We start from the raw sequence: 144,179 nt of genomic DNA, 5'->3' as shown, positions 1-144,179 counted from the left end.
GGCTGAAAAGAGGCTGACATGGAAGACAGTGTCAAGGCCACCAAGAGCAAGATGATCCTCTCCTGCCAGGGCACCACGCAACTCTTTGCTGTCTTCTTACCAGCATTACAGAGGAAGAAATCCTTGAGTTAAAAAGATGGTTCAATTTATTCTAGAACAAAATGTCCATGAGAAATACTAGTCAGAACTTTAATACTTCTGCTTTCTTCCATGGAAAGTAAGAGTGGGTAAAGCCTGAATTTCTCTGGATTTTAAAGGCAAGAATTAAATTTGACTCAACACACTTCTAACACCAACGCTGTACCATGTAGGTTCAAGCCAGTTCTAGTCAAGTACTTTGTGCTTGAGAGTGTGGAATTCCTTTCTACTTTCCACAGAATTTAATACTCTAATTGAGTTGTAGTCACCAAACCCAAATAATTACAACTAACATTCAGTCTGTTTCTGCTGGACAAGTTATGTTTGAATTTATTTTGAATGTACATTTATTCCAAATGGAGGTAAATAAATGAGTGACACTATGGTGTAGGTGGGATCTGTGAAAAGAGACATCAACTGTGGAATATCTTCTGGAAAAAGAAACACATATTCATCTTTGAGGTCTTTATTTATAGCATATACACACACACATATATATATATATACACACATGCATCACCCAGGGTTATTCAATCACATGTAAGTTAACCTCCCTTTCAGTAAAGGACTTTCTCAGGGAACACAATAAGCAATTGAACATTTTAAAAATTTCCTGCTGTGCTGTGCAATGTCTCCTCATTTTCCAGTTTTACTACTTTGGCAATTCTGAATTAGCATTTATTCATAGCGATCCCTAAAGTGTCACCAAATGAATTCTGCACTAAAAGTATATGCTCTGTCTGTGTTGCCTCCCACCTCTATGTGCAAACACAATGGGGCAAAGAGCTTTCTCTCAGTGAAACTTCTGTCAGTCTGGAGCTGGGTCAGAGAGTTTGTGCAACGGCGCAGCTGTCCCACCCTTCTCACTCTCACTCTTCACTAACAGGACCCTGAGCACCCAGAACAGTCTGAGCACTAAAGTTCAGGACAAGCAGCTTGTAGATAGATGTGGCAGTGACTCTACTGTGTTTGGAAAGCAGCTGCCTCGGGTTAAAGATTAAAGACCAGCCATTTTCCATTCTGAGCAGAGAAAGTAGAAATTTAATTTTTTTTCCTCTGGGTGAACAGGAATGGGAGTTTGATAGGAAGGCACAACAGATGAAGTTGAGAGCTATTCCAATTTTGTTTCCTTCAGTGGGGGAAACAATTTGTCCTTGTATCAGAATTACTCTTGGAGATGAGAACAAGGAAAGCGAAGCTGGGACTTGTAATTGTTAGACATGTCACTGCACTCTCCTTGGCAGCACCTGCTTCTCAACAGCCCCAGTAAGCATGGAAGCTTTTAACACAGGAGGTTGTACACCTATTCTTTACTCTTTACAGGCCAGAGTCTGCATGTTCACAGACAAGGGCTGCAAATCACCAGAAGGTCTTGCCAGCTTTCTTTAGGAAGGCTCAATACATTAATGCAATGGGTGTGATTCAAAACATTTTGCAGGGAGCAGGAACAGTTATGAGGTCGGGAAAAAACCTCCAACTTTTAGCATATTTTCCATCTATATTTTTATTTCTTTCACAGGCAGTGAGGTATCATAAAGGGTAAATTTCTTGGGCAAGCGGAGACAAATTTTCTTGGGGGTCTTAGGGAAATTTAAACTTTCCTCATCAAGCAAGAAGACACTTTCTCAAGCTGTGGAGATGACTGCAGCTGTGCATGTTCCTGGGGAGAAAGACAAAAATTTGGATATTCAGTTTAATAGCACAAGAGGAGTAGAGGAATGGGGGAATGGAAAACTGTCACTTTCATCCTTTAGCAGTATCATCTAATAATGCAAAAGTCTCCTCAAGGATTCCTGGGGTTAGGATTTATAACATCATGGAAACATCTTTCCTAACCGAAGGTAGTTTGGAAACCTGTTACAGTATTTGGAAGGTTTTTTCCAAACAGCAAAGCTGCACAGAAAATCTGCAGACATCCCTAAGACATAAATATATGTCCTGATAGACCTGATATCCCTCCTGGGTACAGGTGTTTCAGGCAGAACTGCCAGTAGTTTAACACAGTAAGCTTAAGACACTAATTTCTTTCGGAACATATAGAAAGGATATGAATTTACAAAGTATATTTACCCAACCTACAATTTAGCCAGGGGTAAGGAGAGAGTATTTTTGGCAGCCAGGTGTGGTCAGTATTCCAGCCTTATCCCTCTTCCAGGTCGGTGGTGTCTCTGAATGGGTTCTCCTCTCCCTCATCTTGTTCTTCCAAGATGAAGTGCTCTCCGCATGGCTTAGCCACGTACGGAGCGCACACATCTCCCATCCCAGCAGCTCCTAGCACACCTGTGCAGCCTGAGGTGACTACATAAAAGAAACTCATAAAGCAGCGATTACATTTCATTCATTTCATTCACCAGCTCGAGATTTTAGGAATGGAATGGAGCACAGCTGGCCTTTGGATGTCGGATATACTTCATAAGCCAACACTGGTTCAGCACACAGGCAGAAGCCTTCTCGTCTTGTGGCTCTCCACAAGCAATAGAAAGGAAGCATGTTGGCAGTCTCACAGCTGGCAGTGGGGCTGGCACAGGAGAGCTGTAAATACTGTGTAGGCATGAAGGTGCAGGCTGCCAGGGTGAGAGAAGGTCACCAAGCCTCCAGGGGCTCCCAGCCACCCACTCAAAGGCACCGTGGAGGGTGCTTTGCTCTTCTTTAACTGAAGGGCAGAGGGTATGGTGGGTAACAGACACGTTGGATCAGGTCTGGTCTGATGGGGACAGATGCTGCTGGGAGTGGAGATTCATGTCAGGAGGCTTTGGGGCTTTGATATGTCACTGGAGTGAGGAGCTGCTTCTGCTCGTGACGATGGAAAGCTCCACACTCAGAGGAACTCTCTGGCCTAGGGTTTCTCCCTACCCTGACAGAAGTAGCCTTGAGTACCTGCTGTCCTGTACCTCTGGATCCTGGTCTGCCTATCTATTCACATGGCAAAGGGAATCTTCCCTGTCTACCCATCTCACCTGAGAATATGCACCAGGATGGGTATGAGAGTACCACTGAAAGCCATGCTTTCACACATCTCTGTGTGATTTGGGCAGCTGCTGGAGCAGAAAGGAGCACAGGGGAGAGAGATGTGTTATATCCTTTGACTCTTTCTTATTGATTTGCAGATCAGAACATACTTTGTCAACTTGTTCTTTTCCCTCAGAGCCAGGGCAATTAAAGAGGACAGCGGTATGTCCAACAGAGGGAATTAAAGGAAAGATCCCTGACTAGGCAATGTTTGTATCTATGGTTCTTGATGTGTAATATGCTCCTTAGAACTATGGGCAGAGCCCCAGTGAATTTCTGGGTTTATTAAATTATCCACAGCATTTCCCTTCTGGATGTGTGTTGAGCTCCAGGGGAACATCCTTCAGACGGCTCTTTCCTAGAGCAGAATGACTGCTCGCGGAATGTGCTCACCCTGGCTGGGTGCCTCCACTGTCAGGGTGTGATGATGTGATGGTGGAGGCTGTCTGATGGAGCTTCACTTTGTCAGGTACCACAATCAGTGTACAGATACCCAGACCTATGGGCTGAGTGCAGAAACCTCTCAAAAATAGACTGTAAACATTCAGAATGGCTGGTACTGAGCACAAGTGAGAGGTAGGAGACAAAAGTGACCTGTCTTGGACTTAAAGTTTCTTTCTCAAACCTGTTTTCTCCCCAGACATATCCACATATTTCTTCCTGAAACATGTGAATAGCCAGTCTTCAGACTCAGCACAAAGCCCCTCTTCAGGCAATGCTACCTGAGTAGCGTCCATAAGGAAGGAGAAGGCAATCCAGAAGAAATTTATATGCCAGGCAGTAGTCACAGTTCACTTAAAGTAGCCCATAATGTCTTTATTTCTCACAATAAACTTAAAAGAATTTCCCTGAATTTCCCTGAGGCTGATAAATGAATAGGACTATATATCCAGCCTCTATGAGCAAACACCGCATCAAGAAAACCTCAAAACAATAACAGCAGAAAGAGCACTGATATTCAAAAGGACTTGAAGTGCAGAATATGACTCCTCATTTCAAATGTCCCCAAGGCTGTGGATGCTCACAACTGAGATTCCGTGTCATGTGAAAAAATCGAAACTGAATTGCTTAAATTCAAGGCTTTTCTCAGCCATACACCTTCTTTTTTTTAGAAAGGGTAAACTATGAGCCTTCCCTTAGAGCTTGCATTGTCAAATAGCATGCTGATCTCAGTATCACCTTCAGCTCGTTAAGCCAAGTCGTGTTTTCACGACATTTACACATGGACAATGCCCAGCGGTTTAGTAGAGTTGTCCATATTGCTGTAAAGAAGCAAATTAGGTTCTAACTTTGTGAGAAAGAGCATTTTTCAGGCCAAGTGTTTTCATTTGCTTCTCTTCATGGTAACCCACCAATGTATCCAAACTCAAATTTTAGTCTTTCTTTATATGCTTGTTACCTGAAGCAGTTAATCATATTTAAAATTTATTAAAGAAGCTCTGGGAGCCTCCAAGTTGTAACACTGCAAGTATTTTCCCCAGGACACTTGATTAGAGTAGAAATTTTTTTTTTTAGTTTGCAGAACTCAGAAAAGTCAGAAGATGGCAGCAGCTCATTCATGCATTAAACAATCCCTAAATCTCATGAACAGAACAGCTCTTCCTTAAAGTTATCTGAATTATGCAACCACATAAGAATAGAGATTGATAATTTACTAAGCACAGTAATTCTGCTTATCCAGGCTCTGCAGTCATCAAAGCTATTATTTCTCATATTCTTTTTTTTTTCATTGTCATGAGTGCAGTGGAGAAATTTACAAGGGTGAGGGAAAGCACATTGTTGAGAAAGAGTTGTTAGATGGATACTCCTAATTCCAGACATACGTTTCCAGGATCCCTAAACTTTCTTCCTTATTTTTTTTGTTCTATTTTGCAAATATCATATTACAAAAAAAAGAAATAAGATTATTTTGCTATTTCCAAATAACATGAGATGTGAAGAGGAATTGTTGTTTTTCCCCTGCTTTTACAGTTGAATGTTTTTATCTTACTCTGTGCTAATCTACATACCTCATCATTTTCACACTGCCAGCAGTGGGATCTCTTCCCTCCAAAGATTTAATAGCGTTAATGTTGCAGTAATGACCTATATTACTAAATTTTCTCTACCTTGAGAAAATATATCATAGCACATTTAAAGTATGGCACAAAGGGTTAGCATAAATAATTAAACTAAATTACAGCAATCAAAAACACAAGGCAGGCCAGATCCAAGCCGCCTCAGAAGAAATCTAGTGTAACTCCATTGCTGTCAGTGGGATTATTCCCAAATGACATTGGCTAAAGGGATGCGGCATCGTAGCTTTTGTAACACAACCTCCTTGTCATTGTGTGTTCACTTATTCACTTAATTCATAAAATTCAATCAATCGCAATGGGCCACCCAGCCACTGGAGTGAAGAAAAGAAAATCCATTGTAAATGATATTTCTTTGATCAACTACGTCTGAAAGTGCATTTCCCCCTCCCACCCCCCAGCAAAAGAATGCATCAGAGACCGGGGCTGACACTGTGGTGCAGGGAGCTGGTATTTCCCTCCAGCCTCATTTGTATTGCTTTATTGACATGTTAATGACAAAATACATCCCCAGGTCCTATGAAGTACAGAACAAGTCAGAGAAATTAGAATAATACCTAGACCTAATTAGAAGCCAGGTACCTGCCTGACATGCTCTCTTGTTGTATTTAGCTTCAGATACTGGTATGTAGATTGATTGCCTGGTTGTTTGATTGATTGATAGAGAGGCTTCACCAAGCTCAAAGACACACACATGAAGGAAGCTTTTGATGTCAGTATGAGCAAAGGTAATGATAGACTTACAAACAATGCCAAATGCTAAGTCTGTGTATTAGGCTTAATGCAAACAGAAAATGTGCCCGCCACTGTTCTAAGAGCAGTGAGACTAGAAGGAAGACGTGTTGTGTATGATTGAACCTCATAGCTACAGGCAAAATTGTACTGTCAGGAAGATTTGCAGGTGATGTTTCTGATTGCCTGAAGATCTCTGCACATAAGCAGGGCAACAGAAATTAATCCAAATCCTTCCTTTGTAACATCACAAACACTGTTTTAGAAGTGGGCTTCTAGAGCTGGTCTGCTCCAGCAGGCAAGGGCTTCTGGAAAGGAATAAGACTGATTTTCTGTATATGAAGATCACAAATGTAGTTCTATGTGGGTGCTAAGGCATTAATGACAAGGCTCAGTGTGCTACAGGCAGAAATGCTCAGCAGCACACAGAACTAGAGGGCTGCAGAGCTCTCTGTGCATCTCCCCCCTCATATGTCCCCAAATAAAAATATTTAACAACAAATAGGAAACCAGAAAAACTTTAAGGGGCACCTTGATCCTCGAATGCTGCTGAGCCCATCTTTCTCTGATGCCTTTGATCTGTACTCCTCTCCTCTGTTCTGCACAGTGACAAATGCACTGCACACAGGGCACAGAGTGCAGCACAGCAGGACAGATCCTTTTAGCTAGAGCTGTGCAAAATGTTCATAGCAGAGCCCCAAATCACAAGAAACTTGCCTGGCTTCAGGTTTCATTGCAAGCTTGGAACTCAGACCACGTTTGTCAAAAGGTTGCTGAGATTTGCTAGCCCTTTGAGAAATTTCTCTTTTTTCCCCTTGTGCTCTCCTTTTCTCTCTTTCCCTCTCTAATCTGCCTGAATTTCTAAAACTATTTCCACACTGTTTAGGAGCTAGGAGGACTCACATGTTTGGACTAAAAAACCTGCCAAAAGTACTGTCTCATGATGTCAATTTAAAACCAGGTGAAAGTAGACATTTCTTTCCAAGAAATACCCAGATCCCAACAACTCAAACCAAAAACGCCCCCCCAAAAAACCCCCCAAAATCCCCTGAAACAACCAAACAATAACAACAAAAAAAATTCCAGCAGCCAACACACATTCTCTCCCTTCCCGCAAATTTGGGAGCCACAGACTTGGCTCATCAAAGGTTTTGAATATCTTCAGAAGTGTCTCAGCAATCCTACTGATTGTCTGTGTTAGGGCTAACACTGGATTTTTTTGAGCCCCAAAAGTCAAACCAAAACAAGGTTGTGTAATTCCTTTGCAGACCAAATTGAAATGAGTCTTTGTGAAATGAAATCGTGTTTTCGCATACCTCCATTTTTTCATTATTCAGTTAATCAGAGATTAACAAAAGTGTGCATCACCTGGCTCTTACACGATCACTCACTCAAAGGTCTCACATCACTTTGCAAAGATTATCTGAGCAATTAATTGACATGTGGTCAAACAGGAAGTCAGTGCTGAGGTTTGAGCCCAGGTCTCCTTAGAGCCTTTAACTGAAGCTCATCTGCCTTGCTGGCAGAGTGCTGTCTAATTCAGTTTGTGCCAATGACATTTCATGATTCCGCTTGCATATTTAAAGAATAGGTGAGTGATCTCTCTCTGGACATACCTTATGTGCTCTGGTGCACATAATATCAAGTGGCATATGAATTCAGTACAGTGATATGCACTTTTTCAGAGCTTTTTGCACAGTATCTGGAGTATCTACCCTTTCAATACCTAACAATGAGGCTGGAATTTAGCACAGACTTAATGAACATCTTCAGTTCAAATCAGACTTTTAAGCAATGTGTGAAGTTATCACACGGTGGTAGGGGATGCTTTGGGTTTTGATTGGCCAAGACCCATGAATTTCAGAGAACCTAACACTTCCACAGATGCTTCATGGATGAGATCACCATGAAGCTAACAAATCTTTTGTCCTGATACAGATGTCAAGCTGGCTTTATAATCTTGGAAGGACATTTAAAACAAAAGAAGAGAAAATAGAGTCTTAGGCTAGTGCAGGTTCAGTTGAGTCATTATGTTTTAATGCCCAACCTTTGTTTGCTTTCTATTTCTCTTTGGAGATCTTTTGCCATGTAAGGTTAAAGATTACTGAGATAACTAACAATAAATGTGTCTGGTGTTGTGACTTTTGACCAATAATTATAACTTGGATTGACTGAAACAAATCTGTATCCAATTTTATTTTACATTCTATTGCAACAAAATTGACAAGGGTGTGAATTAAAACCTTAGCCCTGGTGATTAACATAAAAATGAGGCTGGACATTTCTCTGAGCTTTGACAACCTGAGCCCTTGTCTTTTATCAGCAGTGTGGACTGCACTGTGCAGTAATTGCTTAACTGCTCCTTTGCCCGTTAGGACTCAAATTGGCTTTGGAGTGGACTTGAGAAATGACTCAGAGTTTCAACAGACACACCCAGTTACTGGCTTTGTACTACACTAAATGCTTTCCAATAGAACATATTTTTTAAAAGAAAGGCTGTATATTGCTCTCTGTAGACCTGAGGGCATATATTCAGTCACAACCTAGGTGCAGGTTGAACTATGTCTGTGCAAACTGGTGTCTCGCACCCTGCCAGACTGCTTCAATCCTGCTCTGAAAGGGTGTCTGGTGTGGGGAGAAGCCCTGTGTAAGCCCCACATGACTGCTGCAGCTACCAGAGTTAGCAGCAGGGATGGCTTACGAAGGAGGCAGTGCCCTCATGCCCCGTGTAGGGTAGAGGCTGGAGCTGCAGGTGGCCATCAGCACATGTCCTGGTGCAGAGACCAAGGTTAGGTGAGATTTGCATAGGTGGTCAGTCATTAATAGTTGTGGCTTTGATGGTGTACTCTGAAAAGAAGCACCTTACAGCCATTCCAGTTTGTGGAGCTTTAGCTTAAGCCAAGCCCAGTGGTGGTCATATCCGAGGTGGCAACTGGCTTATGGAGAGCAACTGTCACAGGTGGGTGGTTACAAACCAGGGCTATGTTGGAACCAGGCACTGAAGCAAAAAACATCAGAAATTCTCATCACCAAAGCATCCTGTTGCCCAAACCACACAATCTTCACTATCCAGCCCAGGAGCCAACACTCTGGTCCTGGTCAGAGGCACACAGCAAAAATAAACATAAATTCTTCAATATGTGCTTTCTCCTATTCACAAATATTGAGTCAAAAGAGCTTGAAAAAATAAATGAACTTATTTTCCAAAGTTCTTCTTGTCTTTTTTTTTTTTAAATACAGATTAAGTGATTCGTCAACCAGAAAAGGTCTAGAAGCTCTGTCTTCCACAATCAAACATGTTTATTAAACAGATTATTATCTTTCCTGCTTTAAGTAGTTTCTAGCATTTTGGTGCCACAGAGGAAGAACAGCAGCAGGTTTAGTTATTAATAATGTGTTGTCATGACAATTTTTCTTGCAATGTTGGAAAAATACTCTCAATAACATTGTAGGTACAGCCAACTTTCAAAGTAGTTGCAAAGGCTGATTTCTTTGGGGAAGGGTGGTAAGGGGTAGGACTTGCCGTCTGTCAAAGTTTGAAAGATTTTTTAGGAGACAAACTCTGATCTTCTTGCTTAAATTTGTAATCGTCCACTCATGCAAGTGGTCACGTGAGAATTTCAAAGATTATTGGATAGGAAGGAGAACACAGAATTTATGATACAGTGAATTTTCTGTTTATTTTCAAGATCACAAATGCCAAGCAATTTCAGAATGATCTTTGAGTACTTCTAAAATTTTCTTCAGTCTTTTACTCAAGAATTCAATGAAAGAAATTCTCAAACAAAACTCTTGAATTCCCCACAAAGAGGTTTGTGTCAGGAAAGAGGCACCATCTAAGCCAAGAGAGATAAGGAGGTGGTTTTGGCTTTGGGTTTTCATCATCCCTAGGCTCCATGCCATTTTTAAGGAAAAAAATTTGATAGACACTGTGACTCCGTCAAGGGAGTAAACTTTACATCAAAGGAAGTCCTTTCAGAGTTACATTTTAAACTATTAGATGCCCTCTGTATTTGGGTTAAGAAGGCTGCTGAGCTATAGAGGCATCTTATTTTACCCCATGGCAACCACACAATTTAAAATGGAAAGCAGAGACCACCCTTCAAACTCTTTGCCTGCTTGCTGCATGTCATTTCAGCACAGTGCACTGGCCCCAGGTAATCAGATACTCTGGTTTTCCAGTTAGTCTACTTTATATGAAAAATAAATATCCATTGAAGTGAAGGAGGAGAGCACCCGCGCGTGATGAGGGGGAGAGAGACTTACTCTGCTGCCAGCGATTAGCACACTAATGTGAAATAAGGAAGAGAGGTCCAAATCTCTGGGCAAATAAATATTTTATTATCTACAACAAGTGGAAGGGCTTCCGCAAGAGAAGTCTTGCTGGTGGAAACGGAGTACGGTGGATTGTGCCTCTTCTCAGGGGAAACCTGGCCTTGAGCTCAGGCAGGATGGTAAAGAGGAATGCAAGCCTCCCCTTCTGTGTTGCATCTCTATCCAGGGGATATGGGAGGAGACTTTTTCTTCTTTCCACATAGTTTTTATGAGGGAATGATGACCTGCTTTAGGCTTCTAAAGCAGCCCCTAGTTTCAAATGGAGATAGATCCTTATCTGCTTTTGTGAGGCAGGACTTAGATCTATTTTCTCTTCCCAGCAGAAATACCTCTGATTTCAGCAAAAATAACTCACCACATCATAAATCACTTCTGGCAACAAAGAGCCGGGTGTGGATGTGGCAAAAAACAGTGGGGGAACCCTCCCGCAGCAAAACTGACCCCAACAGTCAGCTTGTGTCCCCACTGCCCAGACAGGGATTCGCAGAAATAGGGGCAGGATCAAGAGGCACTTTTGTGCTTGCTCGGCCACACTCTCATGACAAAACATCTCAAGGCTTACTTGTCCCAACCATCAGCCCATCCAGCCTTTATAGGTATCTGACTACAGCAAGGTACCACAACAGGACACCCTGGGCACACTGAGTTGTTTTTGTTGTTGTCCAGATTGGTATTGAATTTATTTCTAAGTGGAACTGGCAGGTTTAATGTGATCTAAGTGAAGAGCTGATATTAAATGTACATTCAGTATAAACTGTGTGCCACCTCCTTACATCTGAGGACCTTGGAAGGTCCCTTAGGTATCTTAATTTCTCTGTTTGTGTGGGTGGGTACCCCCAGGAGGGACAGCACTGGGCTGCAGCTTCCCTTGAGCCTGAGGGAGACACAGGATCTCTAGGTAGGGGAGAAATACAGTGCCAAACTGCAGCAAAAGGGTTCTGATAACCCACTCAGGGAGGTTTGGTAATGGGTTTAACAGTGGCCTCCATTACACGGCACTGACATGTGACATTGGCAGAAAAGGGCCCTTAACCCTCTGATAATCTCAAAGATGAAGCAGGGAAAGTTCTTAGCATGGGACTTGAAAAAATGTTTCTTTTGGAGAGATAAAAATCTTTTTCTTTATCTTCAGGATGTTTGTGGGGAGAAGAGAATAGGCTCTGTTTGAGGGATGGTTTTTGTATTTTACAGCAGGCCCCTGTGTGTTTGTCCTTTCTGGCTACATGGGAAGGGGAGACAGAAGTCTTGCTTCTATCCTTCATACCAGGAGAACAATGCTCTACTGTCCTGGCAGAAGGGAGGACTACTGTTAAATCTGTGAGCGTAGGGTTTATGAGTACTGATAAGGTAGCCCAATTTACCCTGAGTAGCCTCAAGGTGCTGTATGTTAAGACTCTTTCAGTTTTAGCCGTGAGCTGTATATTTGCAGATGGCCATGAACATTTCCTGGCACCCCAGGATACCAGGCTCATTGTGGCAGCACTGCCCAGATATGCCGAGATGGATAGACTGTCTTACAAAGTCCTTGGACTAGCCCTGAATAATCTGTTTTACAGGAGTTTGAGGACCTCAGCACCCAGCTGTAGTCACACAACCCATGGCAGCAACAGTATTCACACTGGGATTCCTGGGGCTGCTTTGGAAGGAGAAGGTGATGGCCTTTTCCTGCCAAAAAAATTCTAAGCTGCGAAAAAATTTGTAGACCATAGTTGTAATCCTGGCACGTGTCAGAAGGGCTAGATCTCTCCATCTAGGAAAACCTTGACAAAGACATGCATCCTGTGTCTTTGCCTCTCAAGCCCTGGGAGGAGGAGCATCAACAACGAGGATGCTTTCACATGCAGGTAGCAGATGCCTGAGTAAGGGATGGCTGAGAGAACACGTGGTGGATGGGTGCTATAACACAATGAAATCAGATGTCATATGAGGCACATAAAGCTGTGCTGAGGAGTCCCAGTCTGTGTAGGACACTGTGGGACAGACATTACAACAAGGGGTACTGCAGCTGGGATGTGGTTGCAGGTTCCAGTAGTATCTGGAAACCTAGAACGCCCATGGGGAATGCAGCCCAGGGAGTCTCTCACCTGATTTTTCTGCGGCGATGGTTTCAGGATGGTGGAGGTCCCGTCTGCAGTACTGACAGGCATTTCTGGGGGGAGGATCAGGTTGCAGCACTGCCACAGCTGATGAACACAGAAGGTGGTTGAGGTCAGCCGGTGTTCCCATAACATATGGTTGGGCCATGACGGATTGCAAATGCCATCTCTACTGCACAGAGCAACTGGAGGCATTTAAGCCACTGCTCAGCTTCTATGGCACTGTGTTTTACTGTTTTCCTGAGCCATGCTAGCACCAGGTATGTTTGGCAATTAAAGCATACCTTGGGTACCTGAAAACTACCCATTGTCTTGTGGCTACAGAGTGGAGACATGTCCAGGACATAAGGTTAATATTACTCACAAATAACACTTCAGGCTCTAACACCTATCTGTGCAGTGGCTAAGCATGCATCAGGTGTCATGAGGTTTGCAAGGATGAATTATGTTTTAACTAGGAATGTGGCAGACTTGTATAGAAATGGACAACGTCCCAAGCCCAGGCTCCTCCTTCCTCCAGGCTGAAATGAGAGCAACAAACAATAAACATATCCCCCAAATCCCACCATTTCCTCTAATGAAAGGTTTTAGCTCTCCCTGCACAGCTTTCCCTTCTTATATATTAATCAGGGATACAAAACTAAAAAATCCAGTCTGGTGGTGCCATGGTGTAATGGGACTGCCTTGCAAACACACCAGTAACCCCAAGCAGGAGGTGTTGGTATGTCCCCAAACACACCACTCCTGGTGTCCTCACGGGCAGAGCTTCCTCAGAGAGGCTGTCCATCGCTGAAAGAGTTAAGAACATCTTGTCAAGGATATGCAGTTATCTGGAACTTTTGTTTATACAGAGAGGCAATAAAACATTCAGCGCCTTAGACCAGTGTAAGAAGGGTCAATACAAGCTCCAGCAGTTGTATATAAATTAACCTTTTAAGTATGGCCTAATCCATAATGATTCATTGACAGGAATTATTCCGGGAGGCTGAGCTGCAACAAATTGTAGCAGTTGTAGCCAACTACAGTATCTCACAGCTGCTGAAAGCTCAGCTGCCTCTTAAGATGAGGTATCTAAGGGAACATTTTAAAAGTCTTTGACAATGTATTTCCACAATACTTGTTAGAACTAGGACGTCTCCAATGATCTTATGTTCCTAAAGTGGAACAAAAGTATGAGGAATCTGAATATACACATGAAGGATGTTTTGAAAGATTTTTGCTTTTGCTCTAGCGCTGACAGAATATGAAAAAGATGCTTCACTCCTACACACTGGAGTGGTCACCCAAGAGAGCTCATTTCTTCTCAGTAGGGTTTAGCCAGGATAGTGCACTGAGCGTATGAGCTGAGAAGCCTGCAGCGTATTTGCAATTGTCAGAATTAAAAGTGAAGGAAGACAAAACAACCTCTCCCCTCCCACCCTCTGTCAAACATGCCTAATGAATAGCTCTACATGCACTGTATCAGAAACCCCAAACGTTGACGGCGATGCGAGGCACTAATTTGTTAGTTATCATATCTGACAAATTGTCATCATGGTTCCACTCCTTCAGAGGGTGTTGTGCGTGTGACCCGGGGAAGGGCTCTCAGGCTTGAGCTAATGGGTGCGCGACTTGGAACAGGAGATGATGTGCCAAGATGGGAACCACAGAGTGGGCTGCCAAAAAAGAACAGTATAATTATCTGTGCATAATTCACGGCCGGAGAATAAGCTTTCCTCCAAAGTTGTCTGCAGTAGAGCTGTACCAGATTCATGGCTTTTTCAGTGAGTATTCACAAAGTAGTGACAATCTGTGCAGAAATGTGCACTTCTCCAAACTTTTTTTTTTTTTAATTGGACTAAAATAGACATTTCCATAGCACTCTTTGCTCTCAGGACTGGTCTGTTAAGATAAGTGATGACTCACAGATGTATATTCTTACTTTCTTGGGTAGTTATCTCTCCCCTCACCCCACCTAATCCCTTCACCAATGGGCTTTGAAGGAAAAAAACCTCTTCAAGGAAAAGCACTATAAATACGAACTATTACAAGAGTATTGGCTCATTGAATCTTCAGAGTTGCTGCTGTACTGTGAAAATAGTGGCCCTAGTTCTCAGATTCTCAGGACAAATAGTTGGACAACATGAGCCAAAGGAAAATTTCCTTTAATTTTTAGCACTTTTAGGCAAGATGGCTTGCCAGTTCAGGTTCTGTTCAACGGATGGCAAGATATGAATGCATTGGTGAGAGTGTACGTATATAGCCCACTGCTCTTTCAGTTATTATTGGACTGGATGAGGGTTATTTGGTTTCTTTTGCCCTAATCACAGCAACCACCTCTTCATCCCTATCGTAGAAGATGGCTATTTCTTCTCAGGAATAAGTAAAAACTCATTTTACAAAACGTGTTCATTTTCTAAAAGGAGATTCAGTTTCCCAAAGAGAAAGCTTGGGAAATTCCTTAGCTAGTAAGTCTGCCTGGAGGAGATCAGGGTGAAGGACTGAAAGTCCTATAAAGTGAATTCTGAATGGGAGGGAGAAGGTTCTTAGAGAAATGCAAAGGAGATGGAAAATGTTCCTGCAATTGCTGGCAAGGAAGATGCAGAGTTTGCTTGGGCACATTTCTTTTTGAAAGCTGATCCTGTTTTGTAAGGGCAGACAAGGAAGAGTTGCCAGATTCGTAGGACAACGAAGTTTGGAAAGCGCTGGCAAAATATGTGGAATTGGATTAAATTTGACAAAATGTCATATGGCTTTAAGGCTCCTCAGGGTGTCCTGAAACAGTTTTGCTCCACGTAGCGCAGATTTCCTGTAAAGCTTTGGCACCACCACCTCCATCCTGAGCTGCTCAAAAATGTTGCCGTGGCCGTGCTGAAGCTGCAGGGATTCCATATCACCGGAATTTTCCCAAAGAATAGGTGCTGATCTCCCCATGGTCTATGTGTAGGTAACCCCTCAAGGGAAGTTCTGAGATTTCAGGGAGCTTGTGGTCATGTGCATGGGAGCTGTGCCATCCAGGAGTGCTTGGGCAAGGCTGACTGGGCCCAGCTGGAGGCCAAGGGGGACAGTTCTAAGTGGACATGAAGGTTTGGATCTGGAAGTAACATAAAGCACAAATGTGCTTTCCAGGCCCCAGCTACCTGTCTCAGGGGCTGGTTGTGTGGGATGATGCTTGTGCACTTGTGTTGCAGCCTACCCTGTGTCACTGCCTTGTCTTCATTTACTTTGATAATTTATAATCACAAAATGAAAAGCCAGGACAGGAGAAAGATGTCCTGCTTCTCGCAGAGTGCTTCAGTCACAGGGATAGTTTGTAATTTTAAGCACATGCATAATGGCTTTGCTGGATCAGGGTCCAACTTTCTTGGTAGATACTGCAAGAATTTCTGGGAACACTCTTGGAAGGAAGAAACAAAAATATTTCCTCTATAAATGTTTGTGGAAAATGAATAAAAATGAGTATGCAATGAAAATGAATTCCCACTTCTTTATAGAGAAACCCAACGTAGCAATGAGGATCTAAGCTTTTACGAACAGTGAGGAATGAGCTCTGCAGCCTATTAAGCTGAGTAGGAAAACCTTGGGGTACAGACATGTCCTGCAGTTTGCACTCATGTAAGTAACTCTGTCAGACTGACCAGCTGACCAGAGGGCAGCAGACTGCTGCTACCTGGGGGGTGTCTCCTAGAAACTCTTCAGGAACTGGATGATGCCACACCAGAGTGTGCTCTGATGATAACCAGATGACTTCAGTTTCCAGAGACCTCAACCTGAGAGCTTTCATCAGCATTGCATTCACTGAATTGAAATTAAAAGGAAAAAAAAAAAGTACTGGAAAATCAGGTGCATACACGTAACCAGCCCCAGCATTGATCTAACATAAATGATGGCACTTATGAGGCAAATAATCCAGCTTCTCATTGATCTTGGCAGTACTAGTAGGGGGCAATATTTACATTTGATTGAATTGCTCTTGGACAAATTTTCTCCACAGTACTAAATACAAAGAAGACTTCCATTAACACCAGGAGAGCAGAGCTTTTCATTCATCTATTTTTTTCATCTATTTCTAAAAAAAATACACGTTCTAGTTCTCTGTTCTCTTGCTTATACTTATACTGGGTCTTATACTGGGATAGCTGCACTGAGTAAAGTAGCCACTACATCAAAGCAGAGAAGATTTGGATCCTGAACATTTGCTGCAAACAGCAAGTTCTCTCCTTTTCTAAGTACAAAAGAACAAGGAATTATTATCCTTCTCCCAGCAAAACAGCAAAATCAATATTCTTCCCTGGGTCATTTCTCTGAGCTTCCTTCTTTCTTAAAACTTTCTCCTCATATTTTCTCCATTTTGGAGATAGCCTGCTCTTTTGATGAAAAAAGGAGGGAAATAAACATTTTATGATTTTTTTTCCTTGTGGAGTAATTCTTTGCATGCATTTTAGGCTAGGTTGAATTGTCCCAGGTCTGTTTCTTTCCATGTGTGATAGAGCTCAAGGCCTACATAGGTGTGTGTGGGACTGCACAAGTCCTGCCCATTGCACATAGTCTCACCACGTCTGTCCAGTTGTATCCTTCTGGCTGCTAGAGGCCTGGACACCTTACTGTGCTCAAGAAGGGACTAAAAGAGCAAATGAGTTGCTGTCCCTGCATATCCCATCTCACCAGGGATGTACACCAGCAGCAGCTCAGGGTACTGTGATGGATGATGGCTGGACACTTCTAGCCTACCCCTGGGAACAGGACAGGGAGATGAGAATTGCAGGACAGAAGCATTTATCAGCACCAGGAAGCAGTGTCTGTGGAATATCAGCATAAACAAAGAAATTGTCTTAACAGAGAGCCACACCTAGAAGTACTACAATCCTCTCATGGGATCACACAGCATGTGGCACATGAACCCAGGTAGTCGACTCAGAGCAAGCAAGGAAAAGCAAGTTTATAGGGCACAGACAGAAAGAACAAACAAGTAATGTGAAGGTAGACAAAAACCCCCAACCCTGTATAGTAGAAGGGAAGCCAGAACCAAGTCTGTATGCAGAGCTGACCATGAAAGATAAAGATGAGAAAATGAAGGTAAAGATTTTTACTGTCTCACTGGGAATTAAAGGACAAGAAGCAAGTGAGATGCTGTTGCCAGGAATAATGCCTGAAACACTGGAATAGCTGATAAAGGTGTTTGATTAGAATCATGACCCTGCAGACAGAATGAGACTCTGGAGAAATACTGTATTTTTTACCCCACCTCAAGAAGCAGGATCTGAGATAGACACCTGCCTTAGAGAGCTGCAAAATCTATAACTCTGGAGATGTTAAACACTCCCTAAATGGAACCAAGATCATCTGTAGGACATGAGTCCCTCTTACAGAAATGTATAAAAAGAGGAGATCTAGCCCTAGAGAAACACCTCCAGATATCAAGGGAACAGCTACCTATCCCAGGAAAAGGTCAAACCAATACAGCAAAGGAAGGCAGCAAGCAGGAGGGAACAGCCTACCAGTAACAGAGGCAGTGGGGGCCAGTGTGGGAGCTCTGTAGTGAAACAACAAGAGAGGCTGGAAAAAAACTACCTGGCAAGGGCAAAGATGCAAGAGAGGTAAAGAAACAAAACATTTGCTTCAATCCTGCAGCTCCCTAAGGAATTAAAAAGCGGAATAGCCTTTTAGACACCCACAGCATGGCTTCGACAGCAAGAGGGACTTTGGGGGTCCACACACCTGACAGAGCACAGCCACCAATCTTCAGGCCCCACATCTGTCCTTACATCAACAGGGAGGCCAGAGACAGCTGGGTCATGAAGCTGTGATGTCGTTGAAAGAAGCGATAAGCAGCAATTCATTCTAACCTGGAGATATGTGACCACAGCATGGTGATGTACAATAAAACCACCTCGAGGTCAATGGGCAACACAGGCTGTTGATAATAAATCTGTGAAACAAGAGATGTTATTGCTCAGAGTTTATAACAGTTGACATTCAAGATCACCACCCAGGGCAGAGCACGGGGCAGTGTGCAGCTTTGCTCCGGTCACAGTACAAACCCTCCGTACCCTCTGCTTGTTCAAGGAGACAGACAGGCTCTGTGGGCCACGTCCAGGGCTCAAACAGGACTAAAGGGCATAGCTCTGTTGCCTGTGCCATGTCAGAAGAGATAACATTGCCCAGAGAATCTGGCCCAGACACAGTCTGCGCTGTGATCAGAGACCTCCTGACTGCATGTTTCTGCACATCGTGTGTAAAGGGTAAAGGGTGGATAAAATATTTTGCCCTGAGCTGGTTGCTTTGGGCACTCATTTTTGGACATGCCTGAATGCCTACACAAAGTACCAGACAGAAATGGATCAGGTCCACAACTTCTAAGCTCCTGTTTCCGAAAGTGCATTATACACTTTACAATAGATCTTATGCCGCTAATTTATATAATCATCAAAAATTATTTCTTCAGCCTGTATTTTTAAGAGCTAGCTAAATTTGTGGTTTGCCTACTGTGCCAAGAACCTGGCATGTGGCCACATGCTTTCACACATCTCCTTGCAGACTATGGGCTTGAAATCTAAAACCACTGGTGCCATCCTACAGCTGAAGTACTTCCATCCACATGAGCTCAAGTGCATTCACAGTGGGACCAACTGCCTCTTTGTTTGGCATCAGGATGTATAAATATCTGACACTTCCTATGCAGGTACCTATATATTTCAAAGCAACTGACAGGCTAGAATTATCTATAAAAGAAAAATAACTTACACAATAATCATCACTTGCTGACAGCTGAAATTTCAGAGGAATCAGCCGTGCCCTTCTTTTAATGAAAATGAGTAACAAAACATTACCTATGTGAAGCTCGTCTCTCACTATCAAAATAAATCAGCTGACCTGTGTTAAAGACTGTGTGAGAATTTTGGGGAATAACAAGAGAGGAATAGGCAGAGATTTTAAGCTAGACATTGTATCCAGTAAATATAAGACAGCACCGATGACCGAGCTTTAAAACGTGGGCTCATTGAACATCTGCATTTTTATTCCAATACATAGTAGGTAAAGCATAAAACATGTATTTAAACATGCATTTCTTTTGTAATTTTTGAAGTACAACTTGAGATAAGACATCTGTGCAACAACTGTAGATAAAAATACAGTTGCCTTAATTCTCTTTGAAAACTTATGCTTCACAATATTGTGCGATGGGCAACCGCAGATTTTTTGTGCTGGTAAGGGAGAAGTAAGATCCAAGAAGACAATCCAGTGCAGAAAGTGCTTACACAGCACAAACCAGCTTCTTGTGTACTAGAGACATTACTGCATTCTGTTCTAAGCAATATTTAATCTAGAATCTAAGGGGGGAAAAAAAAGATAAGTTTGTTAAAATGAGTACTGACATCGATAGTGGTTGTTACGAAGTGCATCTGCCTCTCGTGAGTCCCAGCCTCATGCTCTGGCCAGCAGGATTTTGAAAGGTATATGCGTCTCTTAAAAATGTAATTAATACCTCCGAGGAGTTTTCAAAGCACAGAAGTTCCTGGTTGATATCTGTTTCGATGAAAACAGAAAAATACTGGGCATCTCTGGTTTGAAATGGAATGGAGATGACAACCAAAGGAGAGGGAGGACACGGGTAAATATAGTGAAACCAGCAGGATGGGAGACAGCAGTGCTAAGGATGTGAGCGCTCTGCAGAGATGTGGCAATTCCTTTAGCCTGTGGCAGGAATATCTCTCACTGATTAAAACTAATTAGGGAGGAAGAGGTTGAGCCTTTTTATCCCCCTCAGTAAACCTGCCTTTGATGCAGACTGGTTATAGCACAGCTCTGGTTCTGCAATGGATTTTGAAAGCCTTTCCTTCACTGGTCCCTTTAAACAAATACAACAAGCTCTCTAGGTTTCTTATGCACAATAAATCTATTTTGGTTCCTGATGACTGATCTCTTTGGCTCTGCAAGCGAGGTGAGAACACCAGCTTTGTTTCTTTTTAGCACTGTAAAGGAAGTCTTGTGTAATTTTCCGAGAGCTGGGAAAGGCTTAGAAAAGAGGTAAGGAGGTGATTTGGATTCTGAATTCTGCACCTTTTATTGAGGCACCACAACTGATTTGTTGATGACAAAGTTCAGGAATTTTGTGACCAGAAATTGGGAATGATGAGTATTGGGAAAAGGGTTCAGTTCTCTGTCCTAGCACAGATCAGTGGGTTGGAAGATGAAACTGGACAAATTCAGGTTGGCAATAGTTGCATTGGTTTTTAATAAGGGAAGCAATACCTCATTGAAACAATTCACTTAGGGTTGTTTTGGACTTTTCCTTAAGACAGGGTGGCTTTCTACAATTCAGATGGGAGCTGTGGGTTTGGTTGCTGGAAAGCCTGAGTGAGGTTCTGGTACCTGCATTATGCAAGTGGCCTCTAGCCTTCAAACCAACTAATCCAAGCACTCAAGAGCAACGGGCAGAGTTGAAAGGTTTGAATTGCACATGTCCTAGAGACATGCAATTTGAATACTAAATGTCCCAAATGGCCGTAAAATGAGCCTCTTGGGGAATCCAAACATTTCAACATATTCATCATAAAAATTAAGACCTCAAGCACACAGGAATATGCCTGTGGTGATGTGTGATTACATCCAAGCAGTAGCCAGCAGCACACAAGCACATGTACTCTGTATCAGGGAGCAGCAGACAATTTACACAGCACCAGGCAGCGCAAGTGGCCAGGGAAGCCAAAGCAAGGTCAATGCTGGCCTGAGCCAAGCCAGCATTGGGCCTCCCACCTGGTTGCCTGCACAGAACCTCACCCACTGACCTCTCAAAGGTGAGACAAGCATGGCTGAAGCTTTACCTCTCACACAACCCATAAGACTTTTGCTGTGATCAGAATTGCTGTGCCCCAGAAGGTGAGATTTTGGTCAGCCAGAGACCCCCAGCTCTGCAAATTTATGCCTTGGTGGGTTCTGGCCAACTGGGAATGATTTCAGGGTTCATGCTCTCAAAAGCAGATGAAGCCCAAACTGATAGAGAAGAGCAAGATGATAACCACAGGCACTCTGGATTCATGAGGTAAGACTGAGTGCTGTGCCTGTGACTGAAGAAACATTTGCTGGTTTAGCTCCTTTTATTGTGTTTAGCCAACTGTCCTTTTTTTTCTTCTGGAATGCTGAGCCTTTTGGTTGGCACAGTTTGGGGTTTTGGATCATTTAAATTTTCTTTTATTTTTTTCCCCACTGCCGTTAGAAAAAACTCTTTTTTTTACTGTAAACTTTTTTCACAAAAAAAAAAATCTAAATCTTAATAAAATCTGAAGGTGGCAGCAACGAAACAGTAGCGAGGCTGTGACTACAACTTCTAGGGCAAGTTTGCATCACACAGTGAAGAGATCCCCAACCCCCTGCTATGCCGAGTTTGTAAGGTCTCACGTTTCGGCAGTTTGTGTCAGGAAGGGTGTGTGGCTGAGCTGGCAAGCCCTGCATCTCTAGCAGGACTGTCCAACCTTGAGACAGGAAGGGCAGTGCTTGCCTACCACGGATGCCAACAGGCAGAAGCTGCATATGCAGAGCCCACAGACATGCCCAGCCTTCCTCAGTGGATTTGAAAGCCCTTCTGCAAACACCACAAAGGTGTGTATGCAGGCATGAGCGTATCTGCAGGTTTTGTCTGTAGAAAGCTGATGTGCACAGAGGCTTTTAGGTCCAATGGTTTTGCTGTGTTCATTTTTTATATCCTTATAATATCATCAGAATATATTATGCTGGAACCGTAAATTGATTTGCATGGGTTGGTCACCTCAGAACAATCTCCAGCCTGCAGCAACAGATATGCTGTACTTTGGTACAGAGATAAGGCTTGGTTTGTCAGTGGTAAAAGTATTGTCACGGGTGCTGCTGGCCTGTACCTGTAGTCCAGAGCACCCCATCTCCCCTCCTGCCAGTCCCATGGCTCCTCCTCTGACTTTCCCTGTGGTCAAAGGGAAGTGTGGAGAAGTTCAGCAAAGTACATCCACCCCCACTAGGAATTGCCTGAGCTATGTGGCTCTGATAGAGAATGATAAAGCAACACCCATGGCTATGAGTGACCAGCTCAGGGTTAACCACAGTGAAACAAGCCCTGAAAAGTCAGTCTGTGAGGTTTCATCCTGAAAAAGGCACAGAACAGTTCAATATTGCAGTGAACTGCTTCAAAGGACAGGGGATAGCAGGTCCAAGTGCCTCATGGAGCCTGTTTTGAGATTCCAGATTTCCTGAAGTATTGCAGGTGTGGCAGCAACAACCACCTTGTTGGGGGCTTCGAGTGGACAGAACATCTCTCAGCTGCCTGACACTTGTGTCCTTGAGTGCAGTGGGTCCAGAAGGTGCCTGCGTGACCTGGCTGGGTGCTAGTGCCTGTCTCCCCCAGGTAGTTGTGTGATGTCGGGTGGGGCAGGAGGCTGAGGGGGTGAGCAGGTCTTCCTAGAGGGCACAGTGGGGGATGATTAGGCAGGGACTGGCAGTGTGCTCCTGCTGCTGCTACTGCTACCGTGCAGTGCTTCATGGAGGGGATGCAGAGGCGTAGCAGGCAAGCAGCAGGAGAGTAGGATGCCACATGGCGAGGAGGAGGAAAAGAAAGAGGTGGAGGAGTAGGCAGAAGGGAGATTCAGTTTAACATGGCATGCCAGGCCTCCACTGCTGCTTCCCTCCCTCAGGCCTGCTCATCATGAATTTAATTTGCGCATGGGGTGAGGGGGATTTTGTTGGCATAGTTTTATTCTTATTCGATGTGCTCCTTTGCATGGCAAACACTGGTAGTGTGCTCATCGCAGTGCATTCAGGCAAACACGGCCTTGGGTGTACTTAAGTCTAAGGCCCTGGTTCTGCAAACACATGAATAATCTGAAAAGCAAGACGACTTACTTATATGCTTAAAATGACACCTGCTTTTATCTTCATCTCTTTCCTTTCCCCTATCAGTATACTTCTGTTTCTGGATAGCTACTTTGAGCTCAGTGTCTCAACTAAAATTTGAATATAGAAAAAAGAGTGATTCTTTTTTTTATCTCAATTGAGAGGCTGATCTCATCTACATATATTCAGTAAAATAAATAAAATCCACTTGTGCCCTGTCCTAGCTAAGATTCAATATATGACACCTTGTCTATCAGGAATGGCTCAGGAGGGGTCACGCTTCCAATGGCAATTGATATGCAAGGGTTTTGCCATTTGGAAAGATTTGCCTTAACCTGACTCAGAAGAATTCAGATATGTACTTTGGTAGATGATTGTTTGCTTTGCTTATAGGCATTAATATACTCTCTTAAAAAATATTCCTTGGGAAAGTATCTATTGAATTCTTGAGCAATTTAGTGGAAGGCAGTGCAATTATCTGTCATTCTGAAGGGGGATCAGAAAATTCACAAAAGATAGAATGAGCATATGTATGTATGTATATATATATATATATATGTTTGAAAAATAGATTTCAGAAAACATTCCTGGGCTTTGGTGTGGAGGCTCCGAGCAGCAGCAGAGCTCCCTCTTCTCAGTAGCTGCAACATCATTACACAAAGATACAGAGACACAGGAGCCCCTATTCAAATGCAGCCCCTCAACTTTGTGACCACAAGTGGGTTCTATTTTGGTCCTTGCTTTTGAGGCTGCTTTTGATGAAGGGATCAGAGTTTTTTAGCTCCCTGCCACTACATGTTGCTGTTGACCTCTACCTGCTTCTAGTTTTTAGAACTTTGTTTCCATTTCCATTTCTTTAGTGTGAAGGTTGGGGATGGGATCTGTATTTTTAAAACCTTGGTGCCAACTGCTGTGCGCTGTCGTACGGCGGCTCACTTTTACTTCCCTTACATTTGCTCTTGTGTTTCTAGATCTAAATTGTCCAAATTATCTGCTGGAGTATGGCCTCTGGACCTACATCTTCTGGTGACCTGGGACATAAAGTGTTGTATGACAAATCCTGACTTGATGAAATTGGCAATAGTCTCAAGAATTATTTGCTTACCTAATGACCACTGGTTTCAGTATCAGGCAAGCCCAAATTGAGAATCTGTGCGTTGTTTTTCTGTGGTTTGATGTGCCCCTTCAAAATCAGAGTCTTTTCTAGACTTTTCTAGCCTTTTTCCTTCCTCGCCTCTGAGCAGACAATAGTTTTGGTTACCCAGCACTGCTGTTGTAATATCTCCAGACAACATTTCCAGTGGGCTGTCATAAACCTTCAGTCCTCTTGCATTCCATGTTATCTTCAGGCAGCCTTCAGGCAGGGTTACAGCACAGGCCATGGGTAAGGAGCACTCACCCAGCAAATTCAAGGGTGTGCAGGTGCAAACCCTGAGTGCCACCCCTGTATGACATTGGGGGAACTTATTCAAACTGATCCTCTTCTTGTACAGCTCAGTTGTAATCACATGACATTTTAATGTTGCTGTTGTTTAAAAAGAGAGATAGAGATGCTATTGGGAGGTGGGTTTTTAGCAGTTAAGAGAACTGTTTTTCAGCCTGGCAATCTTGCATTTTTGCTTCAGTCCCACAGCTAGGCTGGGTGACCTTGCAAGATTATAGGAACACCTTTTATGTCTCCTTTTGCTTATTATAAGGACAAGCATTTCAATCATTACACACCTTTTTAAACTACCTGGAGATGCATGGGAGACATAAATGCAAAAGTAACATTACTGGTATAGTATTATTATTTTTCCTAAGCAATTCACTGTTTTCCTCAAATCCAAGCACATGATTTCTTGTTTATTGTGTAATAACAGCCTTGTGTTGCAATGGTAAGTAGGACACAGATACAGCTTTTCAGTGATGTACAGTACTCTTTCTTATCTTTAATTAAATGCTATTCCCTTGTATTGGAACACATTCTGTGATTACACATGTTTACAGTCTCTAAGTAACTTACCACCAAATACACTAATGAAAATCAGTGCCCCAAAGCAACTTGTGCCTTTTGTCCTGTACCATACCCCACCTCTCTCATATTCTTTTTTTAAAAATTTTATTATTACTTCCAGTTTCCATTTTAAAAATTAAGGGGTTGAATTAAGCACTTTTGTATGAATTTCCTCCAACCATCTCTGCTTTTGATCTAGGGACATGTATCTATCTAGCTCTCTGCCCCTCCCCAGAACAGTAACCCCTGGGGATACCATAGAGCATAGAGATTATAAAATTTAATAAAGTCACAATAAAACATCCAAGGCCTTTCATACTTTTTCACTTCCTTTAACTCAATTTATTTTTCATTTCATGGACAGAGATTTAGTCCTGGTATTAGTTTATGATTTTGCTGAAAGAATTACCGAACACATACAAAAAGGAAATATTATTTTTATTATTTATTTTGTGCCATGTATACCATAGGAAAAAAAAAAAGAGTTGAAATCACTTCAGTACCGCTGTGTTTTTCATTACAAAGTTATTACATATAGAAATTACTCCAAATTATCTGAAATGAATGGAAATTATGAGGTTTAAATTCCCCAGGTTACTGCAAGCACAGCACTGGAAATTTATTTTGTCATCTTGCTGAACATAATTGCTACAACAAAATTTCTTCCATTTTACAACCACAGCATAACTTATTTATACCAGTGTTGTTGTAATTTTACATCAATAAGTTGCATGGGAAGGAGTACACAGGTGGTAATTGAAAGCAATAATTTGTAGTGGGGTCCAGGTGGAACAATTGGCTCAGAGAAGACTTCATTTGCTGCTCTGTACATACTCTGCTTCTCGGTGGCCTTTGACTAGGATGCTATCAAACCTCTGGTCCACCCAGCACTGAAGTGGCCTGATCACCCTAAATTACCTTTCAAAGCAGCAGTGGAAGTGAGAGAAAGAACTGATCTGTCTTTGTAGCACTGACCCGCAGCTCACGTGCAGGAGCTGGAAGTGAGGTGCATGGGGAGAAGGTGAAATCACAACTGGGAGAGTGGGAAGCACAATCCTGGAGTCAGGAGCAGCGTCCTTGAAGGAACTGAGCTGGAAGGGAACACAATTTAGGGCTGGAGCATGCGCGTGTGCACACGTGTGTGTGCTCTCAGTGTGTTACAGCCGATGCCAGCTGTGGCCCTTGGCTTTGCAGCTCAGCCGTCCTCAGTGAGTGTGGACAGACACTGTCATTTGTCTGTCGAAGAGAATACTGTTATTTGATCATTTTCAATTAAGATGTGAGTAGTTGCCTGAGACATGAGCAATGACGCTAACATTCATATTTTGCTCCACTCTTTATGAACAGGAATGTGTAATTTGGGTGCAATATACAAGCACTCCCCGGCCAGGCATCCACACTTCTGCGATCTGTAATTGTCAACGGGAATAATGAAACTGCAGAGGCTGATACTGAACCTAGAAACTGATGAATTTCCCTGTTTGAGTTCCGTCATGCAAGTCAAAATAGTAAAAATAATAATAACAATGATGCTAATTTGTTACTATGGATATACCCTATTTAAATAAAATAAGGTAGGAAGAAGGTAGAGGGAAAAAGAACAAGAATGAATGGGTTGCCGCTCTCTTCTGATGTTCAGATTCGGATTTTCATGATTCACAAGAGACAGACTGGAATGTTTCTGTCATGAGTTCAAGCTGAAGATTTCATTGCAACATTCAGAGCTTAGAGGCCTTTGTTATTTTAAACAATCTAAAGATTTCAAATCCTCTTAAAATCATCTGAGAAGGGAAAGAGAAGAAATTGGTTGAAACTTGCACTTGAAAGCAGAGGAGAGCTGTATCAATCCCAAATTTCAGCTTGTGTAAGTTTTGAGGAACACCTATGGAGGGAGGAGGGGTTCTTTGTCCCTACCACATGCCAGCCAACTTGCACATGAATCTCCCATGCAAGACCGTGTTATGCATTTCCATAATGGACCAAGTTTTAAAAGTACTTCTTCTGACAAAAATATCCCTCAATTTCTATGAGGTTTTCAGGGATATATATTTTTTTGGGATGAATTTAGTTCTGGTTCACAAAACTTAGCTTACTGCACCAAGCAATGATGGCATTTGTTTTCCAAAGGCACAAACAATCCTTGGATTGAAGTCGTTAGAAAAGATGTGCCAGCTTTTTTTAAAAAAGCCTCCCCAGCAACAGCGGGTTTTGCCCATCTTCCTTCAAATTTTTTTTCTTGTCCTAAAGCGGGTGCTGTGTGGATGCACAAATGGCATTCATAGTGGGATGGAGTACATGTAGCAGATGGGATGCTTGACTCCTTTTTGTGTTGGATGCTTGCAAAGCATGTTCTCCTCTACCTTTGCCTATTGGCATGTGCACACAGGTGCAGGTGGTCCTTTGCAGGATGAGAGAAGGTGCTGGACAGAATTGTTACCTTTTAGTAGAACTCTCAAGTTACAATTGTAGGGGCAGGTTTGGCTCTCACTGCAATCCCTGAGGTCCTGCAAGTAATTTCAGTGGGGACACAACTGGATCTCTACTGTCAGAAAGTCTGAAGCTTAAAAGAAAGAAAACATGGACCGATCTTGCACTTTATGTGGTTTAAAAAAAGCCCCAAAATAAAAACAGCGTTTTTCTTCTGTTCTGGCTTGCTGGTTCCATGAGGGGGGTTTGCCTTTTTTTTTTTTTTTTTTTTTTTTGAGAGGTGGTATTGTTTTGCTTTTATCTAGTTTTATGGAAAATAGGTGTGGGGGAAAACTCAGCCCCAGCATTTTGACTGTTATCTAGTACATTTAACACTTGGAAAGAGTTAGAAAGATGAGGGACTCTGTGTGAATTGAAAAAAATACCACCAAAAAAAGCCAGCAAAAGAACTCACAGACCACTGACTGAGGAAGGGACTCCAAGGAAGGTTTAGAATGTAAATGTTGAGAAAAATCTCATTTTCTAAATTCACTCAGAGAAACATCAGCAAGTCACAGCCACCAAAAATAAGGGGACACCAAATGTCTTGAAAACACAGCAAAATCTTCATCTCTTTTGCCTCACTCCAAAAAGTCTTGGGAATGGAGCAGGGGATAATACATTATCCTCTTAAGCCTTCATTTCACTGCACTCTCAAATACACCAGTGTCATGGAAGAGAAAATCAAGTGAATAAATGTTGCAATTTATATATATTTGAATAGATAACAAGAACAATTTTACTGTTTGCCATAAATGAAAACCCCACCAAATCATTCCTCTAATTGAGGTTCTGAAGCTCTGTTTATGGTTGCAAAGTGATTTGATACAAAAAAATTACACATTTTGAGTTATTATATCACCCAGAAATTTGATGCCACTTAACTATGTAATTTTCAGAAATGATATAAAACCACTGCAGAAAAATATTCAGGGAAGCCCAAAAGACCTCTTTTTATCTGTTCTTATGGGTCTAAAATGAGAACTCGCAGAGATCCTTGCTCTGTATGTGAAGGCTGAACTGCCACCTCGGGAGCTTTATTAATATGTATGTAAATATGATCTGGTTAGATCCTGTGTTTCTGTGCCGTTTCACAAGGTGGAGTGGCTAACTAAGCCGAACAGATCAACGCCCTGTGTTTATTTTCTTTTTTTTCCCCTCCCAAGCAGCAACATTTAAAGATTCAAAGAGAATGAGGACAGCAGCCTCATTTATGTCAAGATTGTCTCAAACCTCCTTCCTTCCTTCCTTCCTTCCTTCCTTCCTTCCTTCCTTCCTTCCCTCTCTTCTCTCCCCCCACCCTGCCCCAACTCCCAGACCTGTATCAAAACCAATTTACTTCTAACTTAGCATAAGCTTTCACATTAAAGACTTAGGAGAAACCAAAATCACATCACACAGAATCTGCAACTACAATTTTTCTTCCACTGAAAAGTTACTTGACCAAATAGGGAGAAAGTGGAAATGCATTCAAAATATGTCCAAGTGGCACATCAAGATTATCCTCCATGAGAATATTGGGACTTCCTCTTTACGCTGAAGCCGCAGTTGTTTATGCATCTACATCCATGCCAAATTTTACCTAAACACATCAAAAAAAGAAGAAAAGTAAAAAAAGAGAGAAACCCAGAAGCTGAGCATGTGTGCTGAGAGTTCTTGACTCAGCATGCCTTGTTGTACATAGGATAAAATGGAATATTTGACATCAGATGAGCTTGTTTTCCCCTACGATAAGGACAGTGTTTCTGTATGAGAACTCCTCAAATCCCTTATACATTATGAAGACAGGAAAGATTATTATCTTAATACAAGATATGTAGCGCAAGAGAGTGCTTTCTCCTCCCTAATCTAAAACAAGGGGCCATAGTACTTCTAAAGCTAGTGAAAAACTTGTTTTCTTCTTGCAGATTATGCTCCCATTTTGCTTGGGCTTTTTTTCTTTCTTTGGTGATATTTTTGTGGCGTTTTTTGGGTGTTTTTTTTGTTGTCGTGGGGAGCTGCGGCCGCAAGTTTGCAGGCTGGTGGCAGAGGCCGGAGCTGAGCCGCAGCTCCAGGACAGCGGAGCGTAGACCTGGGGGGGCTCAGCCCCCTTTGCCGGCGGCGAACGCCCAGCACGGCCGCGCAGACCGGGACAAAGCGGGGCGATGCCGGGGCCGCCATCGCCCGGGCAGCCCCCAGGGACCCAGGGCCCTCTCAAGGGGCTGCTGCGGCGGGTGAGGGAGAGACAGAAACGCGGGGCCAGCTGCAGATGGAGGCAGGTCGAGGGATAGGTCAAGGTTAGAAAGAGCCTGCTATTGATCTGGCTTTGAACGCGAGACAGGGAGAGCAGAGAGACTAAAGGGGGAGCTGTGAGACAAGACATTAACAGCTTTCAGTGCTAATGATCACAAGTGCCAGACAGGAGAGGAAAGAGAAGACTGAGAAATCACTTTGGAATTTTTTTTCCTCTATTGGGATGTATTTTCGTCGTCGTCGTTGGAGGCAGGCTGGGGGCTCAACCCCCGAAGCCCTGCCAGCAGCTGGAGGGGCGGGAGGGGATTGCGGTGGCCCCGCTGCCCCGGGCAGCTGGGGAGTCCGCCTGGTCAATCATTGCCGGCCCTTATCTCCTGCTCTCAGTGCCCACTGGAAGACACTGGTTAATCAACAGATGATGCCCAGTAACTTCCCGATAAACCGCGCTCCCAAGGGGTGCAGCTTCCAGCAGCTCGCCCAAGAACGGCGGCGGCCGCCGGCGGCCGGACTTTGCACCCCTCGCCAGCCCCGTGCCCACGGCCGCAGCCCCGCGGCGTGGCCTGGGGACGGCCGCGCTGAGCGCAGCAGCACAGCCACACAAAGCCTGTCGGCCTCGCCAGCCGCGAGCAGAGCGGGATCAAAGCGGGGAGAGCAGTGCGGGCAACCCCATCCCCACTGATCGGCCCGGGCCCCTTCCCGCGGGGGCGGAGGTCAGCGAGGGGAGCCCCTTCTCCCCCCCCCGTTCCCCCGCCTTGGTGCCGCATCCTTCACCCCGACTCGGACGCGGCTGCCCCGCAGGGCAGGACTGGGGGCTCCCCCTTGGGCCCCGGGGCGGTGGGCCCGTCCCTCCCCGCCCGGCGGCGGGGCCCCTGCTATCACCACGGTCATTTTCCTTTGCAGGACCCCGCAGAACAAACCAAACACACAGGGCGAACAATCGCAGCAGTTTAAGCGCCGTTAATGGTCTTGTACGTGTTTGTCGAGCGTTAGTAGAGGCGGAGGGCCGAGCCCGGGCACGGAGGGCAGTGCCAGGCTGGCCCGGCGCCCACCGGCAGGGGCTGGGGTGCCCGCCGCCCTCGGCGCTCGCCGGGCCGGGCTGCAGGGTCTGGCAGCGCCGGAACGAGAGCTGTGAGCGGGCGGGCGGGCGTGGGGAGGGAGAGGCAGATTTCCTGGAGGAGGCGAGAGCGATGCTGTTTAGCCAAATTCTTCTCAAAGCTGATTAAGGGCACCGAGATGAATTCTGGTCCCCTCAAGGCTCTCATGCAATTTAATACGAAAAATACTCATTTAATGAGGAAAGTAAATGACACGAGTGCAGCGCGGGTCTCCAAGTGGGCTCCGGGTACGGACTGGTTACTTGGGTTTCTGCTCCATCTGCCTCCGAGCCCCCAGGCCTCCCCTCTCCCCGTTCCCCTCGCCCTGGCCAGACCTGGTGCTGAAAAGCTATTTGCACCGAACTGTTTACTTATCGGGGGAGGAGGGAGAGAGAGAAACAATCGCAGGAGATGGGCTGGGAGAGAGGAGGTAGAGGGGGAAAAGTTGGTTTCCAAGAATGTTCCAAGTTAGAAACGCACGCAGTTGAGGGCATTTACCTGCGTGTGAAATAGGAGGACAAGTGCACTGGGATGCGGTTCCTGGGAACTCGGCGTCTCTCCGTTCGTGGCTGAGACTTAATTCCTCCAAGGAAAAATAGTCTCTGCCAGGATTTTAAGGGAAGGGGGGTAGGGGGTTGGGAGAAGGTCGGAGCGTGTGTGCGTGTGCGGATCGAGTGTGCGCGCGTGTCCCGCTACCATCGCACTTCGGGTAGGGAGAGAGGAGGGGGAAAAAATCCCTCTCCCCAACCCACACAGATATTTGTGTTGTTGTAAAACTGTTTGAAGAAATGCAGGGGGAACGCGCTCGCCGCCGAGGAGCTGCGGCGGCGCCTGGAGGGAAGGAAGAGCAGCCCGCGACCCCTGGAGAGCCTCCGCTCCTGGGCACGGACGGCGGGAGCACGACCCAGCGCCGAGCCCGGGCGGCGGAGAGAGGCGGCCGCGATGAGCAGCGGCGAGGCGGCGGCACGGGCGGGCAGCGCGGGACCGGCGGGCAGCGCCGCCGCCTCCCCCAGCGCCCCCGCGGACCCCGGCAGCCGCCCCCGCCCGAGCCGCCCCCGCTGCGGCCGGCGCCGAGCTCGGGGAAGTTTGGCCGTGCGTGAGGATGCAGATTTATTCCTTCCCCCCGCTCTTTCCCTGGCCGCCGGCGCTCCGCGCACTGAAAGCGGCGCTGCACAAAGCCCGGAGCGGCGGCGAGCCCTGCGTGTGCCGTAGTTGGTGTGTGTGCGGTGTGTGTGCGTGTGCGGTGTGTGCGGTGTGTGCGAGTGGCGTTTCTTGTTCTCTTGCAGGGTACAATGTTAAAAAGCCACCGCTAGTCGCCCCCAGTGCTCCTACTCTCTGGGTCTTTTTGTCTCTAGTGCAGATTAAACGTCACGTCCGCACTTGAACTTGAATTTTATCCCATTGTACAGAGGCAGCCCCAGCCATAGAGAGACAGAGCGCTCCCAGAGAACCAGGACTCCGCCATCTTCACATTGCAATATATAATAGTAATAGCCAGCACCAGCCCAGCTGCACTGGGGGCTTCCTTCCTTCCAGTCCCAGTGCCAGGCGAGGGGGGAAGAGTGCAAAGTGGTGCAGGAGCACTGGCAATCCAAAAGCACCAGGGCAAAGCAGTGCCACTTGAACTGGGAAAGAGGAGACACAGTTTCGGCTACCCCTTTTCAAAAAAATTCTCTCTATATATCTACCCAGCAAGGGTCAATCTCTGAGAAACATTTTTTTTTGGCGATTTTTTTTTTGTGTGGGGGCTTTCCCAATTCTAGTACTTTTCTTCTTTTTTTTTTTTTAACTACTGTTTTTTTTCTTTTATTTTTTTTTATTTTTTTCTTTTTTCTTTTTTTTTTTTTTTTTTTACCCTCCTGGTGGAAAAGCTCACTTGCCAATTTGCCAAGCACTCTGGAAAGAGGGAAAGAGAAAAGTGTCACTGGCGGTGCATACCCTCCTAAGTTCAAGAAGAGATCTGGAAGTCCAAGTGGCAGAAGCAGTGGAGAAAAGACAGTGTGTGAAAGAGAAAGAGAAAAAAGAGCGAGAAAGAGCTTTTCCTGATGATGATGATGACGATGATGATTTTTAATTGAGAGGGAATCCCATCCAGTGCACCACAGCAGCAACAAAAAGGAGGCTTTTTTTTTCGTTTTTGATTTTTTTTGAAAGAAGAACTCGATAAAGAAGAAGAAGAATAAAGAGGAAAAAAAAAAGAGGAGGAGGATCGGCCCCCAACACATCCCCCCAAACCAGTGCAGCTCTCCAGGCGATGCCAGTGTAAATGCCAGGGCAATGTCCCGTCGCAAGCAGGGAAACCCGCAGCACTTGTCACAAAGAGAGATTATCACACGTAAGTTTGAACTTGGAACCAGACCGAGCCGAAATCGAGAAGCAAAATTAGGGAAGGGGAGGAAGCGGTTGGGGGGGGGGGGGAACTCCAGGAGCAACCAAAGCTGGTAAATGACTTCAGAGAGAGGGAGAGGAGAAGGGAATTAAAGAGGGGAGGGGGGTGTGTGGCTGGGGGGGATGGGCTGGGGGTGGAGGGGGGGAGAAGCCCGAAGTTTGCTGTGCGTTTTTGCAGCGGTGCGGAGGTGAGGCGGGCAGGCAGGCGGGAGGGCAGGCGGCGTGGAGCGGGGAAGGAGCTGCCGGCGGGCAGAGCGCGGCGTGGGGCGGCGCGGGGCTCTCCCGGGGAGCGGCTGCATGTGCGGGGGGCGGCGGAGCGGGGCGCGCTGCTCCGGGCCGGGCCGGGCCGGGCCGCCCCGCCGGGGCTCCGCTGCTCCTCGTTCCTTGCTTCGGGGGCAGCACGGAGCGGTGGGAAAAGTTGGCCGAGAGCCTTGCCTCGGCGTGACAGCCGGGCAGCGGAGGGGGGGGTGGATCAAGGTGGGCAGCAAGGGAGGGAGAAGCGGAACGGCCGGAGGGACTTAGCGGGAAGCACATGGAGACGGCGGGCCGGCGGCGGCGGGGCCGAGCCCCCTGGCACTGGAGCGCGGGGCAGGTAGAGGGCCAGCTGCGCCCTGCCCGCCCCAGGTGCATCGCCGGCGGGGAAAGAGAACTCTACTCCGAAGCGCGGGGCAAGGCAGAACCAGCTCAGCTGAGGCTAGAGGCAGGGCAGGGGCTGCCGAGGGGCCGGGTGCGGGCGGCAGTGTCTGTCGGTGGCGGACGGCACGAAGAAAGCCGAGGCGGGGGCCGGGGATGGAGTGCACGAAATACGGGCCGGGCAGCTGCACCGGCTCGCCTGCGGGGCAGGAGCAGAGGCTGCACTTTGCTGAAGCTCACATTGTAAGTGAAAATACACACATATCCAACCCAGCCCCCACCCCCCCAAAAAAAAAAAAAAAAAAAAGAAAGGAAAAAATAAAGCGAGGGGAGGGAAGGAGGCATTCCCCCTCCCCCAGCACCAGAATCCCCCTCCTCCCCGTTCCCACCCCTAAAGCTCTGGTAGAGGGGCAAGTGCCTGCAGGCAGAGTAGGGGGCAGGTCCCCGAGTGGGAGCCCCGCTCCGCCGCTCCGCCGCTCCCGTCCCCGGGGGCTTGTGCCGCGAGGCGGGGGGGAAATGTGGGGGCGCCTCCCGGGGCGCGCAGCCCCCAGCGCTCCGCGCTCCTCCGACGCCTCCGGGGCACGGGGAAGGGGGAGGTCAAGGGGGTCTCCATTTCCCTCCTATAGCATAGGGCCAGTTTGGGGGGGTGGTAAGAAAATATCGGGCACGACGTGGACCCGCACCCGGGAAGCCCGGTCGGACCCCTGTCCCCCCCTGCCCCGCAAGACGAGTCCGCAAGTTGTGCTGCGGGGGGCGGCGGCTCGCACGGAGCCAGCCCGGGGCTGAGCCTGAGCCTCGGCGGATCCGAATATTTATGTTGAGATTTTAAAAAATTTAAATAAATAAATAAAATATTTCCCCGGCTTCTCTCCCCTCCCCTGAAAGCCAAGAATAGGAGCCATCTGCCAGGAGCATTTGGTGCTTGCGAGCTCCTCTCTTTCTTTGTTACCGGTGATAAATTTCTGTTTGTAAGATTTCCTTGGGAATCGAGATATATATATGTATATAATTTTTCCACCTCCTTTGGGATTTTCTTTTCATAGCGGAGGGTTGTTGGGGGACGGTTTGAGTTCCGAAATATAAATTTCTCTCTGTTTCTCTATTCCTATTTAAAAGATATATATATATATATATACACTTTTTTTTTTTTTTTTTAATGTGCGTCTTTATTTCTTAAAAAGTACCCTCACCCACCCCACCCCCAGCCCATCAGCTGGTGGAACCTTGATGAAGATGCATCTGGTATTCAGCTTTTTCTGAGGGGGTTGTTTTTTAATTCATTGTTATTTTGGAGCCAGATTTGCATCACCATAAAAGGTGGATTCCCCCCTTCCTCAACTCCCTCCCCTTCGTTAATTGCATTTTTTATTTTAACCATCCGGTTTGGAAAATGTCTTACTGTTTTTGTTGGTGGCTTCTTATTCCCCCCCCCCCCCTCTGTTTTTTTTAAATTTTCTTTTTAAAAGAAAAAGCATCAACAGCCACCTAAATCGCCCTGTGTAATTTCTCCCACTTGTTTTCTGTCTCACTAGCGAGGAGATGTGGGATATTGATAGGGGGTGTGTGGAAAATCTGTTTTGTTGCGCACGTCTGAATTTGTTTCAATGAGTGAAACATTTCTTTTCTCGCTGCTCTTGCTGCTGAGGGGGGGGGAGGTGGGGTGCAGAAGAGAGCCAGGTAGGTTTGTTATTCCAATTCGATCTCCTTTTCCTACCGCTTTACTTGAAGGTAAATAATGAGGCAGAAGAGCATTCAAAGGTGCCGAGGAGCTGCGTGTACAATGGGTTTAGCGGGAAGGCTGGGGGAGGAATGGAGAGCAGAGCAGTACGAGCTTCCCTCCCTCCCCTCTTGTATTTATCTATCTCTCCATCCTGAGGAAGCTGGCGGAGAAATCAGGCTGCATACTGAACAGTGGCAGAAAAAAATGAAGGTATCCAGGGGAGGAGGTGGTGGGAGGCAGGGGGCGGGGGGGAGCTGCGTTGGGCTGGGGTTGGGGCTGGGGAGCAGAAGCACAGGCATTTCAGCCCACAGGTCTGAGCCTCAGCTGTAGGTTTGCAGGAGAGGGGGTCGAAGACTGTGCACTCCTTGGGAAGTGTCATTCATGGGGAAAAAGCAGCCAGGCAGAGTGTCCTCTCTAAAGGGGAGTTTGGAAAGCAGTGGGCAACAGAATAGGAATCCAAAGGACTTACAACAAAATAGAGTCAACCCCATGCCAAGCCCCCAAAGCCAGGATGAATTGATACTATTCTCAGAAATCTTGCGTTTATGTCGTGTCTAGCTTGGGCTTTTTTCTCCCTGTCTCCCTTTTTAGCATCTGTCAGGAGAGTTGCATTTCAGGATGGATTGGAGGTCTTTGCCAGGCAAGGAAAGAGAGATGGGGAGAGAGACAGAGAGGGAGAAGGGTCTTCTGACACTGTTCAGCTGGAGTTTATTTGGTTTCATGCACTTGGTGTTTGGAGAAAGGTTTAGATCCTGAGTGTAAGACAAACAAACTCAAAAAGGAGAGAAAGTGCAGCGTAGTTGTGCTCCAGAGTTGCAGCATCTCATTAGCACAGTGGTCTTTAGGACTGCAAAACGGAGTGGCCTGCTTGTTCTTACCAGGCTCACCCAGGCAGCCTTCTAACTGTGTACGTGCAGGACAAAAAAAAAGAGATGAAACACACAAAGAGAAGAGTGCAACTCTGGACCTTTCTTCACTGGTGGTGGACAGAGCAAACTTGGTAGCCAAGCTCATTTAAATCAGTGGACAATGCAAAAACCCCGATTATATAAAGAAATGGAGGCTGAAGTGTTGAGCTGCTCTGTGCAAAGAAACGTTATTTTGATTTGATTCAAATTGCTGATTTTCCAGCTTAAGATCTTCCATTTTTAACTTAAGAAATCTGTTTTCAAACTAGCCCTGCATTTTGCATTTGAAGGAAATATGAAAGGCAAGAGCATGTGAAAAGCTCGTTGGTAGCAGTTTTGCAGAAGGCGGCAAAGCAAGAACATTCATGTAGGGCAGCAGCAAAGATTGAGAAGGAAAGGCACAGGAAAATCATACAATTCCAGGTAGGGAACCAGGTTTCCCAAGGCAGCTCTTCCGTACCTGGTCAACAGGTTTCCTAGGAAGAGCAGTAATTTCCTGTATCACTTTGTTTTGTACGTAGTCATTAAAAATCATAACAAAAACCCCTATGATTTTTTGCATGTCAAAGTTTTGCAAATTGCTTCAAGGAGCTTCTCTTAAAATGCATTTAGATTTAGTGCAATTAACGCACTTTCCCTGCAGAACAAAACCCACACCAATGTAATCAACTCTAATACAAAGAGAATGTAAGCTGTGACTGAAGAATTAGAGAGGAAATTACTATTATTTTAAGGATGGATGACTTTTTCATAATACCTGCATGGTTGTGCACAGAAAAGCTTAACGTGCTTTTAAAAGACATTACTTGTGTTTACTTTAAACAGGACAGGGAAAAAAAACGGTTGTATGCTGTCGACTTCCAGGTTGTCTTTCATTTAAATGTATTTGTATTGGACTTAAAAGATAAATAAAAAAAAAAATACTGGCACAATTTCATAGTTTCTGGTCTTTTAAAATATTTTTAAATACTGGTGCAGAGTAACTAGGTTGTGGCTGTGGGTTGTTCTGTCCTTTTTGGTTGATGTGTCTGGTGGCTTAAATAGATATACAGCGGGTGAGAAACCATTGTGCAGTTTTTGCTGGTCGGCAGATGCAGAGCATATTTTGTCAGGCTTACTTAAATACTGAGAAATAAAACTCTTCAAGATTTTACAAACTGGCTGCCTTTAATAGGAATGGCAGGAGCCCTTGTTTTGCACAAAATGTGTGTTTCTCTGCAGAACAAAGGTTTTTCTTGTGGCATATTTGGCAATAATTATGACTTAGAGGAGTGTGCGGTCGAAGAAGTAGCACAAATTTTTGATATCATTTATGGACTCTGGTTGACTTCAGCTGCTCTTCCCACGGCTGAGTTCGCTGCGAGCAAACCTCTCTGCTTCAAAAATACCTCGCACACGATGTTAGTTTGTCTCCCACATTTCCTACCTGGATCTCTTTGCTCTTTGTGTTGTTTGTTGATGGAAAATACTTTCCAAAATAAACTTCGCTGGCTGCCGGCGCCTGCCGTGTGCCCCAGCCGCCAGTGGCGGGGGTTGGCGACTAGGGGGAGCTCCCAGCCCGTGCGATGGCCGCGCTGGCCCCGCCGCGGGACGCGCGGGATGCGCCGCCGGAGCCCGCACCGCCGCGCCCGGCGCGCACCGCGCTGCGAAATGTGCTCGGCACAAAGTTGTAGTATTGATTTTCATGCGAAGATCTATACAGAGCTAGCCGAGAGAGGCTGACAGAGAGACAAATCTATTTTTAACTAAATCGCCGCTGATTAATTGACTCGGGCGGACAGGAGTTTTTAATTAAAATTAGTTTTTAACGGTGCTTTTTATCGTCAACAGACAATGTTTAAATTCTCGATTTGTTGTTGTCAGATAATGATCGTGGTAATGATACCTGTACATGAGTGAGCTCCAGTGTGGTGGGGAGCAGGGGGAACCCACAGAGATCCATATGTTTGTTCCAGTGGATGTGCGAGGACAGAGTGAAGAAGCTGGAGTTGTAGGACAAGATGTGTGCAGCAACAAAGCAGACACACCTGTACAGAAATTGGCTTAGATTATGTATCAGAAAGCCACACATACCCCTGCTGAGAGGATTTGATATGAAATAGTTTACTGTATTTTGATCCTCAGGTCCTTAGAGCAAACTATCTGCAGTTCCTGCAAATGAAAATAAGCATTCTTTTGTTTTCTAGAGAAATAAACACAAAATCACATCCGAAGCAGCTCACAGGCTTCTCCAATGGGCTTGTGCTATTCTCTGCTGCAGTCGGCTTGTGTGTCGTGGATGGACTTTAGCAGGATGGTCTCCTGCCCAAATGTATAATTTAGTGGCATACACATGGGAAGCTTTGGATGTCTGTTTCACCCATCCTGAGAAGTCCATCAAGTTACAGCACTATTAACATAGCAGAAGCATCTTATTTTTAGGGTGCAATATGTGGATGGAGGTTATCCTGTGACAGGAAAGTGCGCTTTATTCTAACCTTCAAGAGAAGTAAATTAGGTCAGACAAAGGATCAGGGCTGTCATCAGCTGTACAAAAACCCTTCACTCTTGGGTAGAGAGGACCAGTAATTTATCTGATGATTTCTCTACTTCATTTAATGTTTGAATTGAGCTAGTTGGAAGCATATAGACAGCAGCCAGCTCATTTGACAGACTGGTAAGCTGAAGAGCACAGTGCCTGGGCCGTTGCTGATGCTACTGTTGCACAGCCATGGGGAAAACCTTCCTTTCTCCCCTCCCAAAACCTCAGACTTCACTTACTGTGGCTTTCCTTCCATCGCATGACTGTTAACTTTTTCAAGAGAAACAGCTATCCTTCTCTTCTCCTCCCCTTCGCCTCTGCCCACCGAGTGCACACACACCCACGTTCCCCTTCCTCTTGCTCCGTCCTCTGCCTCCCACCCTTCCCACTACCCCAGGCTGAAGCCTGGTGGAAAAGTGTCCCTGCAGAGACCTGCTACCCCAAAATGGCTCTCAGCCTCCTTGCCAGAGCATTTCCTACTCTTTGGTTGCAGCCGGTTTCTCTAGGGTTGCAGTGCAGTTGTTGGTTGAATTTAGTCTGCCTTCGGTACCGTCCAGAGAAAGCATGTGGAAAAATAAAGAGTGGTTTGGGTTTACCCACATGCTTTAAAGTTAGCAATGCCACTAAAGCACTTGGTGAAGCATCAGCATCGTCTGTAGACGGCTTTATATGTATGTATCTTTTTAATGAGGGAGGGAAAAGGCATCAATAACTGCATGCATTGATAAATGCATGATTCATTCAGCTGCTCGTACTATAGCACCTTCCTCCTCGGTGTTTATTTACTTTTTAAAATGTATCTGGGCAGGCTACACACCATTTCTCGGCACTCAGTTGCAGCCTCAGAGGCAGTTGTGTGTTCAGCTCCTGAACATCAGTTAAATTTTCTCACTGTCTGCCCTCCTTCTCAAAAAGCTGTTTCTTGCTCAGTACTGTAGACCTTTGCTGGAGCTTTAAGTAGCAGCTTGTTTCTTTTCTTTTCTTTTTTTTTTAAATTTTTTTTCAAAGGATATATAAAAAATGCCTAAAGCAGGCTATTCGAAAACAAATTAAAGTAGAGGGACACACTTCATGCATTGCAGGCACGCGCCAGTAGAAGGGGGTTAGAAGAATATAATCATTTTACTGGCAAAAGTGACACCAGATCGGGGATTTGATTAATGGTGCAGCATTCACAGGGACTTAGTTCTGTATTTTTGACATATGCAAGTCTTTTGTGTAGTTGCCTCAGCACAAGAAATTCCGTTTTGTTTTTTTCCTGGAGCAGCTGATAATTTGTGTGTGTGCTGGATATGCCCAAGGTACTTTCCAAAGACTAAGCACTAGACAGCAGAGTACAAAAAAGGAATCCAAAGTTAAGAGAGAAGAAAAAAACATACTGGTTTACTTAACTTTTTTATGACCCCTTTTACTAAGCCACTGGAAGAAGCCATAAATTCGCTGAATGTTATAATGAATATGCTTCAATGAAAGTAAAAAAAAACAAGGCTTAAGAAAATTGTATATGAGCAACAGCGTGCCATAAACAATTGAAAAATGCAGTCTCTTTTGAGCCTGATATTTAAGAAAAGAACAGAGCTGTTGTGTGTTTAATACATGCTCAGAACTAATTACTTAATTTTGATCATACCTTTTAAATCCTTGGGTAAGGATCTCTGCTTCCAATATTCTTTTCTATGCCAGTTGAAAGCCTGTACCCAAATACCGCTCCTTCTCCTTTTGTGGCACCGAGCACTCCTTTCTCTCCTTGGTTGTCGTTTAGTTTTAAATAAAACAAATGTATTCACTGGGGAACAAAGAATGCTTTTATATCACATCATCACATCCCATTTTATCTGCAGAGATTTACAGCTTCTGCAGTCTATAGAAGAGCCTATGCATTTTCCGCTTTCAAAAGCAGTAAATATTTTTTTATGAATGTACAGTTTACTTAAGAGGAGACACACTACTCCCTTCCGTAACACTGTACATAGTTTCTGAAGAAATAACCTCTGAGAAGTGTTGGAGATTTGTGCAGATTCTTGGATATTCTTGTCTTTTGTCCTGTTTGGGTCCGGCGTGGTTATTGTGTCATTTTCCTTCTTCTTTTCCCTAAATCCTGATGTGTTGACTGGCTCTTTGTGGCAGTGCTCGGGCTTGTTCTGTCTCAGGTGTGTACAGAGGGGTAAACTGCTTTCTGAGAGATCCGGTCTACTTCTGCAAAAGGTGTCTGAGGTACCAGTGCTGCAGGATAGTCCTACGACTCGCAGCCCTCTGCGGGTGCTGAAGCGTTGGAGTGACCGGGTCATTTCTCGCACCCTCCCTGCCCCGCCGTGTCCCGGTCCCGTTGCGGTCCCAGCGGGGGCGGCCGGCTCCCTCCTGCCCGCCGGGGCCCCCGGCACCTGCCGCGCTGCGCCGCCGGCCGCCCGGCACGTGGCCGCGGGTGACAGGACGGCGGCGGCTCGGCGGCTGCACCGAGGCCACGCTCGCACGGAGCGGCAGAGCCTCGCCTGCCGCTGCTCCGGCTGCCTTTGTGCACTTTGCACACGCCGGAGAGTCGCAGGGCAAGTGAGGCAGAGTGAGGTCCCCTTGTGTTTCTGGAGCTTCTCCGTCAAGTTGCCTCTTTTGGCCAACTCAGCCTCAGAGTTGCATTTAGGAAAAATTTAAATACTACAAACAATTGTTTTGCAGTCTTCAGAATAATTAAAAATTGGTGTCAGATAAGCGGTGCCTAGCACCACTGAGTGTGATGCTGATGCAATATGTAGGCATAATCTCAACTCTGCACCTTGTGGCTGCAGGGAGCTGCTGGGAGGCTCTGGAAGCAGGTTATTGATAAACTTTGACGGCAAGGAGCCGCATCGCCCACTTTGAGCAGCGTTAGTCTTTGCGCAGCAAGGATCCTGACACCGATCTTGGTGATAACCCAGCCAGAGAGCGTGTGATTCGAGCTATTTCCGTTAAGCATGTTGATGTTACAGTAAATGTGACATGTGGGTGTTGATTGAAGGGACATCATTTTCAGGCCTGCTTTGGGCCAACACCCTGAAGAGCAAGTCAGTCCTCTGTGCTCACTCCCCAACTAGGCTGAGCTCTCTCTGGCTGTGCCTTCAAGACAGCAGGGACTGCATGAGGAGAACAGTGCACTTAATGTGCTGCAGCACATTTCTGGGCAGTTTCCTGTGCCTGGCCATCACGAACTGAGTCCCCATGGTGGACCCTGGGCACCCCCAGCTTGTCCCAGAGAAGGGTGGTCCCTGGGGTAGCCTGTGCCTTGTCCCCCAGGTGGGCACAAGGGTGGGCAGTGGCTGTGGCAGGGTGCCAGAGCAGGCAGGGCACCCAGCAGCGGCTCTGCAGTGAAGGTACTGGCAGCACTCACCTTCACCAGCCCGTTATTGATTTGTGCAGAAACCAGCTATGGGGGGGAAGTTTCACACACAGCAGTTTGGCCCAACACCAAAATGTTTCCTCTTCACCCTTTCTTTGCCTCATTTTGATACTGTGGAACAAGAAAAATAAGGAAGAGAATAGGCTGGCAACTTCTAGATCCCTTCTTACCCTGGTTCTGCAGTGCAATAAAAAGGCAAGAAAAAAAAAGACGGCTGTCTGGACCCAGCCTCACCCAAACTCTGTGAACAAGCATCCATGGTTCTGTCCTTTGAGGCCTTGGAAATGCTTTTTAGCAAAACAGTCTTTTCCACGATTAGTGGGTAAGATTTTGAGACAACTGACAGGCAGAAAGTAGTTAGCGTGTGCATTCAATTTAATACTGGGCATGAGAGCATTGTTTGCATGGGACACATATGCTCTAATGATGTCACCACGCTGGAGTAGGAGTGCTGGTGGCTTTGTGACAGTGCCTTTATGGAATTAAGGGGTTTGTCCACTGTATTTTGGTGTGGTAGGCAGCCAGAGATCTTGGAGATGCTGCTTAGAGTCCAGTCAGCAAGTGTAATGCTTTTTTAAGTAAAGCAAATGATTCAGACTGTCCGGTTGCATTAATTTCACAAAGCCATTGTATAACAACTGTGTCACTCATGTCCCCAAAGACTGCCCGTCGCCAACACACTGGGCTCCCTAGGCAGGCAGTGCCAAGGCAATCCTCTGCATAGGAATCTCTGGATGTAGGGAAAATACGGGGCGTACCTTAGCACACCTGAAAGAACCAGGGCATGAGTCCTGGCTGGAGACAGCTCATTTGGTTTTTTTTACTTTTTCCATGTAAGTGACATGAGATGTTTTCCATTCTCCTATTTTGTGTGGCTTAATTTCTTTGTCTTAAAAAATATAAATTAATTTAAAATAAATGCTGGTGAAGAAACACCCTCCTACCTCTAAACCCAGCTACCGACAACAGCAATAAAACCACAGAGTTAAATTCAAATAATGTGAAGCTACTCATTTTAAACCCACAGACAGAAGCAGAGTCAGAACTCTAGATTGAGACTGGCCTAAATTGCCCCACTGGTATTAAAGGGCTCCTTAAACAGCCTGAGATCTTGGCTGTTGTATTAACCAGGCATGACCCGATGTGTTATGGGCTGGACTTGCAGGCTTTTTTCTCTTTTCCTTTGTGGGTTTTAAATCTCTCCTGTAATGTTACTTGAATGTAGGTTTTTAATGGCTTAATTGAGTTGTCAATAGGAAGCGTTTTCTTTCTTGCTTTTTTTTTTTATTTTGAGTAAAAAATAAATGCAAATTGACATGGATAAAATGCATTTGAAGATCTATTCAGTATTTTGTTTTTCATTCTTTTATATGTGTTTTCCATGTTGTGAATAAGGGGATGTAATATAGCTTCTGCATTGTTGGGTGAATAGCTGGTCTCATGATTGATGATTTATTAAGCTCAAATCAGAAATAGAGTTGAGTAAAAAAAATCTTTTGATAGTTTGAAACCCAATTACTACTGATCATGAGGGCTCAGCGTACCAAGAAAACGAAAAGCTGATTTTCGGTGATGTGACGACTGCCAAAATATGAAGGAATACCAGATGTTATTTTAAAAAAAGTGCCATTGCGGAGTCCTTGGAAAGAGAGAGTGAGCGAGTGTAAGCGAATAGGCATATGTGGATTTAACTAATATTCAAATGAAGCGTAGAACTGAAAAGAAAGAATTCGTAACAGTTTAGCTGTTTAAACCTCCTTCATGTTTCCACAGACGCCTGGTCAGGACCCTTATCAAACGCAGAAATTTTGCTACTTTTTCTGAAGAGCACGATCTATATCATAGGCAAAAAAAATTATAAATCCTCACAACAAAAAGACAATAAATTTGAGATCAGTGCTTTTCTTTTTATTTGTTACATATATATAAATGCTAAAATTCAGCCTTCGTAATGTAAGACACAGATTTTAATCAAAAGGCTTTACAGGAATGTTAGTGAAACTAGTAACAAGCATTTTTCCCCTCTGCCACCTTTTATTCTTACGACCCTTCATTCAGTTCCTGTTTTTGCGTAGTCTTTTCCAGCTCTTTGTCCCATCTCCTGCGTGTGTATCTTCGTGCCTGTGTGTGCCTCTCTGTATGGTTTTTTTTTAATATTTTGACACACTTCTCCCCCTTAATAGGAATTCTGGCTACAAATAGCATGCACATTTCTAAAAGACCCTTTTCACAGTCCTTTTCTTTTGGCTCTAAAATGATGTATATGTAATTGGTAATTAAAGGTGCAAGCTCTCTTCAATATAAACAATATTGCTCAATGTTAGATCATTAAAGGGAACCGCAGCACTAAATAATTACCTTTTGCATCGTGACATGCTGTTCGCAGGCATCCGCTCCCTTCCCAGCAGTGCCTTTTCAGCACAGAGCTATAGTTACATTTTTACTAAGGCAAGGATGCATCTTCTTATGATATAAATTGATTAATTAATTGCTTACTATTGTCTTCAAACTCCTTTTAAACTTAGATTAAGGGGAAAAAGGTAATTAATGATTTTCAGAATGAGTGAGTTGGGAATCATAAGCCTTCTTGTGCCCATCGTCTGCTCTAGCAGGATGGTCCATGCTTGGACACTTCTCTGGGGTCCCTGTCCTTTTCTGTGGTCACTGGTGCTGCTGCTGCTCTCCGCTTTGCTGCTAGGGAGCTCTGATGCGACTTGTAATACAGCTGGTTGATATGCTGATCAGTTATTTATTCTGGAAGGCAAAAATGGGAACGATTCTTTTTCTAAACTACCTTTTTTCAAGGCGTAAACATTTTTGTTGCCAGGCAATGCATTCCACCTTCTACCTCTTGCCCCTTTTCTATGTGTTTCTTTTTTTTTTCACAATTGCCGAAAACTGGGACAAAAATCCTTTTGTTTTCAGACTGGAGAAGAGTCCAGATCTGAATTACAACATCTGTTTATCACAGTCTTACTTCTTTGAGATATTTGTGTTACTTACTTTCCCCAGGAAATCTATGAGGAAACTGCTAGGGCTAATAGAGAACATTTTTCCTCCTATTCCTTTAATCCTGATTCGATTAGAGGTCTCAGTCACTGATTTACATACTGTTAGTTCCTCTGTTTTGTTCAGCCCAAATCCTATAGTCCTTGCAGAGGCAAACCAGCCTTAGGCAAAAGTCAGTGGAAATTTTGCCTGAGCAAAGTCCAAGGTTTGTATGATTTGTCAGTTACATGGCAGAACAAGAGAAAACAAACCAAAAAACCATGTTTTGCCCCAGAAATGGATTGTGATCCACAATTATTTTATAGTGTAAAAATTCTCTTCTAAATACCAATTTAAAACATACTGGGTTTTATTAATTGTGAAATGAGAAGTTAACATATTTCCTAGAAACTGATTCAGGTCATTCAGAAATTCTTTTCCAGTCTTTGGGGGTAAAAGTAGGAAATTCAACAGGTCTGTGGATAAGATTTAAACAAAAGCCCTTTTATTAGCCTATATAGCAATGGCAGGGTTATTTGGCATTGGAAAAATAGAGTGGAATATTTCAGGCTCAGCCAATATTCCAGTATGTTAAATAAGTGCCTCATTCCCTTTCCCACTGTACACACTTTTGAAACCCCTTAACTGCTCATGAGACCATATCCTGCTTATGATAGTCTTGCAAATAGTTTGTTGTAATTTCTGCTAATGGGTGGTCATTTAATCTTGCCGGTAACTGAATTGGGACAAGGTGGTACTGATTTTGTATGTAACAGGGAGCCTGATCCTGCTAGTTTGGTGCATAAAAGCTTTCCCCATCTCTCTGAAAAAGAAGGAAAGACTTGGGTGCATAAGCTTTGCTGGATGGGGCCTTGGCCAGATGGCTGGGAGACGCGGTGGGAATGAGAAGGTGGGATAAAAAGAGAGGAACTATTTCAGAATGTGACTCGGGGCTCGAACGCGTGCAAAATGGCTCTTTGCTGATATCCTTGCAGTGCTGGCAGCAGTGGGAAGGAGCTGTCAAGAAAGCTATGCCAGGTCAGCCTTTCCATTTTGTTTCAGGCAGGCTTGGTTGCAAAATATATTGAAATCATTCTGGGAGAGCTGAAAAGCTGAAAAATAAAAGAAAGATCTAATCAGCCTTGGCTTCTTTGAGGGGGGGTGGGGGGAGGCTGGGCCTCTGGTGATGCATCCTTCAGAGTCTGTGAACACTCAAAGCAATCTCTTTCTCTTCTCCCTCGTCCCTTTCCTCCCTTTTTCTCCTTGTCCATGCAAAGCAGAGGCTGACCATGTGGAACCGGCACTGGCCGACGAGGATGAGAACCTGGCAATAGCAGACCCAGGCGGCATCAGCATCGCCTCAGGTGGGACAGACCCCGACTTGTTAACCTGTGGACAGTGTCAGATGAACTTCCCGCTGGGAGACATCTTGGTTTTTATAGAGCACAAGAGAAAACAGTGCAATGGCACTGGTGGTGTCTGCTATGAAAAGAGCATGGATAAGAGCAGCCCTCCTCCCTCCTCACGCGCCGAGCTCAGGAAAGTGTCAGAGCCAGTGGAAATCGGGATCCAAGTCACACCCGATGAAGAAGACCGTCTTCTCACGCCTACAAAAGGAATTTGCCCCAAGCAGGAGAACATTGCAGGTACAGCACGTTTTACACTCAATCAACTTGCCTAGGTAATCTTTTAACTAGAGTCCTCTACAAAGTGCCATGAAACAGGCTTCAGCAACATGTCTTCATAGGAGCCATCCATCTGGAGGGTCCTCATGGCTATGCAGGGCTCACCATCCCCTGTTTAATTCATTGTAGCTGTCTGTGCAGGGCCAGCTGCTGGAGAAAGGGGCCTCTCAGGTCCCTGGGAGAGCTGAAGGGCAGCCTGTACATCAAGGAAAAAGCAGGAAGTTGGGGTCAGAAGACATTTCAGGAGCATCCTTAAGCAAGGAGCAGTGGCAGAGGGATAGTGAACTTTGGTGAGAGGCTCCGTTCAGTCCTGTTCCAGATACTCTTTGTCACATGCAGACTCACTGGGAAGGACCACATCCTGACCCTAGTGAAGTCAGTGGAAAATCCTCTTCCCATGGACTGTTAGTGGGAAGAAGATTTTTTTTGTGAGGGCTAAAGCAGGGGTTCATCAAGTCCCTCATTTTTCCTTCTCTGTGGTGGATGTCAGCTTCCTGGCCTGCACTGCTGCCTGTGCTGCCTGTCCTGGGTCTCCTTAGATGGCTTGGGTTGGGTGGGCAGCACCTCCATTCTCAAGCTTACCCCAAACAGAGGACACAGGAGCACAGGCTGGCCTGGGTGAGCAAATTGCAGGCATTTCTTTTTCTAAAACTCTCATACGTGGGGCAGTTAACATTCATTTGTGGACCTCCCCTGCTCAGATGTGGGTAGGCAGGTGATGATTATCCACCTGGGTGAGGTGATCTGAAGTGGTTCCTGCAGAGTGCCTGGCATGGGGTGTTTCTCCCCTCTGCAGTGGTGAAAGGATGACTCTCCTCCCTGCTAGTGAGTGGGGGTTTTATGTTACACAGCAGGATCTCCCCTCAAACGGGCCTTTTTTGTTCAAACTGACTGCATCCCATACAGAAGACCAATGGCAATTTGTCTTTGCTGCCACTATCCTGATTTCTCTAGGAATTGTCCTAAGGGATTAGATCTGACAGTCCAGGATCCCGCCTGTAGTAGAGATGCTCCCATGAGTGGATCCCCAGAAGACCAGCAAGAGGCTCCTATCTTTACAATTGAAGCTTTTAGTGTTGGAGGTCTCTGAGTCAGTCCCCAGCATCTCTGACAGGCTTGGGCATCACATAAATGAGGGTGTTGCCTTTAAAATGCTGCAGTCTTCAGACCTCCTGTCTTTTAGGACAGGGCATAGGATGCCCATTGACTACACTGTTTTCTTCTAGGAATCTTTTTTTTGGGTGCAGCCACCACCCTGACCTGGGACAGCTGGTAGCTTTGGGAGCATTAGCTGTGGCAGGCCTGTGCTGTAGCATTGTAAGCAAATCTACCATAAGATCTGATCCCATGTTTTCCTCATACTTTTTCAGCTCTTTTCATCCTTTTGCAGTTGTGAATGCATTTCTTGGTAGAGATGACTACATCGTGGTGTAGCAGATTTGAGGGCTAGATTTCCTTTCCGTTTGGTAGGAGCAGAGGAGAAGTATTCAGGACCTTCCCTAGTCTGCTGAAGGCTGCCTGAGTGGTGCTGAGCACTCCCAATAGCCGTTGATCTCTGTGCAAGCTGTGCAAGTCCTCAGCCCCTTGCAGACGGTGTGCAGTGCTTAGTAAGGTTGGTTTAGGAGAGCTCTGCTGCAGCTGCAGTCCGGAGCTCATCTCTTACTAATCTCTGCCCAGGTTCAGTCCATAGTACCTCAATGGCTATTCCCAGAGCAGAGGGGGCTGTCCCATCCCAGCTTCTGGGGGGTCAGCAACAACAAAACCAAAGCTTTTGCCATGCAGAAAATCTGCTGGGGTAAGAGGGGGTGAAGGAGATGTTCACATGTGGAAAAGGCATGAAAAAAAATTAAAAGCCAATCTGGAGCACCTAATCTCTTTCAGGCTAAACTGAATATCAAATGAAAAATATGTAGGAAAGATTTTGAATTGAGAAAAATAAAAGGGTTTATCATTCGATTGGCATTTTCTCATCAGTGCATGGAGATAGGGACATCCACTAAATAGTGCCATAATAATGCTTTCTCAATTAGGAGCCCAGCTCTGAGATGAAAAGGTGCAGTGTCCTTCCATATTTTTTTTAATAGCAGCGGATAGTTTTCAATAGTAGGATAAAAACCTCACATTACAGCCATGGAGGGTAGCCATGAAAAACCCACAGAAGTCATTCACTGGAAAGGCTTTAGTGGGATATACCAAACCCCTTATTTATATTTCAATAGAAAGGCTTTCTGCATTAGCCAAGAAAATCAGAATCTGCATTTAACATTAAAGGTATTTCCCAGTGAGCGGCTGTAGAGCATTGTTGTTAGATTTGTTAAAAAAAGAGACTAAATACGATTTCATAAAAGGGAAACTTAATCTCTAAGGCAGCTTTCTCCTACCCTGCCACCCCCTCCCTTTACTTTTTTTTTTTTTTTCTAATAATGCAACAGCCTACAGTATTTTTACTTTATATGTGACGAAAGATATTCTTAGCCTTTCTGTACTGCGACAGGAAGAATGAATTTCTTTATTCCACCAAGAAATATGTAAAATAATCCCTTAGAAGTATGGGGAGATATGTTTGTTCAAAGCATTTAAAATGTTATTTTAATCAAAGGCACAAAACACTCTACATGCTGTGTCAGCTAAAGGAGACCATTACATTTTACCAGCAAATCATGTTCTTTTTCCTCCTCCTAGCTAGCCCCCCCGCTTTGAAACTAACTTTTTTTTATTAAATAAAAAGGCGAAAAAGATTAAAGAATAAAAAAAAAACTTCAGTGGCTCAAATGTATAAAGTAATTTAATATGGTGGAAGCATTAATTATTTTAGCTTAATTGAATTCTGAGGACTGCAGTAGTTGCATTTTTGTAGACAAGCTCTGTTTATTATTTCTTTGTGTAGATTAACAGTAAAGGAAACATAGATAACTTTCAGTTATTTATTGTAAAATAAATGTGTCAATTCATGTGTAAAGCAAGCTGTTCAAAGATAATTGAGTCTTTATATTTGAAGAGGGAAACCAGAAATCACCCACTCGCCACTCCGGCTCTCTGAAATATGCTGCCACCACTGCTGTCCTCAAAGAGGTTTCAGCTCCTCTCCTTGATCTTGTGTTATTTTTGCAGACCTTCTTATTTGGTCAGAATGATTTGTACAGCCTTCTGTGGTGTGACTAAGCCACCAAACCTTACGGCTGCCCATAGCTGAATGCTCTGAGGGTATGTCAAGTGCTGAGCCTGACTCTGCCATTGTACCTCTCGTAGCTCTGGGTGTGAGGATATTGGGATGCAGAACTGCGCCGAGTATTCATCCTGGCACAGGGTGCTCCTGAGGTCTTTCTTTCTCTGTTTCTTTTTTTTTTTTTTTTTTTTTAACTTTCTTTGTAGCTCTTCTTGCCCCGGTCACTGAATGCCTGTTGACCACACAACAGACCTTGTGCTGCTTTGAGGGAGGCTTTGAGGCAGAACTCAGGAGTCCATGAGAATTTTTATGTATGCAACACAAATATCCAACTGACATTTCTATATTACAGCGCAGACAAAGGCGACTTTGTCTCTGCAATAAGCTTTTAAAGATCTTCTGATAATGAAATCTGTCATCTTTCCCTGACTGGTGACTTGCAAATCCAAGTTTCTGAAGGTGCTTTCATTTAGTTACCACTGTCTGTAAGATATGTGGTAGCATGTTAGCTGGCACTGGGAGGACGTGACTTGCTTAGGAACAGTCTGCCCTGTAAAGATTTTTTTTTTTCCGAATTGGCTGACCTGTTTGAAAATCAGTTCTGCCTCTTGTACAGAGGGTGTGATAGTATCGAAGAGATGTACCAGATTGTCGCACAGCAAAACATAGCCAGGCCAATGAGTTGGCGAGCAGTTATTGGTCACTGCTTCTTTTATTTCACTGCTGGCAGGTATTTTGGAAAAAAATAGACCACTGCTGCATTTTACACCTCTTTTTATCTTTCATGTTTATCAGATCTTGGGCATAACCAGGTGACCTGTCCTGGCTGAAGAATGACCTGGGAAGCTGCTCCCACTGTCTTTTGACTGATGGTGTCTCATCTCCTCCCCATGGCCCTGAGAATCCTTTCAGGATTCTCTGGAACTACCCAAGTTAAAGAAAAAGTACCAGTCAGCTAGTCAGCTTGATTTTAATGCTGAGTGGTTTCATAGAACCCCAGCAGAGAGAAGGGAGCCTCTGTGGGGCAGGCACCACTTGGACCAGACCTTCTCCAGATTCACTGGCAGGTCTGCATCTTGAGGCCAGCAGGCCCTCACAAACATGTAACTACAGCAGCAGCAGAGGTTCATTAAGATGGTGAGATAATTTTTGCAAAGATAGTGCTAGGAAAGGGGAGGGGGTTGATTGGAATTCCTCATTCATCCTGTCCCAGCTACCAGTGCTGGGCTCCATACATTGTACTAGATGCACATCATGAAAAAAGGCTCCCTGTCAGAGGCAGGATTTAACTGTAACCCCTGCTCCATGAATGTTCATTTCAGGCTTTTGAATGGTAAAACTGCCAGTGAGAGAAACTAAATAACTCGCATGTGCTGGAAGCCAGAGATAAACACCGCTGCAGGTTGCCATGAAATGGGCTATTTGATATATTTAGAATTGTTATTTTTCTCCAAATTAAGATTAGTTAAATCCATGTGTGTTGTGTGAGTGATTGTTAACTCAATGGCATGGATTATCCTTTTTTCAAATCATGACAGCTAATTATTATTGCTGTCTACCCTGAGACATTCACTTACAATGTACCATTATGGACCCGTGCACCCATATTAACTGCAGGACTCAGACAGCCGTCGTGATGCCTTCACACGTGAGGGGAGGGAAACGCGAGCTGAAACAACCCAAGTACTGTGACAGCGACATCAGGCAGGTTGGGAAGAGGTATTCTGAAGCTGAGCTGGCACAGGGCTTGGTGGCCATCCCCTTCCCAAGGCTGTCATGGCAGCAGGTGCTGCTACTAGAACCTCCCTGGGGCAATGGGTCTTGCAGGAGTGACTTGTAAAAGTGAGGCCAGGAGAAACGAGTACGTGAAGAAAAAAGGCTTCTAGAAGTATGTGGTAACAATGCCAGAGAAACTCAGCTGCAATCCTTTTCATGAGGCTTTTCCAGGCTTGTTTCTTCCCTCGAATCTGCTAGGGTTTTCCTGAGTGCAGAGGAGTTACCTGGTCACCTCCTCCTACTCCTTTGCTACTTCACCAGGTATTTAGCAACACATTTTGCTAATTGGTGTTGCTGAGCAGTAAGGGGAGGACACATGACACAAGGAAAGTGTCAACTGAGAGTGCCCTGAGAGTGGGTTAACGAGCAAACCTCCTGCCCCTGGGACCTTGTTGAGGTCCTTGCTGGGGTGTGGAGAGAAAAACAAGCAGGGTGATCTCACCAAGAGCCCTGCTGGCACCCAGGGCTGGGGGTGGGGGGCATGCTTGGGGAGCTTGGCTCTTCTCTGGGGAGCGAGCACCCCCCAGCCCATGGGAGCAGTCCACAGTGCCAGCTGCCCTCCCCTGGTTTGCTGAGGCTTCAAGCTTGAAAAAGGGCTGCTGAAATGTTGATGGCTTAAAGTTTTAAGGCTGTTGGTGGAGGCCAGCATGGGGGTCTCCAAGGAACATGATTGTGCCCCTGTGGGAGATCCTAAGAGAGGGCAATTCCACCTTCAGGGCTGCAGCCACAGGGTAATGGTTGCAGTGTCTCTCGCCAAGGCAGCAGCACGGACCCTGCTAATCCTGGCAAGAGTTAAAGGTGAGAAACCTTCCAGTTACAAAACCTTTCCTTCCCCTCGCTTGAACTCCACCACACCCTGGGGCCCCTCTGCTCAGACCCAGCCCAAGGCCACCAACCACCCTCTCCCTGCTGCCACCTCAGCTTGTCCCCAGCTGTGTCCTGCCTAGGGTCCGGCCCTGCCATGCACCAAGGCTTTCCCAGCATCTGCCAGTAAAGAGTGAAATTAATCACAGTGAGTTTTAAAAGCAGTTTTTAAAAAATGCTGAGGATATTTTGCCCTCAATTCTCCCTGCCAATCTTAGCTTTTTGTTTTGTTCCTCTCACCATCCTGTTTTTCAAAGTTATCTTCTGTGCCCTGTATGTGGTTAGCAGCATCTCTGTGAGGCTGTAGTAGTGGTGGGGGGTCCAGTTTACCCTTCTGTGCCCCAGTTTCACGTGGGGTAACTCCCCTGAAACCAGCAGGACCATGCCAGATTGATCGGATGGCGCAAGTGGGGACCTGCCCCTGAGCGCATGGTGTGCCGTACTGAGAAACAGGAGCTTGCTGCTGTTATTTTCTCCCTCTCTAATCTCTCCTAGTTATAGTCATCTTCAGTTTTATGAGTGACAATGCTGGGTAAAACCTTTTCGACAGAAGTGCCATTTTGCAGGCTGATGAGAAGGGATTTAAGAAGGTCATTCAGTACACATGGCCAGAGTCTTCTTGCTCTGGGGCGAATGCATGTGAGGAGTCACTCTTTAAGAGCAAAACTTGCTTGTTTGTACCACGTTGGCACTGCTGTTAGCCTCTTTTAATTCAGTGGAAGAACTCTGGACTTACTCAGAGTTAGAACCCACTAAAAATGTCACCCAACAAAGTGGCTTTTTGCCTTTCTTTAATTTCTTTTGTGAAAGTACTTAGGCCATGTGTCCAGAAACTGTATGCATATCTGGTTATAATTACCATGGAAAGACTGGTAGATTTTTATAGGCAACAGTAACGGTGAATGGTGAAAAGGCACTGTTCAACCAGCCATTACTCATTTTTCTTGACAACTTTGTGAGCAACTATTAAGAGCAAAGTAAAAGAGGTGCCCAACCATCTTGTGGATTGCTTTGGCATTTATGTGGATGCAACTAATAGCAATACGCTTGTGCTTGGTGGAGTGTTGACTGCAAGAAAGGAACTCGTATGTGTTTGCAGGGGAATTTTGGATTGGGCTGTAGCTAAAGGAAAGCCGGGTGTGTGGAAGTACTATAAAAGACAAAAGCTGTCTCCAATGATGTCCTTCTCCAGCAGTGGATAAATACATAAAGACACAGAAATGGTTCCTTTGCTTGAGCAGGACAGAAGTGTTGCTATAGCATGAGGTTGCCTCCCTTCATGCGTTTTCCATTGATTGTTTTTCTTTCTCAGCCGGTGTTTGAACTGTGCTGCCTATACACACAGTGACCAAATCGGCTGTGACATAAAGGTTGAACCTTTCTAGGTTTTTTCTGAGATTGGAACATTTTTCTATCATAACTGGAGAAAAAAACCCCTGTGAAGTAATCATACTTTTTGTACAAGAAAGGCTTGGATTTCTATGTCATGTCACATAACTTCAAAGGGCATAGATTTGGGGCTGACTTTCAGCACTGGCTTCGGAGGCTGAGTGGGAAGATGGGAGCCTGGAGGGTAGGAAATAGAAGAGAGAGGCCAGGTATAGAAATAAAACCATGTTTCTCAGCAGAAAACCCTGGAAGCCAGGAGAAACTGGGTAACTCTTGTCTTGGGAGATATGTGTGCTCTCTCCAATGAGAGCATCCTTTTCAGCATGGTTTCTTTTCCCCATTCCCTCCCACCCTCCAAATGGTAATTGGTGGGCTGTGCAGTAGAAATGTTATAAAAAAAAAAAGGAGAAGAAAAACTGGGTGGGTGGGGTATCTAGGGATTTGGTGTCTAAGCTCAGGAGTTAAGCCGGAAATCCCAGAGATGTAATGAAAACAAAACGGACTTTTCACTCGCGCTGTGGCATTCTGGCAGTGAGAACGCTTTCGTGAGCCAATGTTTTCATTGTAGGTTTTCTCGAGAGAAGTAGTGGAAATGAATCGTTAACCCCTTAACAGGAATGAATGTGGTTGCTGCAGTGAGGAGAGGAGAGCCGTCTTGGCTCCCAGTTGCTGTGTTGCAGAGCTCGGGGGTGTGTGTATGCTTGTGTGTAGTGGGGAAGGTGGGGTTAGATACCGCTTGTAAGGAGTTTAATAATGTTAATGGCAGATGTGAAGTGGTTACTTAGCGGTTGTTGTTTTTTTCTCTTTGCATGTGCGCCTTTGCAGAAAGATTCGAGTGTGATCAGCAGAAACCGCTGTTAAGCCCAACGGTTCTTAAACTCGCTCCTTCTTCTGGCATTTAGTAGCATATTTCTTGAGTGAGAAAAGGGGGGACACTGCTCACCGGTCCCTCGGCAGAGTCATAAAAGCTGCAGATGGAAAAGACCTACCAAGTAGCAGATCCCAGTTTTCTTGGAAAGTGGAAGTACAGGATGTGTGTCTGTAGCAGGCATGCTACGTATATAGCTTTAAATGTCCAGCAGTCTTGGATGGTGTGCAGCCTTACAGGAGTCAGCCCCTTCTTTAAAATTAAGGGAGTTTGGAGAGGAAGAGAGCTGGGAGTGATTAATCTAATTTACCTTAACAGCCACTTTTGGTGAAAAGATTTTGTATCCTTGTCCTCCATGCTCTGATTAGGCTGCATCTTATTTCACTGTTTTATTTCACCTTTTGATTGCTGCTGGCACTTACCCTATTTCTCTCTCCATTCTCTCATTAGGATATTTTATCTGCATGTATTCTTGCAAGCGGTATAGAGCATCAGCCCCTCTGCTCTAGCTAAAGAGCATCTCATCGACCCTTTAGCATCTCCGAAGAGCAATTAAAATCATTATAGACCTTCTTCCAGCTGCCCTAGATCCTCCAGTCCAGCCCTTGCATGCAGGTTGTGGGACTCTTGGTGCTGTGCAGACTTCGGATGTAATTGCATAGCTGCTGCAAAGGGCTGTGTCTCTGCAGCTGACCTTGCTGAGTGCATCTGGCCTCTGAATAGATGTTTGCCTTCTTTCTTCCCACTTTGACAGCTCCCCCCCTCTGCACTCCAGCCCCTCACTCTGCTCCAGCCTGCTCCTTGTCTGCTCATGCTGGGAAAGCACGGCGGCAGCAAGGTATTTGTGGCTGAGACTGCCTTGGCAGTGAGGAAAGCTTGAGGAGAGCATCGGCTCTCCCGCACACCCCTGTTTGAAGAGGGGAAAAATAAGAAAGGAAAGAGATGCTGTTGAATAAATGATGGTTCTACATGTTTTTTATACCACACTCCTTTTGTAATGGTCATTTAAACAAGGTGGAGAGGTGGGGGAGGAGAGAACAGATGAGACTGCAGACAAGGATTAAACAGCCCTCTTCCTCTTTTAAGACATTTATTATTTTCAGAGTCAAACCTGTTGTCAGCTAATGTAACTGTAAAATTCCTCTGAATTATTGCTGAGGTGCTCTGAAGTATTCTATTAGAGCTGATGTACTTATGTGCAGGCAAAACTCAGATTTGAATTTAGCACCTACTTGTTTTATTTTCTTTATTGAACCAACTTCTGGTTCATTTTTTCCTTTCAAGACCCACTTTTTGTTTCCCGTTTTCTAGACTGCCTTATTACTAGCTCATAAAAAGAGTTAGAAACTGAAGGGAAGTTTCCTGAGCAAGAAGGAGTTTTTTTTCTTTTGTTTTATTTTTTCCTCCCCCCCTATGTCTTGGCCTGGCGCCAACCTGTCTTTCAACAAGTAGAGAGCCATTCCAAGTTGAAATTTATAGAGCAGAGTCCAGGTTCAAGGGCTGAAGCCCGCCAACAGCTCCAGCCTCTTTGTTACTGATTAATTCTGCAAGCGGTTCAGCTGGTTTGCTCACTTCTGCCCGCTCTTCACAGCACCGCAGCGCTTCCGAGCCGGCTGCCGCTGCTTCGCCCTCCCCTGCTTTTCAGCAGGGCTTTATCCCCTCATTGTATAGCATGCCCCCCAAATGCATTTTAACCCCATGCAGTTCAAGCTGCATTGAGTTGACTTTCTAGCAAAAATTACAAAACATCCTTTCCCTCTTTCCTCCATTTTTTCCCCCTCCTTTTTTACTTTTTTTTTTACTTTTTTTTTTTTCCCCCTACAGCTGATTTTAAATGTCTGGAGCTTCCCATTTCCCTTCAGTTCATATTAATGATTGCTTCTTGGCATCGGTTGGAACCCAAGTTCCCAGGTTTTAATTACTTTACTCAAATGCACACAGTGGAGCAAAATAGTTTCTTTCAGCTTTACCTGCAAAGGATGTTTCCTGTCTCAGTGAGGGGGTTTTCCTCATGGAGGGATTTGAACGGCAGAAGTTTTCAAGCGGTCTCAATATGGGGCCCCACAAGAGTGAGTGTGGGAGGTGAGGGGGTGAAAGAGCAGTAAGAGAAAAGAGAGAGAAAAAAAACCAAACAAAAACCTAAACCAAAATAGATTTTGGGAAAGTACCTTGAAATGAGGATGGTCCCAATCCTGCAACAAATTGGATGTCAAAGCACAACCTTATTGACGTCAATGGGGGTTTTGCCATTGGCTTCGGCGCAGGCCGGATTCCATCCTCAGCCTGCACTGAGCTGTAGGTACGCCAACAGTGCTCTGCAGTCAGCGGGATTACTGATGTGCAGAAAGTTAAGCATGTCTGTAAGCGTTGGCAGGATTAAGATCTGTGCTGGTATTTTCAGACCAAGTGAAATGCATGTAGGAGTTTTTTAAAGAAGAAAGTGCATGGGAGTTTAAAAAAAAGGGAGAATATAGCCGAGCCTGCCATTTTTAAGTGCCTTGGGGAAAAACCTGGGTTGCTATTAAAAATATCGGAGGACTAATGTGTTACTAATTGTGACACAATTAACTTCTTAAAAGTATTTGATTGTGAGTCCCGAGAAAACAAAAAGATGGAGATGAACAGCTAGAAATTCAGGCCTGTGTTTCAGTTAAAACATTTCTTTTCTATTAACTAGGAATAAAAGCAAGCCTAGAGGTTCAGTTTACCATGCATCTTGGTTACTTTGTTCCTAGAAGTCTACTTTTTGTGGGTTATTGAAAGAATTAAAAAAACAACATCAAGGAAAAGAAGCTCAAACCCAGTAGCTGTCTGAGACCCCTGTATGTGGCTTTACCACACAGCTCTTAAATTCCTGTTTAAACATTTCTCAAGAGCTGTTTCTCAGGAAGTTAAAATATGTGCTGTTTGTCTCTAGCAGATTAAAAGTTTACCTTTAATGTGACAGCTTCTCAAATCTAGTGTTGGAAACATGCCTCTATTTTATGGTATTATGAAACAGGTCTGGAGCAGAAACAACATATTTAAGTAAGAGAGAATGAGATAGAATTTGTGGGTTTCTTTCTTTAATGGTTTATAAGCAGAAACCTCTTCTCTGTCTGTCTCTGAAACTTTTGTTCATACAAGTGGCCAGCACATGTAAACCACACTTTGAAATTTAACAGTTAACCTTAAAAAGCATTAAGTTCAGCAAAATGGCTCTCCTTTCTTTTTTTCTATTTGTAATCTACAGACAGCTCTTTGTAATGATCTGGCAGAGGACTCTAAAGTTGGTTGGTTTTTTTTTCTCCAAAACATTCGTAATTTCAGCAGTAGAAAACTGAAGCACACCCGAGCTCTGAGAAGGCTCTTTGACATCTGCCTCTGCCTGTGTGCTGATTCTCTGGGGTCCCATTTATAACAATCTAACAAGATAGAATCTGCCTTTGAGTATCAGTAAATATGGCTAAAGATCACAAAACTGTACTCATAATTGTTCAAGACTAAAAGGCAGAATATAGTGTTTGATTAATGCTTATGCTACAGGGCCTTTTTGCAAGAAAGAAGTTAAAACAGTAAGCCCCAAAACTCCCTTAAAAAACCCCTGAGCCCCCACTCCAGCTTCCAGACTCCTCTGGAGGAAGTTATCCTCATCATGCCAAGTTCATCATCTAAGATGATGCACGTTATTTTTGATTTTGAAGCTGATTGAGGATTCCTGATTGGAGCTGATTCTCCAAAGGGATGCACAATGGTTTTCTGTTAGCAGTGCTAGTACACAGGAGCAAAATCTTTACTGGCCTCCAGAAGCACCCATCCCTTCAGGGGATTTTGACAGTGCATTGTCTTGGACTGGCCTCATCCTTACCCTGTCTGCTCTGTGGCTAAGGAAAAACATCCTCAATCCGCAATGCTCCCTATCTAACAATTAACATCCACTAGAAATAATTCGGCAAGGGGAAGTCATGGATGCAGTGGTGGTCAGAGACCCCTAGCAAAGGCACCTGCTTGTTTTGGAAGAACTGATGAGCTGGATTGATGAAGCCTGTGGGCTGGGGCCTTGAGGCTGTTTGGGTTAGGGTTTTTCCGGGCAGCCGGCAGCTTGTAACAGACGTTACCTGGGTGGGGCAATTCACTGGTTGACCTCACTCCCTCTGGGGGAAGCTTGGGAACCGCTATTGTCTTCACTTTTGGGAGACTTCCCTGCTATCTGGAAAGGTTTACTTCCTTGAGAGATAGATGGATCTGTTTCCATCTATCTCTCAAGATAGAAGTAAGGTCTAGAAGTGGCAGAGATGACAGTGGAAATGCACAAAGAGATGATGTGGGGGAGAGTCGGTGCTAGTCTGCATTCAGGGCTGGTCCCTCTCAGAGGCTCCTGCCAGAGCAGGTCCTGGAAGGAGCCAGTGGTGGGGCTGGGTGCTGGCCAGGGTGCCTGGGGGATGCGCTGAGAGAGGGGTTGTGACTTTTGCAGTGAAAACCCCATGATTTGGGGAATGGGGAAAGGGTACAGAGGGAAAACCTGGAAGATGTGCGTATGCTCCAGTGATTGTTTCTCACTGCGGAAGCTGTGGCCTTGAGGGTGAGACAGTTACTGCGGTGCGCAGAGAACTGTGCTAGCAGAAGTACCACCCCAGTGTGCCATGACGGGAGAACCTTGGCACTTCTAGAATCATGCTTAAATACTTCTGCTTCCCACCTTCCTGTCTCTATGCTTCTCCCAGCCCTGGCTGTGTGATGACAGTGCAGAGCAGAGTCTAAACCCTGTAACCCTTCTGTAGGACAAGTTGGTGTGGTTTGATGGGTGAAGTGCAGAAGACCATCAGCCCTTTCTCCCATCCTGCAGCCCCAGCTTTGTTCCCGGGAGCTGAACAAGTCCAGGAATTTTTAGTGCTAGTTGCTCTTGCTTTTAACTCTCCCGTCTCTGCCAGCACCAGCTTTAAGATGCCCACAGGAGATATGCACTCTCATTTCTCAGATGAGGCAGAAAAGATGTGAATGGGTTTATTTTCCAAAGTGCCCAGCTGCATCCGGCAGGGAATTGGGCCAGCCTGCAGCACTCAGCACCCTTCTGGATAAGGCCACAGGTACTACTGTCCAAAATTCCAGCGGGGAGCAGGGGAGGGCAGCAGTTCTGTGGCTGGGAGAACTGTCCTCTGGTTCATTGCTCACAGCCCTACCTGTTTGTAGGTGTGTGGGTATTTTTGAACAAGCCCTGATCCCTTTGAGTATCTGTGCTGTTCCCCCCATCCCCAAACTCCTTGGCAAAGAGTTTGGATTAAACAAAAATGAAGTCACAGGCCAGGCATCGGGGAAGGCAGTGGTGTCTCCCATCCCTTCTCACAGCCTGCACTGATTGGTGCGGATGGGTGGAGGATGTGAGGCTTCATGCCACTTCCTGGGGCCTCGGCAGCATTGCCACTGTGGGCACAGTGCCAGGAGATGGCCTCTCCCTCATAAAAAAAAGGATCTAAGGAAATTTCACTTGTGAACATGTCATATGGCCCTTTCTCGTGTGGGTAGTCGTGAACCCCAGAGCTGGGTGGCTCAGGTGAGACCCTGTCTGAGTTTGGCTGGTGCCCTCACCTCCACTCTGGGTGTTGGTTCCAGAGGAGCTGGGACTCCTCTGTGCTGTATTCCTGCAACTGGGTGCTGAGGAAGAGAAGGAGGCAGGGGGAAAAGGGCGGGGGGGGAGGGGAAAAGAGAAAAGATCTGTGACAAAATCATGCGACACCCACGTAAATATTGTTTGTATGAATTGGGTCCTTCATCTTTTGTTAGCAGCAGCTTGTTAATTAACAGCAGATTAGTGCTGCTTTCTTCTGACACATGAATATATTTTGGGCTAGAAAATACTTGTACTCCATAAAACTGTGTGACTGAACAATTCAGAAAGTACCAGCGGAGCACCGTAATGGATTCCCTTTTCATCCCCTCCCCCCTTCCTCCTCCTCCTCCTGCTCTAAACGCAAGCAGATTTCTGCAGTCTAGTGCAGAAGAGACATGTTAAACACAGCTAAATAAATCATGTTTACTCTTGGCGTTCTTGGTAGTGAAAAATCTGTTGGCTGTTTTTACTTCCTTATTTCTCAGCATTTGCTTCCTACCTGTTTTTGAGCCTGTGCCCAGAAATAGTAGTTTTGTCAAACGAGTAGATTATGCCAACCAGCAGTTCCCTCTGCCAAGGAAGCTGCTGGATCACAAAACCTGGTGACTTCTTTCTTAGAGTGACACTGAGATTCCCACTCTTCCTCCCCCCCACTCCCTATTAGAATATATAATAAAAGTATTAAAATCTGGAGAAGGAGAAAATGTAACCAGATCCTGGCACTTAAGAGCCCAGATTAAGGAAAGTTGAACTTCTGTTCCAGAAGCCCTTCTTTAAGCTGTTTGTGGAGGTGAAAGTGCTGGAGATAGCAATAATAGGAACCAGACATTTTCCCTTTCCCGTTATCATTCCATGTCCCATCCCACCCCCCCTCCTCCCCCCCCCCCCCCACGGGGGGGGGGGTTTTCTTTTACGGTTTTTCGGGTTTCTTTTTTTTTTTTTCCTTCCCTCTACAGAGAACTTTACAGCTAGAAAGGAGAGGTAACTAAGCCGTTATTTAACCAAATTGGCTCTGCTGTTGCAGGCAGAGGGTGAACTCTAGTTTTTGGTCTGAATTCTGCTCCTGACCCTGCATACTTGGGTGGCCCTGCTCGAGTGAGGGTCTGAGCTTCCTTTGCAAGATGGAGTAAATGCAAGTGTGAAAAAGCAATGCACAGTGCATGTATATATATATACACACACACAAATATATATATAAACCAAATATATATAGTGTAGCACATTTGCTGTCATCAGCAGAGTTGTGTTGAGTGGAGGGGAGTGTAGCCCAAAAGATAAATAACTCAATTTTCACAGAATCCTGGGTATTAAGTGCTCCTCTTTGACCCCAGGTGACAACTTTTGAGCCTGAACCCATATTCCTCACTGCTGTTATCCCAGGTGTCAGTGATCCCAGATGTTACTGTAATATGGATTATGAGCCTGGTGGACTCTCCCTGTTTAGTTTTAAAATTAGAAAAAAGATCCGTTTTCCCATCAGAGCTTTGCATGTATTTACTCTTTGATCACATTGGAAGGGCCTTATCCTGTCTCCAGAGAAGCTTTAGTTCTGCTTTCAGTGGTAACAGGGATCTGGCCCGTGCTGAATATTAGCATTTTAATGGCTTACTTAAAACCCCATTGCTGGTACACTCACAGGGCTCCCGGCAGGAGAAGAGTCCAGCTCTGGGGTTTTGCAAAGCGATGTTGCAGGCTGCAGTGCCTGCTGAAGGAGAGGAGCCGGGATAGCCCATTTGTCATAGATTATTAGTATTGTCAATAATAACATGTCTACAGAAGCCAAATTAATTCCTTCTTCCACTTAGTACTAAGTCCAAGAAATGCCAGATCAGTTTCAGAACAGGGGGAAAAATAAACAGAATCAAAGTTTGTATATTATGATCCCTCTGAATTTCTGGTGGGAATACTCTGTGATAGAAATGATATTTCCATAGAGGCACTGGCTGCCAGTTTGCTTAATTACATTAAATAGTGGTATAAACCTCTGCAGAACATAAACCTCTGTTACAGCCAGTCATTAGAATATTGAATCATAAGGAATAATGATACCAGTGCTAACGGGTTACAACAATCTTTATTATATTAGTGACTGAAGTGTTATTTAAAAAATAAGGTTTGTTGTAGTGGTTTAGGTGTGCATGCATATTTTCTCTGATCACCTATTAAGAGACTGAAGACTGGATTTGAATTTATTACAGGCAAATAAAGGGCTTGCTTCAAGGAAGAACTACTAGATTGCTGCTTATGATTTTACAATTTGATTCCACTTGTCCTGAAGGAAGGTTCATAATGCTTACTGCGGAAATACCATCTACATCTAGAAAATTAGGGTTAAAAGGATGACTTTGTTGAAACTAATTACAGGCTGGTTCAGCTTTTTAGTTGGTGACATTTTAGAGATTTTGCTCGTAACACAAGAGGTTATAGAAAGATTTGGTTAGACTGTGATATACAGCAATAAGCTGTCATTTGAGTATATTGACATTTTCATCAGATACAAAAAAGTCTACTCAGCTTTATTTTACTGTGGTGATAGTTATGAATTTAATATTGCTTCCTCATCCTAACCATGGATTTTTGAAGGAATTCTCTTGCCTCACCTTGTTTGTACAGTATGTCTGGTTTTTTTATACACTTTCCTGGCTAAGTGTATTCAGCTTCCGTTTCGAGCAGACTTGATAATAAGCCTTTTTGTGTCTTATGCTTTTATGTTATGGAGAAAGATGCTATTCTGTACAAATAATGGGTAAATTGAGAGGTACAGGAAAATCTGGTCCAGAAAATATATACCTCAGAAAAAAATTCTTTATGTAGAATGGTTCTTGGTTTCTTGTACTTTGCTCTTAGTTTTGTGTCAGAGTGAAAGGATTACAGGGTTATTATTATACTGCACTTGTGTTTTACCTCTCCTGGTGCAGGGTTAGGTTATCCTGTCTAATTAGTGCTTGTGACTGGGCAAATTCTGTTTGGATCCAAGTCTTTGGGTAAAACTTCATTGTTCTCTTTAGCAGGGGGACTGGGCACAAGTTTCCAGCATGCTTCCTTGTACAAATGAAACTGGTTCACTATTCCCTTTTTTTGACTTACATTATAGTCTGAACTAAATTCCTGGTTGCTGGTTTATTTATCTGCTTTCTTTCATTATTTAAAGCTAGTTAATTTCCTAGCCTCTTTTCCATTCAGAGAGCATTATTTGCTTAGTTGTGCTGGTGTCCAGTGAACTGAAGACTGGATCTCTAGATCCTCAGTGTTCTTCTCATTTGCTGGATTGTTTTACCATCTCTAGATGATCGGTCTGCTCGTTTAATTTGACAGATTCCGTTATCAGACTTGGGGCCACTCGTACACACATAGCTGGAGTAGTTTTCCCCTGAGAGATCCAAAACTCAAAGGGAACCTTCATTTTAAAAATATCTGCTCCTCCCTCTCTCCTTCCCTCCCCAGTCGCTCGCTCTGCTTTGCTTTTTCAAGTTTTATTGGTGTTAGTGAATTGCTCTTCTAAGTGTGAAAGTGCTCCATGCACAAGGAAAAATTTGAAAATTGTAAGTGTGCCTATTAATGCCCCCCCTCCCCCCACTTATTTTAGAGTTGCATTACTTTAAATCTGATGTGTGCATTCACACTAGGCAGGTAGACTATTTTCCACATAGAAATTCAGCACTTACAAAGTGTCTACACTTACATTGCTTTTGGCTAGGGGTGAGCCAAAAAACCAGAAGCTGTGATTCTCTCCCAAAGCTAATTGTTTCTGTATATTAAGTTTGTCCATCTGTGCTGTGCAGGGACATGGCATCACCTGATGGTTCTCCTTTGCATTTCCAGCAGTGAAGCAGTTAACAGTGCTGCTGCTTAATATATTGCTGTTACAGAGTCTTTTTAGTTTCCAGGACATTTAACTAAATCAGGTGGATGTCATTAGCCGATTTTCACAGATGGGGAGACTGAGGCACAGAGGGGCAGAGTGACTTCATCTGCTTCTTTTTCCTCAAGTTCCCTCCCATTCCAGGAATTGCTTTTGCTGCCAAACAGCTGAAGAGCTGCTAAAGCCTCATTTTGCCTAATTCCATCAAGTTTTTTTAAATTATTATTATTTTTTATTGTGAGAGATAGGGACAAAATTTAAAACTATGAGTAGAAAGCAAACTTCAGAGTGAGGCAGTTACTTACCCAAGCAGCAAATCCTGCTGTTCTCTTTTCCAGAGGCCATATTCAGCCTGAGGATATATGTTTGCAATGCAGCATCTGCCAGTGTGTGAGTGGGACTGTTCTGAATGGCCAAGGCAGGGAGGTCCACTGATGTTAACGACTCCTGCTTATCTGTGGCTCTTCCCTGGCCACTTCAGTTCCTTCATTTTAACCTCCTGACCATCCTCTTGCGGCCAAGCCCTCTGGTTATTTGTAGTGGCATTTCTTGTTCTAGCTGCATAAATACATAATTTTGCCCTTTGGAAGCAGCTTTTTCCATCCACTGAGTTCCTTTATTAATTTCAGGGCCTGTTAAATTGCTACAATTTATATTGTAGTAGTTATATGTTTCAATTACATGAGAAATATTTGCTGGTAGATAGAAATATTCATGATATAATCAGGACTAAAATTTTTAGTTCCCACAAGGATTTTTACAACCATTGAAACTCCCCAGGACTTAATTACAAGAGTTAGGGAAAAAACTTGGGAAAATTGATGAACTGTTTATTGTCTACCCTTTATGCCTTTTGGAAAAAACCCCAAACCCTCCACAAATCAGGATGATATATTATTATTGTTATTGTTGTTGTTATTATTATTATTATTATTATTATTTGTTGGTTTATTGTGGTAGCTTCTGGACATTGCAGCTCAGATCAGGCCACCCTTGTGTTAGACACTCTGCATCCCCAGAGTGAGAGCTGGGCTCTACTTGAGAGCTTATTGGGGCTGAACAGACCAGACGGGCAGTCAGTGGGAAGCTGAGCTCCAGGAGAGAATGTGCCATAGCCTGGGTGGCTCATGCCCTGGGGTGTGCACCCCAGCCCCCTTCCCAGCCCAGTGGTCTGCAAACCACCCTCCCGAGATGAGGAAACTCGCTGGTTTCCTGTGTTATATTTTTAGCACATCTGCTGATATGTCATATATACTCATGCCTTATGAAGGTTTTAGGCCAAATACTGCCCTGTTTTCCCATGCTCTTGCTCCCAGTTGCTCTCATAGCAAAGGGATGTGGTCCTCCTGGGACAAAGGCTTGTGTTGGTGGGGTGGGCAGAGGGCACAACAGGGGGAGGTGATGAAGGCTGCCTTGGGGTAGGCGAGAGTCCTTTTTCTTGTCTGTTTAATTGGAGTGAGCCAAGATGTTTCAGTTTTTCTCTTTTCATAGCACAGACAAGGGGTGAGGAGCAAGTTTAGATGAACATCAGGTGGGAGAGAGGCACAGGTAGTCCTGCAGGAGCCACTGTGGAGACCTGGCTCATAGGGATGCTGCCAGTGCTGCCACGTGGCACCTGGATACCCCTGGGGACCACCCACCCTGGCCCCTGAGTGACACCAGTGACAATCTACACCACTTTTTTCTAAAAGAGGGATTTTGGCACTGCAAAAACAGTCCTGCAGGCATAGTGTGGGCTACTTCTGTGAATTCACATGGTCTCAAGGTAAGCAAAATTCTCCACAGCCTGCCCTTAGTGTCCAAGCCTCCAAGATGTCATACACAAATATGTGGGTGACATCACATGGATTTTTACACGGTGAGACAAATTGCATGCACTTTAGATATATTGGGATATTATTAACCACACGGGGTGTTCCAAACTCAGTTTATTTATCTTTGTAAAGTACTTCCAGATCTTTGCGTGGAAGACACTAGAGAAATGAAAAGATTATTATTATTATTGTTATTATTGTTGTTGTTATTATTATTACAGCATCTAACTACTGACAGGCAATCACAGCTGCACGCTCAATTTAAGCCACTCAAATTTAGGGGCTGATTTTTGCAATATGGACTCTTAATGCTTTTCCCCATTGACTCCATATGCAGAAATGTGTGTTCACCTGCCCTGCAGAAGTTATTCTCCAGAAATATGTAAATGGGGTACTTTTAAAGAAGAAATGAAAATATGGCATAAATTTGAAGTATTCACATTCGCGTGGTAGAATTCAACGGCCGTTTAAGAAGGGCTTCAAAGCAACCAACTGTAGGAGCTGGTAGTTGCTCCTCTGTCATTAAAAAAGAAAATGCACTGATTAAAATAAAGCCAAGGAATCTTGTAGACAAGGGATAACATTTATGGTGTTCTGGGGTCTGACACGAGCTGCAAACAGCCCAGGAAATGGAGATCTGAGTTTCACAGTCAAACGTTTTAATCAGTACGATTGTGCACAGCCACTGCCGCGTGTGTGTTATGTAATATCATGCTTCACCCGCCCACACGCACCCAGAGACAACAGACATCTTCGAAAGGTCTTGGCATTATTCAGAGCAAAGACTCCCAGCAATACCCCAGCATGGTGTTTAACCTTATCTTTACTTACATTTAGGCTTTTTTTTTTTTTTTCTCTCCTTCCTTTCCTTTTTCCCCCCTGTTCTTTCCTGTGGTACATCGATAGTGAGTATTTTTGTATATCCAAAAATGGAGCAGATATAGGGGAAAAAAATCCCATTAGCTATATAATGTGTTTTCATGACAGCTTTGAATGTTCTGATCATGTCCATTTTTTGCATTTTGTAGCATTGTCCTTATGCTTTACTGTAATTATTTTTGTTTTAAGTATAGTTGAAATTTTACATTCTGAAGACACCAATTAATTATTAAGTGGTACTTAGCCTATGCTTTCTTTAGATTTTTAAATAAGAAATAATTAACCAGAGTTTTTAAAGGTCTGCAGAAAAGGCAAACAGGCCTGTGAAACCCCAGGATCTAATAACAAAAAGGTGAGTTGGTTTTCCAGTGCCCTAAGAGTTTGAAGATATCCTTACTCTGAGTAACAGAAAGAGCTCAACTACATTTCATTCTGGTATAATGTAGCCCTGAAGTTAACTGTTTTTCAAAGAAAGACAAAAAAAATTAGCTGGCTGCTAATTAGATGTATTTTAACTGCAAAGTCATTTTAGCAGCTAATATTGTTACTATGTGCTTCAGTGTGAATCCTTAGTGAAGCTATTAAACTGTGAGAACCTGAACTTACCAGACATTTTATAATGTGACTGAATTTTTGTATCCTTGTTCAGAAATCTGTGGGGAGTGGAGGACCTTTCTGGCTCAGACATGGAAAACACATTTTTTATCAACTGATTACCAGGGTGGGCAGCTGAGACCTCCTTGCACCCTCCTTTTCAGTTTTTTTCTTGCTTTCTTTTCCCTGGCAATAATATTTCTTCTTTCTGTTGCACTCTTTCCTCTCCCAGACAGCAGTCAAGCCCTGCAGTGTGCCCTTTATCCAAGGAAAGGGATTTAACAGCAGGGACTGGTCTTGGTTATTTCAGGATACTTACGTCTCCTGCCTGTTGTATACAACAAGTTGGCGATTCTCAGTAGCCAGGAGGCTCTCAGCATCAGGCAGGCTCCTGCTTTTGCAAAGCAATAGCCCATAGCAGACGGTGGGCTTAACCATCATTTTCCTATCTGTTTCTCACCCAGGATTCTTACTTTGTAATTGCTGGGTTGGGTTTCTCAGGGTTTGGGTATTTCCCCCCATCTTATTGCATCGGTTGATTTTATTCTCCTTTGCTCTCTAAAACAAAGTGACTGATACAATATCCAAACTGATGAAAAAGAAGGTGATTTTTTTCCCCTTTATTTGCTCAGATTTGAATTAGGTTATCTGCCTATCTTGTTTATGAAATTTTGTGCTGTCTTTTCTGCACAGACTGTGACTCCCAAATCTTCCACAGCTCCATTTCCATATTCCTGCGTGCTTGTTCTTTGTTAATCACTTGGCAAGCGCTTATTTGAATATTAAAAATTTCTTTAATCATCAAAGGCAGGAGCACAGCTTCATGAATATTCATATTTTTTCCCTCCTCAGACTGGATTCTAGTTCATTACCCTGCAGTAAAGCCAAACAGTCATCAATCGCGCTCATTACAGCCGCTGGCGTTTTGATTGGCTGCCTGCTGCTGGTAGCCTGCGTCCCCCATCCTCCCGCTCTCCTCCATGAGCTGTCGTGTACCTGCCAACAACAACAACAACAAAAAAAAAATCAACAATGCAAGAATAAATTTCTCCGGTTGAAAAACAACTTTGCAAACTTGTCAAGCAGTCCTCATCACTTTTTTTTTTTTTTTGGTTTTACACCAAAAAATTAAAAAAAAAATTAGAAGGGAGAAACTTGAGCTTTAGAGATGAATATTTGTCAAGAGAGTTGACGTAAGTTTCATTTGCATAATGACTTTGTACTTCTGCATTAATAAAATTTGCATATGAAGCCATGTTAATTACTCCTGATCATGCTTTTTGCATTCATGCATAGTAATTTTCTCCGACTTGTGAGAATTAATGTCTTGGCATGGGGGGAGGAATGGGGGGAGTTGGGGTACTGTCAAATTTCTGTGCCAGTGCCCCTCACTCACACTCTTTCTCCTCCTTGCTCACCATGTCGCCGTTCTTGATCTATGACTCATTTATGCATTATCATTCGAAATTCTTGGGAGAAAGAAATGTATCAATTCAAAGGGAATCCTTGTCTGCCAAAATGAAAAAATCTCTGAGCAAAATACAACAGGAAATCTCTTCCTGCCCTCCTTCTTCTCTACCCGGTGCAACTTTTGCATTTCCAGCTTCAGCAAAGTTTTAGTCTAAGCATCACAATCAGTGTGGGGAAACTGCTCCCAAACCGCTGTGCTGGGGGGAGAGGTGAAGGCTGGTGTGCAGGTGTGTCTGGCCGAGTGCTGGACTCTGGGTGTGGGTGTGTACACTAGTGTGTCTGCCCACACCATGGAGTCGTTCTGCCTTTCCTGGGGGATGCCGTGTGCGTCTGCCCCTCGCAGGGTGTGCGGGCAGTGCTCTGCTGGCTGCTGCTGGAAGCGTTTGTGCATGTGTGTTTCTGTATGTGTATGTGTGTGCTTGTGTGCGTTTGCTTCCCCAGCTCTGTTGGTGTCTGCATAAAGAGACATGGCAGAAAGACAATACTGTCAGCTGAGAACAGTCCACAGGAGAGGGTGTGATACAGATAAGACAACTTGTTTTAGAAAAAGCTTGGAAAAAATCTGTTGGAGAGATTAGTGGATAGATTTGTCTATCATTTTTGGGAGTGTCTGCTCAAACCTGCTGCAATGGTTCATGTAAAACCCATCTCAGAACACCTGCAGTATTTTCCCTGAACATGACGGGCACAGGGCAGGGATGAGGCTTCAGCCTGCACTCCAAATTTGTAGCCGTACACTGTTTGAGCAGATGTTTTTTCTTTTTATTGAAAGAGAGTTTTTTAATAATGGAGCTGAGCTTTATTCTCTAACCAGCTATTGATTAGACTTTGTGTCACCAGACAGGCACAGAGAAACACACAGAAAAACTTGGTTCGTGCCCTGTTAAGTGCTCACACGTCTGCCTGTGCACCTGCCAGTGTGCCGGTACACAGATACACACCCAGGCACCCACCCAGCCAAACACTCGGCACCCCTGGGACACACCAGCTACGTGTGGCTGCTATTACATGTGACATCGGATGTAAAGCCAGGTCTCCTAATTTAAGATTGCTTCCCCTGGTCTAAGCCATGCTGAGGTGGGACATTGTGAATGCTGCTTTGGCTCCATCTTTGTGTTTTGCTCAGGGACTTTTCTGCATGTGTGCCACAGGAGCATGGTGTTTTACATACACCATATCATATGGCCAGCCATGCCTAGGCTCAGGGAGAGGGGCAACAAAAGGATGCAATTTATGCCTTGATTGTGGCTTTTGTCAGGTTCATCTAGGCTTTTATGTTCATTTTCCATCTGGGGTCATGTCCAATTTACCTTATTTTCTTCTTTGCAAGTTTAAAAATAGCAGAGAGAAAAAAAATTACTTTTAGTGGTGCATGGGAGTCAACATCACCTGTGAGCTACTGCCATGTACAGGCTCTGAGGACATGCTGAGCCTGTTTAAAGCACAAGAACAAAATCTTCCTTTACCGTCAGCAATGCAGATGCTTTATTTACATGGTGACAGTCCCTGTGCGTGTTTCACACTCATGCTATGTGCAAAACTCCCCTTCTCATCCGTGCAGAATGAATGCAGAATATATAATTGAGATCTGCAGTGCAGGTGAGTGATTTCCCAGTGCTGACCCAAGAGGAAAATCGAGCCTCACACATCGTGTCAGGGATGTCCAAGCGAAACAATGCTGCATGTGTGTGCCTGCTCTCCCCATCCGGATGGGATATTTGCCTCTAAGATTGCCCTGCAGTTCTTGCGGTTTGCTTTCCCGTTAGTGCTGACTGTGGCTGTGCCCTTTGTGGCAGTCAGGGGCTCGCAGGTGTGTTTTCTCTTTGAAACCTCTGTGCAATGTGATGTGGTCGATCGGATGTAGAATTCCAGAGATCAGCTCCACTCCCGTGCCTGTTGCTGTGTGGGCTGAGCAAAAAACTCTCAGCACCACCTTAAGATTGTATGTATGTATGTATGTATGTATGTATCTCTATATTTTTATGTTTGTTCATTTTGTGTTTGTCTGTCACCTGTAACAGTTAAGTTGAAGAGCCTCCATCTTCATTTTCAGCTTTAAATAGACCTTTTATGGGATAAAAATCACACACAGGATCTCACAGAGAGGAGCTGAAGAGATGAAATGGGAATATGTTCCTAGCAGATACAAGTTGAGTATTTTTGAACTCAACTGTTATTTGTTCTATAGCTATGAAGAGGTATCGTGTACCTAATGGTGGACCCCTCCTTTTCTCCCTGCCTTTTCTTGAGGCCACTGGATATGATTTCCATCTTCATGATTTTCTACTTGATCTGATTCTGTAGGACTGTCCTGATTAGTAACAAAGAAGTGAACCTTGAAGTGGTAGTAAAGAGGCGGACGAATCACCTGATTTGACTTTGACTGTAGGGGCACACTCAAGTCTCCTGGTCTGGCAGCTGCATGATATTTGTCTCTTAGTGCTGGACTCAGGACTGGTGGTGGTAATCCCTGATCATCTGCCAGAGTCTCTCTAGGTCCACTTTTCTTCTCCCTTGCCAACACTTTTGTGATGCTAGGTTAACAATTTTTAGATTTCCTCACATATACATCGAATCATAGAATCACAGAATGGTTTGTGTTGGAACAGACCCCCCTGCCATGGTCAGGGACACCTAAAAGACCCATTCAACCTAGTCTTGAGCACAGCTTCTCTGGGCAACTTGTTCCAGTCTCTCACCACCCTCACAGTAAAGAATTTCTTTCTAAAACCTAATCTACACCTATCTCTGTCAGTGTAATGCCATTGTCCCTTGACCTATCACTACATATCTTGTAAAAAGTTCCTTACTGGCTCCCTTGTCAGCCCCCTTCAGGTACTAGAAGGCTTCTATAAGGTTACCCCAGAGACTCTCTTCTCCAGGCTGAGGACAAGAAAAAGACCTTCTGAGTGACAGGTTCAGTTCCATCCATTCACTGGCATCTGGTTCACACAGTCCTTCTGGTAAAATTGTTAGGTACCTTGTTAAAACAGATTGCTGTTTTGCCCCCAGTACCTCTTTTGGGAAGCTTACAGGATCTCTTTGACCAGATGGTGAGAAACCTCCTATTTGAGACCTTTATTCCCTTTCCACACCAGAGATGTGCTTACTAAGACCTGGGACGACCTCCCTGTACCCACTTGGTAAGAGCTTTTTGCATTTTCTTGCACACCTCAGGGCTGTGCAGATTGCATTAAATTCATTGCCAGTAGACATGTGGGACACAATAGGGCTAGAGAGGAGGCTGTTACTCTCAAGGTAGTGCTGTGTGCCAGGGCCCACCGACCTCCACATTAAAGCCCCATGCAGTGGAGTTGGATGGTGCATTTGGTGGGCTTCATATAGTTTCTCTGTGTGATTATCTCCTTCAAAACCCGTAGTAAGGCATCATGATATATACAGGGCCAAGTGGCTGCAAGACCTGTGCCCTTAGTCATGGTGGGACCACAGACACAGCTCAGTATAACCTGAGATGTAGCTGCCCTGTGGTTCTACTCTAAATCTCCATTTCAAGCTCATGACTTTCCAAGCAATGACAAGTGCCCAGGCAGCTCAACACAGCCTAGCTATTTTTATTGTATTAGGAATACAAGATACAATTGTTAAGTCATTGGAGGGAATCTGTATTATTATTTGCTTATTCCATGAAAAAAGCAAACATTATTTACATCTGTTACAGTGGCAGTAGGGTGGTACCTACACACATAGAAATCCATGTCCAACATGAGTTTCCACATGCATAGTGCACTGTCTTGCCAAAAATGCAATGTAGGTATGATCTGGATAGCAGTTATCATTACCTGCTTGTATAGTACTTGCAGAGAGATCAAAGAGTTACAAAAGTCAAACGACAGAGCTCCCAAAATAAAAAAAAGTCCTTCCTTGTCCCACAAGCCACAGAAATGGCTTCTATTTAAAACCAGTCCTCACAAAAGAGCACAAATTTCATCCTCGATGCTTGAAGCTCAAGTATTTACACAGGGAATTTAGACTCTTCACTTGTGGTTTTGGCAAAAGCTTCACACAAATGTTTTGCACTGGTGGTCTCTTAGCCATTTAAGATAAACGCCAAAATCAAATGCAGTCCTTGCAGACTGGAGCGCTGGATGCTGTGCCAAGGATGAAGTATCCCCATTTGCCTCACATGTGTAGCTGTCAGATCAACATGCACGCCTGGTTTCCAAATAGGGACTCTCAAGGTGGAGAGACTCCCTTGGAATATGTTGCATGTTTAGGGTCACAAGGAGCATGGATAAATATTCTTCCTTGCTGCCACAGTGTGGGTTCCTTTAGCAAATGTTGTTTTTTCTAGGGTTGGAGGGAACACAGATAAATATTTCTTCTTGCTGCCATGGTGTTTGCCTCTATCTGCAAGGTGCACACTCATGCACAGTCAGAGATGCCACCATTTAGAAAGAAAGCATTTGCCAGAAGGTACCCCACAATTAGCACACATATTTCCTGATCTAAATACAGGGGAAACTGTGGTTTCTGATCTACCACTGTGCGGTAACTATTGGCAAATGCCAGCTTTTTAATGGCGACTGCTCCACCACATATCTTCATTTAGAAACTGGCCTTGATTAGTAGCTACCCTTTAGTTAATAACTCAGTGGCAGGCATAGTATCAAGTGGAGAGGTTAGGATTCCCAATGGATAGAAAGTGTGCCTTTCACTCAGCTTCCCTTTAAACTCTGCTAATTTGTGCCAGCCAAAACCAGGACTCCTACGTGATTTTATGTGTGTCTGTGTCTGTATTTGTGCAGGTATATGTCGATATTTAAGACTTGTATCTTAGTTTTTCAAAGTCACAGAGTTCAGTTTGGCCTAGTGCCAGGAGGAGCAAGCATTTCCAGTGGAGCAGGAGAAAACTCTTAAATACAGCTTTTAAATGGCAGGTGATTCCTAGAGGGGTTAAAAATAAATAATACGGTTGGAGGTTACAGTATCATCTTTTAGCTACCAGGAAAAAGGTTGTTCCCTTCCTCGCAGGATCAGTAGGGAATCAGCCTGCATAATCGGGGCATGCAAAATGCACAACTGGCTGCAGCTCAAGCGGGAAGGCAGCGCATGGCCGCCAAGGCTTCCTTCTGGGAGCTCGGCTCCTGGCACCTCACTGAAGCCATTTGAGCTCTAAGTCACCTCACTTTGTCCGGGCTGGTGTGTGGAGCCTGCTTCAGCAGTGGCTCAGCAGAAAGCCTGCCCAGTTTTGTGTCAGCTCAGTGCATTAACACAGCCATAAAACAATTATCCCCCTTTTGATTTGGTCCCTGAGCAAGTGCTGGTGGCGACGCCGCTGCCTCCGGCTCTTCTCTGTGCCAGGGCTGGCCATCCCCCACCTTCACCCCGCTCCATGCCCACACAGGCCCCCAGCCTGGGTTCACGGGTCCTCCAGGTCTCTTCTTATTCTTCCCCCACGGCAAGAGCCTGCCATCCTCAGCTGGACCCAGAGAGGGGTTCAGACCAAGCGTGTTGTGCGTTAGGCAGCCAGCCCCCACTTCGCTTGTTTGATGCCTCCTCTGTCCCTCCAAACTTAGATCCGACTGACAGTTTTTTCTATTGTTTTTTCTCCAGGGCCGTCCAGGCCTGCAAACCTGCCGGGGGCTCCCATAGCTGCCTCCTCCCACCCTCACACATCCGTGATCACGTCACCTCTCCGCGCACTGGCCTCCCTCCCGCCCTGCCTTAGCCTGCCCTGCTGTGGTGCACGTGCAGTCTCAGTTGGCGGGACTCAGACTGAGATTCAGACTGAGACGTCAGGCACATTTGGATGTCATTGTCAGTTGTCAGGTAATAGAAATACTTTTTTTTTTGTTGCTATCTGAAGGTCAGTAGTGCTGCCAAGTGATGTCGTCTTTGCTGTGGGAGAGCTGCCTTTGCTGGGTCGCATGGGGAAGGCAGAGAAAATGCCCCAACCCCCCCCACTTCCCTACCTCCTTCCGTCTCCACCCTGGAAGAGGATGGGGAGTGGGAAAGGGCATATGACTCCCTCCATTTCCCCATCCTACCTGCCCACTCTCTGTTGTCACCTGTGGCCACTGCCAGACCGCTGTGCCATGTTGTGAACAAATGTCTGAGACTCCTCACAGAATGTGATACCCCAGTATCAAGATTTCATCTCTCTAGGCTGTTTATTTTAAGCTTAATTGGATAACATTTAACATCTGAGGTATTTTTATTTTCTTCTTTTTTGCCCTTCCTTCTCAATTATTCATATTAAAGGCTCTCCTCCGCATCCATGTGCACGCAGGATGTATGTGCTCCATGCTATTTTCTCCCTTGCTTTGAGAAAACGCTCCTTGGTAACTCACCATGCATCCCTGGCCTCTACCCCATCAGCTTTTCTTTTCCTCTATTCCTTTTGGATGTCTGACTTTTGTCACCACAAGGAGGGGAAAGTGATGTGAAAATGAAGGCATACCAAGCTAGCCAAAGAGAACACGGACATATTGTCACCAGACCACATAATTTCAGACCCAGAGATCTCTTTGAAATCAGTGGGTGTTTCTGAGCATGGCTCAGTTGCAAGACTAGGTCTATGTTGAACTGTGGGCTGGCGAGGTGAAAATGGGGAGGGTTTAAAAGAAAATACAGATGTGGCAAAATCCACAAATGTTTATGGAGTCTCACTGTGGTGGGCCAAACCCCACAGCTCTCATTCATGATAATGTGCATGTAGTTTTAATAGGGAGTTCCCTAAATGTTGCTGGATAAGTAAAGTGTGAGGACCAAAGGATTTAGAGAGACAGCAATGACTGTCAGGAGTAAAGCCTTCGGGAAATGGCTCCTCATTTTCTCCCTGAAACTGGCAAAACTTTGTTGTGCTAGCTTTTTCCTTCTGCAAGCAGTGGTGTACCACCTGGCTACAGTATGCTGTATATCATGAGAATGCTCCTGTAGATCTCTCATTGATGTAATAAAGCAAGATATAAAGTTTTGCAAGAAACTTAAATTTGTATCTTGGAAATCCTGCATCTTGAGAGATAAAATATTCTCAGGAGGAGGCTAAGAGCACTCTGCAGGGTGCTGCGTAGATCCTGGGTGAAGTTCAGGGCACACAGAGAAGGCTCCCATGCAGCCTGGAAGATGCTCAGCCTTCACCTATCTGCTTGCACTGGGGCACAGGCTCTGGGCTTGTAGCAATGTGCTGTGTGGTGAGGTGCTGTCAGTAAATTAGGGGTCTGGTTAAATTTTCTATCCAAGCTGCTGTATGCAGTGTGGCAGGGGTTCAAACTCTGCTTTATCAGCCTTGGCAGATTGACCAACTGGCCTGAGATGGGTGTCCAGACCAGCTCTTGCAGATGGTGAGCGTTGGATCAGAAAGTCAGAAAGCTTCCCTATGCCCTGCCTTTCTCTCCTCCCAGGAAGCAGTAAACCAAATTGGAACTGGTCTCATGTTTTGCTGTCCTCTGTCTTAACTGGTGTAGTATGTGCACACGAGCCTTTGGGAGACAGGTAGTTGTAACACTGAACTGGATGCCCTGGTTCCCTCTTGCTTCTGATGCCAGTAGCTAATGGGAATGGAAGCAAGTACAACTAAAAATAGAAAAGGAAGGAAGGAAAAACTTAATAAAGAATGTGGGGAAGGTGAGGCTTTTGTACTTTGCGTATTTGGAGTTCTCACTTTGGAGTTCTGTGCTGTGAGTTTTCAGAATTGCCTGTTTGCTGGGAGAGTGCTGCCAGCTCTGTGGAGAGAGAGCTGCTATCATGGCTTCCTGTAATTACTGCTGCAGTCGGCGACACTTAGAGAATAGGTTTTATCAAAGTGCATGTTACATGTTTATGACAGTAGTTGGTCAAGGTCTGCTTAAAAGAAACATTTTCTTCCCTTGAAAAAGGAGATTATGTCTACTTAACCCTTTCTTATCTCCCATAATAGTCACTGTATGTGAGCCTAGGCATGGCTTAAACCCCATGGCAAGGGTTATGGGATCTTTCTGTCCCCCAAAATGTTTTGTGGAAATGAAAGAAAAGTGAGTTCTTTGTGTTGATTAATAATCTAGCGACAATCCCTCCATTGTGCCCTCTTTTTTAGTATAGACATTTACAACAGTCACTTGCTCCAGCTTTAGAGATCAGCTTGTCTCTCTGACTTGATTAGCCTTTTATTCTGTAAGCCCTGTTCTTGCTTCTGAGGAATTGGTTACTTCTTTGAACAAAAGCCATCAGCAGTTCCCGCCTCCCCTCATCCTTCATAATTTCTTACCTTTCCTGTTTTTCAGCATTTATTTAATTCAGTACCTGGGGATTTTCCATGCAGTTCTCAAGCAGACTGCAGCTCTGATGGCTTGAAGTTGCAGGTGCTCCAAAATCTTTGCTGGGCACTCACAAACCGGGCCCTCAAGAGTACCTCAGAGCAGTTTGTGCTGGAGAATCCAAACGACTGGCTACTGGTGGGATTTGGGGTACATATATGTGAAAAACGGCATTTGGAAATCTCCGACCTAGATAAGAGTGGTTGTCTGGGATGCTGAGTAGTGTTCAGTCATGCGCAGAGCAAGTTGTGCTGCCTCATCCAGAGCTGTTAGGGATCTTTAGAAAACGTGCTGCTGATAGTTTCAATCCCAGCAAATGGTGCTGGGAGGTCTGCTTGGATGTCCACTCTGCTGCTCAGCCAGTGCTGATCGTGGTCCCTCTGTCTTTGTTCAATTCTTTGTGTTCAGGGCACCCCAGGACGAGGAATTTGCAAGTAAAGGTCTATGCTTTTTCATGTGATTTAAAAAAAAATCTCTACCACTGGTTCAATCTCTCTCAGTCTATTTATTTTTTTATATATTTTGCCCCAGAAGCTTTTGTCAGTTGAATTGGGTTCTCCCGTTCAAATGTTTTTAGTGCCTATTTAATTAGAAGTTGGAATAGAGTAATGAAATTCACAGGGTTGTGTAGCTTGGATCTAAAATATAAATGGGCAAAGCATTCATTTTGCTTTACCCCTTGCCAGATTAGGGTGCTTTTTTTGAGCCTGCTTTTTATTTCATTTCAATGAATTGCAACTGCTCAGAGTAACTGTAAAACACACAGAGTTTTTTTTGCATAACAGAGACATGCAAATGATTGTTGAGAGACATAATTATGTAAAGAAAAGTATATGCCTGTGTGCATGCATACATACACTGCAATGCTTTTTGTGGGGCTACTTTTTCACAATACATCTTCATAAGGCTCTTTTTATGATGCTGATTTATTAATATTGTACATTAAGGCTTAAATTGTCAAAGCTGCCTAAGAGATTTGGATGCCCATTTCCCATTAAAGTTAACGAGAAATGAGCATTGAAAGTCTCAGTGCAGAAGTGCATGGCAGTTTACAGTGTGCTCTCCAAAGAAAAACATCCCTGCCTTGAAGATACTATGGTGCAAAAGCCCCAGGAAGAAGATCGTAGTCAGCCTAAGACAAAGGGGATTGTAATGGCACAGAGAATAACTTATCCCCTGTGCCTGCATTCAGATGCATACTTGATCCAAATTCTTTGGACCTGGGCCTATGAGTGAGGGTTTTATATACCCCTGTAAAGATAATTAACTCTGTCCAATACACATATATTAATCTAACCAGTGAAACTGCTTCCTTCCCACACGTAGGCTGATGGAAGGAGGTGGAAAGCAATTACGATGCTTAGTTGCATGTATAAAAACAGCAAGTAGGCATGGACAGCAGTGATTAGTGGAGAGGGCTGTGAAATTTAAGGTCTAAAACAGAGGAAGGCATGGGGCCATATCTCAGAAGAGAGGAACAAGCTCCTGCTAATTCAAGGAATCAGCTGTGTTAGTCATTAGGACATTCTGAAAATCACAGTCATCTTGTAAAGTTAATATCAATTTACTTGGCTACTGAAATTCTACTTACTGCTTCATTTAACTAGTCTGGTGTTTTCTTGGCAGAGGTTAAGGTGACAGTAAAGATAAAAGCAGTCCCTGTAAGTAAATCATAGGTTTTAAAAGAATACTTTTTCCTCCATCTATTATATCACCATATTAATTTTATGTTGGTTTTATAAGTGGAGTCAGCCAATGAGAAGAGCTAGATTAGACCACCCTGCTGTAAAAAACTTGATGCAATTATTACAGTCTGTCTAGAAAGAAGTATTATTTCAAAAACTTTTATGTTAATGATATGGTATGCACTCGGTGCATTTCTTACTTGAGCAAGAAGCAAGCTTTTGTTCACTCCAGACTGGGTTTTGTTAACACAGGAGGATCAATGGAAAACAAAACAGTAATCAGAGCAGAGAATGCAAACTCCTCCAGCAAAAACCTTCTAACTCATCATGTCCCAGGACAACGGTTGATACGCTACTTTTCATTTTTTGCTGAGTGGAGTCTCAAAAAAACCCAAAAACCACTTGATTTCCCTTCAGCAGTGGGTGCTGTTTTGAGAAGAGAAAGAGGAATTTGGTATAATTTTTGAAGGACAGACAAAGGTCCATAGTTTCCCCAAACCCCTTTGTAAATGACTCTTTTCATTTTTCTGCATAAAGAAGAGGTTTGCATAAAATACTGGGTAATGTTCAGGAAAGATGTCCCTATTAGTCATGGTTACATGTATTTATTTATTTTAGTGAAATATTTAATGCATGCTATGGTAGAATCGACTTTGTGGACAGTACTTACAGAGTGCAGGGATGTGCAAGAGATGTATGCACTAAAAAGAGTAATGCATCAGTCTGAGTGCACACGTCCATCTTTACACCTATCTCTTGATCTATGTGTTCATTCATCTGTCCAAGTATTAAAATCATATGTGACCTGCTGTCTATGCAGCTCCCTGTCTCACTAGTTATTAAAATCAGATCCAAACTCAAAATAGATGGATCTAACACAGAATGATTTTTTTGACTGAATAGTGTGTCAAGAGGCAGCAAAGAGACCTCAAGATTGCAGAGATGACTAAAATGAGGGTGCTGCATGGGGCAGGGTTGCTGGCAATGTGTGCTTGGCTGCGGCTTTGTTCTAGACAGAGGGCTGATCACTATAACTTTGTAAGTCCTAATTATGTCAAGTTAAGAACCAGCAGGAGCAATAGTGATATTTAAAGGTGCTTTAAAGTGGATGCTTACCATTTCCAGACATCCCAGCAAAAAAGAAAAGCCCCTTAATTGCAATATTAATGGATGGAACTGAATCTGGTAGTCTTGGGACAAAAAGGTTCAAGGCAACGTTGCCTGCAGTAAGGACAATGGTTCCAACATTGAGAGAGTTAACTCAATCGCATACCACTACACTGAGCCCGAGAGTCTGAACTCTTCAAACGCTCCAAATGGAGAGCTAAATCAAAGAATCCTGTTTCAAATCCATCCAAGATGTTGCTGTTTTTCTCCTCTGACAGGAGAAGCATTTGGAAGTGCAGTTTCTTTCATTTTTTATCGCTGTCTTAAAAAGGAGTTTGGATGTTTAGCACAGCTGGTGCTCATTACATTATGCACTATCAATAAAATAGCATGTGTAATTAATTTTTAATGCAGTGCTGTATGCAGCGCTTTAAAGCAGTTACTGTATGGGGAGAGCCGACACCGGTCACTGACATCAGAAATATTGAAATAGAGGGCTAGATTTTGCATTTTTAAAGGATGCATGTGAGAGTGGGGGAAGGGTAATTCCCAGCCAGCAATTCTCTGGCCACAATCAAATTTAAAAATATAGGAACAAGATGGATGAAGGTGATTTTATAATTTGCTTATTGGAATAAATGAATTTATGTCCTTTTGAAGTTTGCTGAGCGATGGCTGGATTAGGAGTAGGTGACTTCAGAGCATAGGTAAGAACCAGGAGAGCACACAGCAACAGATCCATATTTGTTAAAGCCCAAACAGGCTTTGGTATCTGGTGGGAGATGAGGCAAAAAGGGAGCTTATAGGAAAGCAAGGGAAGGACAATTTCTATCTCATTAAACAGGTTTTTTGTTTTATTGCAGGGCTTCATTCTTGTGCCTTGTTGTGCCTTGTTGTTCCCATCAGTAATCACCCCCATTTTTTCCCCTTGATTCACTAAACATTTTGGAGTATTGGTAGTCTGGAAGGGAGAGAGTAGCTTGGTTACAAAGAGGCACCACTGATGACATGGTTTGTGCTGCTCTGACAGAAGACACAAACAAATTAGAGTCTTCTTTTTTCATGATGTTTGTGCACAAGACACCAGCATAAGTGAAGACTGCTTTAATTAGGCACAGTAGGTAAGGTTTGGGCACCACCATGACTCTCAGCAGCCATTATGTCCAGGAACACCTTGGTTGACTGAAGGAGGAGCAGACCTCTTTTTGAAGTTGCAGTGTGGTGTATGTTCATGCTCAGCAAAGGGACAGGAGTGGCTTTCATGTTTCTGCAGCAGAGTAACCACAAGGGATGGCTTGCAGGATGGGACCAGCCTCTTCCCTGCTGCCACTGTTTTCCCATCCATTTTCAGAGACTTGAATGCTTCTTGGTGAACACTTCCTAAAAAGAGAAGAAATCAACTGCAGGAAGAGAAGGAAGGAAGCAATCACCTAAAAAGCGACAAAATTAGGGGTAGTGCTTGTCAGGTGCCTTCCCTTTTGGTTGGGCAATGCACCAGCTTCCTAAGAGCTGATTTACTTTTTTTTATACACATGCACAAGGCATAAATGTTTGCAATTATTCTTTCTTTCTCTCAGCAAATTGCCATTCATTTGTACATAACATATGCTAAACAGTTCACTTGTACAGCCTCACCTGGTATATTCAGGATGGAGTTTCCTCCTGCCCCTTCAGCAGTAGCTTTTTGTCATCACTTTTCTTCTCGCTTTCTGTCAGATTTGTGCGGATGTGTTTGTGTGCCTGAGCCAGGAAGTGAATTGGCCTGTTCGGTTTGTGAGAACAGAGATAAATCTCTCGTGCACAAATACAATGCTCAGTGTCAAAGGAAGTAGGACAAGCTATGGTGTATGGCGTAGGTAGTTGTGATGAGAACTGCTCTTTAGTTCACAAGCCAGAGTGGGAAAGGTGGAGGGAACAATGAGGTGTTGTACATTTTGTAGTGAAATCACTTAATTTTATTTTATTTGCTTTAGAAGAATTGGATCATTTATTCCTGGGGTGGCTCAGGTTTAGGCCAGAGAACTGCAAAAAATTACCATGTGTCCCTCCAGAGCTGTCTAATTCAGAGGACCTCTGCTCCTTTGTCTTCTGAGTGCTTCATAAAAGTAGATGAAAGGCAGGGTTCTGTGCTCAGAGAGGATGCTTTATGTTCAGAATGTGATTTGAGCCAAAGAAGCCATGCTGATGCATCTCATGTGTGTCCCACTGGGCTCCTGTGTTGTGCATGTTGGTCCTTCTTTCTGCTGGGAAGTAAACAGCTGAGCAACTATTTGCAACTTACCTTTTTATGCTGTTTGCCTTCTTTTGGACAGGCTTTTTCTAGGCAGTTTAGAGGTACGTACAGAAATCTGGTAGGCTAGTGTATGGTACATGCCTTTGGTATCTTTATTTTCCTCTTGTTTTTGTCTAAATCAAACCATTTCTCTGGGTCCCCGTTCCAGGTAATGTAACTTGCCATAGCACAGGCTAGGTAAGCCAGGTTCAGTGAGACACTAAAACATGCACTTGGAAGGAAGCAGGCAAAAATCCCACATAGAGAAGGCTTACATTTTTTATGAATTCAGCTGTATGAGTCAGAGGTCCTGGGACTTCAGGAATGAGGTTAATGCAGGCACTAAGCAAGACGATGGGGAGACACAGCCGCTGGAATCATGCTATGAAATGGTGCTTTCTAAATTGCTGTCTTTGCTATTCACGTAAAGGATGTCTGGTTAGAGAAGAGCTGGTTTGTACAACGTACCTGCAACTTTTATTCTTGCTTAAACCTCACCTGGCTATTTGAAGCCAACTGTAAATGTATTATTTTCAGAACATCCCCTGGCAATATGAGAGGAGCATCTCGTCCTTCCTGTGTGTCAGGCTGTCTCCTTACATGTCCTGTATTGACCTAGATTTTTTCACGTGAGACACGGATCTAAACCTGGTCCCTATATCTCTTCCATGGCTGCATGACATACGTGGTGCTTCCAGGGCATGCTGTACCATGCCAACAGTCCATGGAGAGATGGGTTAGGGGCTGCCTGGGGATGCTTGGCTGACCATCTTCCTGTGAGGTGTTTTCTGACTTCAGTGGTGTTATACTGTTCTGTGAGCTGCGAACCTGGTCTGTGGAAATCCAGGACGTACAGAGATTTAAGTAAGAGTCAGAGTATTGTTGGGAAATACATATAATTTAAAACCGTCCATGGTGATCATGGACTCTTCTAAGACATCAGCACCAGAGCCTTCTGCCTGCAGGGGAATAATTTTTTTCAGTTTGCATCTTCTAACAGAGTTTTGGGTTATTTTCTCATCACTTCTGGTTGAATAGGAAGAGAGTAAGTTAATTTATTATGGCACAGACAGGCTTATAATATAAAGTATGTCCAAAAATTAGATCTGAGTGTTTATGGCTTGATTAATCCAAATATTTCATAAAAATATGTGAACTGTTGATTAAACTGGGAACAGGATCATTGTGGTCATACAGTGAGGATAAGATTAGTGAGTAATTTTACCTTCCTGTAAAGCCTTATTAAAAAAAAAAAAAGTCATTCTTTCTCTATTTTTATCATTTTCTCTTCAAAAGGAACTAATTTGTCCATTGTAAATTTGAGGTAGAATCTTAAAAGCTCCACAGTCTATTGAAGCCAAACACTTCATTATCATTATCAATAGATACATAGAATAGTTGTAAAACAATCCTGTGAGATTGCTGTAAACTCCTTCCCAAATTCCTTCACACTTTCCCTTCCCATTTTCCATGAAGAGTGCTGTGAAATCTGCACCCATGCTGCCCCTGCCTCTATCACCACTGTCGCCGTTCATTAGTGCAGCTGAGCACACTCATAAATGTCTGAGCTCTTCCCATATTTAGAGCTCTCTAGCCAGCAAATCTTCCCTTCTGCTCTCCCCTTTTTGAGAAAAAACCCAACAGTCAGGGTTTGAGGTGGGCACTTGAGGTATAATTTTAATTCAGTGACCTGGTATCATCCAGAGCTATAAGGGAGAGCAAGAGTGTGGGAGAGAGTACCATCACTGCTTAAATAATTTGCTCCTTGCCCTTTCTGTCTAAGTTTTTCAGGCTGTGTCTTGTGATTATAAACTGAGATTTCTTAAATTTGTATTCTCCTTAATAGGTAAAGATGAGCGAAAGCTGTTTTTCACTTTCTCTTCACTCTTTCTTCACAGATGTCTTTGCTCTCTGGGACTGGCTGGCACTGCTGGGGAGGTATTTCCCAGGGGATTTCATTGCCCCAGGGTTAGATTTCCCCATCTACACAGCAGCATGGAGCTGTATTGCATATAGCTCCCTCCCAGCAAGTCTCAGTGAGTCACCATCCTGCTTGCTGGCTGTCTGCTGGGAACAGGATGCTCTGTCCTAGGCCACCCTGGCCATGGAGCTTCTGCCCATCTGCATCTTTCCTTTCCCCTGCTCTGCCCTAGACATTCATATTTCTTTCTGATTTTATATATAACATTTCACCTTTTCCATCAGGTAGGTCCTTCATTCATTGCTGTCACTGCCAGTGGTCCCTGCAGACATAATTACAGACCTTTTTTTTCTAAAACACAAGACCAAAATGATATTTGTTCTTTTTAGTGTTTTTTAACTTCACAATTTTAAAAATGGAAATGACTTCTGAAAATAAACACAGTTTGCAATGTACAGACTTACTGAGCCAGCATGAATTTCCTTAATAAGCTGGGGTATGTGTGTGTGTGTGTGCATGTGTGTGTTTTTCCCCCTTAAACCTTGGAATAAGAGTGCTGTCTCTTTAAATCCTAACTCAAACTTTACTGGCGATTTTACAGAGCCTGGTTTCATTTATAGTGGAGCCAGACTTGCTGTGTGAGAGCCGTCCGCATGCTGGAATTAGTCTTAAGCTCGCTTCTGTGGAGTTGCCAAATTCCATGTTTGTGTTTTATTTAGAATTCTTTTCACGGCCAGTCGAATCTGTTCAGGCACACATAGGCAGTGTTGCGCCCCATGGAGAAAATAAGCAAGTTTGCGTTTTCTTTGGCATAGGCCATGGCCACAAAAGACTGCGGTCTAAAGAAACATTTTTTAAAAGCTATTTTAACCCATAACAGATGTATAAAGTAGGCACACACATGCCAGCTTCCTTAGTTTTAATTAAAAAATAATTATGGCTTTAATGGGATGCTAGTGACAAATTTGGATGAATGGTGGGTGACATTATCTCAAGGCTTGCTTCAACTTATAAATTAGTGCGTTTCTCTTGGCCAGTGGTACAGATGAAATTAAATGAAGGAGCAGATTAATATTTCTTAAAGTTACATTGAACCAAATGAAAAATCCAATCAAATAAAAAAACATGGCCTCTTCTTTCCTCTCTTCGTCAGATCCCCATTTGCATGACAGAACACAGAGGAAAGGTTATTTTCTCTGCCTGATAATTGATCTGGCCAACGACAAACTGGACTTAGGTTTTCAGGGTGCCTGTCCCTTTTGTAATTTTGCATTGGTAGCCACATTGCCAAATTACTGTGATTAATGTCAGCAGGTTCTTCCATTTATAACCACATCTAACCAGCTAACATGGTACCTCTGAGCCAGGAAATCTTAAATATAAACCCAACCCGACATGTTGCATGTTGCAATGGTTCTCTCTCCATACCTTGGCTAACTGGCGGCGCTGCTGGCTGTGATTCCCACATCTTTAGGCTATTTTCAATTTGGGGCTTTCAAGGCTCACCAGAACTGGGCTAGATGCACAGGCTTGCGCAGGTAACAACAGTTTATATTTATGAAGAAATAAACAAAAGAGTAATAAACTTGTAATGAGCTAACCCCAGATGGTATCTCTGCTGTTATTAGTCAGGTGTATGTAGAGTTGAGGAAGGCAGATTGAAGGATCATCATGAGAGGCTCTGGATATTGAAGGAGCAGTCAGATGGGTTCACTGGAAAGGGTCTTCCTCTTTCCCATGCAAGCCTCCATCCCACCCATAGACAGCCTGAATAGGTGCTGAGAACAAAGGCAATAAAGCAGTGTAGCTTTTCAAGGCCTGCAGGGGAATCACATTTCCTCCAGACCTGTTTGTCCCACCCTAGTGCTCTCCAGCAGCAAAGCCAGCCCAGCGTGGGATGGGGCTTTCTGGATGAGAGCAGATGATCGGCCTTACGACCTATGGCACCAGCAGATGAGGATCATTTTGGTTTTGGATGGCAAAACCCTGTTTCCTGTTCTCCAACATATTCTTTCATGAAACTTCTCATCTGCTTAACATTTAGCTTCCATTGTAAAAGAAAACCCTGGAATGCTGCTGATACATGTAATCTAGATGGTGAGAATTCTTCACTTAGGCAGTGCTAGTTTTTTCTGATGGATATGTTGAACTGTTTCCTTAGTAAATAGTAAAAGCGACTTTTGGAAAAAAGCAGATTAAGGAAAGAGGGAGAGAGTATCAGGTGCTTGGTGGGTAGATGTGTACCTTCCCCACGATCAGTCCATTCAACTTGTGACTTACAAATGTTTTGCTATTAATTTCCATGCAAATGTGGCAGGGTCCCCCACCTTGCTTGCTTAAACCTGTCTGCCATGTTAAGCTGGGGAAATTCAGCAAGAGGAAGTAGCTTTGCTTGGTTTGGGCCAAGTCTGTAGAATTTGAGCTCCTCAGGGCAATCCATTTGATCCCTCAGGGACAGCAGTGTCTCTTCTTGGTGTGCAGGATGTCCATTGCCTGAAGCTGAACCAAGCCAGTCTCTCTAAAGATACAATTCTTAGGCTTTGTTTAACTGCAGCAAAAGAAAGATTTTCCTTTGTCGATTGAGTGAGGATTTCTGTGGTAACATTTCCCTGAGCTTGAATTCCTCATGAGTGAAAATGAAGCTCCAGCATTAAAAACATGAGTCATGCAGTGCACATGAGACTAATTTTTGCATTCCTGGAATTTTTGGAAGGGAAACATTACATTCATGATAATCCTTTCAATTATACCTTATTGCTAAAATAATCCATGAGGCATTCTGCAGTAGAGCCCTCTGCTATTTGGTTACAGTTGAGACTTTGAAAATAGCACCTGAAAGCTTTTAGACTCCTGTGTGTCAATATCTTAATTTTCTTTTTATGTTGAGGCACACAGGATGGTCTGCCATCCTTTTATTTACTCCTTAGGATTTTTTTGTTTAATAAATAAGGCTAATTTGATTTGTTCTGATCTGTCTCAAGTATCTAATTGCTGCTGTAGAGAATGATTAATGTCCAGTTGAAAGGATTCCATATCTATAAATGAGAACTGAAAGCAGATGTTAGTTTGATGAACGTGTGCTGCCTATTCCTTGCCTGCACTGGCTCGGAGAGCGGGCTGCTGAGAGACTGCTATCTATCAAAAGAGAGATGTTAGATGCCAAACACAGTTCAGAGTCACACACCTATGATGAGCAGAGTGAACAGTTAACAAATAAAGTATCCCAGGTAGGTTTTTCTCTGCTTGTGAAATATCTATACATGAGACAGTGTTATCCTCAAATTGTCAGAAGTACTTGACAAGCTCCAGTTTGGGGGAAGGCACTGTGAATTGATGACAAGAAGGACTTTGTCTCTGAGTTTTCACTCAATGAGTAGTGTTGGTATGCTGTCCAAGGGCAGGTAAGTTCAGTTTCTAGTGCATTGTATGCACAGTGCTGATTCTGAAGTTAACTCAACCCCTGAAAAACCACCCGACAAAACCAAACCAAAGCTCATACTGGTGTCTTTGCTATTGGTGGTCTGGCTAGGTGCTCAGGCATTTCTGGCAAGCCAGGCCAAATGCTTTTCAGAGTTTGCTAGCTTGAGCTCATGCAGATCTGTGGAGAGCAGACACTAAAAGGAACAAAAGACTGAATTGCCTGGGCATGAGATCAGGTTTTGTATCATCCAGGCAACTTTGACATACACTGCACAAAATAAGTGCAACAGCTTTTTAGATAAAAGCAGGTGCAGACAGGATCTTTTCACATGGGCTCTCCAGTTTAGTAAAGATGCTTTACAGCCTTTTCACAAAGTGGTGCTCTCTTGTGCTCACAGGGCTGCTGGAGTTCACCTTCCCAGCCAGTGTGTAACAGCAGGTTAGCAGCCAGTGCATGGAGGAGGAGACATTTTGGCCAAGGGCAGGAAATTCTGATAACGGCAGTAGGATTGTCAGTGTTTCCAAAAAATAGAGAACGCTTTCTTTGTAAAGCCTCTTTTAAAACTATTTCCGTTAGTTTTAAAATGCTCACCAGTATTACTGTGAGCAAAAGAGAAAACATAACAGATTTAGTCACTTTGATTTTTTTTTTGTGTGTGTGTGTGTGAAATAGCCTTTGCATTTTCACTTTTTGTTAAAGTGCTGTTCAGGTAATTTCTGTGACAAGAAAACTATTTCACAGATGGACAGACGGAGATGTAAAGACCAACATAACTCTTCCTTGATGTCGATAAATCAGGCTGACCTGGGACGTGTGGATGGCAGGAGAGGGAAAGAGAGAGAGGAGGGGAGATGGAGGATAAAAGAGACAGAGAAAGGATTTGGAGTCATGGAGAAGGACAGGTGCTGGCATCCCAGAGCTCTGTCTATGTCAGCTTTTGTACTGTAGTCATGTCAAAATTACAGCAAAGAAGAGTACTTCCAGTGTGACCTCCTGTTCCCCTGGAACCTCAGTAGGACTCTACATACAGCAGCCAGGTGAGAACAGAGAAAAGACTGTCTTTTCAAGCTGGTTTTTTCATTTGGGATGTAACTATAAAAACATTAATTCCAAATATAACTATTAAAATCCTTGTGTTTTTTTTAAAGACAGTATTGAACTGAGCAGTGAGACTTTCAATTAAAGTAACTATACTTTACTGGTGTAAAACCTAGCTATTCAGAGTGTTCTTGTTGATTTTCCCTGACCTATATCTACCTGACTGTTTTATGATGTAAACAATTCCCAGCTGATATATGTCACAAAATTACTGGAAATTAGAAAGTGGACCAAAATAAAGTAAATGGTAACTCTCTCCCTGTCAGGGCATACTTTCAAGTATTCTAAAAAACAAAATCTGCTTTTTGTCGTCCTTTACTTCTCTTGCTTTCTCCACCCTCTTCCTAGCTCTTATTTTCTTATAGGGAGGAAATGGAATTGGTGCAAATATGAGTATCCTAAATTAAGCTGGTGAGTTACTTACGCAGCTGTTATCATTATTGGTCAGCCTGTAGTGCACAGCAAACTTCATTTCTGTGGAGAAGAGTCAGGACTGAAGTCAAGAGAAGGGGCACAGCTGACCATGCAGTCAGGAATATACGTTGCAATTTCTTTTTATCTGGTCTCCTGTCTGGTTGCTTCTACATCTTTATGTGGAGTAGGAGAAACATATCTTTGAGAAAATGTTTAAAGGGAGGTATCTTTTATAACATGGTGACTTTCCTCATTGCAGTGAACTCAGCCCGCGGAATGAGCTGTGAGTGTGTAATTTTTGCAGGACAGGGCTTGTCTGCAGTATTTTATTGTTTCTGGAAGTGGTCACTTGAGCAAGTACACATGTGCTATGAATAAGTATTGGTTTTCTCTGGCTGCTTCTTAGCAGGTTTTCCTCTGAATAAAGGTGTGCCTGGCCCTGGGCATAATGTGGAACTCCCTCATGTTGGCAGTGGGAATGTGTGATGGGGTTGGGAACTTCATGTGGTGCTCATAGCTCAGTGCACACCTCAGGCTTAGCATCAGGAATCTCATGTTTGCTTTGCATGGACAAATACTCTGTTGGCCTTACACAACTGCAGGCATGGCTTTAAGGTTTAACCATGCGTCTAAAATCAAAGGAAAACACCGCACAGGGAGTGTTCCTTGGAAAAAGCAGCTGTAGGAGACCAACAACAGGCTCTCTTTACAGGTGGGAGAAAATAAAACATTCTTGTCCAGGGGTCGCCAGTGATCCCAATGTAAAGGACCCTGAATCTGGCTAAAATAGGAAAATCCAGGTTGAAAAATATTGTGAGAAGATTTGAGAATTTGCTGTATGCTTTTATTGTTATCCAGTGTAAAGCATTGATAAGAGAAGATGATTCTTGCATATCCTGTCCTATTCCCTACTGCTTGGGAAATCTAAATCCCCAAGACTTTGTTGAATTTTCCCTGTGATCTTGGAAAAGTTCTTTAATTTCTCCATGGGAAGCCTCCTACAAACTCAGTAAGGAATTCCAACTCTTCACTCTTGGATGGGAATAATATGAGGATAAAGATGTGGAAGTTTCTGAGGTGCTCAAATACTAAAATAATAAAAAGCTACAGAAGTATATAAAATGAATGCATATAATTGAGGCTAATTTTTCATGAATTGCTCGTCCAGGGTTTTACTGGATGTGATGTAAATGAGTCTGAGGGCCATTGATAGTGATTGATGTTTATCCAACTGTTACTGTGTTTAAAATACTCACAAATGTATACGAGGTACTGCTGTTACTCCTCTCTGTGAAAACAGTGGATCAAATTGTGCTCTCAGGTACAGCAGCTCAAGACCATTGCAAATTAAGCCACTGGAAATCAATGGGGTTGCACATTTGTAACTGAGATCAGAATTTGCCTTGGCCTTGTGAGGTGCTCTGTGTGTTAATTCTTGCATCTGAAACTGGAAGAAATGGCTTTTTTATTACAGCAGTGCTTGAAGAGACCCCAGGAAAGTGAGATGTATATATTAGAGGCTGCCAACAGCTAGTGGCAGTTTCGGCCTAATAAACTGGAAGTAAATAACTTGGTGATTAGCTGGAATTGGCAGGCCACTTAAACACAGCACTGACTGGGTACATGGTTTTCCCTGTTCACACCTTAATACTATATAACAGCATGGGTGGATGCCTGGAAGATATATGAGCCTCAGAAGAACTTGTTCTGAATCTACGTTGTTACTTCTATTTGTGAATAATCTTAATGATAACAACAACAACAACAAGTACTTAGCTAGAACTTTTCATTCCAAGGAGCCCAGAGCACTTCTAATTTGAAGAGTGAGTAAAAAATAAACAGTGAAATCCAAGTCATTACAGCAGGGGTAGTTTTGTAGTTCAAGGGATGAACTAGGAAGACAGCAGAAATTGGGTTTTCTTGCTGCTGCCCCCACCACACCATCTCTCTGTGAACTGTGGCTGTAGTGGGGATATGTGAGGCTTAATCTCAGGCAAACAGTTGTGTGGATAAAGCAAGCAGTGCAAGAACCTGAACAGGATTATTGTGAATAGACTTGTATGTTCAGAGAAATTGAACCATGGAGATCCACTCTAAGAAGAAATATGATCAAATAGTGAGGGAATAAACGAACTCTTTCAGGGCAGGACATAGATGAAGTCTGTGGAAGTTATCTGGAGAATCAGTTGCTATTGATTCAGTAAGCATTAGGTCAGGTTGCTTGCTCCCTGACTGCCATTAAGTTGTATTTCAGGAAAGAACAGGGCATTTTGGCAGGACAATAAGAGAAAGTCTGGCACAGTCCATTCATTCATTTTTGCAATTGTCATGCTCTTGTCTCACTTCTCTCACTTCTTACATTTTTATACTGTAAAGAGCAAGAAAAGATTCTGGTGCAGTTGTCATTTGCCAGCTTTTTGAGTCCTACTTTAAATTCTAATGCACAGGCTTACTTTAATATTTTGTTTCTCCACTGGATTACTTTATTTTTTCCTCTGCAGTAATGAGGTTCCTGCTGCAAGGAGGAATTCCCCTCTCCTGTGTGATAAAATGACCAGGCTGGGTTAACATTGTGTTCCCAAAGAGAAAGGATAAAAAAATACTCAAACAGTGCCAGGTTCTCTGACAGAATTAATACCTCACAGTATTGTGTCATTCCTGCAGCCTCTTCTTTTCAGTTACCCATCCCTCTTAGTCATTTCATTAGTCATTATTTTTGGAAAGGGGTGTAGCAAACTGGTTTGATTGGAAAGCACCAGGGTAAAGTGTCCAGCTTTGTTACTTATAGAGGCCATCATGTTGACATGTAGATTTCTAAGGATTTAGGCTATGTATGGGTCAGAAAGTTTAGTGCTTCTTGATTGCTCTGCTCTCTGAAGTATAGAACTTTGGTGGTTTAGAAGTGGAACGATAATCCTCAAAAATGCTGCAACATGCCTGAGATTGTGTAGCATAGTTCATCTTTGTGGTTTCTCCTAATCAGCCCTCACAGGTGTGTATGACCATTATACAGGCAAGAAAAAAACAAAGGGCCTGGGCACAAACTTGGTTAATAAGTTCCCAGCCTCGAGAAATCTGGCCTGGTCACGTTGCTACATGAACAAAAGGCATAAAATAAATTTACTGTTGAAAGTGCTTTGCTTTGGGTTTGGATTAGGCCCATAATCCAGGTCAGCAGTTATCAAATGATCTCGTAGAAGGTATTTTGGCCCAAGGTTGTCAGAATTGAAATGCATGACAGAAGTACATCTACAATTTTTGTTTAGGTGTGGAGATACTGAAGCATTTCTGATCAAATAATGGGTTTTAACTTTTACTGTAATTAAGAACATGTGAAATTAATTAAAAAACAAAAAAGAGGGGAGCTGAAAGATTTAAGTGCAATTAATTTTATTTTGTTGAGATTAAGTATTTAATACCTGGAACCTGCTAGGAAGGCAAACCAGGGTTGGCTCTAAGAGTGTGAATTTTCAGGTTTTGAAGAAGCCAAGAATCCATAATGGCTTCTTTATGTGAGTTTTCTTCATTTCTTCAACCTCCTGGGCGAAAGTCAGGTCTGTGTGAAGGTAGGTGTGCGCAGTATTTTGCAAGCAGACATGAGCTTGCTCTGCCCATGCTTCAAGCCAACTGGACCCCAGCCAACCTGCAGCGGAAGCTGTACAGCTGTGTGAGCGAGGATGTTGAGCCCCAGCCCTGTTCCTCTGCAGGGCTGGTTAGCTCGGGTTTGAAGTTTTACTAACCACAGCTACATGTCCTCTGCATTGGTGCTGGCTTGTGCCTGGCCAGGCTGGAGTGCAGGCAGGGTGAGCCTTTGTCAGCCTGCCAGGTGCCATGTAGACATACCCTTCCTCACCCTAGGTAGCAGTTTCTCAGGCACTCAATTTTCGTTGAAGTCAGCATGAGCAAACGTTAGTCATCTTGAGTAGTGGTTGCCAAAGGAGGTCCTTTGTGTAACACATGGATTAGCAATGTAGGCAACTGACTTTGCATTACTAATGTCTGGTCTGCTTTCTCCCAGGCCTTTCCTCTTTCTTGGTCACTGTCAACCCCCTTTCCTGCTGGCTGCTCCAGCTCTGTATTTGCATCTGACTGAAGTGATACAGTTGTCAGCCCTGAAGAAGTCTCTAGATTTTATTGCTACCCTCCCTCAGGCGATGCAGTTTACCACCAGCCCTGAGAGGCTGGTTTGGAGTCTCTTGAAGTTGTTGAGATCTCGATAGTGCTTTATGGTGATATTGCCCTCTCTCTTCACTTTGAAGAAGGGAGTGGTGATTTAGCCAGAAGCGAACAAGCGACTTCAGCACTCTGGTGCTTCTTCCCTAGGGAGTATAATAAAAGTTTCACCCTATAGGGTACAAACTATGCTTTATTGAGTAAAAACAAAGAGTAAAAAAGAAATTGGTGTAGGCTCATGTTTCCAAGTTGTCTGAGCTTTGATTGGTCTCTGTAATTCAAGGAATTGTAGGTGTATATTTTATGCTTCCTATCTGTTACTAATTCATTAATATTCCTTCCTTGTCTTCTCACTGTGGAAACCTGAACTTCATAGTGATATAAAAGCTTGAAATTGCCCAGAAAAATTAATCTTCTTTCACTTTTTCAGGTACTAGCACTAGTGTTCTGAAAAAACCCCACATGATCTGCATGTGAAACTGTGGTCTGTTAAACCCACCAGAAACTTCATGGTGACTTCTGTAGGTTTTTCATGAGGATTTGCATCCTAAGAATTGAGAATAGCAAATGTTCACTTTGCAAAATTATTAAGGTCTGAAATAGTGTTTTTTTTTCTACTGGAATGAAACCCAAGCGTAGAGATTTGTGAGAAACTAAGCTTTGTTCTTAGTTTGTTAGGCAAACCCACAATATTTTATATCTGATGACTTCTGGGTAAGTATCAATAGTATTTCAGCATTTTTCTCCCAGACGATTTGTAGACTGACAAGAGGAGTTGAACGTCAGGCTCAGGACCACTTAGCAACTCTTTTTCTCTCAGTCTTTCTGATGAAGCTTCACTGAAACTCAGCTCTTAACGCAGGTCATATTAACTGTCAAGAATCTTTGGTAAAAGTGTTCTGAGCAGCTCTAGTTCATGATCTTCAAACTTGTTTTAACTTTAACCATGTCAGATCTGTAAGATAGGATCTGTGGTGTTCTGTGAGAAGAAGAGGGCTTTACACGTTGACTACATTGCTTGGCTGGTACGGTTATCATCAAAGGGCTTTTTCAATGTGATAGACATAAGAAATGCCTTCCAATTTTCTCTTCCATGTCCTGAGTATCCCAGCTATATTACAAATAGGATATGAAAGTCCAGACATGGGACACTCAGCCCTGGCGTGTTATGGATGCCCTCCTAGATCCGTGTGGAAAGTGATGGAAACATACCTTGTAGGGGGGATGCACTTCGCAGTTGGAGAGATGTAACCTAATTTGTCAGCTATCACAAAACACTCATTTCATTTCCATTGCTACAGTTTTGTCTAGTGCTGTTCAAGCCCTGCAGGGTCCAGTTCACAAGGTTTTATGTGAACTGAACCCTGCTTTCAGGTTGAGGAAGGGTGGGTGGAGAAACAAACCTTTCAAGATTGCTTAGGGGGATGAATCAGAGAAATTCACACCTTCAGAACTCCTCATCGTCTTCCTCTACTCACAGGAGCACTGAGCCCTTTTGTACTCTTTACTCAGGACTTTGAAATGATTCTGGTAATACTTTCCCTCTACTTGCATTTCTGTCTTTGCTGAGTCACTCAAACGCTATACACTGCTTTCCTTTGGGGCCCTGGGTACTGCCACTAATTAGCTCTTGTATTGCCATAATGTGCATTCAGTATCTTCCCCATGCTGTAGGTTACCTTGCTGGTGATTTGATCTTCTCTTGGCAATTCACCTGTGGAATCTGTCTCTCTACCCAAATTCATGAGAAGTGTGGGTTATATTTTGTAGAAAATACAGTAGGATACAGTTCTGCTCAAGCTGCTGAGACTACTCACTGTTGTAATATTGTGGCACATTAAGGTTAATTGCAGCAGGATCCACATGCAAGAAAACCCCAGCCTAAAATCCAGTAGGCAAAATCATATTAATGTAACGTAGCCTTGACATGCCACATGCAAGGACTCAGTAGCATTTTTAATTCACAGCTGTGCACCTCTCAGTGTCCCCTTCTTTAGCATTCACAATAATTTCCAACTTCATTTCAGTGTGTTGGCTGTATTCTGTTCTTGCTTGGACCCAGTTGGTTACCAGGAATTAAATTCTTGTAATGGCAAAACATTTCAAAGATGAGATAATAAAATAACAGGATTTTGTGTATGCTTCCAATTACCTTAATGAGTTTATATATTTTTACTTTGGCTGTAGAGATGTTTTAATGTGGCTCCTCAGCCTGGCACAAAGTAACTGCCTTTCTTGCTACTTCCTGTAAGTATCCTAAGAAGAAAGCCTATAGCGTGATTTACCTGCATGGTCCAGCTCACTTTTCTCACAGTGACAGTGTAATTTCTCTGTTTAAGTGCAGTACAGAACATGTGGCTTTGAACATGTGGATTTTGGTGAAAGACAAACATATCCCCTCTCCCTTGATGCTAGAAATAGCAACAGCACTGAGCAGTCAAAATATTTCAGTCTCTTGTTCTAACTGTATTTGAGAGTGCCTGTGTTTCATGTCCTGTTATGATTGCAGCAAAGAATCCCCCATTCTTGATAGGTTTTTTTGGTGCTTTTTGCAAAGATGAGAGTGAAGAAGTAAGGGGGAGCTCTTCCACAACAAATATCGCTGCATGCTCTGGGATCTTTTGGAAAGAAACCTTTTCTTATTTTTTAAATTTATCTTCCAACCGTCCTTGTTATTAAGATATTCATTTTTATAAAGGGATGTTAAATAATTAAGCCTGTGTAAGGGGCAACATCAACAAATGCTGGAATATATTTAAATAATGAAGAACATCTTTAATTTGTACATGTAAAATAATTGTGGGCCTATGGCAGGTTAAGTATTCATATTTATTAAAATGTACTTGCCTCTGCTTTAGAGGAAGGAGGTTGTCGTTTCATATACTCTCCTTCAGCCTGAGTCACTTCAAGACTTCCACCTCTTCAGTCAAAAAGAATCAATTATGCATTGTGGTTACTTTCCCCCAAAATGCTTTGATTGCCTCATTTTGTTTTAGCTGAGAGCACTCAAGTCATTCCTCTTTATACAGGAGGGAAGAGGGGTGTGGAAATTACCCAGTCTGTAACCAAATAACCTGGCCTTTAGTGAGGATTCCTAGTGATTCAGAATATTGACAGCAATCAGGAGTCTCAGGCTGTTGAAACTTCCCCTCTAATTGAACTGGGAAAGGTAAACCAGTTTCAGTGCTCCGCACGCTGTAATTGCAATAATTTAATTTAGCTATTTAACCTGTAATTCAGTGGTATTTATTAAAGAGCATAGGAGAAAATGAGGCCATTAGGAGCCAGAGATGAATACATTGAAATGAAAATGAACACTTCTAACTGCTAGTTGACCTTCGTTTTGTAGCAGTTTTTATTAGGCTGGTCACGGTAATTACTGGGACGTGAATCACGAAGAAAAGTGAATAATTCTGTAATGAACATTTTTATTCATTATCTCACATTTTCAGGAATCAGAAAAGTATCATATAAAAGTATCTCCAGTGTTCTCCTTTTGTTTGTTTTTTGACAAATAATGGTTTGTGGACAATAGCCTGGTGCAAAGCATCACTCCAGAGTGAGAATTTGAGTAACGCTGAATTGATGGGCCTGCGGTGTTCCGAATGCAGCATGTATGACTGTGGAACATGCTCAGGGAAACTGAGAGGTTTGTAAGTCAAGCAGGAATCATATTAGTAAACACAGGACATGCTGGTCACCCCGTTAACACCTAGGAGGACATATTTTGGGTCAAAACCTGAGATATTGAAACTTCCCAGGGATTTGCTCTGGGCTCTCTGGGCTTGAGTTCTTTTACCCTGGCTCCTGCCAAGGGGCAGTCCTTTTAGGAATGGGCCTTTCTGATCATCAGTGACCTGTTTTGGGGAGCACAGCTGGCATCTGTGGAGGCTTCCAGCTGGTTTTTGTAAGACAGGAGTGAGGCATCTCCCAACACCACTGTGTGAGCAGCAGAGCATCCTCCATTCCTCTTCTGCTTTAGCCCACACCGGCATTTCCAGACTAGCTCTGGAGCACCCAAGCTGCCTCCCCAGGGTTTGCCTCAGAGGAGAAAGGGTAGAGGGAGAGCAGGAGTGGGTGGCTCTGCTGTTTGCATGGCTGCTCTAGGACTGGCATCGCTGTGGGGAGCAGGGGAGCGGATCAGCACCCTGCGAGGAGGTGGGCACCCACGCACTGCCCGGCACGGGTGACCATGTGCGTGTCACACGATCTGCCGGGTGTCCTGCCGCCGCAGCCCTGCCGGCCGTGTTGTTTCATTAAATCTGCTTCTTTGCTGCAGCAAATTGTTCAGAGTTAGTGCCCAGCAAGGAGGAGAATGGGCAGCGCTTTGGAAGTTGTGCTGTTGTTGATATTCTGTTCTCTGCTCTTGAATACCCTCGTGTATCGTTCTTTTTATTCCTCTTGTTTTCTTACTAGTTTTATTAAACATGTCAGCCTCTACAGGGAGCTGGCCTCCTTCACTCCCATAGCTCACAAGATCTGGAGGGAATTTTAATTTGGTTTTGTGTTTTTATTTATCTTTTTAAATAATGTAAAAAAAAAATCTCTCTATTTTTCTAAATTACTACCTGATACAGTGAGATGTAAGTTCAGAAAGACCAGAGTAGTGAGCAGGCTTACTACTCAAATCCCTGCACCTTATTTACACTATTACAGCCACTGTAATTCTAACACAGATGAAGAGGGTGAATTTATTGATTGTAATTACTCACCCTGAAGATGTTGCTAATAGTTCCAGGTTTGAAGCTCTTCGTGCTGGAGATGATCTCTGCTAAGCATACTTTTCTCTGCTTAAAAGTGGCCAATAAACCTACACTAAGAAGCAGTGATTAAAAACTCCATCTGCACTAGCCTCTTGATTTCCTGAAGTGTATATTTTCTTACTTGAAGCTCTTTGTTTTTCAGCCTGACTTCGAAAGAAAGATAGGTTTCATTAAGTTTTAAAGTGTCAAGCACATTCCCAAGATAGTTTTCCTAATTTCTTTTGCTCTCTTCACTTTAAGGCAGATCTCAGTCCCTGTGGCAAATCTCTCATTGGGACTGATATTGACTTGAGGTTTGGTATTCAAATGGCTGAGGCTATATTGTGTGGGTTTAAGGTGGTAAAGAACAGTGGAGTTGTAAGTGGTAAGATGTGAATACTTTCCACATTCACCTGGGGTCAGAAATTGAACGTAACTTAAAACCTGGGGCTGGAACCTGAATGTGCTTGGTTATGGAGAGGCACCAAGGTGCTGGGCTAAAGAAAAGGAATGTGATGTTTTCCAGCTGACTGATTTTCCTGCCATATCCCCTTATCTGCAAGCTACCTTTTACTGCTCAGCCTGGAATCCCAAACTGGTAAATATGCCACTGATTGCTCCAATTTCCTCTACCTGATACTGGTTTAAACTCTACATCACCAAAGAGGCTAGCCTTTATACTTACTGAGGATTGGAAAGCACTCACTCCCTTGGAATTTGGCAGTGTGATCTTAGTGAGGCTTGCCAAGTCTTTTGTGGGGGGTTTAGTTACCTATGACTAGTTTTCTTTAGAATACTGCCACATTCTTTTGGGCCTCTGTGGCTAAATGGAGATGTACAGATGCATGTCCGACCACCCCCATTCAGTGATCAGCCAGAAAACTTAATCTTGGGTCAATGTAATAGGGTTAAGTTTTATTACTAATAGTTTTCAACTGTGGTGGCTAGTTGGCAGTTACGGATGATTTGTGAATAGTGACACAGTATTATCAGGATAGTCCAGGATCTGAGAAGGTTTAATAAAGCTCAGAGGTTAAAAACAATTAGCAGTATCTGGGCTGCATTTCTTTTAAAAATATTTGCCTTGTTTATTCAAATGGCTAGAGCTGAATGTCTTTACTATAGACACTCTCTTGGCAAGGCAAGCGTTAAAAATCCTTACTGTACATTTTTCTACATCTACATCAAAGGTGTTGTAGTGGTGAGAGTTACAGGCATATGGGTACAAGCAGATATACATTCAACATATTCCTTTTATATTCAATATATATTTTATACACACACATCTATCTGCATGTGTGCATAAGTGGGCTGGCAATAAACCATTTTAGCGCTACATTTTTCTTTGGAAACAAACGCCAGCCAGTGATAATGGTTACTTTTTCTAGCATAGGATCTTTTTAAGCAATAGACTTTGCCACTGGGGATTGTACTATGAGATAATTGACCCACGTGAGTTATGTGTCCTGAGTCTAAAGCAAGGGCACACGTGGTGGCATCAAAATCAATTATCTCACAATGCATTCCCCAGTGGAAAGGGCTACTGCAGTTAGAATAGACCCATGAAAAAGATTTAGGTATTTTAAAATGTTTTCAGTGACTTAATTCTTATAAATAATGTTCTTGCATTATGCAAAACTAACCAAAACAATAACGGTGGATTAAACTGCACTAAGTGTACCTACTGATGTACTCTGGATGAGCACTTGCTCGCTGGGGATGAAATCTCATTGGGGTATCACTGATGGAGTATCACAATGGCTGTATTAACTGGGCTGCCTCCATTGCTGCTATGCAGGTGACTGTCAAGTAGATGCATCTTCATTTCCTCTGTGGTTGTCATCCGCTTGCGTGTGTCAGGGAGCAGCAGAAGTAATGAACAGAGCTGCCAAGCTCCGAGGACAAAATTCTACCTCCGCCAATCCTTGCAAACCCTTGCCAGGGTAAAACTATTTGGAGAGAGCAGAGGTATTTAACTCAGGGATGGTGTCTCTAGTCAGAGCCCGATCACCCAAATGATCATAGCTAAATTATCATGTACTGGAACTTTGAAACTCTTCAATTGCCCCGTTGCTTGGTTACAGGATCATTAGTCATCTATTCTGGTAGCAGGGTGAGAGGTGGGGGAACTGGAGGGAAGGGGGGAGAATATTACATGTGTTGTTGAAAATGCAATGAGCACATTCGATCATATCTAATTCCCATTTATATTACTGTGGACATCCCTACTGCCCAGCTGCCCTCTCAAAGACTCAGAGCTATGGGATTTTTTGATGCATGAATGAAGACTGGGAAGAGGGCCAGCATGCTGTTCATAGGCTTCTTCATCATTTATTACCTTCTAGTTTTAATTGTTTTCCTGCTTCTCCCGAGATATTTATCTAGGAGGAATTGTACTATGCAATGCAGACACGCGAGGTGGCAACTGAAGATTGCTTGTTAGCTCAGCGCACTGCACAGTAGATGGGTCTTAATAAAATAGGGAAGACTATTTACATGAATAGAAGAGGCCCATTTGTAAACCCTTTGTTACTGAAGTACACAAGTTTGACTCCTGTTTGTCCATTATAGAGGTGTGGATTATCTAATGATCACCACATAACTGCACTGTCTATCCATCTAGTAATGAAAATCAGATCTTTCCTTACACCATGCTGTTGCATGCTATTGTGTCTGCAGGGCTACATTTATCTCTGGTAAAAGGCTCTGGTAGATTTACAATAGGGCAAAAATTTGTTCTGCTTAGTTTCTGACTGGTAGTCAGTGGTGGAAAAATTAAACAGGATCTCCCATAAGACAGCTTGAGGACAGGATGTAAAACAAAGGGGAAGTTGGCAAAGGAGGGATGGATGATTTATAGGAAAGATATGAATGGACTGTGTGTTTCACACAGTGAGATTTGAAGGGAAGAATGCAGATCTCTCATTCCCTGCATCTTCAATGGAGCTCCACAGTGTTTTTCTTTGGGCAACTTTCAGATGTCACCCTCACCACCATTTGCCTTTGCTCATCAGAGCCTGGTGGCTTTGTCAGAGGCAGTTACCTTTTGCGGTCCTCATGGTGCTTCCCAGCCCTACCCTGTCCTTCTGGAACTGTGCATGCCATGGCCACAGCCTTTCCTCAGCACATGGCTGAAGTGTGCAGAGGAACCTGGTCTGCCTCCAGCTCCAAAACCCAGCACAAACACATTGGTGTACCCCCAAGAGAGGGAAAGCTGGCAGTGTAGAGCTGTGTGGAATATGGCTCCAGCCTTCGCTGGTTGTTGCTTTGTGTTGTCAGAGAACCCCACACTGTGCAGGGGATGTGACAAAACACTCCCTGTCTCCGAGGAAGGTCAGACCCATAGGCTGAAGCAGGAGTGACCACTTTGATTTAGGTACTCTTTGATTTGAAGAACAAAAAGATGCAAGTCCCATTCCATGCTTTGAGGGCTAGAGAATTAGGGGTGCTTTCATGCTGCTGTCCTATTTCAGTCTTCAGTAAGGCAAGGGTTACACATTACTGTAATTTCTTTTTTTTGACATAAGAGTGCAGTTGAGAACAACTGTGTGTGCCTTGGGGCTTGGAAGAATTGAAGGCTACTATATGTAGGGGATCTTCTTAGGTGAAGAAAGTGGCTTTAGAAACAGGCACCTTTGGTTTGACACCCCCAAAATTCTTTTATTATTTCTCCCAACACTTCAATTACCTTGAGTGTTTATCTCACCTCTTGGAGGAGTTGATTTTGTCTTCATGAAAGTTCATGTTATTCACTGCAGCAGTCAGGACTTCTTTGTTTGCCTCATACCTAGAGTTCCCTGTTATTTAATTGGGAGAATGTTTGTTGACTTAGATAGGTCTGCTGAGCAGAGTCCATGTTGCCAGGTTCAGCAGACAAAGCTATGCACTAGATTCATCCATTCCTCATCCATCTTGACAAAGGGATAAATATTGACTCAAATGTTCAATCTTGTTTCCCTCCCATCCCCCTTCCCAGCAAAACCCAAAGTACATGTTTTATGGATATAGCCAATTGACCAAGCTTAGATAAAAATACCTTGTGCTTGTAGTTACGAAATGGCTTCAATTAGTCTGAGTAACAGGTCATCTTGCCTGAGACAGCACACATCATTAGTCTAAAAAGATGATAATATGCAATTTATAAATATATATCATATGTTTTTCCTAATGAGTTAGGAAAAAACCTTTTACCATCATATATTTTTAATTATGTAATGAATGTTACCGTATGTGAATCAGCTTGATTTAAAAATACAAAAGAGTCGAAGTACCCTAATAATAAATCTGTAGGTGTGTGTTGGAAAGGAGATGCATTCCGCGTGACTGATGAGATATTAACAGTTTTGACCTGATCTCTCAGTGACTGATACTGATAACACTCGTTTCTAGAGCACACTGAGGCTCCCATACGGCACAGCCTCTGTTGAGGTTGGAGGGGGTGTGTGCAGCTCATCCTGAGTCCGGTGTTTCTAAATGGGGTGCTTGGATCAACCCGATTCATTTTTGTGAATCACAACTGTAAATTTAGAAAGCAGAAAATGCTTGTTTCATAATGCTGCCTCACTTTGGCAATGGGACATTATCATTGTGTACTCTGAAGTGCTCCTCCTCATCTGAGATGTCGCTGTCTTGGGGCTTCTTGCAAGGATTTGCTGGCCTCAGAGTTAGGAAATGTTTTCCTGATAATCAGGCTACACTGTCAGTAGCCCAATTAAATCTCATTACTTCTTCTTATACCCCAGTGGGATCCCCAAACAATTCCTTGCTAGCCTCACTATCTGTCCCCTGTCAGACACTCCTGGATGATTATCTGGAGTCTCCAACCAAATTCTGGCTCTAAGTCAGCCTCACTGCTGTCTGCTTTGTGTGCTTCCTGGGCCCTTCTTCCTGCTTTGCATCCCATATCCCTCAATTGCATTTTTTTTGTAAATCTGGCGGGCCATGATGTTTTGGTTAGTGTGGAGTTAAGCATCTGCCTGAGTGATAAAGGCAAAACAGTGCAGACTGAAGGCAGTCAATCAACCCCTCTGTCACCCAGCTCTGTCTTCTGGTCTCAGGGGTAGAGAAGGGAAAGCTCTACATCCACGGACATTGACACTGAACTCTGGAAAAGAATCTTACTTCTCAGTTTTGTTCATGGACCAAATTCAGTCCTTAGTTTCACCATCCCAGGGTGTTCTTGAAGTCAGAATGTGATCCACAGCAAGACTAAATGGGAAACTTTTTTTTCACAGAGCAAAGACCCAAGACTGCCTATGATTTTGTGCACCTTGCTAATTGGAGGGTGTTGTCAAATTGGAGGTAATTCAGAGAAGAACAACAAAAGCGATTAAAATGTTGACAGGAATTTTTCAAAAGGAAAGATGAAAAGAACTGAAAATATATGAGCAAGTTAAATAAGGAGCAGGTAGAAGAATTATGATTGAAGTGTCAAGGAACACTGGGGGATGATTCAGTAGTGTGACAGCCCTTCCAGGCTCCATTTCCAGAAGGTTTGGAGTGAGGCTTCAAAGTCTGTGAAGCCAAAGAGACTTCAGTATCAGCCTGATGCTACACAGGTGCATTTTCAGAATGAGAGCTACAGCCATGAATAATAGGTAACTGAACTGTGTGTGAAATGAGCATCAGAAAAAAATTCCAGACCACGACTGATTTTCAGGTCGTAGAGTGTTCTTAAGAGGAGGAAAACTGCCAAGTTTCAGCAAAGTACTTACAAACCCATCTCCTAGCATTTGGTGAATATGTCATCTTTGTTTAAGCCTTGACAAGGCTAGGAGCAGGACAAGAAACTCTAGTCAATCAGGAATCAGGAGCAAACAAACTAAGGGAAGGATGGTCTGGAAAGGAGCTATCATGTCTGACTTGTGCCCAATCCCGAAATTTTCCATTTGTTGCTAGTTACAGTTTAGTCTCCTGTGGGATCAGTAAGGATTTGGTTAAAGTAAGAATTGTGTAAAAGCAGAGAGTGTGATTTTTCTGTCCATATCTCTAGACAGTACCTTGTGATGGTCTGCTGCTCTGACCCACTCAGGTTGCACTTGACAGTGCAAGTGTCCCTGTTAAATACCCCATGAATCAGGCAGCAGACCCAAAACTGATGTGGTTTCTTGTTCACAACAAATAGAGGTGTGGAACTCATTGCTGCAGGATGCGTTAGGGGCTAAAAATAGCAAACAGGTTCGGAAAAGGACTAGGCAAAATCCGGAAGATTTGGTGGGTGGTTTATAAAAATGCTAATCTGGTCTGGATCAAGTCCCGGCAGTGAAAGACTCTAAATCATTGATTGCTAGGAGCTGGGAGGTCTGGACAGGGTCTAGTTGTGAACTTTTTTCTACCTTGATTCACAAGCTTTGTCCCTAAGCTTCAGCTGGTGGCCATGATTGAAAATGGGGTCCTGCCTGTGGGCATGACCCAGACGGTTTCTGAATGAGAGCAGCAGTGTCTGGCTGATAGGATCTCACTGATTTCACTCTGTCCAGAAAGAGACCTCGAGATTCAGCCCAGGAGTCCATAATTTCTTCTGTGTGAAGCATCGTTTGGGTCTGGCCTGAACACCTTCTTCCACTAGTTTACCCAAAGGAGTCTTCCAGACAGATAATCCAGAATACTTCAGGGTATTGATTGTTTAAATTGGTTGCCACTCCAGTTTAGCTGACCTGTTTTAGCATACCTATATGAATGTACAGTCAGAAATTTCCTGATGCAGCCAGTTTTAAGCTGACAGAAATAGAGGCTACACTGGGGTTTGCCCTGGTTAAACGGAGTCCTTTTGATTAAACTGGTGCCAAATTCTGTGTGGACAAATCCTCATATTGTAACAAACCCACACATCCTCCCTTTCCTCTGACAATCATATCAGGCTGGTGAGTCCTATGGACCCAATCTAATAGAAATGGAATTTTTACCATGCAAATCTTATTACCTAAAGTGCCAATGAAACTAATGGGATTTTGGGTAGTAAAAAATACTCTGTATGTGATACATACTTTGGAATATAAATTCATGGGGTGGTGGGGAGGAACATAAGGAAAAGGAGCTGTTTTTGCATGTAGTCCTTTGTGACTTTGGAGGACCTATTCCTCCCGACACCTCTCAGCTCCCACTTGATTTCAGTGGGACCAAAGTGGTGTTTAATATCTCGCTGAAAACACTGAGCTCCTTGCAGAATTTGGTTTTGAAATTACACACCTAAATGTCTTGTTTGCTTTAGAACTCATTTAAGGGAGGGGAACAGAGATAAAAAATATTCCAAACACTCCACTCCAAGGACAGGCATATAGAGGCATATATATTTTTCCAAAGGGAACAATTTTTACTGTGGAGGTTGACTGAATGCATAAAGAACACAGGGAACATTTAGACATATTTTGACAATCTTTGGATTAAAAAAAAAAAAAAAAAGCTGAATCTATTTAGATAACACTTTCATTTAATCCCCTCCCCAATATACACACACGCATATATATATGCTAGTGTCCTCAGGCTTCCAACCTGTGTGGCAGCTCTCAGCCTGAGGACAGTGTCAACAGACAGATCTAAAGTTAATAACTGAAGTGTTGCAAACACGACATCCTTTAAAACTGTTTCCTGTAGTTCCTATGTGTTGTAATAACACAGCACATCTTGAGAAGGGTCCAACACCCCTTGTCATTACTTGGGCAGAATTCCTACTGATTTTTCTGGGTGCTTAGTTTATGTGTACATTCAGGCCTAAATATTTTGAAGTAAAATCTTTTTAATAAACTACAGCGTTGTGCTATTTTGATAGTGACGGTGATTACTCGGTGTCACTGAGTTTAATCCCAGTTGGCAGCTTAGCACCACACAGCCACTTGCTCACTCCCCTCCAGTGGGGTGGGAGAGAGAATTGGGAGGGTAAAAGTAAGAAAACTTGCGAGTTGAGATAAGAACAGTCTAATGAAAAATTGTAATCAAAAGGAAAATAACAAAACCAGACAGAAGTAAAACCGAAGAAAAAATTTTGTGAATAAAAAGCACTACTTACATTGAACAGAATGATACCCAGACTACTGACAAGCAGCAGCCCCCAGCCAGCTTTTCCCATAATTCATATACTGAACATGAGGGCATATGGCATGGAATATGCCTTTGGTCAGCTGAGGTCAGCTGTCCCGGCTGTTTCCTCTCCCAGCTTCTTGTGCATACCCAGCCCCCCTCACTGGTGGGGCAGCATGAGGAGAAAAGTCCTTGACTTCGCTAAGCAACATCTAAAACATCAGTGTGTTATCCACATTATTCTCACTCTAAGTCCAAAACACAACTCCATACTAGGAAGAAAATTAACTCTATCCCAGCTGAAACCAAGACACTCGGTTTCCTGTCACTTTGGAAACAAAGATGCAATAAATGATACCGTTATTTTTGTATTTATTTTAATGAAATAGGCAGAAAAGGTGCTTCAGAAATACCGTTATTTTTGTATTTATTTTAATGAAATAGGCAGAAAAGGTACTTCAGAAAAGTGGGGGAAAGAGGAGGAGGTCAGATATAAACAACTGCAGTGTGATGTACGTTTTTGTGGCATTGATAGTTATTATTCCCAAAGAAAATAATGTCCTTTTTTATTCGCTTTTAACATTTCGCCCTTGGCATCTGTTCCATCCATTGTGGACTAACCTACACTCTGTTCTCTGACTATGGGTTAAAGCAAGCACTTACTGAAAAGCATTCTCTACTTAATTACTTTTCCTTCTTCTGGAAGCTGTTTTTTTATAGTCACATGTTAATTGTGTATTAGTAGGCCTTTCTGATTAGTTGAAAACATAATGAAACCTTTGTAAACAACAGGGAGAAAGAGGGAAAGAGGGAGGGAGGGAGCGGGAACAGGGAAGAGAGGGACCCAGAGAAAGAGAGGTGTGAAGTGGGGGCTGGATCGGTGGGGAGGAGGTCGGCCAATTTTGAAAGGCAGAAATTATGCAAGTGGAAATTTCTGGTTTTTTGAATGACAACTTCCCTCGCCCAAATTAATCAACTTACTTAACGAGAAATGAGATGCATGGAGATGCAAATTGCTGTTGATCTCCAAAAGCAGGGTGGCAAAGGCAGCAAGTTGGAATGGTGTGGAGGGGGGCTGAGCCGCAGCTGTCCACTAACAAGTCAGTCCTATTTGTAAAGGGCACGGAGCTGAATAACGGTTTTGTTATTGGCTTTCTCTCTTTCTCAGCCGTAGGTAGAAATGCTGCATTTGTTTCCTGCTACTATCTCAGTGAGATAGATGTCCTCCTTTTTCATCTCTCCTGCCTGTTTGGTTTTCACAGTGGAGCCCTGTGTTCTCCATGCACCCCAGCCTCTCCATGATCAGGCAAAAAATTTGGACACACAAGGAACACAGGCTCAAGTGCAGGGTCTCAAACATGCAAGGTAATCCCATGAATTATTAATCTATCTGAACACCCCTCCAAAGGGCAGGAAAAAATTTAAAAAAACTCAAAAAGCCAAGCATGTAAACAGTACTTAGGGCCCAATTCAGTGATGCTCAGAGCCCAGCCTTGTACAGATCAGATTCAGTGAATCAGCTGAATCAGGCCCCCTTCTCGGAGGTGTTTTTTCTTTCCCTGGAAAGCTGTTCCTTAAACACAATTCACATTGGTTGTTTTTAAAAGGACTATCCTCTGTTTGCATCGCTGGATTTTGAACGGGCAGAGCCTCCCCCTCTCTGGTCCTCCGCCCCCACCCCCTTCTGTTGCTGCTTTAAAGAGCTGTGCTTATAGGGATTTTGCAGCTCTCTGTGTGTTATTAGAAAACGTGTGGCTGGGACGGTTAAAATGGGAGTGCTACTGTATGCAAGAGCAATGTTCACTGTAAGCAATCCAAGGAAATCCTGCCAAGGCAGTATATGAACAGCAGCCAAACAAAACACAGGCGCCTTTCCAGTGAAAACCAGCACACTTCTGCAAATAGAGGAAAAATTGACTTTCTGATTTGGAGTGTTTCTACAACTAAGAAGAATTACTACAGTGATTGTTCTAAAAATATTTTTCAGCAGCGTATTCTCCAAGGGGTTGGGATGCTTAGCATTGTTTAATTATGCTTCTCTTAGGTGATCGGTCTGGATTGTACAGAAATAAAATAGGAAGTTTTTAGGATTTTCTTTTTAGCCAACATCAGAATTATTTTTCTGCAGTGTTATAGTGCCATAAACCACCACCTATTTAAGGATCAAAAGTGGTATTTTTATCTTTGCACTTCAGGAAGTATGATTGGAGATTCATCTTTTGGAACTTCATAGTCATAGATTGCAATTTAACTGCTTTATCTAGAGCAACCCTCAAGATCCCTACTTCTGTAACTAATGGGTTTTATTTTTCATCTGAGTATTTTATACCTTCTCCTTCTCTTGCCCCTCCTTGTGCCCCCTCCCCATTAAGGCTGTTAAAGCTTCTGTTCATTTTGCTTCTTTGTTCATTCAGACTGGATTTTCCTTTGCAGGACTTCTGATTCCTGTAGGAACCCTTTAGTGTAGATGTGCCTGCAAACATTCTGGCACCCAAAAATTTCCATAATGATGGAAATTGAATGGGATTCCACAAATATGTGTATTTTCAAGAATAAGTATGTTATTAAAAATTGTTTTGTTAATCTCAACAAAAGAATTCTTAATAATGAAGTTTAAGAATGGAGTCAGTTTATCTAAACTGAGCTAAAGAAATAGGATAGACCTAGGGAGAACTGCTATTGTCCTTTTTTTATTTCCAAAAACCAACATAATATCAGCAGAAGAAAAAGCAACAGAATTGTCAAGGATTAATTTCAGTTTATGTATATCTTACATTTCAACTGTTTTTCCTTTTAACTAAAGATACAAAAGATACTTTACTATCTGTGTCTCTGTTTATTCCTCTAAAATATTTACAGCTGAGTTCTCCAGGCTTGTAGCTGCTGTGAAATCAGTTATCTTCCTTTAACTACACCACCACAACCATATTTATCCCTACATTGAAGAGAGTGTCTTGAGACTAACAAATCCCAATGTGGAAGAAGACCCGCTTCCAGAGCCTGTTGAAGCCAGTGGAAAGATTCATATTGACTTCGGTGGGCTTTGCATTGGGATATTAAACATTCATTTAATCTTTTTTTTTAATTTAACTAGTCATTCTCAAAGTGAGAGACCTCACTTTAAACAAATCTTGAAGTTGCCCTAATTTACTAATTAACTTGGGCTGTGTTTATCATTCACACAAAACTTCCAGTGGGGTGAAACTGTTGTGTATACTTCTCCCATAGTAAGATCATGTGTTTGAAGGTCTAGTTTAAGTAGCTATGCAAGGATGGACCTCTCTGCCCTGTACTGAGCCCCCCTTCTCCTTTGTGCATAGTGCTGTACTCATAGCGAGTCTAATAGAGACCAAATCACATATGTATACATATATAAACACACACATATGCATACATGCACACACGCATTTATATATGTATATATACAAAAATAAAAGAAAGCTTGAAAATGTAATAATTTCTGCCTTCACTGTGAAGGATATCATCCTCTGTGTTCAAATTAGGACAGGGAAAGCATAGCATATGTCGTGTCAAGACACAGAGTGTAGTTCTGTATCTTTAAATGTTGATGCATAGCAGTGAAACCAGGTGAGATCTGGCCCCAGGTGCTGGCTGCTGCATGCATTGTTGAACAATTTTTAAAGGATGCAGATTGGGTGGTTGGAGGAGGAAAAAAGGATGTCTTTTTCTAAATACTTTTTTTTTTCCCCAGTAAAATATGTTTTAGGTTTAATGACATTATTAAAAAAGTTATCGACTTAAGCTTCATACATTCTTCTAATAACAGCTCTGTATAATCTAGGCCTGACCTGGCTCTCCCTGATGAGCAGCACTGGTTGTCATGCAGCCCCAGCTATGCCAAACAGAGGGAAGATTTTGTTGAGACCATGCAACTCATTTCACTGGTGGTTGTACATACATGATGAATTAAGAATCCTTCACAGAATTATTCAGAAGGGAAAGCTTGGATGCTGAAGAGGTGCTCCAAGGACTGCTTCTGCTTTCCCTGCCTGCACATCCAGAGCCTACATGGCTGGAAAAACTGCTCCACAGCAAAGTCTTTTCCTTCATTCCTTTCAATGTAAATCCAGTTTTAAATCATTTTATGTTCAAGGTTCAAATTCTGTGGTCACCAGAGATGGGGCATTGAGGTAAATTTGCAGATAATTTGGGTAGTGGCCCATATTGAAGGTGTGTGGCTTCTAAACCTAATTAGAGGTGTAGTTTGTTGCAGGAAAAATTATTGATACACAAGGAAGATTTTATTCAGAGACATCTGTAGGTTGGCAGCTGTGCCAGCCATGTCTGTTCTTCTAAGTAACGGAAGCCACACAGCCAGGAATAGCAATGTTTTAGTGACAAGTGTTGAGAATATTAGTTGAATTGCACTATGAAAATATTTTCATTATTTTTATTATTACTGTTCTGCAAGCGGATTTGAGATACGTGCATGCCTATGTCTGCGAGCAGATGAGCTGGAGAGGGAGGGCTGTTATTTTTATTTTTTTCAATCACACCTCCTTAGCATTTTGTACATATCAGCATTCTAGCCGAGTGATTTGCTAATTGCACTGGAAGACCCACTTTAAATTCAGGAATACTGAAACTTTGAAACTGTAACATTTTGACTGGCGAGAATGACCAGTCTTCTTTTCTCTTTCGCAGTGAGCTAGTTGAAGGAAGCTGGCATTGTCGCAGAGTGAAAGCTCTGCAGAAGTGCCGCAGGTTTTTCATATGGAAATGTGAAATAATGGGGTGATTAAATAGAGCTGTATATTAAAGTACATCTGACATTAGAATTAGCATAATGTGCTCTAGCCCTAGGCTGAGTACTTTATTTGCCATCTGCGTCGGACCAAAATCCCCTGGGGAAGCGCTAAAATATTCTGAATAAACTCAGCCCGAGTTCTTATTGAGAGTAAAATACCATTTGTGGCACGTCGTATTGATTCGTCTTAATTGCGGTGCAGAAAAGAACATTCAGTTGCTGATGACTTTTGTACTCTGTGACAAGTCGGCTGGAGTTATTCTAACACTGCAGTTGGTTAACCTGAACAGACTGTCGTGCTCAGAGAAGGAGAAAACCTTATCTTCGGTAGCATAAACTATAGTATCATCTTCCGGCTTTACTCCTTTCTATCTCGATGGAGTGTCTTTTTATTTTTTTTTTTCTTTTTTATTATTCCCTGAAAATAGCAGCCAACGAACTGGAGGGAAAATGGGGCTTCATTGAATCAGTCCAAGGAAATTCACATTCTTACCTAGTTGTTCTCTGCGGTCCCCCTCCCTACACTTCCACCCCCATATCGTCTTAAAAAAAATCCAGGAACATCTGACCAGCTTTCATCTAAGGGAGTGAAAATCAGTGGAACTTGTCCTTGAGGATCCATCTCCGGAACCATTAGTTCAAGAGATTTATTATGTATATTCAGTAAAAAGCTGTGGCTTCTCCTGTGCATAAGCCCACAGTCTTAGTTGGTTGTAATGGTTTGATTTTTGTCAACTCTCCACTCAAATAGGTTGCTGAATACCTTTGAAAAAGTGCTTATAACATGCATAAAAGATAAATATTTCATCTGAAGGAAAATACTTTGATGCTCCATGCAATTCTGTAACATTCATAAGGTCCAGTTTTTACCCTATAATTGCCTATCATTATACACAATTTACATATTCAAACATTCTCTACAAACCTTAGTCTAGCATGTTTTTATTACAAATTCAGATCAAGGGAATAACCTTTAACTTCAGAGACAAATGAGACAAATTTACAAGTGCATGTCTGCTGTTTTCTTGTGTTTTATAAATCCCTGCAGACCTGAACACTTTTGCTATAACGCCACTCAGAACAATATACATATATTACTACTTGTTTGTAGTGCTGCGGTAATGAGTCCCCTTTGTATTAGATAACCTATATAATTCAGCATCTAGGCCCTCCATAACGTCAATTATCTCCTCATAGCTAAATGTACATTCCATTAAAACAAGATTTACAGCCTTTACAATACTTCTTAGGCTTGAATGTGGAGATTTTGTGGATTTAAAGAAGCAGAGATGGGAGCTAGCATTTGTTAAAGAAGCAATGAATTAAAACAAAAATGCTATGTCTTTTACTAACTATGAATAGGCACCTAATACCCTTAAGAAATAGCTGTAGTAAAACAGACTGAAGTACTCCCGGGGAAAAAAAGAGGAAAATTTGTTTTCATCCTTTGGCTTTTTTTATTGTTTCCTAATTTACTCTTAGTTTTTCCATTATATGACATGGACAATTTCCTCCATGTATCCTCTGTTTAGTTCCTGTTCAGATTACTGAGAATTCTTGACTCTAAGATGAGAAAATGGCACCTTAGAAAAGTCTGTGGGAAAAAAAAATTCCAGCACTTGCCAGTTTTCAAACAAAACTGCTTACAGGAAACTGATTTAAAGGGAAGCTGCTGGCATATTTCATATGTTGTAGAAAAGACTGACATTATTTCAAATGCATTTGAATACCTTATGCAAAGAGAAGGCCTAAAAGTGTCCTTGAGCAGTACAAGGGTTTTTCATGAGTGCTGTAAATGGGATCCTATATATTATACCATCAGCCATGGGTAGTCCTACGGTCTTTTAATCTCACAAGTGGGTACGGTGGCTCTCTGTATTGCATTCCCCATTTTAGCTGATAGTTTTCACTATTTTATGCAGCAGGTTTGTAAAACATCCGTTCAGTCTGTTAGTTGATGTTTTAGGTTCAAAGAAATTATCTAAAAGACACAAAGCTGTTTAGATGCTAAAGGTGGAGTTAGTTGAAACTGTTGTATCACAAAGGGCTAATTTAAAAGTTAACTCATTCACTATTGATCTCTTAATATTGATTTTCCTGTTTGCTCCTTACTTTTCACACTTCTCCCTTCCTCTGCTTTATAAATTGCCTTTGCATTTTAGATTTAACACCAATTAGGAAAAGGTGTTCAGAGATGACAAGCATGTTTTTTACCTTCCATTTAAATAGTTCTTCTGGGTAAAAATCCCTGTGTCACAAGTTCCAACTTTTGCTACGCATTTTTCTTTCCTTTTCTGCACTAAGTAAAAGCATTTCTTATGCTTCTGTAGGCTGAACATTAACTTCCAGTAAGCCAGAAGCTCTTTTAAGGAATGAGAAATTGGACATCCAGAAGGAAGTTGCCCAAAATGCCTATTGACATTTTGTACCTAAAAATATAATATTGCCATTTTGTAACACACTAGAAATTAAACTGAGCTGTGCATTTGGCTCATTTATGTGAGTCTGGCAGTACAGATCTGAGGTATGATTAAGTCTCACAGAAAATGGGACCATTGAACACAAGCTGCATCTTCAGCCAAAGGTCGCCTGTGTCCATTAAGACGCAGGAAGCATCTGTTTGTGTTATGCATGGCTGTAGTCTGCCTGCAGCCTCCTCCTTTTCTGTAAGTATAAATGCCAGAGAGGACATATAATATGCTTCTGGGGAAAGTTCAATGCAAAAAAAAAAACGAATTGCAACTTGGTATATTCATATAAGTCTAGTTAAGATCCTTGTTAGTGACAACCTGGTGTAGTTTATCTGGAAAAATTCAAAATCTGTGCTGGTGATCATTGCAGCTACTTTGAATTCATAGCAGGGTAATTCAAATCAGAGTTTGGCAAGGTGTATCAGCTTGATATCTCTAAGACTTTCAGGGATTCATGCTCTTTGTTCTTGGAATTCTGAAAGGATTGACTGTAGATAGACAGTATGACTGTCTTCTCAGCTCTGTGATTGGTAATTAATCTGTTTGGTGTTCCCCTCATTTAATAAAATAGTTCATTTGGCAAAATAGATATTTATTATTACAAGAGTGAAAAACAGATTATTTGCAGTTCTGCCTAATAGAAAAAAAAAACACTGCTGAAATGGCATCAGAAGATAAAATAATTTCCCAAAAGTGGCACAGCACTTAATCCACCAAAACTGGAGTTTGACAGTTGGCTTTAGCACAAGAAGTATTAATAGCACATTGCTAATAGTAGTGCAATATTAATATATTTTAATATTTGTGTCAACCACTACTACTGTAGACATTTTCCAACAGGTGAAAAATGGTCTAAAGAATATTTACATCACTAATCAAACTCAGTGCAGGGAATGAGAGGGTCTTGTGGGGTGTGTAGGTTCTCTTGGCATAAAGCCTCTTGCATAATCTCTGTTGAGAACTAGCAGTCTCACTAGTCAAGGTAGAAAGAGGATGGGGAAAGCTGTAAAACATACAGGCAGTGTGTGGGAGAAGAATATTGCATGAAGTCGTGATTTTTCTTCTGTTGAGAATGGCACTGGAGGAGATAGGCTATCAAGAGGTACAGTAGGAAAAGAGAAGAGGTCCTTGTATGGGAGGAAATAGGATTCTGTTACTGAGAAGTAACACCTTGCGATTACGTCTTTCTTCAGACACCCCTGTTTTTCCATCCACCCCTTAAAAACATTTCATTTTTGTTTCCCTGTCACGTTCTTTCCTTTCACTGACTTCATCCTGAGATTCCCCATTTCCAGATGGTGACAGGCTCTGTGGCCCCTCATGCTTGGGCTTTTGCACCTAAACCTTCATCTGGTCTTCTTGACTGAGATGCACTTCAGGTTGGCTGAGCTTTACAGGAGACAAGGGCTGTTTATCTGAGTGTAGAATTGGAGGTGCGTAGGTTGTGAGACTGCAGGCGACTTGTTAAGTCATAAAATACCAACACTAGCTGCCAGTTGATGCTAACTTTATGAACTGTTGGTGATAGTCCCTGTAACCCTCAGCAGGATGTACTGCAAGATTCTCTTGAGCCCTTTCTTTAGATGAGGCAGTATAGGGAGGGATGAACTGTGTTAGCTCTGGGGATGTATAGAGGAGTTGTGCTTGTTTTTCATCTTCAGCTCTTGCTGCCATGAAAACAGAATTAATATGAAGAAAGGTGTAAAGAGATATGGGACGTTTGTGTTTGTTGTTTAAAGCTAGTGACTGGCATTGGACTGGCAGTGGTGATTCACACCCAGACTTGGACCCTACTTTGCATTTCTATCTTTTTTATTGAGACTGTCAGTCCTTCTGAAATGGAGGTAGGAAAACTTCCAAAGAGCTCAGTGAATGCAGGGAGGGAGGGTAAAACTCTAAGTATTGTGTGTGCTCGGATAATGTTTATTTTATTACAAACATAGGTGAGTAAACATTCTTGCTAACTTGGAAAATTTAAAGTTATAATATGGCTTATAAAACCCCTTCAGAATAAATACGTATATTAGAGATATTTTTGCAGACCCGATCAAGCATCAAGTATGAACTGATACAAGTCACATAGCAGATCCACACTGCAGACACCTGAAAAGCATTTGGCCCTTGTCTGGGTGATCTGTCAAACTACTTATAATGATATATTTTTTTCACCATGCAACACCAAATCTTTCCATTATTTAATGCCCTTCTCTTTAATGTCAGCTGGTCTTCTAAGGAGACTTGTTAAACTCATGTTCTCAATTATGGCATTTTAATTTAATAATAATTCAATTAAAGGTGTGTTTTTTATGGAGCATCCACGCTACCTTTATTGGTATTATTAGAGTAACCATCATAATAACAAGGAGTAATTATTTAAATGTTCATTAAAATCAAGTGGTGGAGAAGAGAGCAATATTGGTGGAAAGACTGTAGGAACCTGATACATGTCTGTTCCTGAGTGCTACAATAAAAGGTGTACTTTCTTTAAAGCTTGCAAGTTTCTACTTTTCCTGAACTTCTAAAGATGCAGTAAACCAGCATTAAAATTCCTTAACATTTTTATTGCTGATGTTGTAACTTTGTAAAAGGGAACCAGAAACATTATCTGGAAAATACTGCTAGAGGTAAAGAATTGCGGTGGTTATATGGACCTGACTGCAGGTCCTCATCGCAGTCCTGGCAGGGGTTATGGGTGGGTGATTAAAATCAGACAGAGTTCATTCCCTGTTACAGCTAATGGAATTACTCAGGCATGCTGAGGGGAGGATTCATAAGGCAGTGGATGTCACTGTAGCTCAGCAGAAAATAATGAATTCTCAACAGTTCTTATCTCACACTGATTATTGTTTGATGGTATCCAGAATAACTGAGGATATTTTGAGGGAAATTTTTATCTCCAGGGTAAAGGCGCTCAGCATTCAGGGTATATAGAAAGTTATGTACCAACTGGGCAAGGAAGATCTGCGTATCGCTAAATGATACAAGTCAGACTGCAGGGGACAGATAAGTCAGGGATTCAGGCTCACTGGTGCAGCGGGGTGGATGTCTATAGACCCAGCCTAGTCTTGTTCTGACCTGTGTTTTCTCACTGTCCTCTGTAAGGGCAAAATTTGGGAGGCAGGTTCTGAATCCAGCTTTGTTTAGCGCTGTTCATGAAAGAGAAAAAGGCTCATTATTGCTTTGACATTTTGAATGGAACATAATCTGTCATGCACTAATGGAGGGAACACATTTTAATATTTCTGGAAAGGACCATCTTTTGTCATAATATGCAGAAAAGGCAAGAGTGTTCAATAAGTCCATAGTTTATAATTACCTGCTTTGGGAGAAGACACTAGAGAGATTTTTAATCTCCAGATAAAAATATAGCAAGATCTAATGGTTGGGAACTGGACTCAGCAATTCGAATCGGAAAGAAGACAGCTTTTTTTTCATACTGAAAATAGTCAACATGGCCACAGACTACTCCAGTACAAAGTGAATTCTCCTTCAACATTTCCAAATCAAATTGGGAGAAAAGGGTGCTAAAAGACGTGAAGTGGTTCAGCTGCAAATCCCTGGGTTGGATGATAACTGTGAGGTGCAGACTAACTTCTTTCCTGTGTTTTGCACTTACATCTGGGTAGGACAATATATTAAGATCTGAAATTGCAGGAAGAAAGATTTAGATTAGGCACATGGGAAGTCTTAATGACAGTAAAGGAGAGAAAGAATGAGGTAGACTTTAAAAAGGTTGTAGACTCTCTATTTGGTGGCCTTTGAAGCAGGATATTGGAGCAGCTGGCATAGATATGAATACATTCATAGATATGGACATGTAGTGACAGGACAAAGAGGGAACTAAAAGAGAGTAGGTTTAGATCAAATATTAGGAAAAAAATCTTTACTATGAGGTTGGTGAGGCACAGGAACAGATTACCCAGAGAAGTTACGGACGTCCCATGCCTGGAAGTGTTCAAGGCTAGGCTGGATGGAAGTCTGAGCAACCTGGTCTAGTGAAGTGTCCCTGCCCATGTCAGGAGGGCTGGAACAAGATGAACTTTAAGGTTCCTTCCAACCCAAAGCATGACTCTATGATCCTTTGGGTCAGGAATTGGATGAGGTCAAACCTTAGGGTTTATCCCAGTCCTCTCATTCTTTTATTTCACAATCCCTCCTGAATACCTGTGTCTTAGTAGGATTCAGCCCTAAAAACCTCTATCATGTCTGAACTGGCAGTATGTGTTTGGCTTTACTGCAGCCTGGAAGCTACAATTGATTGCTCAGGAGTTGTGACCTAGATGTCTCATCTCTGTACATACAACACATCTACCAACTACTGTAAAGATAAAGAATTATACCTCAGCTGCTTGCCCCTAAATTCATGCCTAGTTACAGACTGTGGGATTGAAACCATGTGCAATTCATCCAACAGTATTAATGAAGTCTTGGCTTGTGTTTGACTCTAAGCACATGAATAATTTCATCACTATCCAACAGAGCACTTCAGCCTATGCTTAAGTTTCACTGATGTTGATTACTCACATGCTCAAAGTCAAGCACATGCTAAAGTGATAAAGACTGCATATGGCAAAGACTATATAGCTAGTTGTCATAAAGTGAGTATTTAGACAGACTTCAGTGCAGGTGGCAAGGGATTAAGATAGCCATATATCAAAAGTAGCCTTATAACAAAGACTTTTATAGTGTAGGTTCATTATTAAATATAAGGATCATTCTTGAGGAATACATGGCTGTTTCTGGGCATGTTTAAAATATTTAGCAAGTTTTTGAACAGAAAAATATTTGGAGTGAATCTTCAAAGACTTTTTGACATTTTTCTGTTCTTAAAAGTGAACATCTACACTGCTCAGGGCAACTTTTAGGCAAGATAACCATGAAGTGATAATATGGTAATTAATATTTTTTTCTATTTTTTTTTTTTAACAGGGAGTCTGGGGAGAGTCTTTTAGGGCTGTGAAAAAAATCAGTCAGAGATTGGTAGCCAGGTAGCCTGCAGTCAATTTTGCTGTTGTGTTGGGGTCTCCTGAAGAGGAGAGCTAAGGAACATAAAAGTTAAACAAAACAAAAAAGGGAGAGAACACTTATGACTGCTAGCTTATAAATCTTAGATCACTAATAGCACTAATTTTGTCTTTTTTAAAGAAAACTAAAAAGGAGGGGACTTACTTCCTCTTTTGAACTTCATGGAGGTGAAATTTTGGAGAACAAAACAAACCAAAACATCTTAGTTCCATGTAACATGTAGTAGCAAGCATCCCGCCAGCTGCCATTTTGAGGGTATTTTTTTTAATCAGCCATTTCAGTTTTAGGTTGGCCTTGATCCTCAGCCTGCCCAGGAATTTTTCTTCTTACGTATGTGCCTTTTCTGAAGTAAACATGTTGCTGTTGTTGTCGCTTAATACACAGCTGCTTTCTTTCTCCTGTCAGTTCTTGAGCTAAGCAAAGAGAATGCATGTACATAGACAGGCACTCAGACACTTTATTTTCTGAGAGAAAAAAACTCCACAACAAAAAAGAGTGCATGCTGTGACTTTAAAAATGAAAGAATTGAACAGCTGTGGGTAATAAATCGATTAATTAGAGTGGATAAAGTGAAGGTGAAGGGTGCAGAGCACTCTTTAATTTGAAGATATATGACCTTGTAAGATGCTGCACTTCATTTGCTATTAGATCACACTTCTTAAGGGGCTTTATTAAAATCTGTTCTAGGGTGAGCTGAGGTAAAACATATTGTTTAAAAAAGCTTTTGACAGAGTATGTTATATACTTTAGTCTGCTTCAGTGATTTCTGTCACTTTTTATACTACACATGTTGCTGTGCAAGAAAAGTTAAAGGTCTAGACATTTTCGTCATATTTCTGTAAGAAACAGAAATTTAAATATTTGAAGTAATAATGGGAGCATTTACTGCTGCTTTTGCTGCAAAGCTGACATAAAACTTCCTAACTGCCTCAGTGCTGAGTAGATTTTTAAGGGATAATGTATCAGTTTCTTTCCATGTTTGTATGTGGTTTTTATTAATGTCAATAGCAGTTATGGGCACTTTTTCCAAGCCAAGTGCAGTTCCCAAACTTGTTTTTTTTTTTCCAATAGCGACTGTTAGAGATTAATCAAACCAACTGTGTCTGGCCCATGCAGACACAGAGTGTGGGGCCCGGGCACAGGGGCCACTTCAGCCAGGCAGTAATGCCCACTGTATTGTGTACATTTTTTACTGGCTGTGAAGAGATGGCTTCATTGAAATCGGGGTTCCAAGCTGCTATTCACAGCAATAGCCCTACTAAATCAATAACTGAGTGAGGAGCTGCAGCACATTTATCACCTACCTTTGTAAATAAATCTCAATCTGATACATGCTTTTTCCTTTATGCTGTTATGGATGTATATTGGGTGAAAAGATTAGATAAGCTGACAGGCTGATAGGTAGGCAGATAATCTTCTAGCCTCCTTGTCTAAGGTTTTGTAGGTTTTGTTAGCAGCAGTCATTCCTGCAACAGCCAGAAGAGGGGAATTCAATCAGCTTCTCTTGATGTGCCCAAGTGTAAATTTTTTTGTGTGTGTGTGCTATGAGTCATTCCTCTTTACAAGGTAGTTTCAATAATATGGTTCCGTTCACCTTATAAACTCTTTCTTTTTCAAGCTCATGCAACAGGGTTTTGGGAATGGCAGCCCTCCTGTCTAGAAAGCGTCTGTTAGTTCAGCTTTGGATTTGAGCTCCTGTGGAGGGGCTGAATCAGGCATTGCTTAGGTCCTTGTTCCATCGTGGGTCAGGCAGGAAGCTTGGTTCAGGTATAGAACTTTCAGGAAGTTTAGTGCCTTTAGGTTCAGTGGGGCCATTGCTAGAGAAAATACGTGCTATCATAAACAAACAAACAAGGAAGAAATTAATTTTAGATTTTCCAAAATGGGCAGGTTTCTTTCACAAAACATCCCCCTCATTTAAAAACAAACAACAAAACAAATCCCGCATCATGATTTTCAAGTTGACACATATTTATGAATTTATCAGAGTCTTGCAGAGGCATTGAAAAAAGGAGGGAGGGCAAGGAGGGAAGTGCTTTTTGCAGATAGCACATAGTTTATATTGTGCCCAGGACCGGAATTTTCTAGCTAGCAAAATTATGACTGTGATGCAGACTTGTCCACACCTGTCCTTTATGTAAAGCTGAATCAAGGTTAAAGGAATGCTTTCCACCTTTATGCAGTCGTTCAAAGAGGCTAGAAAAGCAAACAGAACAATGTTTTTGGCTCTGGTGAGCATTTCTGCATTGGAGGGCAGGCTCAGGCTCAGAAATTCTTGGGACCCAGTTCAAGCACGGCCCGACATTTGTTACTGTTAATTGCAACTGTGCTGTCGGCTTTGATTACCGGATGTTTCATTTGAGTGGCTTCTTGGTGTTTTGGCAAAAAGAACGTCAGAGTGGTTTATGCAAGGGTATGTTTTCCAAGCTCCTGTTGACTTGAATAGGACTTTTGTGGCTAAATATCTACATAGTATTTTAAAAATGGAAGGGCTGGCATGACTTAACCATGTATAAATTAAATTCAGCAAGATCTCAGGGGACTGCTGCATGAAGTATATAAAATGAAAGAGTGAAAATGACAGTGAAGGTCCTTACAGGTGCCTTGTAAAACCTACCACACTGCATTTTTCTTGGTTTTTGTCAGTAGTCATAAATCCCTTGAAACAAATTCCTTTTTGTGGAATAAGCATATGAAAGGATTTGGATGCTTATACGTCATAAAGGAAGGTTTTATTTGCAAATTAGAGGATGTAAACCTATATAACACAAATACGTACATGTGATATTTGTCATACATACTAAGTGAATAAGTGTGGTGAGTAAATGTGCTGTTCAACAATTTATATCAGTCAATACGTTGCAATTAAATCCTTATTTCAGAAATGCCAAGGAGGAAATGTGTTAGCAAAATAAAGTGAATGCCAACTCTATTTAAATGTTCTCTGCTGTATTATTTTTTAAGTGTTCTTTCTGTTTTTTCTTTTATAGGTAAAGATGAGCCTTCAAGCTATATTTGCACAACATGCAAGCAGCCTTTTAATAGCGCTTGGTTCTTGCTTCAGCATGCCCAGAACACACATGGATTCCGCATCTACCTGGAAACAAGCCCTTCAAACAGTTCCCTTACTCCACGCATCACCATCCCTCCTCCTCTGGGACCGGAGACTGTTGCACAGTCCCCGCTGATGAATTTTCTTGGAGACAGCAACCCTTTCAACCTTTTGCGCATGACAGGACCCATCTTGCGTGAACACCCTGGCTTTGGTGAGGGTCGGCTCCCAAACACACCTCCACTGTTCAGCCCACCGCCTCGTCATCATCTGGATCCACATCGCCTTAGTGCCGAAGAAATGGGGTTAGTTGCCCAGCATCCCAGTGCCTTTGACAGAGTTATGCGTTTAAACCCCATGGCAATTGAGTCCCCAGCGATGGATTTCTCCAGAAGGCTTCGAGAGCTGGCAGGAAACAGTTCCACCCCTCCGCCAGTCTCACCCAGTCGCACCAACCCTATGCATCGTCTGTTGAATCCTTTTCAGCCGAGTCCTAAATCACCTTTTTTGAGCACCCCGCCACTGCCCCCCATGCCCCCCAGCAGCACTACGCCTCCCCAGCCTCAGGCCAAGAGCAAGTCCTGTGAATTTTGTGGGAAAACATTCAAGTTCCAGAGTAACCTTATCGTGCACCGGCGCAGTCACACAGGAGAAAAGCCCTACAAGTGTCAGCTCTGTGACCATGCTTGCTCCCAGGCCAGCAAGCTAAAACGCCACATGAAAACGCATATGCATAAAGCTGGCTCCATGACGGGCAGGTCAGATGATGGACTGTCTACCACTAGTTCCCCTGAGCCAGGCACAAGCGAGCTCACTGGAGAGGGACTGAAATCCAGTGAGGCAGATTTCAGGAATGAGAGCGATCCTTCCCTGGGCCATGACAATGAAGAGGAGGAAGAGGAGGAGGAGGAGGAAGAGGAGCTTGAGAATGAGAGCCGGCCAGAGTCGAGCTTCAGTATGGACTCAGAGCTGAGTCGTAACCGAGAAAACGGCTCCAAGTCGCTGCCAGACGAGAAATCCCTCGTCCTGGGAAAAGTCATTGAGAATGTAAGTCTAGGTGCCATTCAGCAATATAACGACATGTTAGCTGAAAAACAGAAGAGGAGTAGCTTCATGAAAAGGTCCTCTGACCAGCGAGACTTGTGTCCTCGAGACCTCTGTCAGAGAGATCCGGGTGACGAAGACTCAGTGGTAGGAGAGCTGGACCGCACTGAGGAAGGTACGGTCAATGGAAGAAACTTTGGCCCGGGTGAACCCTTCCCAAACTTGTTCCCCCGCAAGCCAACACCTATCACGAGCCCCAGTTTAAACAATTCCTCTAAAAGAATAAAGGTAGAGAAAGATTTGGACTTGCCACCAGCAACGATAATACCTTCTGAAAACGTTTACTCCCAGTGGCTGGTAGGGTATGCAGCATCGCGGCACTTCATGAAGGATCCGTTCCTCGGATTCACAGACTCCCGACAATCCCCCTTCGCGACCTCTTCCGAGCACTCATCGGAGAACGGGAGCCTGCGTTTCTCCACTCCGCCGGGGGACATGCTGGACGGGGGGCTCTCAGGGCGCAGCGGCACGGCGAGTGGAGGCAGCACCCCCCACATCAGTGGACCCGGCCCCGGGCGACCCAGTTCGAAGGAAGGACGCAGGAGCGATACATGTGAGTACTGTGGCAAGGTCTTTAAGAACTGCAGCAATTTGACGGTTCACCGTCGGAGCCACACTGGAGAGCGGCCTTACAAATGCGAGCTCTGCAACTATGCATGTGCCCAGAGCAGTAAGCTGACGCGCCATATGAAAACGCATGGCCAGATAGGGAAGGAGGTCTACCGCTGCGACATTTGCCAGATGCCCTTCAGTGTTTACAGCACCCTGGAGAAACACATGAAAAAGTGGCATGGAGAACATTTGCTGACAAATGACGTCAAAATTGAGCAGGCAGAAAGAAGCTAAGGCCCCCCCCAACCCCCCCCCCTACCCCCCCCCCCCCCCCCCCCGCTAGGTTAAATTTCAGGGGTCTAGGTAACATTTTATTTGTACAGTTTAACTATTGCCAACTGAGAAAAGATGACCTAACTTGCCTCCGTAAACATAACTTAGCATAACTATGGTAGGTGCCAGACTTTGGCACTTAAATATAACCTGTGTCTACAAAGTTCTATTAAACCCGAGGGTTGATTAAGGCAGTAAAAATTGTGGAGCCTTTTAACTGTGCAATAATTTCTGTATTTATTGGGTTTTTGTAATTTTTTGGCATGTGCAGGTACTTTTTTTTATTCTTTCTGTTTAAATTTCTTTTAAATTTTGTTGGGTATCCCTTTTTAATTTTACCCAGTCATAGCCTGAGATTACTTGCATTGTAGAAGAGAAACATATCTTTTAAAATTATAATTTTTGGGCCGCTGCTTTGTTGAAATTTAAGCTAAGTGTGTGTAATTTCTTGTGAAGAAGCCAGCATTTGAACTGAAATTTTTCTTTTTTCTTTTCTTTTTTTTCTTTCTTTTTTTCTCTCTTTTTTCATTCTCTCTCTCTTCCTTCTCTTTCTCTCTTCTCTCTCTTCCTTCTCTTTCTCTCTTCTCTCTCTTTCTCTATTTCTCCTTTCTCTCTCTCTCTCTTTCTCTCTTTCTTTCTTTCTTTCTTTCTTTCTTTCTTTCTTTCTTTCTTTCTTTCTTTCTTTTTCTTTCTTCCTATTTTTCTTTCCTCTTCTTAAATAACCTTGAAGATTAGGGAAAACAAAATTGTACAGCGGATAACAATCTTTAAAATTAGCACTTTCTTTTGAAATTGGATCAAATACGTAGCACTGACAATGTCGCTGACGATAGAGGCCTTTTCTAGATGGATTTCAGCACTAAGTTATGGCAACAAAAAAGACATAGATGCAGAAGGCTGCTACACTCAAAATCCAGAAACATTCTTAATTGTACATTACTATCAGATAGTTTCTTCTTGTTAAAAGCTATGGCAACATAATGATGCCAGTTTGTCACTTTCTGGAGTGTTTTTCCCTCCCTCTTACCCTCCTGTGACTCTTCCCAGAGACAATAAAAGTACATCTCAAGCATTTTAATATTATTTTCTAACCTCAGAGGAGCCAAATGCCATCATTTTTTTCTTTTCTTTTAAAACCACAAAATCATACATTTGAATTCAGGACGTCTACCTTAGTCCATATTTGCTGTAGTTAATTACTAGAAGATGGAAAAGTGTGAATTTCTCAATGAAAAGCCTCAACTCATAGGCATTTGGTTTATGAACAGAAATATTAGAACAATCTTAGATGCTGTACACTGATGTTATTATACAGAAGGGAAAAACTAAATTCTGGTTGATTTACCTGTCTTGGCAAGATTCTTTTCCTACTGAAGTCGGTAATAGGAACAGAATGGAATTGTATTCGGATAAAAGCATTACAACAGAGAAAAAGTAAAGCAAAGAAAAATGCACCTGCTCTACTTTCAAATTCCAAATTTTTTAAAGCCTTTTGCAACTAATATTAGCAAACAATAAATAATTATGGTTAGAGGTTTTAATTATGTTGACCCGCACTTTAAAGCTTTTGTTTGTGGTTAAGAGAAAAATGGCTTCTCAACAAGAAATTACATCATGTTCTACTTGGCCCAAAGGTGGGTTAAACTGTAAGGGAACAGCTGAGATTAAGTGTCAGTGTTGCTAAGCATGGCATTCACAATACTGGCACTATAAAGAAAAATAAATAAAAAATAATTTATTGGACAGTTTTTCTACTGCCATTCAATTTGACGTGAGTGCCTTGAAAACTGATCTTCCTATTTGAGTCTCTTGAGACAAATGCAAAATGTTTTTGTGAAATGGAAAGACTTTTAAAAAAAAAGTAAAACAAGAAAAGTACATTCTTTAGAAAAAAAAGAGCCACATTTACTTAAAAAAAAAAAATTACTGGTTGAAGATAGTGGACATGAAAATGCCATAAGACCCAATCAAATGAAGATGTATACCCAGCACAACTTCGGACATACATTAGCTGAATTATTCTCAGCCTTTTTTTTTTTTCAGGACAACGCTGCTTAGGAAATGGAATGGAAATGATTTACTGCTGAATTAAAACTCAAATGACACAAATTACAAGTTGCTATCATTGAATGAGAAAAAACAATTCAGGAACAACGGCTAATTTTTTTTTAAAAGTTAAATTTAGTGCACTCTGTCTTAAAATACGTTTACAGTATTGAATACATACAAGGGTAAAAAAGAAATTGTGTGTATGTGTGTTTGAGCAATCTTTTTTTTTTTTCAAAGTTTGCTTAATAGGTTATTAAAAAAAATGCCATAATGGCCATGTGTATATTGTTTTCTTTTGGTGACGGGGTTTTAGTATATATTATATATATTAAAATTTCTTGATTACTGTAAAAGTGGACCAGTATTTGTAATAATGGAGAATGCCTGGGCATTTTACAAAACCAGAAAGAAAAAAAAAATTTTCTTTTTTCCTTGAAAATGTTGCAGTAAAATTTAAATGGTGGGTCTATAAATTTGTTCTTGTCACTGTAACTGTAAAGTCTTGAGTTTTAGTAAATTTTTTTCTGCCTTGGGTGTTGAATTTTTATTTCAAAAAATGTATAGAATCTTGTATTCGGGGATTAAAAGGTGATTGCTACACCATGTAGAAAAAGTATGTAGAAAAAAGTGCTTAATATTGTTATTGCTTTGCAGAAAAAAAAAAATCACGTTTCTGACCTGTACCTATTTTTCTCTTTTTTTCTCCCCTTCCCCCCCTCCCTTCCCCTTCTGGAATGGATATTGATATTGGTTGATTCATATGATGTAGGCACTTGCTGTATTTTTACTGAAGCTTGTAATTTTTTAACTGTATGCTTGTCCTTTTAAAGGGATTTAATGTACCTTTTTGTTAGTGAATTTGGAAATAAAAATAAAAACAAACAAACAGGCTGCCATAATATATTTTTTTAATTTGGCAGGATAAAATATTGCAAAAATAAAAAAAAATTTGTATGTGAAGTCCTTATTGTACAGGAAAAAAGGGGGTTGTTAGACGACCTTTGAGTAAAAGAAACAAAACAAAATAATTAAGTGCTTTTTTATTTTACTTTTTTTCTTGTTGTTGTTCACAAATAATTTTAGTTGTATATATTTTTTTTTGTCAGAAATGGCCTACAAAAAAGTACTGTTCCCACAGGGCTCTAAATAACTTCAAAGTTGCCTGGACCCCTTGCATCAAGGTTTTACCAGGTATGGTTGAACCAGGCTGGATGGTTATTGCCTATTTGTGTGAAAAGAAATTCCGTTCCTGGAAAGGTGTCTGGGGTGACATCCCACAGCTTCCCTGCAGATTTGAGAGAGAGAGAGGAGATTTCTTCCCCTCCTTCCAAACAAGAAGATGCCCAATACATCTTCCCTCTCCTGGCCAATCCCCACTCATTGCTCCTCACACCCTACCACCGCCCTCTGGAAGAAAGTCTTTTTATAGCAAAAAGTGAGAGCTGCTGCATCCACTTTGACATAAAATGGTGAAATGGCCTGCTGTTGGTACAGCTGTAATCGGGTTGAAGTAAAATTAGTCCAGGCACAGCCCTCCTCTTCCCTGTCAGAACAGGACCGACTCCGTGTACAGGTCTTGCCAGTCCATGTTATTAGCTGCTTTGCTGCTGTTCACTTCTAATTGTACATTCCATAAATTTCTGAATGTTTCAGGGACTGGGATGAAATCCTGTACCTTTTGATGTCTCTCTTCTTTGCAGTTCTCCTTCTCTCTCTCTCTCACACTCTCTCCCTTTTGGGTCGAGGGGAAGACGTGGCAGAAGAGGCACTAATGCTTTAGAGAAGGGGAGGAGAAAATGATCACTGCTCTTGCAGAAAATGACGGTAAATCTTAAAACAAAAGCAAGAAAAAAATATATATTGCCATGCCAAATTCTTCTGCTTTCATCGGTGCAGAACCATTGGAGCAACTGGGGAGGCATGGGTGTGACAGTTGGGAGAATTTGGTCCCCCTAATTATCAGATAGATATATGCCTTCCTGGCTTGAACATTGCACCCTTAAGTCTTCTGGACAAATTCTATGTCTCAATTAAACTGATATAAATCAGGAATTATTCATTACTCTTAGTCCTGGATTACTCCAGCATAACTGAGGTTGGAATGTGGTCCCTTAAAGGCACATTTTCACTTTTTGGTGAAAATTCAGATCTCTGGCTTTTGTATAAATCCAGTCATGTCACAGCACTCAGAAGAATCTCTTGGACTTGCATCAGTGAAACGAAGATCAGAAGTTAACTGCACATTTTCAGTCCACAATTCATTGATTTAAGAAGGAATTTCACTTTTCATTTTAGTGTAAGTTGCTTAGAAGCTTCAGTCTCCCTGTTGTTTTTAATTATCCAGGATAGCTAACACCAGCAGTTGTCTAATTTTGTGACTTAGATCACTGAAACTAACAATAAGTCACCCAAAAGCACAAGGGTTGTGTTTCTGCAGACTGTAGTGATACTGAAATGGCCCTCCTTTTCTTCTTGCTTAGAAGAGCTGCAGTTTACCAGGCCATAAGCACAATATAACATGGACATAGCTAGAATGCCGCCGTAGTTCTTTTCACACTTTAAATAGTTTTACATTTTTTTTAAGGTTGAATTTATTACTTTCATTGTGTCTAGTCCTGCTGCCTTTGAAGTCCAGAGCAAAACTCCAGTCGACTCCCTTGGCAACAGGACAGGTGTGGGAACCTGGTTTTAGAAAGAAAAGTACCAATTTTTAAGGAAAGGGTCAAAAAATCAGCATTTCATCCCAGTCCTATGTAAAAGACAGTCCAAGGTTTTGTTTATCACAGGCAAACTCATTTTTATGGTGCTCTTTGTATTTTAGAACTGCAAAGCAAAGTAACGTTGATTTAAGTTGTTTGCATTTGTACCGGCAAGGCAAAATATTTTTATTACCTTTTTCTATTACTTATTGTATGAGCTTTTGTTGTTTACTTGGAGGTTTTGTCTTTTACTACAAGTTTGGAACTATTTATTATTGCTTGGTATTTGTGCTCTGTTTAAAAAACGAGAGCACTTTTTTTTTATTATGGATAAAATGTTGAGATGGCTGGAGGTCATTTCAATATGGCTTAGTGAAATATTTATTGTTCCTTTTATTCTCTGTACAAGATTTTTGGCCTCTTTTTTTTCCCCTTATTGTCACAATGTTGAGTTCAGCATGTGTCTACCATTTCATTTGTACGCTCGTTCAAAACAACGTTTGTTCCAGTTTCAAGTTATAAAAATAAATTGGACATTTGACTTGATCTCCAAATCTTGTCTTTCCTGTTTTTTTGACATTGAGGGGTGGGAAGGGGAAAAAAGAAGGGGGCAGGGAGTAGAAGCCTCAGTACAGATGATAGAGGTCCTGCCATTTTTTCTATCAGTTCTCATGGAAGTCCATCAGGAGAGAAGTCTTGTTTGGGAAGGAGAACCTGAATGATGCTAAGCAGATGCTCAAGTCCTGCCTACATCCCTTGGACTTAAATAAAATGCAAGGTATTTCCTGAACAGGGGTCTTGAGAGAAAATGGTAGAATAATGCTTGGTACAGTCACATTTCTCATACAAAATTATGTTATGTTTGGGGCCATTATCTCAGTTTTCTGAAGGTGCTGAGAAGTGCTTTGCTCTTGTGTTTTTTCCCATCCCTCCCCATAAATGTAAACATATGGTGTATGCACTCAAATTTGTTAACGTTCTGCTTTTTGGATGCCAATGCAAATAGGGAGAACACTTACCAATTCAACCAGGACCTGAATTTGGGCCACAGACTGTATTATGTGAGAAGCACCAAAATGTAACTGCAGCTAAACATCTGCTCCTCCCCCTCAGCTAGGGACAAAGACACGCACAGCTAAAGGCAGAATTTTGCACAATTTGCAGTTTGAGGATAAGAGCTGATGGCTACAGGTAGTTCACTGTCCTGATGCTCTTTATCAAGCCAACCTGTTAGCTAACACATGGAAATCTTAAATAAGAGAATTGTTATTCAAACCATTATTGGAAAGCATAGGAAAAATTTGGAGTGTTGGAGATCAGATTCTGGTTTCCTGGAGGCCCTGGTCCAACAAACCATGTAACAGGCTTTTGATTCAAAGCAGGCGGGTAATTGAAATTCATTTCAAAGGAACTGCTCCTGGACTTTAAAGTATTTGGCTCAACTCAGAAGTCAGGAGGGGAAGCTAAGTGGTGTGTGCTACAGAGGAGCTCCTACAGATGGTCCCTTCCTGATCTCAGGCTCCCTGAATCTACAATCTAAATTTAGGTATGTGTGTAAGTGCTTTGCTGGATCAAGACTTCAGAGTGATATAAAAGTTACAGGCTTTGAAAAGTTGTACTCATGAAAAACCAGTGAAAATGAAATCGGAACCCGACGCTGACAATTATATTGGGCAATAGTTCACGCTATAATTTCCCAAATGCCATGTTCATGTTGGATGCCTTCTGAAGTGAGCTGTAAAGGCTGTTACATTTTACTTCTAAGTTTCGTACAGTTTGCATTTGAATGGGGTGTTTTTGACACCCCATAAACATGACTTCACTCCAACTGAGCTTTACACCACCATGTCATTTTGTCAGCTGTAAAGACGCTGCAGGCCTTGCAGATGTTGATGTGGTGTTTGAAGATTTAGCGGTGGCAGTTACTGCTGTGCATGACAACTTCTGGCCAGGAGGGTATGGAGGTACAAGGGGTCTCTGTCTACTGCCTCTGCTAGGGAAAGTGATATCTGCCTGGCAAGGAGAATTCTGGACCTCCTGGAAGTTGTAATGCTGTAACTCATCACCACTGAAGCTGCTAGAGTTTTTCTGTCAGAGCCCTGATTACCCATACGCATTGGCATGAGGGAAAAAGTAGAATTAGGCGCTTTTGACAGAGAAAATGTGAGAAATCACACAAATAAAGCTGCAAACAACTAAATCCAAATGAGTCTCTTTGTGACATCCTTGGGATGGATACTCCTATTTCACACGTGCTTGTGTAATCCAAGAAGTCCATTATAATTGGTAAAGGAAGAGGGCTTAAGAAAAAATTTTGTGAAATCCAAGTGAAACCAGTGGAATTCAAACTTTGGTATGAAAGGAGAGGTGGTTAAACTCAGCGTTGTAATTATTATAATGAAAATCTATTATAAAGGTAATTCGATTTCTCAAGGTCCTTATTCTTCACACTGGTTGTACATCATATTACTTCTTTGGATTCAATAAATATTACATAAGTATTCCATGGACTTGAATCTGGTTTAGTGGTTTTATGTACATAAAACTTACATAAGTGATAGGAACATATAACAGAATAGCAGTGATCATTGAACTCCAAGACAATAACTGAGATTTTTCCATCAGAAAGTAGAGTCCAAGAGTTACATTTAGCCTACCAAAGGACAGAAAGATGCCATGTGATCTGTATGCCCTATTAACACAGCTTGAAAACTGAGCACCCAAAATGAAAGGCTTGTGAACAGACCAATAATTACACACAGAAATCATTCAGGAAATAATTCTGAATAATGAATATATTTGAGAAAATTGTGATCTATTTGCAGACAACTTGTAAGCAAAAAAGAAGCAACATTTGCCTAATAGTTGATTTGCTCTGAATTATTCTCCTAGCTCAGCTAAACACTGACCTTTAGCTACTCAATGACAACATGCATTTCATTGTCTGGCAGATGACAGACCATTCTCTGGGATCACGCGTTAGAGATGGAAAAGACCTATTCACTCCATTTGCCAATGCTTTACCAATGCAAGATTATTTCTTTCAGTACATTTCCTAAACAAGCTGTTATGCAGAACAGAATCAAATGTAATTGTACACCTACCCATTGAAAAAAAATTGTCCGGTAAGAAAAGATTCTTTATCCAGTTTGTCACTGTCCATTTTCCCGTGGCTTTAACCACAGGAGATAACATGGTACTAAATTTATTGAGGGTGGACACACACTTCAGGGCTTTTTTTGGAGTTCAGTTTGAGGGTGAGACTAGTTAAAAATTTGTTCTGATTCTTCTACTTCCCATACTAATGAGGAGACCATTGCATTATGCAGACAAGGTATTGATTCACAGATTACTTCCTTTGCACAAGTTAGACAAGTTTCCTTGTATGTGTATCTTTTAAATTATTTCTTACTCTGTCAGGATATTTGTGATAAAATTCCGGTGCAAGTGAAGATCACTTGCATATTTTCATATAGGGTTGGCAAGTGGCTGTGCTGATTATGGTAGATATCATAGGTATCATCAGAGAACACAAGAGCTAATGAGAATGTGAAAGAAAATAATGATGATTAAATTATTCCTGAAAACTGACTAGGAATCACAATACTGCAAAAAAAATATACACATTCTTCTTCAAAAATGTTTAAGCATAAAGAATAAATGTCCAATGAGCAAAAGGTTAGATGTGTGTGAGTGTGTAAAAACAATGTATACATCTCTCCATACCTAACTTAGATATCTGTGTACCTGTAGAAAGCTAGAGTATAGTACTGGTTTCATTTTAATTTCTCCTAATTAGCAGACAAATGTAACTGAGCTCCTTTTAGTCCACCACACTACATTCTTAAGATTGCCAAATGAAATGGATGTTACAATGATAAATGAAGACCCCTTGCTTCCCCTCTAGAAATCACAATTGGAGCACCCATTGTGTGTGGGCAATGTCTATATTACATTCTACTAGACACTATTAAAATCTCTAAAATGCTGTTTTTCACTAGAAACCAACAGATCATAAAGCAAAGTTCAATGAATAGCCAAGATAATCTGGCACATGCTAAATTTCCACGGTAGCAAAGTACCACTAGGAGGTATGTTGATAATTCTTTCCTTCACTGTATTTATTAATTTGTATGTGAAGATGGATATAACTACATATGTGTTTGGAGGATGTGGGATTTCACTTATCATGTTAAATGGGTCTTCCCACCAGTGTGAGATGTAGAGAGACAAAGTGAAACAGATAAATTAGAAAAGTCAAGTAGACATGAAGCACAAAACAAAGAACTCAGAACAAGCTCTCCTCATTTAACTCTCTGTGATGTGATGGTGAGAAGAATTTTTGGATTGAGAAAAGAGGCCAAAGGAGTAGAGTCTTCATATGATATATTTCCAATGTGAACCAAGGAAAATTGATATTGATAGCAATCGTAGTTTCTATTCAGGATGTGGCTGAAGCAATCTAATTAGAATCCAGGCACTTATTACAGAATACTTTGAATTCTTAGCAATGATGTAACATAATGCATCTTCACAGAAAAAAACACCATTCCAGCAAAATACTCCCAAATGACTGACAGAACAAAATGACACAATTACAGAATTAGAAGAGGAGCGGTAAGGAGATATTAAGAGATATAAACAAGGGAGAAAATCATGTTTCACATGGTAATAACGTTCAGATGAAAGGAATGTGTTGGAGGATCATTGATGAATCAGGACTGTTAGACATTTCAAAATACCTAAGTGAAATGGGATTTAAATCACATTTTAGAGGTAACTTGAGTTCTAAGACCCACTGATTTTTAACAAGCTTTACATTTCCAAATGACTATTGAAAATAAGGCAGTGGTCCAAAGCTGTTTTAGAAAAAGAATAGGCATAGATATTATTCTGCTCATATTCCAAGGGCTTAAAGTATTGCTTTTAATGTCTAAACATTTTAGAGAAATTGAAATGGCAGATTCATCCTGTTTCAGTTTGTGGCTTAACCTCATCTTTACTAAAAAGAGACATAACTCCTAACTCCCCATGTTTCCAGTGAAGAAACCCATCACTGTACCCAACAGATAACAGAAATTCAGGGTAAGCAGCACATGCCCAGGACAGTGTTTTAACCATTTCACTAGATATGAAAGGCTGCAGCATTATCTTCAGATCAATATGGCTTGTAAGTGTTCCAATAGTCCTATGAAACTCTTGAAATTACACCCTGGTAGATGCCTCTCTCTATCTGCAGGAGGCTGAAATTTATATCTGCAAGTTGACTTATTGCAAAGACTCTTGAAGTAATAGTATGAAATCGTAGCTATTTAAAACGCCCAATCTACAAGCGACGAAAAACATGAACTTTCTTGTTGAGGGAAACACATTTTTAGTCAAAAATTCATGTCTCTGCATGAAAAATGTTCTCTGATGGAAATGTTGCTATGTATGCACTAGTTTTGAAGTTTGATATGTGAAACATTTGCAGTTTTCTCCTCTGCCATAGTTTATTCTTTCTATAAAAGAGTTGCAGTATAGCTCGCATGGGTGCTCCTAGTCCCCTCTAGTGCAAAGGCAGGTAGATTTACCAGTTCTCTGCTAACAGATCAAGCTAATCAGAGAAAATGAGAGGACTTTGGCAGTACAATTTCTATTGACACACCTTGTTCTACAATGTATGTTTGACAATGGCTGTAGAATGTCTTGTCCACCCATGACACTGGGATACTCCACATCAGATGTATGCAGAACACTGGTAATGACCAGTGGAGACGGGGCTGTGTCTGTGAAGATGGATTGTCTTCCCAGATATGGATTCTAAAAGCAGATTTTTTTTCCTTTTTTAGTAGCAAGTTAGAGAAATGAATTTTCTAATTCTGCTTTGTGGGGGAGCAAACTAATGTGGGATATGTGTTGATGTAACTCAGCATTGCTCTGTTGTGCCAAGGCAGAGAGGCATATTTACTTATCAGCTAAGAGTGATCTTCCAATTTCTGCTATCCAACTCATCTTGGTAAATGGTTTTAATATTGGATATATCTTTTTAAAAGAGTAACATGTTCTTCAGACTTTTTAAAGCAAGAGGTGTTTTAAACAAAGTTACCTGATTGCTTCGTGGTACTGAGTGTCAGTTTCCAATAAGTCAATCCTCAAAAAGAGCAGTAGAAAGCAGTAACTCTTGGCAAATTAGGTCTACTGTGCATGTCAGTAGGAACTTCTGTGATGTATGTGAATGATCAGCCAGCAGAATGAAGTAACTTTTTTGTCATTTCAGTCTGATGTAACCTCTCAAGCAATTTTTCCCAGAAGTATATACTTGTCTTGATATGCAAAAACCTTGGGCAGAGAGTTCACATGATTTTCCATACTCAGACTGCTTCTTTTGTTAGCTGTTATTCAGATGTGATTTCATGTTACCACTTTAACCCTGGTGATGAATGATTCCTCAGTGTAAAATCAGTATGTTTCTCTTCACCATGCTGTTTTCCCACAGATGAGGTTTCAGTCTTTCTTCCTCTCTCCCAGCAAGACTGGACATTGATTTCTCCCTAAACAGCTGATGTGAACTAATTTGTGCAGGTAATTGTGCCTCAAGTGAAATTTCGTGATCTGTGAAACACTTCTGGCCCAGGGGTCTGGTGATCTGCTTCTGCAGTTCTCCCACACAAGAGCTGCTTAAGTGAAATAGGAGCTTAAAGAAGAAGGAATTCAGATCCTCTGAGCACAAAGGACACTAGAAAAACCTGCATACCTACAAATAAAGTGTTTTTCAGCTTGCCTCTGTATCTACCAGCCAAATAGCATGTCTCAGTTTGCTTGTATTACTTCACTCTCCCAATTTTCTTTTCAAGGTGCCTTTTCTGTTCAGGAAGAGGGAGACATAGAGCTTGAAGGGAGCAAAGTTGTCTTGGAGGAGCCATTCTCAAAACAGAGCAGGTTTTAAGGGGTCAGTACTGAGGGCAGTTCTGTGTAATTAAATTTAATTTCTTGACATCCTTAGGTGATGAACTGAAGGCAATTTATTATATTTGCACACCAAACCAGGTTTTGAAAGATCCACACTGTTTTGAAGGTTGATGGTGGTGTTCAAAGTAATCTTAATATTTGACTAATTTACTAACATCCATTGGTTAGAGGAAAGAAGAAGGGTATGAAGGATCATAAGTGACAGGGAGACAACAACATGCTCTTGCAAAGAAGGCAGATACCACCATGGCATGCATCAACGAGTGTAGCCTGGAGTGATGGGTACTCTACCCAGCATTGGTGAGGACTTTAGACATCCAGCTATGGGTTCAGCACATACAAATCAAGAAAAATGAAGGCCAGTTTGAAGGTTGACCTAAAGGGAGCAAAGGAAACGGTGTATGTTTGATGAGGAAGTACTGAAATAATTTGGATCATTTGTCCAAATAAGAACAGAAGGAGCCAAAGCGAAGGAGGAAGATAACTCTTCTCAAGTAGGGAAGAGAATGTTGTAAACATGTTCTCCCCCTCTGTGGTTACCTATGATTCCATGGTATCTCAGAGAAGAAACAAATCCACTGCCTTCACAAGGAATTTCACCTTATGCCACTCTCAGAACCTTGCCTTGGCAAACTTTTCCTTTCCTCACGAATCAGTGATCATGTCTTCCTTGAATGGCATCTTGAAAGAGCAAGGGTTTTTTTTATGTTTACTAAACAAGGGAGTTCAATGGCAACCTTGCCTTCACCCAGGCTTCAAACATAAGAAAAGACCTGCGGACCAGATTCAGACCTGGTGTAAGCTAACGCAACACAACCTTTGAAAGAGTTCTCCCTTCTTCCACCAGACCTGATTTTAGCCCTTAAATTAACTCAGAGAAAAATGCAAATTAGCCTAATTAAACGTACAGTTCAAGCAATCAAGATACTGGTTTTGTACTATATTGATCTATTTTAAAATATCAACGTAGGACAGTTAAAAGCAAAGGGGGCAATTAATGTCTTTCCCTGGAAAGGTGTGAAAGGTACCTGTCAGGTTTCATTAAGTGTATTTATTCTTTCCTTTCAAATTGTCTCTGCTTTGAGCAGACCACTCGTCTGGGTTAATGGTGACAGAAGACAGCAGCAGTGCTGTAAGCATTCTACACAGCAAATGTAGCCTATTAGTGAAAGATGGGGAATCTTGAAAATGAATTACTGTATTGTTGATGCCTCTGAAATGCCCCATATGCTTATAACTGTCTCAGAAAAGCAGTGCTGACGCTTGCTACCTCTGCTTTTGGGAGAGACCTAATACCTTTGGGCAGCATGGATCAACAGTAAGAGAAAAAACTGTTATTATAATAGCTTTATGAAAGGGGATCTGAAGCACAGAAAGATTACCTTATTTGTTGAAGGTCATACAGAGAACTCTGTGAAGTAACCAGAAATTTCATGCAGCTCTCCTGAGTTCAGCTCTGGTGGGTTTTGATCTTATTCTTAAGTCCTAAGGGACATCCTTTGGGAGACATGTTTTTATGGCAAGTTACATCTCAAGGTGTGGGAAATTAGGTTTTCCACCAAAGAAACTTTACCCAGAGCTTGCCTAAATCAGTGAAAAACATCCTGTTGATTTCAGTGGGCCAGCTTAAAATTTCAGGGAACAAGGCCATTCTCCACTTTCAGTGTGAGCACAGCATGACTGCATTAGACCACATGGGATCAGCCTGACCTTGGCCAGCCAAGGCACCTGCCCATAACCAGGAGAAGCTGATCTGCTGTGGAGAGTGAGAAGGAGATGGGGGGAGTTTTCCTACTGGACATGATGCAGTGGAAGGGATGGGGCTAGGGATAAAAGAAGGGAGAAGGGGCAATGGAAAAAGAGGAGGGTCTTTGTGTACTTCCCAGTAAAACCTGTGCTGTGCCTTGTGTGTGTTTCTGTCTGTTCCTCTGGAGCAAGTACTGCAGGGCTGTGATCACAGTCATACACTTTGCAAATAACCAACAAATGTGAGCAGCCATAGGTCTCTGAGTTGTGACCTTTGTTGGTGGAATAGATTTCCCTTGTGATGCTGAGATTTTTTGACAGCTGAGCCTGACTCTGAGTTTACGCGTTTTGTCAGGCCAGCATCTCTCAGGGTTTGTGGTTAGGGTGGCCTTGGTGACAGTTACTGTTTTCAGTTCAAGATGTGAAAGAGATGCTGGGCTACAGCAGTAATACTTTGGATATTTCTCCACCTGAAAATCTGCACAACTCTGAGTATGACATTTTCTTCTCAGTAGCTTTTAATGTTATATGGATTTTAAAGAAGTATAATTTATGTCAGTGCCATTTAATGATGCACCTTTAACCAAAGATAAAACACTACCCACATTGCTTCTGATTTAGCCTTTTTGGCCTGGTTGCTGCAGATCATTTTAGCAAGGGAAAGGTTGTCTGCAGTATGAATCCCCCAACCAGTGAAACTACTTTGTCTTAATTACCTCAGGACGAGAGAGTGCCCCTGAAGCAATCATCTTTGTTTGTTAACACACCCTATCTGCTGCGCTTCTTCCCATAAATAAAACATGACCAAGATTACAATGTCATGTTCCCGTGGACTCTAGACCCTGCTAACTGCTCAAGTAGAATGCACAAAAACATCCCACACCAACCCTGTGCATATCGGAGGGCATAGCAAAAGGATGTTTCTCATTCCTAAGCAACCACATGCATACTGGCTTCTAATATTAAACACGATGTTTGCTCGAATGCTAACAGGATGCATAAGACATACTCTTTCTCGCTTTTGTCGCGGGAAAACAGCAGATCTCAGGCCAGATCTGTAGGTGGCAAAAATCGGCAGAAACTCCAAGATCCAGCCCAAGTGTTTACCCTCTGCAGATTGCCTAATTGGAGCCCATACCCACCGTGTTAGCAATTACCGTGGAGCTGGTGGCAGAGGGTTGTAGGTGATGTTGAAAAGACGTAATGGTTTACAAGTGCTTTGTCTTGGTTTACTCTTGCTTTTCTTTGTAAGGGTTTGTCCATTAGTGCTCTGCTACTGTTGGTGTTCTCCCCAGGCAGGGTAGCACTTGACTGCTTAGGCTAGGATAAATGAATACTATAAACAAATAGACTGGCCTCTTAAATATCTGTGAAGGGGTGGTAACAGGTACTAGCTGTTAAATACCTGTGAAATACTTCCCAGGCTTTGATTCTTAGAGGCAAAATGGAGGGTAGGGTCATTCCTGCACTGAATAATGTCTTAATCTGTGGTTGATCTTACTAAAATTAAGGGGCACTGTGGAGTTAAAGATGGTTTAATGGAGGTTAAGATAAGGGCAATGCGAAATCACCTCCTCTGAGATAGAGAAAGAGGGGAATGAAGCTACCCAAATAGCTCAGAGGAAGGCAGATCTTGCTGCTATCCCCTAAGGGGCTTTGACTTTTGGTGCAGTGGCAACCTGGACCGGTGTGATAAGGCAGTAGGGAAGATGGGTTGGTTGGAGATCTGGCATCTTCTGCCTATTCTGCTGGGCTGCTTCAGCATGATGTGGCTTCATAAGAGTGAAGGGGACCTATTCTGATCTTCTCTTTGTACAGAACATTTCTATTACAGAAATGCTGTTACACCTGCATTGCATTTCTACACATATGTCAGGCCCAAATAAATTAATTTCAATGTACTCTCAAATCTTTCCTGCCTACTTTTTCTGAAAGAATTTGTGTTTTCTATTCTGCTTTCCTCTGTCACTAAAACCCCTCACATTAACATGGATACAAAACTGCCTTCCACTGGTCCTCAGATCAGCTACAAAGACCATTGGTGGTACTTCCTTTTTCAAGTGGTTCATCATGGTTCTTATTCTGAGAAGGTCTAAAGGGAAGATCCAACACATGGAAAGAGAACAATTAAGAAAATATCTCTTCAGACCATGAAAAAGATATTTGAGGTTTGTAAAAACATGTTTGTTGATAGGGATGGATGAAACGATGATGGCTAGGGAAGGTCAGAAATGATTTTTCACCCTACGTGCAAGTAAGCTGAAGCACTTCTCGATTCATCTTTATAAAGGTTTACACGCCTTAAAGGGAAGGCTTTTTAAGCTTGCAGAAAGGAAACCTGAGGATTCCTGAGTACACAGAAGCCATCTTTGGCCTAGGAAGTTGCTGAAGCACAAAGGGATGGAGACTGGAAGACTAGAGAAATGTTGTACATGCTGCCTTGATCTTAGATGCTTCATGTTCTCCTGGTTTTGGGCACTGCTGGAGAAAAAAGGTGCAGACCTTTGTTCTGATCCCACACGTTGCTGCTATGGCCATACTCAGGGGCTGACAATCAGATGTGGAAAGCTGGTGTTGTAGGCTGGTGTATGCACTTCATGACAGCTTGCTAAAATTTTCTGAAAAAATCGTCGGTGGCCTTCCTAATGGGGGCCATGCTATATGTTGGTAACTGTGATGCTGTATTTGTTCATTCAGAATATCTCTATGTCTGTGGCCCATATGATAAAAAAAAATTTTTTTTAAAAATCTCTGTGTCCAGTCATCTCTCAGCATCTTTACTTAGAGAATCAGTTGTGCCAGCTACCCTGGTATCCTTTGTGAGAGAGACAACTACCTCCTGCACGGGGAACCAACAGCTCTTTTTTATACAGGACACCAAACAGACATCAGAAACAGCACACCGCTGTCAGACAGGCTGTTGCATGGATTATCAAAGGCAGCTGCCTGCCAGTGCCTTGACCTACTGTACGCTTTGGTCAGGCCACGCATTTTATTCATTTGTGAATTCAGAGGTGCTTTTTGAAGGCAAAAACTCTTTTCTTGGCTAGTTGCTATAGACGCAGGACTCCAAGTCTCTGTAGAATACTTCAGTTCTTTTAATGATTTGTGCCCTGTCACTTACAGAGTTCTGTCTTTTTCCCAGCACTGCAATAAAATGTTATTTCCCTTTCTTGTGCTTTCTTTCTACTACCATACTTTCAAGTTTTGTTTTGTTTGTTCAGTGTTGTCTTGATAAATTCCATGTTGTTCTTCCTGGTTTTCTCTCTCATCTTTGTCTTTATATCATTATTCTGATTTACAAAAACCTGCTTTATTTCTTGACTTTAAATCCCTATATCTGCCTTCTTATCTCTTGCAGTTGCCTTGTTTCCTCAGATACATCCCTGGCTTTTATCTGGCATCTCACAGCAACTTTCTGCTAAGTGTCTTCTTTCTTCATTTGTAGCACCATAGTTCAGGTGGGTTTTACTTTGAGATTTGCTGGCTTTCATTAGTCAGGATGGCACACTGGAAGTTATGTAAGCAATAAATATTTTTTATTTGAAATCTATCAGGTTAAAATGTGTAAAAAAGGAGGGAGTGAAAAAAGAAGGGTGGTCAAAGCAATAGAATAATCTCCAGTCAAAATTTACTGCTACTAGACAGCAACTTTGTTTTGCAGGGAAATAAAGGGGAAAAAACTGCCCAAAAGCAAACAAAAAAGCAAATCTCCATATTGTATAAAATCAGCGTGGCTGTAAGTCTTCACAGCTGAGGGTTTGGCCCTGGCTCTTAGCTCATTCATCTTGCTCAGAGACCTATCATCTGCAGAATATTTCAGTCATTTTGCAGCTGGGGAGAGGAGCCTGTTGGGGCAGATCTGTGTGTCCGTGCAGAGGAGTGAGGATGTTGCGAACCCGCCTGTGCCCAGGTGTGCGGGTGGAGCTCCTCAGCTGCTCCCCGCTCCCACAGGCAGGGGCTCGGAGGGACGGCGGGGCTCTCAGGGGGAGGGCTAGAGGCAGCTGCTGGAAGAGATTGGTGGCAGACAGAGCTTTCTGCCCCGAGGAAGGGGCAGGAGCAGGGCCTGTGTGCTGCCGGGGCTGTCTCTGAGCGGCTCAGCCTCTCAGGGCTGCTCCTGGGCTGACTCGCCGTCATCACGTACTGCTGTCCCAGGGCTGCGCCTGCGGCACGATCAGAGCCATAATTTGTTGATGAAAGGATCGCTTAATGTGGAAAGTCTGAGTTACTGACCTCTGAGTCCTGTTAATTAAAGTTTGGTAATCCAGGAGGGAGGAGAACCTGGAAAATCACACTTTGTCCTACGTAAATGTTGGTTACAGGAGGCCACTGCTGTTACATGCTGGCACTAAGGGAGACTCCAAACTGAACAGCGGAGTCAGCAGACAGAAATCGGCCTTGTAAATCGGAATTGCCAGTTTTTGTGACAATGAACAAAAATGCAATTTTTTAACCAAATGTATGTGTCATAACTTGGTGACCTCAGTGAATACGCCTTAATTAAGTCCTTTTGTTGCTTTTTACCCTTTTCCCGCAAGCAATTCCAAGTTTTTGAGAACAGCCAAACAAAGTCTGTTGTGATTATTGTGTATCTGACAGAACTGTGAATGACCCACAACTATAAAAACATAATATACCGGCTCCTGTCTTTGGCCTTTAGGCAGAACTAGCCTTAGCCATTATCGGGGTAATGAGAACTTCTCAGCTCTCAGTGTGATGTGGTGCAGTCATCCCTTTGGGTGAAGCTGCCTGTGAGTTGCTTAGCTGCTTGGAGCCTGCAGCCTTCCCCTGAAATCAGGAGAGCCAAGCTGATGCATATCAGATCCGGATTTGGCCCAAAGACATCTGCTTTTGTCTTGGGAAAGGGATAGTCTGTAAGTGTATCATTCAAGTTGGAAACCTGACCTAAAGGCATGTAGCAAAGGAGATTGTGGGAGCTGCAGGTGGGATGGAGATATGGAAGCCCTTCAAACGAGTTTGAATAAGAAGTTCAGAAAGCCTGGGTGATGTGGAAGATGCAAAATAGGGGATAGGCTAAAAGAAGCAAGGAGAGAACAAGGAATGCATGGGAATGAAATCCAGGCCAGGGAAATGATAGGAAGGCAATGAGAAAGAGCAGGGCTTTGTGGGAGGTGAGGGTCAGCAGAATGGTTAGGGGGGTTTCACTGCTGGGCACCTGAGTAGGAAGTGGGAAAACGGGGTAAGATCTGGAAATTGGAAGTACCCATTTCATTTGGGATAATAAGGCATGAGAGCACCAGGAGGTCCCAGCAAGGCAGGAACTGGTGTGATTTGAGGCACAGGGCTGGGGCTGGCGAGGCGTGTTTGAGTTTACACTGCAGAAGCAGAAGGAGAAAGGAGCTTGACTGAACAGGCAACTATTCTGCTTTTGCAGACCTACGGAGAATTTTCTAAACTCAAAAGAGGATCGCAGAGGCTCAGACCGTTGAAAATAACTAAGTGGATGATCTCATTCCATTATTTTTAACTCCATATACCATTGATAATTAATTTGTCTGTAACCATATTGATTTTCTGTCTCATGTTTTATTGTCAGTGTTTTGTTTGCAATATATAACTGGTAAAGTTACAATTAACCCATATTGCCCTGTCCAAACACATCTGAGCATGTTTAGAAGCACAACAGGATGGTTTGAACTGCTGCTTGCAATGTCCAGTAAAATGCTCATGCCTGTACTAAAAAAATTATGAGAGGGGTGCTTTCATGGATGAAGGTCAAGCTAGGATTGAGGCCTGTTTAGGGAACATAGGGTAGAGTACATCTCATCATGAAATTATTCCCATTTAGCTCATATCTAGGACAAAAGGTTTGTGCACAATATTTTTCTGTAGATTTTTACCTAACTGATTAGTGTTTCTAAGGGAATACTTATGCTCAAGCCAAATCAGGATACTTTACATTTCTTTGCATTCTTCTTTACATTCCTCTCTGATAACATTAAAAGCATTGATATGCATATGCTAAACATCTAAACATGAGATTCTCTGCTTTATTCTTGATGGCTTGACATTGTATTTATTGTCTTAAATATAAGCTTTCTTGCTTCTAGAACAATTAACTTTGTCTTGAATCTTCAGGATAACTAGTATGTGTGTTTACACACACACACACACACACACACACTCTTCATTTTCTTTGACTTATTTTTCAGTTGCACACTGTGAACCTCAGCCACCAGGTACAGCAGTTCCTTTGGGCAGTTTGCAACAGAATCACTGAAATGCCAAACCTAAACAAGCAGCAATGCCCTCCCGTGTGCCTTGGCTTCTGCATTGTTGGTTCTGCATGTCAGAATGGCTTTGCTTTGCCATCAAAATTCACAGGGTTGTCTGGAGACAGTCTAAGAGAAGCCCCTCCTAACCATGATGAGAGTACTCACAAACCCCTTGTCTTCTCAGCTGCTCAATCTCCTGCAACTGAGATATCCAGACCCTCCTAAATGTTTAATCCACCTGCAATATCCCTGGCTGCCCAAAACTATCCTTCCCAGCTGCCAACAGCTCTCACTACATCCTGGACAAGCTGACTAAACATCCTCCTTCCTCTCATGACATATGCCAGCAATCATGGCCATACAGCGTTGTCACATCTTGCAACTGCTTCTCCTGAATTTTACAAAACATTATGGTCAGTAAGTCCTTAAATTCATTATTTGTCTGAAAGTCTGTGGTTAATGTTGGTGTGATTTGTGCTCATGCTGGCATGAGGAAACTGGCATAAGAGCCTGGACACCTGGGCGGATGAGTAGGCTCCTAGCTCTGAATCCCCAGGCTATGAACACACGGGAGGTTGGTCTTAGTCACCAGAGCTCT

At 42.8% G+C, this 144,179-nt stretch overlaps 1 protein-coding gene across 5 annotated transcripts; it reads left to right on the top strand.

The window, feature by feature from the left end:
* Positions 1-32,797: 32,797 nt before the first annotated feature.
* On the top strand, positions 32,798-124,446 carry BCL11B (BAF chromatin remodeling complex subunit BCL11B). Of its 5 annotated transcripts, none has more exons than XM_042047640.1 (4): positions 32,798-33,347; positions 46,818-47,183; positions 75,066-75,281; positions 121,850-124,446. In XM_042047640.1, the coding sequence occupies exons 1-4, from the start codon at positions 33,290-33,292 to the stop codon at positions 123,859-123,861; spliced, it is 2,652 nt and encodes an 883-aa protein (XP_041903574.1). In that variant the 5' UTR covers positions 32,798-33,289; the 3' UTR covers positions 123,862-124,446. The 5 variants fall into 5 exon arrangements, with proteins under 5 accessions (XP_041903574.1, XP_041903573.1, XP_041903577.1 ...); XM_042047639.1 differs by having other exon boundaries at positions 46,815-47,183; XM_042047641.1 differs by lacking the exon at positions 32,798-33,347 and adding an exon at positions 35,248-35,963.
* The last annotated feature ends 19,733 nt before the right edge of the window (positions 124,447-144,179 follow it).

The sequence above is a fragment of the Corvus kubaryi genome, unplaced genomic scaffold (genome assembly GCF_017639235.1).
Source record: "Corvus kubaryi isolate FWS band 111438036 unplaced genomic scaffold, C.kubaryi_AGA036_p1.0 66, whole genome shotgun sequence".
NCBI classification, from domain to species: domain Eukaryota; kingdom Metazoa; phylum Chordata; class Aves; order Passeriformes; family Corvidae; genus Corvus; species Corvus kubaryi.
The sequence above is the reverse complement of the archived record's forward strand: the minus strand, read 5'-3'. Positions and strand labels throughout refer to the sequence as shown.

Bases quoted from the DNA above. Each gene is read 5' to 3' on its own strand.
- BCL11B (XM_042047639.1), top strand. From the start codon at position 33,290: ATGTCCCGTCGCAAGCAGGGAAACCCGCAGCACTTGTCACAAAGAGAG. The intron at 33,348-46,814 runs GTAAGTTTGAAC...GTCCATGCAAAG, and splicing joins ACAAAGAGAGATTATCACAC to CAGAGGCTGACCATGTGGAA. The intron at 75,282-121,849 runs GTAATAGAAATA...TTTCTTTTATAG, and splicing joins ATGTCATTGTCAGTTGTCAG to GTAAAGATGAGCCTTCAAGC.